This window comes from Callithrix jacchus, chromosome 8, assembly GCF_049354715.1.
Source record: "Callithrix jacchus isolate 240 chromosome 8, calJac240_pri, whole genome shotgun sequence".
Classification (NCBI taxonomy): Eukaryota; Metazoa; Chordata; class Mammalia; order Primates; family Cebidae; genus Callithrix; species Callithrix jacchus.
Window position 1 is genome coordinate 78,944,228 of NC_133509.1, and position 144,179 is coordinate 79,088,406.

Below are 144,179 nucleotides of genomic sequence, written 5' to 3' on the forward strand. Positions count from 1 at the left end.
TATATTCTGTGGATTTTGGGTGGAGAGTTCTGTAAATGTCTATCAGGTTTGCTTGTTCCAGGTCTCAGCTCAAGTCCTGAAGATCCTTGTTGATTTTCTGTCTGGTTGATCTGTCTAATATTGACAGTGGAGTGTTAAAGTCTCCCACTATTATTGTGTGGGAGTCTAAGTCTCTTTGTAAGTCTTTAAGAACTTGTCTTATATATCTGGGTGTTCCTGTATTGGGTCCATATATATTTAGGATCATTAGCTCTTCTTGTTGTATTGATCCTTTTACCATTATGTAATGTTCTTCTTGTCTCTTTTGATCTTTGCTCCTTTAAAGTCTATTTTATCAGAGACGAGAATTGCAACTCCTGCTTTCTTTTGCTCTCCATTTGCTTGGTAAATCTTCCTCCATCCCTTTATTTTGAGCCTTTGTGTATCCTTGCATGTGAGATGGGTTTCCTGGATATAGCACACTGATGGGTTTTGACTTTTTATCCAATTTCCCAGTCTGTGTCTTTTGATTGATGCATTTAGCCCATTTACATTTAGGGTTAATACCATTATGTGTTAATTTGATACTGCCATTTTGATGCTAGCTGGCTGTTTAGCCCATTAGTTGATGCAGATTCTTCATTTTGTTGATGCTCTTTACCATTTGGTATGTTTTTGGAGTGGCTGGTACTGGTTATTCCTTTCTATGTGTAGTGCCTCTTTCAGGAGCTCTTGTAAAGCAGGCCTGGTGGTGACAAACTCTCTGAGTAATTGCTTGTTCGCAAAGGATTTTATTTTTCCTTCTCTCATGAAGCTCAGTTTGACTGGATATGAAATTTTGGGTTGAACGTTCTTTTCTTTAAGCATGTTGAATATTGGCCCCCCACTCTCTTCTGGCTCAAAGGGTTTCTGCTGAGAGATCTGCTTTGAGTCTGATGGGCTTCCCTTTGTGGGTAACCCCACCTTTCTCTCTGGCTGCCCTTAGCATTTTCTCCTTCTTTTCAACCCTGGTGAATCTGACAATTATGTTTCTTGAGGTTGCTCTTCTTGCGGAATATCTTTGTGGTGTTCTCTGTATTTCCTGGACTTGAATATTGGCCTGCCTTGCTAGGTAGGGGAAGTTTTCCTGGATAATATCCTGAAGAGTATTTTCCAGCTTGGATTCATTCTCTTTGTCACATTCAGGTATACCTATCAAATGTAGATTAGGTCTCTTCACATAGTCCCACATTTCTTGGAGACTTTCCTCATTTCTATTTGTGCTTTTTTTGTTGTTGTTGTTCATTCCTAGTTGTGCTTTTTTCTCTAATCTTGCCTTCTCGTTTTATTTCATTGAGTTGATCTTCGGCCTCTGATATTCTTTTTTCTGCTTGGTCAATTCGGCTGTTGAAACTTGTGCATGCTTTGCAAAGTTCTCATGTTGTGTTTTTCACTCCATCAATTTACTCATATTCCTCTCTAAGTTGTCCATTCTTGTTATCATTTCCTCAAATCTTTTTTCAAGGTTCTTAGTTTCTTTGCATTGAGTTAGAACATGTTCTTTTAGCTCACAGATGTTTCTCATTACCCACCTTCTGAATTCTGATTCTGTCATCTCATCACACTCATTCTCCATCCAGCTTTGTTCCCTTGTTGGTGAGGAGTTGTGATCCCTTGTAGGAGGCCAGGTGTTCTGGTTTCGGGTGTTTTCCTCCTTTTTGCACTGGTTTCTTTTCATCTTTGTAAATTTATCCACCTGTCATCTGTGTAGTTGCTGATTTTCAGATTGGGTCTCTGAGTGGACGTCCAGGTTGTTGATGATAAAGTTATTTCTGTTTCTTAGTTTTCCTTCTAACAGTCTGGCCCCTCTGCTGTAGGACTACTGAGGTCCACTCCAGGCCCTGCTTGCCTGGGGATCACCTGCAGCAGCTGCAGAACAGTAAGGGTTGTTAACAGTTTCTTCTTCTGCTATCTTTGTCCCAGAATGATGCCTGCCAAATGTCAGTCTGATCAGTCTTTTGTAAGGTGCCTCTTTGGATATACAGGAGTCAGGGGGCAGCTTGAGGAGACAGTCTGTTCTTTACAGGAGCTCAAGTGCTGAGCTGTGAGCTCTCTTGTTCATTCAGAGCTGCTAGGCAGGTATGTTTAAGTCTGCTGCAGCAGAACTCATAAACCACCTTTTCTTCCCCAGGTGCTCTTTCCCATGGAGTTAGGGCTTTACTTATGAGTATCAGTTGTGCTGCTGCCTTTTTTTTTTTTAAGGGCTGCCCTACCCAGCAAGGAGGCAGCCAACCACTGTCTGCCTGCAGGGGCTTTGCTGAGCTGCTGTGGGCTCCACCCTGCTGCCATATGAACTTTCCTATAGTCCTGTTTATATGGGTGTGGTTAAAACTGCCTCAGCAATAGTGGCCTGCCTCTGTAATGGCGGACTCTCTCTGTTATGGTGGGTTGCCTCAGAAATGGCAGGCTGCCTCAGCAATGGTGGACTACCTCTGTAGGGGTGGAGTGCCTTGGTAATGACGGATGCCCCTCTCCCACTAAGCTGCACCATCCTGAGTTCAGCTGTGCTTGCTATGAAACTCTCAACCTCGAGCGTTTCCAGTTGATTTTTGTTTGTTTGTTTTTGTGGGGATAGGACCCGCCGAGCCTGATCATCTGGCTTCCTGCCTTGGAGCCTTTTTTTTGTTGTTGTTGTTGAATGGTTGGCTCTCTCCCAGGTGTCCCAGTTGCCTGCTGAAAGGGCTCCAGGATCTGTGTGATTTCCTGTGTGGTGACCCACTGTGCCGGCTGAAACAACAGTGCTGCCTGGGAATCTCCTGGCCTGGCTCCCTGTTTCAGACCCATTTAATCAGATGAATGAGTGAATCTGCCTTCTCAGAGCACCAGTTGCCAGCTTAAAAGGGCAACCAGACCAGTGTATTTTGTATCGAGAGACACCGTGCCGGGGTGCCAGAAAAACAGCCGCACCAGCCAAAACAGCCACGCTGGTGACCCGTAGGGCTCCTCCGCCTGGGAATCTCCTGGTCTGTGGGCAATAAAGATCCATCTGGAAATGTGGTGTCCACTCACCCTCTGCGCTTTCACTGGGAGCTGCAATCCTGAGCTGCTCCTAAAGGGCCATCTTGGATCTTCTCTATCAGATTTCTTAATAAAAGTTCCTAACAAACACACACACACACACACACACACATACACACACACACACAGGACATAAGGAAACTGAGAAATGTTGAAAATGTTTATTACCTTGATTAGGGTGGTGGTACCAAGGGTACTTTCATATATCTATACCTATTAAACTGTACACATTAAATACGTACAGTTCTTTGTATATCAATTATACCTCAATAAAGTTGTTTTTAAAAATGAAGGAATGAAACAGAAATTAAATCTCATCAGATGGGCTCTACTCAGACAGTTGATAAAGTTTCTCTAATTGGCAAGACTATTAGAATTCATGAAACCCCGGGCAGAAAGACTTTCACTGACATTATGTTTATCATGGGTTTTTAATTACCTTTGTATTATGAAGTATATTATTGACATAACCAGGAAAAAAGTTGGGGCATATAAAGCCTGGCACAGTTCAATTTGGTTGGAAAGGTAGCGGGTAGAAAATGTTCCTATTTTTAACAAATAAATTAATTTTAGAATCTCCCCAAGTGAACTCATAAGTAGAAAAGCCATGTTCTAGAATTTGTCTATGGTACCAGTTTTATCAGCTAAACTCAGGTCTTACTACATAAATTGATAATACCAAAGTATTAGAGGAAAAGAAAATTTATAACTAAAGAAGAAGGTGTACATACACATATAACTTATCATTTCTGAAAAGATGCACCAAAAACTTGTACCAGTAACAGAAACTAGGGGACTTCTGGCTAATGATGCTTAATTTTAGTGATGTACAATTTTTGGCAATATTTAATATTTATAGCATGCATATTTGACCTCCAATATTAAGATTTTACAATGGAAATCAAATTTGAAGCTGAAAAAAATTTCGGTTCTTTATTCTAATTTCAATTTCACAAATTACCACACTAATCAAACCAGAGTTGACTGGGGTTTTGTTCAAGGTTGCTATTGTTCATGGTTCTTATTTTGGTATACAATTTTTATTAATTTAGAGATTAGAATGCCAAATTTCAAATTTCAAGTTTTCTATGCCAGAATAAGGAAATGATTAGTTTTACCTTTATTGATGGTGTGTCAATAAAGAGGGGAATAAAACTCTACCTCTTCACAATACCCAAGACAGTTTGAAAATTCCTCCCTGGTCTCCAGCTCTCTACCTTTGGGAATACTTTGGGAATACTTCAATAGAGATTTTCTCAATGTCTCACTGGGGACACAAAGTGTGTTCAGTTCTTCTGGTGAGCATACTTATGATTTAGATCTAGGAATCTCTGAACTTTCTTGGAATCTTTAACTGATGTGACAAAGTGAATCCACACACAGGGCACTACAATATAGATTAGTTTTCTCTACATCCTAAGAACACCCCAAAATTTACATATTTGTGTGTAAATACAATGTGTGTATATGCATATCTCTATGTGTGTGTATATTACAACATATTTTATCTGCTTTTGAAGTTAGTTATAATCATATCAAAATGTTCATTCTATCCTTCTTTTTCATTTTCCATAGGATTAAGTTATTCACCTTTTCTTCATCTATCTCATTTTCTAAGTTACTAGAAAATTTGATCCATGGGTAAAATTTTAAAAGGCAGGGAAATAGCTGCAAATTTCTGTAAGCACTAGAATAATTTGTAGCCACTTTGTCAGTGATAGATCAGTTGTAGTCAATTACCTCATGGTAAGGCATAAGGTAGGCTGTGTTAAACCAGACTATGGAATTTGCACAATACATGAATTTCTGACTTTCGTTCCACTAGTTTTTTTACTGTTCAAGAAACAATCTGAAATGCAAATAAGGAAGAGTGACTTTACAGAGATAATGTGACATCTGCTTATTTGAAGGCTTCAGAATTAAGTTCATATGAAAACCATGTAGAACTTCCCTCCCAGCAAAGACTATTGTGTACCATTCTTTTCCTGGCTCTTGGAATGCTATTGGCACATTACATTTTGGAAACCCTAAAAAATAGATTTTAAGCATCTGCCATGAACGTTTAACTTTTTACTTGAAAGAGTTTACTGACTATGAGAAACAGCATGTAGAAATAAGCTATACTACCAAATATATTGCTTATATATCATACAATGCAAGAGAATTATTTCCATGTTTCAAATGTAGTTTATTTTATGGGAAGAACAAAACGACTTGTCATAACAGCATCTCCATTTAACTGAAATGTGATAAGAAAATCTCCTTATAGTGTGCACATGCTGCTAACTGGAACACTCATCATTTAATGCACACCACTACCCCAAAAGAAGGAATTCTACTCACTGTAGGAGTCAACCTGTCCATTCTTCATTCAATTATTCACTGTAATTATTAAAAGGCATCCATAAAAATTAAAGTGCTTCTAAGTCACTAAAAAATGCATGTTATCATGAACTTTTCAAAAAATTCATTAGGTAATGGATAGAATTAAATTTACTAAAAGATTATTTTATATAGGATAAATATAAGTAGCCAAAGAGATATTAATCAAAATATTTGTTTTCTTTAAGAGTTATGTCATGTATAAAAATGTGGGGCAGGGCATGGTGGCTCAAGCCTGTAATCCCAGCACTTTGGGAGGCTGAGGCAGGTGGATCACAAGGTCAAGAGATTGAGACCATCCTGGTCAACATGGTGAAACCCCGTCTCTACTAAAAATACAAAAAATTAGCTGGGCATGGTGGTGCGTGCCTGTAATCCCAGCTACTCAGGAGGATGAGGCAGGAGAATTGCCAGAACCCAGGAGGCGGAGGTTGTGGTGAGCTGAGATTGCACCATTGCACTCCAGCCTGGGTAACAAAAGCGAAACTCCGTCTCAAAATAAAAAAAATGCCGTAGAAAGTTTTTTTTTTATCTCCAGAACTAAAAATACTCTAAAATGTTTTGTCAATTAAATATCAGCATATAATCAGCCAGAAGTCAGGTATCTCTAAACCCATACAGAAGCATAGTACTGGAAGAATTTATCTCAGTGCATCAACTTTGATTTTCCTAATGCTCTCGAGAAAGAAAAATTGTATCTTCTTTAAAAATAATGTTAGAAAATGATCCAAACACAAACTGGTTATGGGAAATAATAAACATAGATTAGTTACAGGGCTTACCCCTGGTGATAGAGTAGCAGAGTTGGAAGCAAATAAATGAGGTAGGAAGGTTGTCCCCAAAAGAGACTTAACTCTTCATCACTGTCACTTGGATTTTTTTATTAGATGTACTTTTTTACATGTTTTGTATTACTTGTATAACTGAAAGTAAACTTCATTGGGAAATATTAAATTAGTATATACAGATACATATATGAAGGAAAGAATGAAGACGGAGAAAAGTGTGACCCTGTACTTCAGGCAAAGACCCAGGATGAAAGAATCAGGCAGAATCTTTAATTAGAATTAAATGATGTTACAGCAATTTTTCATAAAAATCATAACACCATTATAAATTTATCCAAATAGAAAATAGAATACAAAAAGCAATCTTGTCTAAATGTGATCACGTTTCTCAAATAACCTTTCTGAACAGGTGTTCAGCTTTCTTTTAGTTTCTATTCTAAGTTTTTAAATTACCACCCCCCACTTTAATATCTCTCCTAATCCATCGATCTATGGAATATTTTAAAAATCTTATTCTTCATTATCCCTAATGAGTAATCATCTAAAGCCAACTGGATCAACCTATACTATTTATCTCATACTTATTATAAGTTTATGTGTCTACTCCAATGTTAATGATCATAAAAGAAATAGACCCCTAGGACTCAGCTCCCATTGTAACTGGTGTATTGTGCAGGAATAAGGAACCAGTTTCCTTAGACAAGGCTTCAGAATTCACATATCTATTTAATGTGGACAATTTTTATCTCTTGAATGCTAATAAAGGTTTTATAGTTGCCTTTTAACTAAGACCTAAATTTAATATGCCTTTTGGAGTTAGGACCATTCCCTTCTGGCTTAAAGAGCAAGTGACCTTTTTTGTTTACATATGCTCATTTAGAAAACATTTTGAAGGTTATTTTAATTGATAGATAACTGTATCCATAATAAAATCAGGAAAAGTGTTTTTTATTGGTATATTCTTGGAGACACATTTAAATGCTCTACAGATTTAGGAATACAGAGAATCCAGAATATTCATGTCATTCTCTCCTGAAATCAGAAAGCTCCATATAATTTGTATGATGTATTCTAGTAATAAAACATTTAACATTTACTAAGTACTTAATATATGCCAGACACTGAGCCATGAAGGAGGGATTCCAAAAAGCAAATTATAAACATAAGAATTCTTCCAAATGGATTTTAGGTAAAATCAGCAGAGGGAGTGAGCTTTGTAACCTGCCAGGCTAGAAAAAATTCACTTAGAAGAAAATATGAATATTGGGATTTACCTTACCATTTGTCCATAGCAGCACTTCTGGGTGAAACAAATATTTTTGTTACATAGTCTACCTCTTTTACCTACTTTCCATTCATTCCCCTTTAACATAGAAAGATTATATTGAGCCTCTAATAGACCCTAAACATAAACCAACAAAACTGTTTCATGATGTTTCTGTACTGCTAAATGTTGCTCTCACATCACCTAATTTTATTATATTTTATACTTTGTTAAAAAAAAAAAAAACCTTCGTGAATCCTTTTAGGACCAAATAAGGGTATAAATGAATTAAACATTGTTAATTTGCAATCGTTGTTTTCCAAATCTTGTACTTCTTCTTTGTAGTTGTTACACCTAAAAGTCTTGGCTGGGCACCGTGCCTCATGGCTACAATCCTGGTACTTTGGGAGGCTAAGGCAAGTGTATCACAAAGTCAGAAGACAGAGACTATCCTGGCCAACATGATAAAACTCTGTCTCTACTAAAAAATGCAAAAAATTAGCTGGGTGTGGTGGTGTGTGCCTATAGTCCCAGCTACTCAGAAGGCTGAAGCAGGGGAATCACTTTGACCTGGGAGGTGGAGGTTGCAGTTAGCTGAAATCACACCTCTGCACTCCAGCCTGATGACAAAGCAAGACTCGGTCTCAAAAAAACAATGTTTTCAGTGTCCATTGTTCTTCAGGATTACACAAATTAAAATAAAATTCATAGTATAAGAATTAGAGAAATCAGGTAGAGTAAGATGGCCAAACAGAAGCCTACAGCAATCATCCCCTCCCTGACAAGAACACCAAAGTGGGCAAGTATGCACAAAATAAAACCACCTTCATAAGAACCAAAAGTTAGGTGAGTGATCACAGAGCCTAATTTTAACTTTATGTCACTGAAAGAGGTGCTGAAGAGAATAGAAACAACAGTCTGGAATTGCTGATGCTACCCCTCCCCCATCCTGCAACAAAAGGCATCCATGGAGTGCAGAGATAAACTGTATACTTAGGGAAGGGAGAGCACAGTGATTGTGAGACTTCCCATTGGGACTCAGTGCTACCCTGTCACAGAAAAAAGAAATACCAGGCAGAATGCAGCCAATGCCCATGGAGGTTGCATTGAGACCAGCTGTACACAGAGAGGAATCACTCATCTCAGTGGTTAGAACCTAAGTTCTGGCAAGCCTCACCACTGCAGGCTAAAGTGCTCTGGGGTTCTAAGAAAACTTAAAAAGGCAGTCTAGGCTTAGTCTAAACTTAAAAAGGACAGCAATTCCTGGGTAAGTACCAGTACTGTGCTTATCTCAAATCCAGTAGACTTGTGGGGCATGTAACCTGTAAGATGCAATCTGGGGCAGCCAATGTAGTGCTTAGTGCCACCCGTTCTCTAACCTCAGGCAGTGCAGCTCCCAACTCTGGGATAGACTCCTTCTTTCTGCTTGAGGAGAGGACAGGAAAGAGTAATGAGAACTTTGTCTGGCAACTAAAACATCAGCTCAGCAACAACAGGATAGGACACTGAGCAAAGTTTTGAAGCCCCCATTTCAGGCCCAAGCTCCCAGATGACATTTCTAGATAATCTTCGGGCCAGAAGAGAACCCATTGCCTTAAAGAGAAGGGCCCAGTTCTAACACAATTCATTACTTGCTGACTGAAGAATCTTTGGGCTGTGAATAATCACAGCATTAGCCAAGAATTACTTGCCATGGGTTCTGGGTATGCTGGTTCAACCTCCCCCAGCTCCAGGAAGCTCAGCAGAGAGAGAGAGAGAGAGAGAGAGAGAGAGAGAGAGAGAGAGAGAGGAAGAGAGGTAGAATATTTATTCAAAGAGATAATTAAAGAGCACTTCCCAAACCTAGAGAAAGATCTCAATATTCAAGTACAAGAATGTTATAGAACATCAAGTAGATTTAACCCAAAGAAGACTACCTCAAGATATTTACTAATCAAAATGCCAAAGGTCAAGGATTAAAAAAGGATATTAAAAGCAGCAAGAGAAAAAAGAAACAAAATATAATGGAGTTCTAATATGTCTGGAAGCAGACTTCTCACTTGGAATCATTCAGATCTGGGGAAAGTGGCAAGACATACTTAAATTGCTAAAAGAAAAAAAAATTATCCTAGAATAGTATATCCATGGAAAGTATTCTTCCAACATACAGGACAAATATAAACTTTCCCAGAACAAACAAAAAAGTGAAGATATTCATCAACACCAGAACTATCTTACAAGAAATGCTAAAGGGAATTCTTCATTGTCCTGAAAGAAAAGGACATTAATGAGCAACAAGAAATTATCTGGAGCCCAGGTGTGGTGGCTCACACCCATAATTGCAGCACTTTGGCAAGCCACGGTGGGTGAATTTCTTGAACTCAGGAGTTTGAGACTAGTCTAAGCAACATGATGAAACCATGATCATGCCACTGCACTCCAGCCTAGGTGACAGAGTGAGACCCTATCTTAAAAAAAAAAAAAAAAAAAAAATTATTTAGTTACAAAACTCACTGGAAATAGTAAATACATAGACAATCATAGAATATGATAACAATGTAATCATGATGTGTAAACTACTCATATCCTGAGTAGAAAAACTAAATGATGAACTGATCAAAAATAATAACCACAACATTTCAAGATACATACAGTACAATAAGATATAAACAGAAACAATAAAAAGTTGAAAAGCAGTGGGATGAAATTTATAAGTAGAGTTTTTATAAGTTTTCTCTTTGCCTGTTTGTTAGTTTGTTTATGCAATCTGTGCTAAGTTGTCATCAGATTAAAATAATGAATTATAAGGTGTTACTTGCAAACCTCATGGTAACCACAAATCAAAAAAATATATAACAGATACAGAAAACATAATAGGCAAGAAATTAAAACATACCACCAGAGTAAATTACTTGCACTAAAAGAAAGACAGGAAGGAAAGAAAGAAGGAATCGAAGACCACAAAACAACCAGAAAACAAATAAGAAAATGGCAGAAGTCAGTCTTTGGTTATCAATAATAACACTGAAGGTACATGAACTAACCTCTCCAAAAGACATACAGTGATTGAATAAATAATGTAAAAAACAACAACAACAATTTAAAAGGAAATGCATAGACTGAAAATAAGGAGATGGAAAAAAGCATTCCATGCAAATGGAAACCAAAAAAGAACAGATGTAGCTATACTCACATCAGAGAAAAGATATTTCAGGGAAAAAAAACTACAAAAAGAGACAAGGAAGGTCATTCTAATGACAAAAAATTAAATTCAGAAGAGGATAGAACATTTTTAAATATGTATATATACCCAACAAAGCACCCAGATATATAAATGAAATATAAATAGAACTACAAAGAGAAATACACCACAATACAATAATAGCTGAAGTCATCAACACCCTACTTTCAGCATCCAGACAGAACATCAACAAAGAAATATTGGATTTAATCTACACTATAGACCAAATGGACCTCATAGATTTTTTACAGAATATTTCATCCAACAGCTGCCAGACACACATTCTCCTCAGCATGGCAGCATTCTCAAGAATAGATCATTTTGTTAGGCCACAAAACTAGTCTATAAAGTTTCCAAAAAATGAAATCATATCAAGCATTTTCTCTGAACATGGAAATTAAATAATATGCTCCTGAACGACCAGTGGGTCAATGAAGAAATTAAAAAGGAAACTTAAAAATGTTTTAAAACAAATAATAATGGGTACACAACATGTCAAAACCCATGGAATACAGTGAAAGCAGTACTAAGAGGAAAGTTTAGATCTACAATAGCCTCTATCAAAACAGTAGAAAAACTTTAAATTAACTACCTATCAATCTTAAAGAACTAGCAAAGCAAGAGCAAACCAACACCAAAATTATTAGAGGAAAAAAAATTATAAATATCAGAGAAGAAATAAATGACTTAGAAATGAAGAAAAATACACATGATCAATAAAATACAAGGTAGTTTTTTAAAAGATAAACAAAATTGACATTTTTTTGTCAGACTAAGAAAATAAGAGAGACTACTAAAATAAATAAATTGGAGATAAAAAGAAGATACATTATAACTGATACCACAGAAATTCAAAGGATAATTAGAGGCTACTATGAGCAACAATATGTCAGTAAAATGGAAAATGTAGAAGAAATAAATACATTTCTAGACACGTACAACCTATTAAGATTGAACTATGAAGTAATCCAAAAAGTGAACAGACAAATAACAAGATTGAAGCCATGTTACTTGTTACTTGTTAACCAAGTAACAAGATTGAAGCCTTGGATCTTTATTGAATAAAGATCCAAGATGGCTGATCGCTAACAGCTTGGGATTGTAGCTCGCAGTGAAAGCGCAGAGAACGAGAGAATGTCACACTTTCAGACGAATTTTTCTCGCTCACGGACCAGAAGATTCACAGTGGAGGAGCCCCACGGGTCACCAGCGCAACTCTTGTGGCCGGCACAGCGGTTTTGCCGGCACCTTGGCACGGCAGCTCTTCATGCTGAGTAAACGGGAGGAGATTCCCAGGCAGAAGAGCACCATCAGTCTTAACGCCCCTGTTTTGGCTAGCGCAGTGGGTTGCTCGGATTCTAGCGCTGGGAATCAATAAACTGGACATCCACTCAGAAACCCAACTAGAAAGGCAGTAATCGTAAAGATGAAAGATGGATAAATTTATAACAAAGGGAAGAAACCAGCCTAAAAAGGCTGAGAATACCCAAAATCAGAACCCTTCTCCCTCTACAGGGGATTACAGTTCCTCATCAGCAATGGACAAGCCCTAATGTAAAATGACTGTGTTCCATTAACAGAAGTAGGCTTCAGAAGGTGGATGATAAGAAACTTCTGGGAGTTAAAAGAACTTGTTCTAACCCAATGTAAAGAAACTAAGAACTTTGAAAAAAGGTTTGACGAAATGCTAACAAGAATAGACAATATAGAGAGGAATATAAATGAACTAACGGAGTTGAAAAACAACACGAAAACTTAGCGAAATATGTACAAGTTTGAATAGCCAAATTGATCAAGCAGAAGAAAGGATATCAGAGGTTGAAGACCTACATAATGAAATAAAATGAGAAGACAAGAATAGAGAAAAAGGGATAAAAAGGAATGAGCAAAGTCTCCAAGAAATATGGGACTATGTAAAAAGACCTAATTTACGTTTGCTAGGTGTACCTGAATGTGACGGAGAGAATGAATCCAAGCTAGAAAATACTCCTCAGAATATTATTCAGGAAAACTTTCTCAATCTAGCCAAGCAGGACAATATTCAACCCCAGGTAATACAGAGAACACCACAAAGATATTCCTCAAGAAGAGCAACCCCAAGGCATATAATTGTTAGATTCACCAGGGTTGAAATGAAAGAGAAAATACTAAGGGCAGCCAGAGAGAAAGGTGAGGTTATCCACAAAGGGAAGCCTGTTAGACTTACAGCAGATCTCTCAGCAGAAACCCTACAAGCCAGAAGAAAGTGGGGGCCAATATTCAACATCCTTAAAGAACAGAACTTTCAGCCCAGAATTTCATATTCTATCAAACTAAGCTTCACAATTGAAGGAAAAATAAAATCTTTTATGAACAAGCAAGTACTCAGAGATTTTATTACCACCAGGCCTGCTTTACAAGAGCTTCTTAAAGAAGCATTATACATAGAAAGGAACAACCAGTATTAGCTTTTCTAAAAATATACCAAAAAGTAAAGAGAATCAACATGAAGAAGAATTTACATCAACAAATGAATAAAATAGCCAGTTAACATCAAAAGGCAGTAACCCTAAATTTAAGTTGACTAAATCCCCCAGTCAAAAGATACAGTCAAAACCTAATGGTGTGCTACATCCAGACCCATTTCACATCCAAAGATACACAAAGACTCAAAACAAAGAGATGGAGAAAGATTTACCAACAAAATGGAGAGCATAAATAAATAAATAAATAGCAGGAGTTGCAATTCTCACATCTCATAAAATAAATTTCAAAGCAACAAAGATACAGTGGTAAAAGGATCAATGCAACAATAAGAGCTAACAATCCTAACACCCAGATACATAAGACCCATAAAGAGATTTAGACTCAATGAGACAGAAAATTAATAAGGATATCCAGGACTTGAACTCAGATCCAGAACATGTAAACTCAATAAATATTTATAGAGCTCTCCATTTTAAATACACAAAATATACATTCTCCACCTTAAATACATAAAATATTGATCAGCCATTATTAATACCCATTTTTAGAATAAAGCTACACTCCCATTCTCTCTCCCTCTTTTTCTTCCTCTTTCTTCCTCTCCTTCAATTTTTTTCTTTCCAAAAAAAAATAGAAAATTGAAACCAACATTTCAACACATATTTAAACCCGTTGTTTAATATTACCAAAGATTTGTCTTCTAATTTGACAAAAAAAAAAAAAAAAAAGAATTTACATTCCTTGTCTAAAAAAAAAAAAAAAAAAAAAAGATTGAAGCCATAATAAAAAGCCTCCCGGTAAAACAAAGGCTGAGACATGATGGCTTCACTGCTGAATTCTACCAAACACTTACAGAATTAATAACAATCCTACCTACACTATTCCAAAAAATACAAGAAGAGGGAATACTTCCAAAACTCACTCTATATGTCCAGTATTATCCAGGTACTAAAATAAAAGACACATAAAAAACAAAAATTATAAGCCAATATCCTGGCTAAATATTGATGCAAAAATCCTCAACAAAATACTAGCAAACTAAATCCAACAATACATTAAAAAGATTGTTCATTATTACCAAGAGGGATTTATCCTAGAGGTGCAAGGATGGTTCAACATAAGCAAAGCAATGTGATAAATCATATCAACAGAATAAAGCACAAAAACATATGATCATGACAAATGATATTAAAGAAGCATTTGATAAAATTCAACATCCCTTAATGATAAAAATGTTCAAACAACTGAGTATAGAAGGAACATACCTGTATTAGTCCATTCTCACACTGCTATAATGAACTGCCCAAGACAGTGTAACCCATAAAATAAAGAGGTATTTCCACATGGCTGAGGAGTCCTCAGGAAATTTAAAATCATGGTTGAAGGAAAAGAAGGCATATCCTTTTTCAAATGGTTGAACGAGAGAGAAGTGCCAAGCAAAGAGGGAAAAGACCCTTATAAAACCATCAGATCTTACAAGTACTCACTATTATGAGAATACCATGGGGGTAACTTCCTCCATGATTCCACTACCTTCCACCAGGTCCCTCCTATTACACACAGGAATTATGGAAACTACAGTTCAAGATGAGATTTGGGTGGGACACAGCCAAACCATATCATTCCATCCTGGCCCCTCCCAAATCTCATATGCTCACATTTCAAAACACAACCATGCCTTTTCAACAATCCTCTAAAATCTTAGCTCATTCCAGCATTAACTTAAAAGACCAAGTCCAAAGTCTCATTTGAGACAAGGCAAGTCCCTTCTGCCTATGAGCCTGTTAAATCAAAAGCAAGTTAGTTACTTCCTAGATACAATGGGAGATACAGGCATTGGTAAATACATCAACTCCAAATGGGAGAAATTGGCCAAAATAAGGGGGTTCCAGGACCCATGCAAGATAAAAAGTTTGCATGGTCAGTTATTAAGCCATAACAAAATAATCTTCTTTGACTCAATGTCTCACATCCAGGTCACACCAATGCAAGAGGTAAGCTCCCATGGTCTTGGGCAACTTAGCTCCATCCCTGTGACTTTGCAGGGTACAGTCCCCTTCCTGGGTGCATTCATGGCTGGCATTGTCTGTTTTTTCCAGATATGCAGTGCAAGCTGTTGGTGGCTCTACTATTCTGGGGTCTGGGTGGCCCTCTCCTCACAGCTCCACTAGGCAGTGCCCTAGTGAAGACTGTGTGGGGGCTCTGACCCCACATTTCCCAGCTGTACTGACCTAGCAATGGTAACTTGTGAGGGCCCCACTCCTGCAGAAAAATTCTGCCTGTACATCCAGATATTTCCATATATCCCCTGAAATTATTTCTATGCACCTGCAGGCTCAACACCATAAGGAAGCTGCCAAGACTTGGGGCTTGCACCTCTGAAGCCATGGCCTGAGCTGTAACTTGACCCCTTTTAGACAAAACTGAAGCAGTGGGGATGCAGAGCACCAAGTCCCTAGGCTATACAGAGCAGGGGGGCCCTGCGCCTGGCCCAGGAAACAATTATTTCCTACTTGGCCTTCAGGTCTGTGATGGGAGGGGCTGTCTTGAAGGTTTCTGATGCATCCTGGAGACCTTTTCCCCATTGTCTTGGTGATTAGCATTTAGCTTATTGTTACTTATGCAGATTTCCACAGGCATTTTAAATTCTCTACAAAATATGGGTTTTTCTTTTCTATTGCATCAGGCTGCAAATTTTCCAAATTTTGTGCTCTGTTACCCCTTGAATGCTTTGTTGCTTAGAAATTTCTTCTACTAGATTTCCTAAATCATCTATCTCAAGTTCAAATTTCCATAGATCTCTACGGCAGGGGCAAAAAGCTGCCAGTTTCTTTATTAAAGATAGAAAGAGTCATCTTTACTCCAGTTCCCAACAGTTTCTCCATCTGAGACTACCTAGCCTGAACGTCATTTTCCATAACACCATCAGCATTTTGGTCAAAGCCATTTGACAAGTCTGTAGGGAGTTTCAAACCTTCCCACATCTTCCTGTATGCTGAGCCTTCCAAGTTTCTAGAAAGTTTCAAACTTTTCCACATTTCCTTCCTTCTTCTGAACCCTCCAAACTGTTCCAACCTCTGCTTGTTACCAGTTCCAAAGTCACTTCCACATTTTAGGGTATTCTTTTAACAGCATCCCACCCTCAGTACCAATTAACTGTATTAGTCTATTCTCACACTGCCATAAACAACTGCTTGAGACGAGACTGGGTAATTTAAAGGAAAGAAGTTAATTGACTCACAGTTCCACATAGCTTGGGAGGCTTCAGGAAACTTACACTCATGGCAGACAGGAAAGCAAACATATCCTTCTTCACATGATGACAGGAGGCAGAAGTGCTAAGAAAAGTGGGAAGAGCCCTTAATAAAACCATCAGATCTCATGAGAAATTACTCACATCAGGAGAACACCATGGGAGAAATTACCTCCCACTAGCTTCTTCCCTCAAAACGTGGGGACTATAGAAACTGCAAAATGAGATTTGGGTGGGCATACAGCCAAGCTATATCAAAACTTTGGCTCAATAAAAACCATATAGAACAGACTCACAGCTAGTATCACACTGAATGTAGAAAACCTGAAAGCCTTTCCTCTAAAATCTGAAATATAACAAGGATGCTCATTTTCACCCTTGGTATGCAATATTATATTGGAATTCCTAGCTAGAGCAAGCACACAAGAGAAAGAAATAAAGGGCATCCAAGTTAAAAGGAAAACTCAAATTATCCTTGTCAGCAGGGGATCTTTTATTTGGATAAAGTTAAAGACTGCACCAAAAAATCCTATTAGACCTGATAGATTTAGTAAAATTGCAGGATATAAAATCATCATGCAAATATCAGTAGCATTTCCTATGTCAAATGAACAATGTGAAAAAGTGATCAAGAAAGTAATCCCATTTATAGTAGCTACAAATAAAATAAAGTACCTATGAATCAACATAAGCAAAGAAATAAAAGATCTTTACAATTAAAACTAAAACATTCACAAAAGAAACTGAAGATGACAAACACAGAACAGAAATGTAACACCATGTTCAAGGATTAGAAAAGTTAATATTGTTGACATGCCCATGATATGCAAAACAATCTACAGATTAAGTGTAATTCTTATCAAAATAGTGACATTCATCATAGAAATAAAAGAAAATCTAAAATGTATACAGAACAATAAAAGACCAGGACTAGCCAAAGCTAATAAGAATAAAACTAGAGGAATCACATTATCTGACTTCAAATTATACTGTAAAACCATAGTAGCCAAAACAGCATGGTACTGGCATAAAAACAGACATGCAAAGTGATAGAACAGGAAAAAGAACCCAGAAATAAATTCATTCATTCATTGTAAACTCCTTTTAGACAAAGGTGCCAAAGACATACACTGGGGAAAGAACAATCTTGTCAACAAATGTATCTGAGAAAACTGAATATTCATTTCCAAAAGAATGATACTAGACCCCTATCTTTCACCATATGCAAAAATAAAATCAAAATGGACTAACAATTAATCAAACTATGAAATTACTGAAAGAGAACATTAGAGAAACTCTCTTGGACATTGGTCTGGCCAAAGATTTCTTGAGTCACACCCCACAAGCACAGATAAACAAAGCAAAACTGGAAAAATGGGATCATGTCAAGTTAAAAAGTTTTTGCACAGCAAAGGAAACAATCAACAAAGTAAAGAAATAATCCACAGAATGGGAGAAATTATTTGTAAACTAACTATCTGACAACAGATTAATAACCAGAAAATATAAGGAACTCAACTCTATGAGAAAAGAAAATCAAATAGATTTTTAAATGGGCAAAAGATCTGAATAGACATTTCTCAAAAGATGTACTACAAACAAGCATATAAAAAGGATCTCAACATCAATGATCATCAGAGAAATGCAAATCAAACCAAAATAAGATATCATGTCATTCCAGTTAAAATGGCTTCTATCTAAAAGATAGTCAATAACAAATGCTGGTGAAAATGTGGAGAAAAGGAAACCCTCGTATACTGTTGGTGGGAATGCAAATTTCTGCAACCACTATAGAGAACAATATGGAGGTTCCTCAACAAACTGAAAATAGAACTACCATATGATCCAGCAATCCCATTGCTAGGTGTATATACCCAAAGGGAAGGAAATTAATATATCAAAGATATATCTGTAATCTCATATTTACTGCAGCACTATTTACAATAGCCAAGATTTGGGAGCAACCTGTGTTCAACAACAAAGAAATGATAAAGAAAATGTGGTACAGATACACAATGGAATACTATTCAGGCATAGAAAAGAATGAAAGCCTATCATTTGCAAGAACATGGATGGAACTGGAGGTCATTATGTTAATTGAAATAAGAAGGGCAGGGCACACAAAGACAAACTGTATGTTCTCACTTGTTTTAGGAAGCTAAAAATTAAAAACAATTGAATTCACGGATATTGAGAGTAGAAGGATGGTTTTCAAAGGCTGGGAAGTATACTGGTATGGTCTGGGGGGGAAGGAATAGAGATGGTTAGTGGATACAAAAATACAGTTAGAATGAATAAATTCTAGTATTATATAACACAACAGGGTGACTACAGTAAACAATTTGTGGTACATTATAAAATATCTAAAAGAGTATAATTGGATTGATCATGACACAAAGAAAGGATAAATGGTTGAGGTGATGAATACCTGATTTACACTCAAGTAGTTATTGTGCATTTTATACCTGTATTTAACTGTCTCATGTTCCCAATAAACATATACACCTGCTATGTACCCACAAAAATTAAAAATTAAGAAAAGTAAAATAAATTTAAAAATCAATGTATTTAAGGGAAGACTAACAGAAATCAAATTCAGCAGAGTCTGGTAATGCATCAACATACAGTACGGTGAACATGAATCTTCAAACAGATTTCATTTCCTTCCTAGCCATTGAAACTCTTTTAATAAAAATTAGTGTTTGGTTGCAGCTGCAGTTTGGCAGCTTAAAATTTCTGTCTTCCTGAATGTTGCAATTTACATAGGAACCCTGTTTCAGAAAATATTGTCAGTGGAAATGAATGGACATTAATTTTCAAATATACTAACATGAATCTCCACTTAGCTATTGACAGTTTTCTAACAAATAGAAGATTCCAGAGTGGGGAAAAAACTTTTTCAAGTTTATTGCTGACAAAACTATCAATGTCAGTTATGGCCCAGGAAGTCCAATTTAGGATTTGTCTGAAAGAAAGATACTGTCTCCCCCTCAGAAAAAGGTGAGCCCCATGGTGTAATTTATGATGCATGCCAATGGCTGAAGCAAAAATGCATATGAATAATGCGCTGTGTGCTGCCATCCATTGCAGGAATATCTGTTAATTGAAAGAGGCCACAAGGTTTTATAGGGACTGTTAAGCTGATCTATTTTTAGCTGAGTAACTCTTCATCTGCCCACATTAGGAAATTACAGCCTTGACATTAATTATGGCTATGAAAGTGTTACCTGAAAAATTAATTTTATGCTGTGCAAACAGGTAGAAAATCCAGGAAGAGATTGTCACTGATATAGACAAGTAGTTCCTCTAGAGTCCAATGAGACCATCTGTGCCTTTTCCTGAGCTTTTTCCTTTGGTTACATTTGAGCTGCTACATCCATTAGTGGAAAATGTTTTACTTCAAAAAGGAACACTAGGGAAGAACGAAATAAAGTATTTTTTCCTTGCTACTGTCCTTGTTAGTATGTATGCCCAAATGCATCAAACTAATGAGACAGTGTCATTATATGCAACAGCTGTATTGTGTATTCTGAAAGTTTTTGCACATTGGAAGGATAAAAAAAGAAAAGCTATTAGTTAAACACATGTGGTCATAAAGTAATAATGAAGACAGTCACACAATATGTTGACTTCACTAATAACTCGTGCATGTGGTGTAAAGGGTGGAATTTTAAGATATTCAATTTTTCCCCAAAGCATAAAGTACTGAAATCCATATTCCAAACAGAGCGCATGGTGTAAAAACTTTTTACATTACAAACTGTGATCCCAGCACATCTCTAAGTTCTCCATTTTTATTTAGAAACAGGGCAAATAAATATTAACTTCAATGTTACCTGTATGATGCTTAATTCATTTGCTTAATCTGAAGGTTAAAATAAATCATATCACCATTTTACACAATTAAGTAAAAACCTACTGAAAAATAATAAACTTTGGAGAAAATATAAATTAAAGTCTTTAATCTTTATCCTCAGAATATGATGGTAGTAAAACCAAAAACATTAAATCATGCCATGGGCATTCTAAAATTAAGCAGAAAAGACAATTGTACAATTAGAAATGGAAACACAAGAAACATTTAAATTCTTCTTGGCATTGTAGCTTAATATATTCCATTATTAGTTGAGTTTTTAAATTGCAATAATCATACAATCCCTCTGGTCCCTGTAAACACAGCCTACCTAGTATAACATTAGGTAAAGCTCAGTAAAATCTCAACACCAAAACTCCAAATCTACCAAACATGTAGGAATAAAAACAATATCTTTTCATTCCACAGACTTGAAATTTTTTAGTTTCATCCTCAATCACAGAGCACACTGGAAGCCTCTTTCAGTGGAACTTTCCCTGAAATAGACAGAATACATTGAGGGATATTTCTCTAGAAACTATATCTATATTTACTATCTGAATATTTAAGGAACAAAATACCTATTTCAAACCTATGCAATACAATATACTACCTCAGATCCTCTAAATATGCCAGTCTTCAGCTTTTTTCTTCACGATGTCTCTAGTTTTTTCCTAAAAATTAACCAAGGGCAGGCCTAGACAAAACTTTAAAGTTGGTAATTTATTGATAGTACCTCCTCCTAAATTCCTCTTTTGTGTCTCACTTTCTCTTTCCACTACTACCCCAACCCCCTCCAAACCTGTTATACCCTCATATTCTTCCATGAATGTGAGAGTTATCTCATCCCAGCTTTTATATCCCAGTTTGTTAATTTATTCAATATTGATCAAGCACTTACTGACAGAGCAGGAGTGTCACCATCTTGGTCAAGGCCCTCATTAAAGTTCACCTTAATGAAAAATTGCCTAAATCCAAAGGGCATCAGCATAATGGTAAAGGTTAGCACGACCATAAAACACAAATAACATCTCCAACCAGAAACATTCCAAATTTCTCCCCCACCAGAGACATGCTAGCCCCTAGATAAGCCCCCTCTGGCCAGAAGACGTCAGCCTTGAGATAACCCCCCTCCAGGCCAGAAAGATGTCTGCCCCAAGATAACCTCCCCTCCTTCCAGAGAGATTCCAACCCCACCATAAACTTCTCCATATACGTAAATATTTCAAGCTTGTGATAAGCACCCTCACCCTAAAATCAATATATACTCTTAGTCTATAAGAGAAAGCACTCCTGACCACAATCACGCAGAAGCACCTCTCAGATTTAAACTAAAGAAAACCTGTCTTTGACTGCCAAGCTGCATTTTGTGTTTCTTTCCTCTTTAACTCTTACACTTACTATATGCTGGGTGCTAGACACTGGAATTAAGCATGCTTTTCTTTTCCCTTTATCTATGAAAATAGCCCTCTTGTCCTGTGATCTATTCTCTCCTGCTCCTGTTATTTTGATAAAGTCATCCATGCTAAGATATTGATGGGTGGAAATAATGTAATGCACTACATTTTAAGTTACAGAGGCACTTAAAATTAATCTGCTTAATTTTAAGCAGTCCAGTGATTAACCTGAAATCTTCTTTCACTGGAATTTTAAAGGCCATGGGGTGTATATTATGATAGAGGTGCCAACATAAGACAACTGCAGGGAATGGATCAGTGTGTTAGATATAGCAAACTCCAAGTTTCTCTTTAAAGAATCAGCATGTCAGAATATTCAGCTCTCTTATTCTTTAATTCTCCATTTTAAAGTTTAACGTGTAGTTTCAGTAAACTTTTCCACCAGTTCTAATCAGCAATTCATATCTGTTCCCCCAGTTCCCTGCTCCATTCTGAATCATCCTGGTCACCTGCTCCCGTCACCTGCTTTGACCCGTAGTTACGTGCTCTGACCTGCCCATAACTGTCTTTCCCACCAAACTACCCACCCCATGACTTCTGCTCATAGCCTTACTCTCTTAATTAGCCAGTCTGAGTTAGCTTAGACTGTGCGGTCCAGCCCTAGCCAGTAGGGGAATGACACAGCAATAGGGGCGACCTCCATCAGGAATAAATTCCCCTTCCCCTCCCTTATCCATGTATGCTCTTGCCATTGTTCAATTTGTGAGCAACACCTTTCTATAGAAGTAAATTGTCTTGCTGAGGAAATTTATATCCAAGTGCTACTTTTTTTGTGGTACCAAAAATTTAAATAAAACAGTTGTAATATGTGCTGCACTAGCACTGTTGCTTGAGTCTGGAAAGGTGGGACAGCTTGAAGCAAAGGCAGGAGGGCTGGAAATAGGAAGGTAGCTTCCAGGCCACAGATGGGTGGGACACAAGTGGTTGCATTCTTCTGAGTTTCTGATTAGCCTTTCCAAAGAAGGTAATCAAATATGCATCTATCTCAGTGAGCAGAGGATAACTTTAAATAGAATGGGAGGCAGATTTGCCTTAAGCAGTTTCCAGCTTGAGCTTTCCTTAGTGATTTTGGGGGCCCAAGATATTTTCCTTTCACAAATAAAATGGAGAAAATCATTCCAGGTTATAGAAGAGTACAGTAGTCTGCAGCTAGTCATTCCTCACCTGCATCTCTATAAGTGGACTCCTCATTTGAGTGACTGCTTCTAATCTTTCCCCTCTCTAATTTATTCTTGATGCTGTATTGTCATCTGGAGTAGTTTTCTGAAACACTGTTTTTATCTGTTGCTGGATAACAAACTACTCCAAAATCTTATAATTTAAACTGTATTATCTCCTAATTTCTGCAAGTCATGAATCTGGCCACAACTTACCTGGATCTTCTTGCTCAGTCTCTTGCCAGGCTATTATCAAAGCACCAGCCAGGATGGCAGGAATCTCAACACTTAAGAGGAGAATCCACTTGCAAGCTGAGTCACACGGTTGTTGACAGGACTCAGCACCTCCCAGACTATTGAACTAAAGATCTCATCTTTGTTTTCACTGCATCTTATAGCCATGTTGAGCTACTAGCAATTGTTCATTCCTTAAATGCACTATGATTTCTCTCCGATCCAGGCTTGGCACATTCTGTTTCCACTCCCTGGAACATCACGTATAATCAAGGGTATGCATGTTTACAGTATGTAAAGTCATGGGTCTGGAAGAGATTACCAAAAGAATATTTATAAAAACCTCTCATTCTTTTGATCTTGACTCCACTTTTACCACCAGCTCCCATCTCATTGTTCTGCATCCCACTGAGGCAAAAATCTTTTCTAAAATTTTCTATACTCTTTGTTTCAAAATACTTCAAACAGTTTTTATCTCTATAATGCTGCTCAATATAATGGCCAAGTCACTGACTGGATAATACGCAACTAACAGGAGAATTTGACACAGCTGATTTCCCTCATTTTCTTTGCTGTGCTTTCTTCATGCGGCCTCCAGAACACTAAACTCGGTTTTCCTTCAACCTCACTAGTTGTTCCTCCTTAGATTCCTTTGCAGATTTCTATTTTTTTTCCAGATCAATCTCAGTTCTGGCTGTTTTTCTCCTATCTATCTATACTTGATTTCTTGGTAATCTCTTCCAGACTCACAATTTTAAATATCATCTATATGCTAATGACTCCAAATTTATATCTGCAAGCCAGACTTCTCTTCTGAATGCCAGGAGTAATCAATATCTTCCTCTTCGGTTCCACTTGGATGTTATAGCATTTATAGTCCAGATAAGAACCAGAAGGCATGCTAAAATTAGAAGATTTAAGGAAGGTTTGTTTACAAAGTAAATATTTACAGAGCTGTAGGGAGGGGATGGGGGATCTGGGGTAGATAGTACAATAACTCTGGGTCAGCAGCAACAGAACTGTTAAGACCTACAGGTCCAAAACCAGGAGGGGAAAAGATAGTTACTAGAAACTGGAAGAAGAGAATTGTATAGATGAGGCCACTAGGAAAATAGTGGGAACACTTGCTAGGGTAAGTAATACAGAGAACCTAGGGAAAACATAAGACTGTGAGGAAGCCAGGAGAATAGATCTATAACCTCACTTTCCTTCCCCTCCCATCTATGCGCTCCCCACTGACTGATATAATCAAGAGCCAAAGGGCAAAGGGATCTACCAGTGAAATGAACATTGATCAGTCTACTGGGGGATAGGGTAAAGGAGAAGAATAGAAAAGGATTCTGGGAAGCAAAGGGAAGTTATTCACTGGTATGTAATAGGCATTTTACAATTAGCATTTCTGTCACACTAACCTTTAAGTAAAAAAAATTAACAGTTCTGAAATTCAATATTTGCCCCCAAAAACATTTTATCTTTAATCATTCTCTCTCACAGCATGGTGACTCCATCCTTCCAGCTGCTTAGGCCAAAATCCTTAGGGTCATTCTTGATGCCTGTATTTTTCATTTACCTACGTCCAATTGTCAAGAAATTCTGTGGCCTCTATGTTCAGAATATATCTAGAATACTACCACTTCCCAGCACCTTTACAAAACCGTTACCTCCTGAAACTGAATTTCTGCAACAATAGAAAAGTAATATTGTTCAAAACACTTTGTGGCCAATTTTCCAAAACACCTGATGACTTATCTATGTAGGCGTATAAATGTCATCCCTAGTTTCAATACTTACGGTAAAAATTACGTGCAGTTCTGCCTTTTCTATGAGATTCCTGCCCTTATCTATTAGCTATCCTTTTTTTAAACACATACACCAAATTAATACAAGTGAAGACTGAAAACTGCCCTCAATTATATACTTACAGGCTCACATAAAGATTTGAAAAGGTCCAGAGAAATTATATGTCTGCCTCAGCAAGTTCATAACAGTAAATGAGGAATTGGGGCAGATTACTAAAAATAAATTTAAATAATCCTCCTTTGTAAACATTACTAAGCTTTGCCTGTTTAAGTCAGTTTGGTAAAGAAATTCTAACACAGTAAAAATAATAGAAATTTATTTCGAACTATTCCAACCCCAGAAAACGCCAAGATAATTAACAAGTTTACAAACTTTAGAAAAGGTACTATGTGTGCGACCCCCTCGTAGACCCCTGCCCGGTACCCGACCCCAAGTAACAGCTTGAGAGTTGGAAGCCGAGTTCAGGTTTATTGGGACCAGCGGGCAGGCCAGGAAAGGAAGGAGATCGGGGCTGGCTGTGACTGCGCAGCTGGGGTAGGAGGGTTTTATAGGGGGGGTGGATGGGGCGTGGACACAGGGCTGGCGGAGTGTCGTAGGAGCTTAGGATAGGCTGTCTGTCTCTGGGCAGACTGCTGAGGTGGCTCAGAGGGTTACGTGTCGGTTCAGGATAGGCCGAGGCTTGGCGGGCTTTCCTGCTGTGATGATTGGCTGCTTGTTGTTGCTGGGCAGAACAGAGCAGGCTTGGCGGGCTTTCCTCAGGGCAGCAGGAAGCCTGGGGGGAGGGTGGGGGCAAGAAACCTGGGGGAAAGATGGCAGGACTTTCTACCGAACATTGCCGACTCCTTAAAAAGGAAAAGGGTGGCGGAATCGATCTGGCTACTTCCTGCTGACAAGGGTCGATGGGGGGTTCTGAAGAGGTCTCTTTTCTTAAGGAGCCTGGATGTTCAGGGAGAGGTCTGTTTCTTGCACTCGTTCAGGGTGGGGTTGGAGCAGCATCTGGTGGATGGTGACTCGAGTCAGTTCTTGAAAGCGCCGCTGTATGAACTGTAGAAAGCAAGGAGCAATAAGTAAAATTAGGCAAACGGCTACTAGGGGCCCAAACAATGGGGACAAGAGGGTATACATAGAGGAAGACCACCACGCCGTGGCTTTAGCCGAGAACTTCTGACTCTGCAGGCTAGTTTTGAGTTTCTGGAGGCTCTCGATTCGGGTTTCTACTAGGCCGGATTCATTGATGTAGTCACAGCACTCTTCTTGTAGGAAGATACAGGTCCCTCCTCGTTCAGCAGTGAGCAGGTCCAGGGCTCTTCGGTTCTGCAAGGCAACTTGGGCAACTGAGGTGATCTGTCGTTGGAGTGATGCTAAAGACTCAGTAGAGTCATCAATAGCTGCTTGGAGTTGAGGTCAGTCGGGCTATGGCCAGGTGAGAGTGGACTAGTGCCCCTCCCCCTAATCCTGCTGCAAGTGCTGAACCAGCAAGGGAGACTCCAACGGCAATGGGTAGGAAGGCAGCTCATCGGGTGTGGCGATGGGGAGCTTGCAGCATCTGGAATTCGGCTGAAGAATATATAGTGAGTCGAGGGACTAGGGTTACTGGGAGGCATAAAAGAGATGAGGAAAGGCCAATGTAGAGAGTTTTTGTTAAGGTCCTGTTACACCAAAAAAACGTTCCTCGTGGGGCTGTTATATTAGTGGTTACCAGTATAGTTCTGTTACAGCTAGGGAAGTTTTGGCCTAGGGAATAGCACACAGGTAGCTGTTCAAAATCAGGTGGAGTGTAGAGATCGACTTCCCTGACGGGGGAGAAGGAAGAAGTTGAGGCTGAAAGGTTGAGAGGGATGGGGTAAGGGACTGCAATGAAGGGAGTCTGTCCTAAGAAGGCACACATGAGGCATGAAGTTAGGTCAGTTAGTTCTGAGAGGTTAGCTAACTTGATTCCTTCTTGGAGAAAAGTTAACCAGGAAAACGGAGATGAATGTGGTTGCAATTGGTCATTCAGAGATGTTTCTTGTAGGCTAATATCAGAGTGAACTTGGTGGACTGTACGTACGTATGCCCGCCAGATGTACAGGTGGGAAGAGGGATATTTGGTATCTTTGTGGTCATACACAGCAGCTTTCTGGGGGCTTTTCCACCGGTTGTCCCAGGGGTCAGGTATGAGAATGGAATACCGTGTAGAACCGATAATGGTGTTTCCTTCTCCATCTATGTCTGGGATGATTTTGAGCTGAGATCGGGCAGGTACTGTGGACTTGACTGCTATATGTAGTCGACAGTTCATCCAAGTACATCCCATGCAGGAGCGCCAAGGAGTATTATTGCATGCTCCTGATGGTTGGTCATGGTTGAAGCACATGAGGGGTATATCAGTATGGATGTTATGGAATTTGGTGAAGTTCAGATATATGGCCCTTTGGCATCCGGCTGCGGGGCAGTCGGAAGTTGCAAGAAGATGGTTGTGGCTGTATGGAGGGGTATTACAGATGAAGGTGGTTTTGGTATAGTTTTCAGTTAGGAAGAATCTCCATCTGTAGGGAATGTGGCTGCTAGGCCCTGGTAAGTTTGACAGATAAAGGGCCAGTAGGAACAGACTTCCAGCATAAGGAGGGTCCATGAGGGGCCTTTTTTACCCGAGACAGGTGGACCCAAGATGGGATTTCAGCAACTCTTATAGCTGATGGAGTGGTAAGGAGGACTGTGTATGGTCCTTCCCACTTGGGGATGAGGGGCTTTGGGGAGAGGGACCTGATAAGAACTGAGTCCCCGGGGGAGACTTTCTGTGTATTTTCAGATGGCTGGGTGGGTTGGGGAAGAGAAGCGTTGGCGTGTTCTTGGAGAAGACTGCGAAGGAGAGTAAAGTAGGGGAGGTAGCTGTCTAGAGGAGTGGTCTCTGGCGGTGGGGGAGTTGAAAGTAGGAAGGGGCTACCATACAGCAGCTCAAATGGGCTAAGCGGTGATGGGCCCCGGGGGCTTGCTCTCAACCTGGTGAGGGCGATAGGAAGCAAGGTTACCCAGGATTGGCAGAGCTCAAGCATGAGCTGGGTCAGATGCTCCTTTATTAGGCCATTGGCCCGTTCCACCTTACCAGAGGACTGAGGATGGTAGGAGGTGTGTAGCTTCCACTGAATTCCTAGAGAGGTAGAAACGGCATTAGTGACTTTGAAGATAAAGGCTGGGCCGTTGTCTGACTGTATGGTAGCCGGGAGTCCAAAGCGTGGGATGATGTCTTGAATGAGATGAGTGGCTACTGTCCCGGAAGACTCAGAGGCTGTGGGGTAAGCTTCAATCCAGCCTGAAAAAGTGTCAACAATGGTTAGCAGATACCGGTACTGTTTATGCTTTGGCATATGGGTGAAATCAATTAGCCAGTCTTAGCCAGGTAGGAACCCGCGTAGCTGATAAAGTTGGCGCCGAGGATGACAGGAACCCTGGAAATTAGTTTTTGTGCAGACAGTACATGAGGACTGGACTTCCTGTATGGTACTGAGGAGATGGTGAGGGTGAAAAGTGGGTTGAGGAATCGGTATAAGGCTTTAGGCCCAATGTGGAGTGAATTATGGCTGTCTTGGATTATCTGGTACCTTTGCTTTTCAGGGAGGATGAGGAGGTTATGCTTGAAGGCCAAGTCATCCTTGAACCGTACCCCGGGGGTAGACTGGAGGGCCTGGAGTTCCAAGGCAGAGTATTGAGGGCTAGGAGAAAAAGGCTGTGTGGGCTGGCAGTGGGGAAGGTTATGACGGCCTTCAGCTTTGAAAGGATGTCTCGCCCCAGAAGGGGAACTGGGCAGGTGGGGATTACTAAAAAGAGTGGGTGAATGGAGTGGAGTTATATGAGCACATGAGTGGTGGGGTTTGGTAGGGGATACTCGGGGTCCCATCGATTCCCATGACCGAGACCTGGGAAGGGGTGAGACGGCCAGAATAAGAAGGAAGAGTGGAGGAGGTAGCCCCCATGTCTTGTGACCCTAGGCTCGGCAAGGGTAACCGGAGTCGGAAAGCCAGGGCCCCGCTAGTCGTCTAGCAGCCCTAATAGCCTGGGGAATGGAGTTCCCTTGGAGGTCGGCTCCTGGCAAGCAGGCTCCTCCCTACTGAGGGTGACCGCCGGCTGAGTAACGCCAGTGTGTCTGTTTTGAGGAACCGGCACCCTGGGGAAGCTGGGGCAGTCTGACTTCCAGTGTCCTGGGAGCTGACAGATAGGGCAAAGCTTAGTTGGTGGCCGTGGTTGTGGACAGGCTCGGGACCAGTGTCCTTCCTTTCCACATTTAAAACATGCTTCCGGAGGGGCATGGGTTTCGGCCTTGGGCTTCTGGTTCCCTGCCGGCCTTAGAGCCGCCACTAGGGCTTGGGTCTGGAGGGCAGCCTTCTGCTTCATGCGAGTTTGGCGGGCAGCCTCAGCCGCATCTTCCCTGGCATTGAATACTTTAAAGGCCATTTTTACCAGGTCTTGGATGGGAGTCTCTGGCCCCTCTTCTGCTTTCTTTAGTTTCTTTCTTATGTCAGGTGCTGATTGGGAGATAAAATGGGAGGCTAATACAGTGGTCCCGTTTTGAGGGGCTGGATCTAGTCGAGTATACCGGACTAGGGCTTCTTACAAGCGGGCGAGAAAGAGGGCGGGGTTCTCATCAGGTAGTTGGGTGATTTCTCTCAGTATATCATAGTTTACAACTTTGTTAGATACAGCATCCATTCCCCTGAGGAGGTATCTGATCATGCGGTCCCTCTTGGGTATATCAGACCCTCTGATTAGCCTGATAGTCCCATTGGGGGTCTTCACCTGGGATTGCTTCGGGGCCTAGGGGGATCTGGTTATCTATAGCATGGTCTTTATCTGCTTGGTTTCTGGCTGCAGCGAGGATGCGCTCGTGCTCCTCCACTGTGAGGGTAGAGGAACAGATAACGCGAATATCATGCCAAGTGAGGCTGTAGGCTTGAGTGAGGTATTGGAATTCCTTAATATAGGTGGACCGGTTGGCTGAGAAGGATCCTAAACGTTTCTCAATTTGGGACAGGTCTTGGAGTGAGAAAGGAACATGGACCCTGATTAAACCTTCTGCGCCTGCTACTTCTCAGAGTGGGGCCAGGATAGCTGGCTGGTGGGAGCGGGTGTGCGCCGCCACCGGAGAGGCAAGACGAAGTACAGCCTCTGAGGGAGGGGGCTCGGAGGGAGTAGAGGGAGAGCGAGGCATGGCCTCCGAGGTAGGAGGTGCAGAGGGAGCAGAGGAAGAGTGTGCCGTTGATGGCGACTGGTTGCTGAGATTGGCTGGAGAGGATAGATGTTCAGGCAGATACTCTGGTGAGGAGTAGGGAGGGGGAGAGGTAGTGGACTTCTGGAGTGGGAACAAAGGGGAAAGACATGTGGTCAGGCATCTCTTCCTGTAGAGTATAGGGAGGTGGCTTGGTTGGGGAGGTAGGAGTCTGCGGTGGGGGAGTTCGGGCTAAAAGAACTTGGTGAGTGGAGCAAGAAGAGCAGAGGTCAGGATGGGAACGCAGGTCCCAAAAAGCCTGAACATAAGGCACTTCCTTATCTTTGCCAGTTCTGCGGCAGAAGTTATCTAGGTCGCGGAGCACATTGAAATCGAAAGTGCCGGTGGGAGGCCAATGCGACCTGTTATCGAGCTGATACTGGGGCCAGGCCACCTGGGAGAGGAAGACAAGCTTTTTCCGCCTAAGGGTTTTGGGAGTAGCCCAAGCGGGTAAAGTCGAGAAGTAAACAACCTAGTGGGGCGTTTTTAGGAATTTTGGACTCCACGCTCCCCATGATGCGTGCGGCAAAGGGTTCCTGCCAGCCGAGGGCGGTCTCGGAACAGTATCCGAGCTCGGAACAGTATCCGAGTGGGCTGGGGTAGTGTGGGGGGAGGCGTCCCTCCAACCCACCAGCTTCCCCAGAGGAAGGTGGATAGGAAAGACCAGAGAAGGCGTCCCCTGTCTGATCGTTCCTATTTAATGGTTTTGGATTGGGTGGGTCAGAGAAGGCGTCCCTTGTCTGCCAACCCAAGGCTCCTGGAGCCTGGTTGGGGGATCCTGCTCGGGCCAGCCGGCGCTTGGCAAGGGATCCGTGGATTGGGACTGAGAGGAAGGGCCTTTGCCACACGCACCACGGAAGGAGAAGGTAAGAAACAGGACTTACCTGGTCCGGAGTGCTGAGGCCGAATTGGAGGAGGGCTGGGGAGGTCGCTGGAGGGAGGGGGTCGCTAGGGGAGCTAGCGACCCTCCGTCCCGGGTTTCCGGCACCATATGTGCGACCCCCTCGTAGACCCCTGCCCGGTACCCGACCCCAAGTAACAGCTCGAGAGTTGGAAGCTGAGTTCAGGTTTATTGGGACCAGCGGGCAGGCCAAGAAAGGAAGGAGATCGGGGCTGGCTGCGACTGCGCAGCTGGGGTAGGAGGGTTTTATGGGGGGGGTGGACGGGGTGTGGATACAGGGCTGGCGGAGTGTCGTAGGAGCTTAGGATAAGCTGTCCGTCTCTGGGCAGACTGCTGAGGTGGCTCAGAGGGTTACGTGTCGGTTCAGGATAGGCCGAGGCTTGGCGGGCTTTCCTGCTGCGATGATTGGCTGCTTGTTGTTGCTGGGCAGAACAGAGCAGGCTTGGCGGGCTTTTCTCAGGGCAGCAGGAAGCCTGGGGGGAGGGTGGGGGCAAGAAACCTGGGGGAAAGATGGCGGGACTTTCTACCGAACACTATGTTTTCTAAAACAATACGGTAAACTTAACAAAAATTTTTTTAACCTTACTTCTTGTCTATTTTTGGAAAGCAAGTTGCTGTAACTCTTAACACAAATTTTAAGTGAGATAATTAGTAAATTTCTTCATAAGAAACAGTTATCACTTCAACTGCACATTAAATTGAAGTTGTGTAAAATAAAGACAATATTATTCTTCAGAAGAAATGATCAACAGCCTATATACATTTGGTGTGTCATGTTAAATACAAACTTAGCAGCTTTATGTATACTTAGCTTTGAAACATATACTTAAGCTGAAACTTAAGTTAAGAAAGGAAATGGCCTTTAAAAGCCAGCTACCAAAATCAGTTCTCCTTGGGCTTTAAAACAGAAAATAAAAATACTATGTCGTAGGAAGGTGCAGAGTATGTCAACTTGGGTAGGCCAGGTCTCACTAATGCAGACCTCCATTACAACGGTTTCAGCACTGAGTAGTTAGGTTAAATGTTAAAATCTGATAGAGCCAGTGCCCTCATACAAAGGCTGGAATGTAACAAAAGCCCACCAAGAGTTTTGCATTGGCCTTTCCTGGACCTTGATGCATGACAAGATAACAAAAGAATTCTTAACATGACCCCTTTAGGATCTAAAGAGTTTTACTGGGGGTCTGGAGGAATTCCCCAGACCTCCACAAACAAGCTTTATTGGGGACTAAAGGAATTCCCCTAACCTCCATGATTTAGCAGGAGACAAGATAAGGGTAATCACCCCTGACACCTGGACCCATCTAGATGAAGTAAACTTACTGAGACTCCAGGGAAAGGTCTTCAGGACTTAAATCTTAGTTATAGATTCAAAGGAGTGAATCACTTATATCTTAAGATTAATGCACACTTACTCATAGACATGTAGCTCAGAAGATATACAAGCTCTGGAAAACTTTGTAATTTTGAGTTGATCTGGTGAAAATTTCCAGGCCTTCTCCCCATAACCAGTTACAGAAATGAAAACCTCCCTTCATTTCCAGTTCATCTGCATCTTGTTAATGGGCCATGAGAATAAGCAACCTGATCTTCGGTTGGGTTCAGAAATGAACTTACATCTTCACTATGATACATCAAAGTCTTTTGCAGTCATGCATTCATTAACAGTGATATGAAGGCTCTTTTATTCTTGTCAATTATCTGTTTTCTATTCAAAATTCATCAAATTTAATTGATTTAAAAGAAATGTACAAAATAAAAAGCAGGTTGATCCTTCACGCTTATGACTGCAATCTTAGGGCTGATTTACAGTAAGATTCTTGCTCACTCCCTAGGCTCTCTGGAAATTTAGTTAAATAATTAGCAGTTTGTTTTATTTATGTTACATATGTACTTATTACTATAAAGATATTAACAATAATAAACTTTATTAACTGCCTGTTATTTCTCAGCCATAATGCAAACCAATTTAAATACATTAGCTCACTTAATAGTAACAACAACCCAGTGAGGTAGATATTAATACCCCCATTTATTTCAAAAGGACTTTAAATTGGAGTTATCTACCAACAGGCTACTTGAGAAAAGTGTTGTTTATATTCATGAGGGCATGGTTAAAATAGTGATTTATTAACTAAGGATTTCTATTACACTTCTTTCTGCAAAGAAACTACTTGCCCAAGGGGTATACACTATTTCTAAGTGAATGACAGAATGGCGAAATGTCCACGTTTTAACAAGTGAGCCATAACTGACAGATGCTCTAGGAAAGAACAAGTTCAGAAGAGCATGGTGTTCTCTGTCTCCTTTGGGAGTGACGCCTCCACTCGGAATTCTAATTTCAGTTTCCGTTATTAAGGAAGAAAAGCAAAACCTGACAGCACAGCCATGGAGGAGAATGGAGGAGAAACAGGGCTGTGAATTCTTAATTAACAGGATGTTCAGGGATGCCAGTGCAAGCTTTATAAAAGCGCTGTGGAAGGCTGCATTTAGAATAGATACAGAAGCTACTCACTGCTATCACTAACTTCAGGAGGTAAAATGGCAGTTTTCAAAGTTCTAGTCAGTGGTGAGAAGGGAAATTATTTCCCCTGGATCTTTGTCCCTAAAAGCACTTTCATACTGCTAAATTACTTGGTTAATAGCATGGCTCAGAGGTTCCAAAACTCAGTTTCTAAAAACTAATTCAAAATGTGCACTTAAGAAATGAAAAGAAACAATCATAAGCAAAAATACTAAAGTCCTAATGATTTCAAATAATGTTACATTCCCAGAAGAATCAGGGCGCTTCCTAAACATTTCAGGAAAAGCCAAAATAATGTAGGGTCTTCTTTAAAAAAAAAAATTTAATAATTTAGTGACATTTTCATTTTATTATTCATCCATGGAAACATATGGAAACTTTGAAAAGTTCTAAGCACTGTGTTAGGCACAAGAGCTCCTAAAAAACAAAGGCATAGCTCTGAAATTGACACTATCATAGTCTATTTGGAGTGAATACCAAATCCTCCTATGGTTTTATATGGTTAGCCAAAGAAGTCAGAAGGCTTTCCAATGATGATTTAAGGAGGTAAGCAGCACAAGTAACCAACAGTGTTATGACTTTCTCAAAATGTACACAAACTGGAATAAGCATAAAATATCAATACTTAAAGAGAAAAATTGAATTAAAAAAATATATACAAAGATGTATTTTCACAAATAACATTGTTTGTAAGTTGGATAAAAGTTGCTGGAGACTTGTTTGCAGTCACAGTTGTCCTCAAAGTTTTGATGGCTCGTCAGAGATTAGTCTTGGTCAGTGTAACTGTAATACTTCAACATTACTGGGGTAAGTGAACAATTATGGTAATTGCCAGGATAGATACAGGATCAAGCTGCTGTGAGTGCCTGTCTTAGTCCATTTGGCTTACTCCCACTACTATAAAAAAAATCCCATATACAAATTGAGATGGTACCTTTACATTGTGTCTTCACAGGGTGGTAGGGGCTACCAAGCTCCCTTAGGCCTTTTTTATAAACCTTTATTTTAAAAATCCCTTATTTAAAAAAAAACCCTTATAAAAAACATTAATCTCATTCATGAGGACTCTACCTTCATGACCTAATTACTTTCCAAAAGTTCATCTTTTAATACTATCACCTTTGGGGTTATGATTTCAACATATAAATAAATTTGTGGGGAGACAAACATTCATACCACAGCAGAGTGAAAGAAACCAACTCTACAACTAGGAAGATAAACAATGAGGAGATAATCAGTAGCTCAAAGTTAAAATGCCTTGCTGTACATCAGAACTGTTCAAAGGAGGACTGGGTAATCCTGCTGTACAGGGATCCAACTGAGCTTAAGAGATGTTAAGGCAGAGGCCAACTGTCAACATGCTGTAGAAAAATTCTAAAAGATGAAACTAGGAAATAATCAAGACTTTCCAAATGGATCTAATCCAGAATTTCTAATTCTGAATTCTAGGCTTCAGTACAGACTTGTCCACAAAGGATTTAAAACTCTCCATCGTAAAACAATCTATACTGGGACAGATGTGTCCTCTATCATCACATACCAGACAGTTCCATGGCAGTCATCAAGTGACCTTCCCTTTTGTAACATGACTTTCCTAAAGATCAGCATTTTCATCATCCTCATAAACTCTGCATACTTTTCCAGCCACATTTGTTTTAGAGGCATCTTAACAATTGGTCTTTACTCTTCGATACTGACGTCTGGCACAGTTTGCAATCTCTTTCCTACTGTTTGCCCTACCATGAGTTTTCTTTAATCACAATCCAAATCTTTTGTTTTCCCGAAAGTCATCCCAATTTATCACATTTATTCATGGCCTCCCACAGCAAATACTGACCACAAAGATGTGAAATCCTAAAAATGTAGACAGGGACATGCTTTTATCTTCAAAAGCAAAAGTAGAAGAGGGAAATCTTTTTCCAAGCCTGCCTGCTCATCTTTAATGGCAATAAAACATCATTTATTGAGTGGTCTCTCTATGCCTAATATCCTTCTGTACACTTTACAGGAATAATGTCATTTAATCTGCTCCACTGAGTGTGAGTCAAATACTGTCAATATTTCCATTTGACATAGGAAACAGAAAGGCAAATAACTTGCCAGCAACTGTCCATTTATGTAACAGAGCAAAGGTTTAAACCTAGATAATGTGGATTTACAGACTTAGCCTTTACTCTATTCTCTCTCCAGTATATGACACTTCTTACTATTCTGATCCATGTGGGCACATAAACAAAGTAATTTATTCATTAACTAGTTCTGCTTATAGAAAATAAACCAGAGAAGATGGATGAGAGGAAGGACTAATTGCTGGATTAGCGATGATAATCCCATAAATTAGATGCTAGAGCCAGTATAGACATAGATCTATTTGGAGAGAGAATGAAAAACATAGACTCACTCTGAGGCCACAGATTGAAGAGAACTAAGCATAATAACTGCAAGCCCAAAGACACTGACAGAGAATAATAACTAAGCAGATAAGATACATGGATTCTTTCTGATGTGAAGATGGCATGGGAGAGAAAGCGAAGCTCTCCATACGTGAACAATAACCATCTTTTAAAACTACACAAAAATATACTGCTAATGCTTTCACAGCAGTATATTTATCTACACTATTATTATGACCTAATTATATACAGTAACATGGATGCTATTCTACTCTATTAATATCCACCCATCTATCATTGTTCCCAACTTTTATAGCCAGTAAAAATTTACATATAACTAACATTAAAAAATTAAGGAGAGAGTCCTTTCCTTTTATCTCCCCAAACTCCTGGAACAGTATCTTGGCAATAATAAGCCTTTAATATGTTAAAGTTAAATATATTAAAAATGTAAATACCTTTCATGGGAGGAAATATTTCCCAGAACTTTTGAATGAAACTAGATGAAAGAGTAAATGGGAAAGTTTGTTTTCATTAACTCAGAAAAATGCCATAGAGCAAAGAAATGAAAGATAATAATAATTCTAAAAATATTAAGAGAAAGTTTTAATATTTAGAAAGAAAGGTGTTATGAAAAAGGAAATGAATCAGAGAATGCAAAATAATTTACTTCAGATGGACACAAAAGAGATGGAGCTTTAAAAGGCAAAGTTCTATTGGAAACAAATTAACATTTTATAAAGCTTCTCATTTTTTTTTAAGATGGAGTCTCACTCTGTCACCCAAACTGGAGTTCAGTGACACCATCTCAGTTCACTGCAACCTCTGCCTCCCAGGATCAAGTGATTCTCCTGCCTTAGCCTCCCAAGTAGCTGGAATTTCAGGCAGGTGCCACTATGCCAGGCTAATTTTTTTGTATTTTTAGTAGAGATGGAGTTTTGCCATGTTAGCCAGGCTCATCTCGAACCCCTGATCTCAGGTGATTAGCCCACTTCAGCCTCCCAAAGTGCTGGATTATGGCGTAAGCCATTGCACCTGGCCTAAAGCTTCTAATCTTTAATCCCTGGTACAAAAACAAACTGGAGGTTGGCTTTTGTGAGAGGATTTCTTTTAGTGTCTATGCTGTTGTATTTTCACATTTTTAGAGCTACCTGTTTGTCAGATACAAGAAGGAATTATTCAAAGGGTTTGGCTGTTTAGGTCCCTTGTTGTTCCCCACTTTCAAGGTCAAACTTCCTTGTTCTTTGTGTCTCCATACCCTAGTTTCAGTAAACAACTTTCCAACCAGTCCTAATCTACGGAGCCCACATCTGCTACTCACTCTGTAAATTACCCCTCCTGCCATAACAGCTCTTCCTGCCAAAGCTACCCTTCCCTCCAGTGTAACCCACCGCCCGCGCTCTTCAAGTTAGCCAATTGGGTTTAATTTAGATTGTGTGGTCCAGCTCTAGTCCATGGAGGCAGGACACAGTAGCAGGGACAAACTGTGTTAGGAATAAAAACCCCTTACCTTCTTTGTTTGGTGTGCTCTTGTGGTGACCAGACCTGCAAGCAGCACCCTTCTGCAGAAGCAAATTTGTGTTGCTGAGAAATCTTTTGCTTGAGTGCTCATTTTCTTTATGACTCCAACCTTTTATTTCCAACACTGTTGTGTCACGTGCCTGTCTGCTCTCAAGTGATTTACTAAAATCAAGAGTTGGTGTATGTTTTCTAGCTGCCTGAATTTTGCCTTCTCTTTTCAAAAGATTCGAGAGAGAGGAGAGAGAGCTCCTCATTCCACATCCCATGCCTCCAGTGATGACTGCTTTCTCAATTTCATCCTACAAATTTGAAAGTAGCCAATGTAACTAGCACAATACAGTGTTAGCAATCTGTTCTCTAAAGAGAAAAATTGCCCTAGCCAGATAAGTTGGCAATACTTGGTTGGCTTTTGTTCCATCATTACATGATAATTACACCATGTATCTCTAAGAGCTTACTTTGCAAAATAAACTTCTTATCATCAAGCAGCAAGCATAGGCCACCAGTTGAGAAAACAAAGACTTTTCTGGAAAACAGTGACACTTCCTTTTCTTTGAAAGAAAATGGAGGATATGGGAAATAATTGCAAGTCAAATTACAAGAAGAAAATGGATTATTAGTATAGTTATAGGCAAAATTTAGGCCCACCCCACCCTTCTTAAAATCATCATTAGCATTTGCTAAGTATGGATATAAATCGAGCTCAAAAACCATGTTAAAATTATTTTTAAATTACTTTTTAATTATTAAAACATTATGATACCCATGCTTATATTTTAAAAGGATGGTTTGAAACTACTTCAGCACCCATCGTGGGAAATTGCTCTTTCTACTTTACGAATGGTCAAGATGAGGCTGACCAAACATGTGGCCCACAAGGGCCAGCAGAGCAAAGTGTGGGGCTTATTGATTTAGAGAAGGGAATTTGCAAAGGGTCTGTAAAAGACCAGAGGATCTCTCAATGATTACTACAACTATACTAGGTAATATTTCTGAAAAGGAATGTATTTTAGGCTTTATAGGTCATGCAATTCTCTGTTGCAACTACTGAACTCTGCCATGATAGCAGAAAAGCAGCCACAGATAATATATAAACAAATGGGTGTGCCTCTGTTCCAATGTAGTTTTATTACAAAGATAGATGGTGGGCCAACTGTGGCTCATGAATCGTAGTTTGCCAATCTCTGATTTACTCACAAAGACAGCTGACAGAAATTGGACATCAATATCACCATATATGGCAACAGAGAGGATATTCCCTCTGAAAATAATAAAGTGAAAAAAAGTGGCACATAGAGTTTTTAAGCTGTAGCTAATGTACTAGTGGTATCCTTGGTCTATTTCTTTGATTTTACTTAATGTTATCTAGGTAGGCGATCATTAAATGATTTATTAAAGGTCAAAGTAATTTATTTATATGAAAGGCCATAAACACAACAAAAATTCAGTGGGCTTGGTATTTGCATATAATGATGCCATCTACTAAAAAGTATTTGGAGACAGTGAGAGCCCAGGAGGAATCTCTCAATTATTCTACAACTATAACATTTCTGAACAAGAAAAATTTGTTTTTATCTGCTATAAGGATATAACCAATTCTGTAATATAAGCTAAGCTACTTAGCATAGTCCCATCAGTCTTCTAAGCAACATAAAGAAATCAAGAACGTTTATGTGTATACACAGATACGTTCAAATATATGTATTCCTCACCCCCCACACACATATTCTTCGTAATAAAACAACCAATTACAGTGATGCTGCTAATAATGATGATAGTGATGAAGATCCTAACTATGTAGTTATCAGTGACAGTACTTGCCTGCCACATTTTGAGAATTATGCTAGATAATTTACAGAATTATTTCTAAACATTGGTAATTTCTATGAAGTAGGCACTATTATCCCATCTTACACAGATGAGGAAATGCCAACTCTAGGTTACAAATTAGCCAGGCATGGTGGCATGCACTTGTGGTTCTAGCTGCTCAGGAGACTGATATAGAAGGATCCTTGAATCTGGGAGATTAAGACTGTAGTGAGTCATGATTGTGCTACTGAACTCCAGTCTGAGTGACAGAGCAAGACTCTTGTCTCAAAAGAAAAAAAATTACTAAACATAAAAGATGCAGAAAAAATGTAACATGTAAGTAAAAGAAAATTAGTCAATATAGAAATAGACCTAGGAATGACAGAGCTGATGGAATTAGCAGACAAAAAATTTTGAAAAGCTATCATAAATATGTTCAGAATTTTTTTTTTTTTTCTTTTTTTTGAGACGGAGTTTCGCTCTTGTTACCGAGGCTGGAGTGCAATGGCGCAATCTCGGCTCACCGCAACCTCCGCCTCCTGGGTTAAGGCAATTCTCCTGCCTCAGCCTCCTGATTAGCTGGGATTACAGGCACGCGCCACCATGCCCAGCTAATTTTTTGTATTTTTAGTAGAGATGGGGTTTCACCATGCAGAATTTTTTTATGTGAAGATAAGAGACAGGGAAGATAAAAAAAAATGAAACATCTAGAGAGGAAAATATAATATTTGAAAAAAAAACTACTGCATTTATTTGACAACAGATTGTATAATGCAGATAAAAGATAAATACAAAACATTGCTGAAAGAAATTACACATGACACAAATGGAAAAATATTCCATGCTCATGTATTGAAAGGATCGACATCATTAAAATGGCCATGCTTCCCAAAGCAACCTACTGATTCAATGCTCTTCCAATCAAACTACCAATATCCTTTTTCAAAGAACTGGAAAAAGTATGTTAAAATTCATGTGGAACAAAAATAAGCCCAAGTAGCCAAAACAATCCTAAGCAAAAAGAACAAACTTGACATCACATTAACTGACTTAAACTATGCTAATAAGGCTACAGGAACCAAAACAGTATGGTACTGGTATAAAAACATATATACCAATGGAACAGAACAGAGAACCTAGAAATAAACCACGCATCTACAATCACCTGAGCTTCAGCAAAGTTGACAAAAATAATCAAAGAGGAAAGGACTCTGTATTCAATAAATAGTGCTGAGATAGCTGGTTAGCCATATGCAGTAAACTCTACCTTTTACTATATAAAAAATTAATTCGAGATGGATTAAACAATTAAATGTAACACCTCAAACTATATAAATCCTAAAAGAAAACCTAGGAAACATCATTCTGGACATCAGCCTTGGGAAAGAATTTATGACTAAGTCCTCAGAAGCAGTTGCAAGAAAAACAAAAATTGACAAAAGGGACCTAACTAAACTAAAGGGCTCATTCGCAGAAATAAAAACTATTAACAGAGTAAACATATAAGCTACAAAACAGGAGAAAATATTTGCAAACTACGAATCCAACAAAAAACTAATACCCATAATCTATAAGGAACTTAAACAACTCAATGTGCAAAAACAAACAACCCCATTAAAAAACAGGCAAAGGACAAAAAAGTCACTTCTCAAAAAAGACATACTAGTAGCCAAGAAACCTGGAAAAATGCTCAGCATTACTCGTCATCAGAGCAATGCAAATCAAAACCACAATGAGATGTTATCTCATAGCTGTCAGAAATGCTTTTGTTAAAAAGTCAAAAAATAATAGATGCTGGTGAGGCTGCAGAAAATAAGGAATGCTTATACGCTGTTGGTGGGAATGTAAAGCAGTTCAGCCAGTATGGAAATCAGTTTGAAGATGTCTCATAGAACTTAAAACAACTACCATTTGGCTCAGCAATTCCATTATTGGATATATACCCAAAAGAAAATAAATCACTCTACAAAAGAAAACACATGCACTCATGTATTAGTCAGATTCTCTAGAGAGACAGAACTAAAAGAAGATATACATATATATAAAGGGGAGTTTATTAAGTATTTGCTTACATGATCACAAGATTCTTCAATAGGCTGTCTGCAAGCTTGAGAAGGAAAGAGAGCCAGTCTGAGTCTTAAAACTGAAGAACTTGGAATATGTTTGAGAGCAGAGAGCATCCAGCACAGGAAAAAGAATGTAGGCTGGAAGGCTAGGCCAATCTCGTTTCCTCACTTTTTTTTTTTTACCTGCTTTATATTCGCTAGCAGCTGGTTAGATGGTGCCCACCCAATTAAGGATGGATCTGCCTTCCCCAGCCCACCGACTAAAACGTGAATCTCCTTTGGCAACCACTCAGAGACACACCCAGGATCAACATTGCATCCTTCAATCCAATCAAGTTGACACTCAGTATTAACTATCACAACTTATATGCTTATTGGAGCACCATTCACATTAGTAAAGACATGGAATCAACTTATGTGGTGGACTGGATAAAGAAAAAACGTGGTACTTGTAACAGAAGTATGCCCTTTACAGCAACATGAATGCAACTAGGGGCCATTATCCTAAGTCACTTAATGGAGGAACAGAAAACCAAGTGCTGCATGTTCTCACTTACAAATGGAAGATAAACATTGGGTACACATGCACATAAAGATAGAAACAATAGACACAGGGACTACTAGAGGTGCGGGGGAAGGAGGAGTGCAGGGACTGCAAAACTAACTATTGAGTACTATGGTCACTATCTGATGATGGGATCGTTTATACCTCAAACCTGAGTATCATGCAATAAACCCATGTAACAAACCTGCACATGTACCCTCTAAATCCAAAATGAAAGTTAATATTATACAACTCTAATGTACACTCATGATAATCCTAAGGCATAAGTGATAAAAATAAATAAACACTAGAGCAAAAAAATAAAATAAACAAACACTTAAAACCCCCCTATAAACCAACAGACCCTCAAATATCAACAAACCTCAAGCTGGATAAAGAGAAACTCTTAAGGAGCCAGAGAAAAAAGGCACTTTAAATACAAGGAATAAATATAAGATTTATTTAAACAATATAAGTTGGAAGAAAATAAAACAATGCTTTTCATATACCAAAAGAAATAAAAAGTCTGTAAGCTAGATGTTTTTTAATCCTCTCTGAAAATTAAGGCAAATAAATATATATTTTCATACAAATAAAGGCTTAGAGTTTTCATTGCCAGCATGCCTGCACTATAATTAATGTTAAAGAAAGTTCTTCCAACTGGTAGAAAATTATACCAGATAGAAATTTAAACCTGCACAAAGAATAAAGAGTGCTGAAGGTGGTAAGTATGTGAGTAAATATAAAATATATTTCCCATTTTAAAATGTAATTAAGTGATAACTGTTTAAAGAAAAATCTATAAATAATGTTTGTGACTTGGTATGAAAGTAAAACATTTGATAATAGCACAAAAGACAGAAGGTGAGAAATGAAAATATATTGCTCTTACACTATAAAGTGCTAAAATATCATTTGAAAAGTTAATATTACATAATGATAAGTTAAAGATGTATATTGTAACCCTAAAGAAACTACTAAAACAAATAAGTGTAGCTAATAGACCAATAGTTGCTATAAAATAAAGTACTAGAATATACCGAATCCAAGAGAAAACAGGATAATACAGGGGAAAGGAGCTAATGTTGGACGAATCTATAGCTAATGGCAAGATCAAAACTTTATTCCAACTATTTGGATCGTCCCATTAAATGTAAATGGTTTAAACACCCTAATTTTAAAAGCAGATTGTCAGGCTGTAGAACAAAACAGGACCAACCAACTACATACCATCTATAAAAAAAAATATGCATACACTCATTTTGTAAATAAGCAAATAATAAAATCTAATCATGTTAAACAGCCACCTCCAGAAACCCTAAAGCCAACAAAAGAATTTCATCCTTAATATTCTGTTTTTTCTAAAACCACCCGTGATGCCAAAATCAGTATTAGCGTTCTCTAGAGAGGATTCTCTAGTTCTCTAATTCTCTAGTACGGGTTCTCATAATTAGTCAATATGAAGTGAATTTGAACATTCACTTTACAAAAGAAGATATACAACTGGCCAGTAAGCTATCAAAATATATACACCATGGAATACTATGCTGCTATAAAAAACAATGAGTTTGTGTCCTTTGCAGAGACATGGATGAATCTGAAAACCATCATTCTCAGCAAACTGACTCAAGAACAGAAAATCAAACATCACATGTTCTCACTCATAGGCGAGTGTTGAACAATGAGAAGACATGGACACAGGGAGGGAGCATCACACACTGGGGTCTGTTGCAGGGGGGCCAAGGGAGGCACAGTGGGTGGTGGGAAGGTTGCGGAGGGATAACATGAGGAGAAATGCCAGATGTAGGTGATGTGTGGAATGGAGGAAGCAAACCACATTGCCATGTATGTACCTATGCAACAATCCTGCATGATCTGCACATGTACCCCAGAACCTAAAGTACAACATCATTAGTCACCAGGAAAATGTAAATTAAAACAATAATGAGATAATAGTACACACTTTTTTTTAATTTATTTATTTTACTTTAGGTGCATACTATATCTGGCATTTCTCCCCATGTTATCCCTCCCCACCCTCCCATCCCTCCCCACTCCCCACTGTCTCTCCCCTACCCCCCTCAACTGCCCCCAGTGTGAGATGCTCCTCTCCCTGAGTCCACATGTTCTCATTGTTCAACACCCACCTGTGAGTGAGAACATATAGGTACACACTTATTTTTAAAGACTGACAATACTGGCTGGGCACGGTGGCTCAAGCCTGTAATCCCAGCACTTTGGGAGGCCGAGGCGGGTGGATCACGAGGTCAAGAGATCGAGACCATCCTGGTCAACATGGTGAAACCCTGTCTCTACTAAAAATACAAAAAATTAGCTGGGCATGGTGGCGCACACCTGTAATCCCAGCTACTCGGGAGGCTGAGGCAGGAGAATTGCCTGAAACCAGGAGGCGGAGGTTGCGGTAAGCCGAGATCGTGCCATTGCACTCCAGCCTGCATAACAGCAGTGAAACGCCATCTCAAAAAAAAAAAAAAAAAGACTGACAATACCAATAGCTAGAATTAAAATTCTGATACATTGCTAATTAAAATGTACAATAGTATAATCACTGTAGAAAAGTTTGCCAGTTTCTTAATAATGTTGAAATATACAAACCATATGACAGCAATTTCATCCTAAATATTTCCCCAAGAAAAATGAAAATCTATTCCCATAAAAATACTTTAGCACTAGTGTTTGTAGCTGCTTTATTAATATTAGCCTAAAACTAGAAACAAACCAAATTATTATCAGCAGGTAAATAAATTAGCAAACTATGGTATATTCCTACAATGGAATATTACTCCATAAATAAAAAATAAAAAGGTACACACTACTGATGCTTACAAAAATATAGAAAAATCTTAAAGCATACTTAATGAAAAAGCTGTATACAAAAAGTTATATACTGTATTATTTTAGAAATGCAGGATAATTTATACTGACAGAAAGCCTATTTCCAGTTGCCTAGGGTTGGGTAGGGAGTGAAGATCAAAGCAAAGGACATGAGAAACTCACCAAAGTGATGAGCTGTTCTATATCTTGATTAGAGCTGTGGTTATAAGGGTACAGTTGTTCCTTTTTATTCACAGTTCTCTCTTCTGCAGTTTCCATTATCTATACCAACTGCTGCCTGAAAATTGTTAAGAAGGTATAAGATATTTTGAGAGAAAGAAACCATGTAACATAGTATATTATTATAATTGTTCTTTTTTCTCATTATTATTGTTAACCTCTAACTCCCATATATATATGGTTTGGTTATATCTGAAGTTTCAGGGATATACTGGGGGTCTTGGAACATATGTCCTGTGAATGAGGGGGGGACTACTGCATAGTTTTGTAAAAACTAATCTACTGCACACTTAAATATATTTGCTGTATGCAAATTATAGTAATAAAGTTGATTTTGAGAGAACAAAAAGAGATGTCGTTATAGAAGTCCATCTGCTTGCTAAATATCCACAACCTTAGTAGTTTCATATTACTGTAAGTACCTTCTCATGTAGTATTATGTAAAATAGCCCCAGTAATAACCCCCAATTCTTATATTCTCCCTCTGCTACTTGTTGGTTCTCATCAGGGTTATACTTCGTACTTTTTGATTACTGAGAGACAGATGGAAGAAATTGCCAAATTCATAAAAATAATATAAAAAAGATAATACATATCCTAACCACCACTCACATCGTAGCTCTTAACTGTAGAAATCTCAAACTAATAGTAGGATCCAAGAAAGTAATGTAATGTATGATGGGACCCAACATTAAACAATAGAAATAGATTGGGAACCAATATCAAAATAACCTGACAAAAAATTTAAAAATAACTAACGTGTTATCCAAAATTATCAAGTTTTTTTTCAAATGCTAATAAGAAATTTAACATACAAATTGAATTTTAAAGCCAGACTTTCAGGAATAACTAGTCTAGATAAAATGCATATATCTAAAATAACCAAAAAGATTCACTTTAGGTTCTATTAAATTATGGATTTAGAAGTTATTTAATAAAAATTTGAATATTTAGCTGTGAGAGTATAGAAATGAAGGAAATGAAGTCAGGTGACACTAAGGAAAATAATTTGAGTCAGTCTAAATTTGAGTTGTTCATAAAAGCAAAGTGAAGAATAGAAGGGAAACAAAATGTAGATGAACAATTAAAAACAAAAAAAGAGAATTTCAGGCTGGGCATGGTGGCTCACTCCTGTAATTCCAGCCCTTTGGGAGGCCAAAGCAGGAGGATCACTTGAGGACAGGAGTTCAAGATCAACCTGGACAACATAGTAGGACCCCATCTCTACAAAAATTTTAAAAAAACAATTAGCTGGGCCTCATGGCCCAAGGGTAGTGCCACATACTTGGGATACTGAGGCAGGAGGATCACTTGAGCCCAGGGGTCCAGGCTGGAGTGAGCCATGATGATGCCACTGTACTACAGACTGGGTGACACAGTGAGACCCTGTCTCAAAACAAAAAAGACAGAGAGACATTTCTGTCCTGATTTTGAACTTGGTCTAAGTGATTTGGACAATCCATCTCTCTTATCTCATGTCTCTTTTTTATCACTGCAGGAAGTATTTATACAAAAAAACAATAATAGTAAGTCATCTTTCCAAGTATACCATGAGTCTAGACTTCAGTTTTCCTGTGATCTCCGATTCCCTGCTGCTGACAATGGCCACATTCCAAAGTCCTGTTTCATCCACAATAGGAGGGCTTAAGTTGCATCGCTTTGTTTTCAGAAACTGCAGTGCCTTTGTAGAAGCAACTAACACCAAAAAATTAAGTAGAAGTTCAAGGTTATATAAAAAGTAGGTGGGTGCTCTGGGAAAAAGATACTGATCCATTAATAACTCAGAACAAAACACTGCAGGTAAAAGAGGAATCTTTGTTAAACACCCCAGGTCAAAAAACTAGCTTCCTTAAAAATAACAGAAAACTACATTTGTGTTCACTCCTATGTGACTTTTCTTGTACCTAGATCTTATTTATTTTGCACTATGGATCTTTTTAGAATTAATTTTTTGACACGATTCTCAAGCCATTTGCCAAACACCTCAATTTTAGGTACTATACTAGACATAGGTAACATAGAAATGAATATGAAACTGTGGCTTCTGTGGCTTTTGCGGCTTTTGCCACTGAGAAGCTAGAAATAACCATTGGCAGCCCTGCTTACCTAGTGCAAATTCTGCATGTTAACATTATCAATATGAATTAGGAAAACTGAACTCAATCTGATTTGGGAGCTGCCAGAATATCCTGTTAAACCTTACGCCGGTGGCTGTGACAGAGCAAAAAACCCATTGCACACAGGTAGGAATTAGGAATAATTAAGGTGTATTTCAGACCCTAGCAAGAGACACTGATATGACCTTACGGATCAATACCCACCGACTCCTGCTGAGATACAAAAAAAAACACAATAAGTTTTGGGCGAGGTGTCAGCACTCAGCTATTGTTACAGGCACATACCATACTGGGTAGGTGAACATGTGGAGGTTTCTGGAGGACGGCACGCCCAGGGAGGACATGGAAGCTCTGTCCTCCTACCCGCATACCTCACCCTATGAGCCTCTTCATCTGTATCCTTTGTAATATCCTTGACAATAAATGATAAATCTAAGTGTTCCCTGATTTTTGTGAGCCAATACAGCAAATTAATTGAAACCAAAGAGAGGGTCATGGAAACCTAAAATTGAAGACCATCAATCAGAAGTTCCAGGCTAGGGGGTGGTGACTCATACCTGTAATCCTAGCACTTTGGAGGGCCAAGGTAGGCAGATTGCCTGAGGTCAGGAGTTCAAAACCAGCCTGGGCAACACAGTGAAACCCCATGTCTACTAAATCACAAAAAATTAGCCGGGTGTGGCAGCGTCCACCTGTAGTTCCAGCAACTCAGGAGGCTGGGGTGGGAGAATTGTTGAACCTGGGAGGTGGAGGTTGCAGTGATCTGTGATCGTCCCACTGCACTCCAGCCTGGGTGCCAGAGTGAGACTATGTCTATAAAGAAAGACATAGAGGCCTGGACTTGTGACTGGTGTCTAAAGGGCAGTCCTGGAGATTAAGTCCTCAACCTGCAGGATCTGACACTATTTCCAGGTACACAGTGTTAAAGTTGACTTGGAGGACACCCAGTTAGTGTCTGCTGTAGAATTAGTTACTAGCTTGGTGGTGGGGAGTAAAAGCCACATATTTGTCACAAAGGTCTTCTTCTGTGTTGATGATTATTGTTACAGTGGTATGACAGGAGAAGAAAAGCAAGGATTGAGAGTTTTTCTAAAACTACTTGTGATCACAGAATATAAATCTTCTTCTTCTTCTTCTTCTTCTTCCTCTTCTTCCTCCTCCTCCTCCTCCTCTTGTTCTTCCTCTTCTTCTTCTCCTCTTCCTCCTCCTCTTCTCCTCCTCCTCCTCCTCCTCTTCTTCTTCCTCCCTCCTCCTCCTCCTCCTCCTCCTCCTCCTCCTCCTCCTCCTCCTTCTTCTTCTTCTTCTTCTTCCTCTTTAATGGAGTCTCACTCTGTCACCAGGCTGGAGTACGGTGGCATGATCTCGGCTCATTGCAACCTCTGCCTCCCAAGTTCAAGTTATTCTCTTGCCTCAGCGTCCTGAGTACTTGAGTCCCAGCTGGGACTACAAGTGCATGCCACCACACCCAGCTAATTTTTGTATTTTTAATAGAGATGGGGTTTCACCATATTGGCCAGGATGGTCTCCATCTCTTGAACTCATGATCTGCCTGCCTTTGCCTCCCAAAGTGCTGGGATCACAGGCGTAAGACACCGTGCCCAGCCAGAATATATGTATTTTTATTAAAGCAGGATTTTTCCCTGGCCCCTTCATGGGCTGGAACTGAAGTGCATGGGTGCTACAACTAGCCAGCCACTTCAGTGCTGGCAGGGGCAGACTCCACTTTATCAATCCTGCTGTGTTCCACCCCTTGTGGGATGGGGAGCACAGGTGAGCAGGTGCAGGAGCCAGGGCAAGCACTTTTGGGCTCTGGCAGGAGCAAAGCTCCATATGTGCCATGCAGCAACATCTAGTGGGTTGCCCGTGACCCCTGAAGCCCCAGAAGGAGTGTCACCGTGCTCTTTTAGCTTTTCTGTCGCTGGACAGCTTCAGTGTTAACAGCTTGGTGGAGGGTTAGTGTGACGGCCTTTTGCATCTGCTCTCATGGCACCTGAGTTTGTGGGCAGTGTACAGGAGGAATGAGGTCACATGAATAAACTAAAGATGGTACACACGAGGAATTTTATTGCTGATGGGAGTGGCTCTCAGTAGGAAGGACAGAGTAGAAAGTTAATCTTCCTCTGGAGTCTGGCCATCCCTGGACTCCTCTCTGAAGCTACACCAGATTCATCTCTGAAGCCACACTGTCAAGCTGCCTGACTGAAATCAAGCTGCTTCTCTCCAATGCCCAACTATAGTTCCTGTCATCTGGCTGCTTCTCCTCTCTGCTGGCTGAGTTCTGGGGTTTTTATAGGCACATGGAGGGGGCGGGGCAGGCTGTGGGTGGTTTTGGAAAAGGCAACATTCAAGCAGGAAAACAGGGATGTATGTTCTCACTTTGAGCCGCAGTATTAGGCTTTTCGATTTGAAGGTGGGACCCTAGTTGGGGACCCGCCCTCTTGTGCCCAGAATTTCCCTGCCTCTTATCCCTATCATTATCTCATCAGCGCATTTCTTTGTATTACCAAAATTACTTCCTCCTAAACCTTATTCACTACCATTATTTGTGAAATGTGGTTTCTTTTTAACCAACACTGAATCAAGCTAAATTATTTATAAACCTGCTTATTATTTAGCAAGTCCTCAATGCGAATTATTCTTATCATCAATGAGGAACATAAACTTGAAAGTAGAGATTCATTTATCTTCCACTCTGCTTTTACCATCGCAGACCATGAAGCTTGAGGCACTATAAATGGGCACATTGAACGATCAATACAGTAGTCAGCAAAAAGAAGTTGGTTTTAAAAATGCACAGATGCTTCAGCAGGTAAGATAAGTATGGAAAGGCAGATGCCCACAACAGACACCTTTATCCAAAGCCTGGAAAACCTGACAGGTAATCTACCTAACTTACAAAAAACAACAACAACAACAACAGGCAAATTCTGAACGTATTTCTATAAAGGATTAGTGTCAGAATGGTTGAGTGGTCACAGGGGTGCTTATGCTCCTGAATTCAAGGCAGCAAGACTCATCCAGTGTAGACTGACCACTTTGAGACCACCGAGAATCACTCAGGCTCCTTTAGAATATGCTTAGTTCAATGCACACTTGGCATGTTTTCCACCAAGCTTTTACTGGCCTTGTTTAGGGGACCACAGCCTGAATTCCTTTAGAGTATGACACCCAACTGATTCTCAATCTATCTGGTTCCAGTGGTGATCCAACTTGTGCCCTACAAGTTCTTTAGTTCAAGGTTATACATGTACCCAGGTTGTTCCAGTCAGAATGAAGTTCAGGATTTGATCAGTATACTCAGAAAAAGATGCTTTCACTTCTGCGGGATTTTAACTCAGGAAAATGTAGGCTTAAAACTTCTATGTGACAACTTCCTTCTCCTACCCCTGAAGACTAAGAATGAAACCAACAGGGAAAAAGATAAGAAATAAAGAGGAAAATGAAATCCTGATCACATTGTTTAAGCCTATAACCAAGCTACACTTAAAATGAAACTATCCATTGGATTTTCAAATCATATAAGCCAATAAATCCCCCATATTTTTAAAATCAGTTAGAGTAAGTACTCTGTCTTATGCAACAAAAATAATCCTAGCTGATACATGTAGGAGCTGAAAGGGAAGACTTAGATAAAGACTGATTTCTGTAGCTGGCAAAAACTGGGATAGCAAAGTCATGGAGTGACATCAGTGAAATGCAAACTAGAGTTAGCTGGCTTTCCCCACCTCAACAAAAGGTACCAAAACAATAATTTTTTTAAAACTATATTGTGAGTGGAGTGACTAATGAAGTATCCTAGAGAACACCAGGGAGCAGTAAAAAAACCCTGGGGATCATAGACGATTAAGATGGCACCATAGAGAGGAGTGCAAGGTACCCTGACACTTTGGACAGTGTCTCACCGACTAGGATCAGCTTGGAGATTGGAGGATTTCTTCTTACAGGGAAAAGACAAGTTGAACACACCCAGAAGTCCCATTATCATCACAAATGCTGGCAGTCTTTTCTATAGAAGAGTCCCCTAGCCCTCACAGCCCTAGACCTGCTTTGGAGAGTTGCTAGAAGTTGGTACAACTGCATTGCTCTGGAGTAGGAACCCACTTTGTGAGTCCCCCACTCTTGTGATGTAAACTGCTACTACACAGCACCATCTCAATGCCAGACCCACTGCTAGAGTGTATTCTGCCCTGGAGGCCAGAACACATTGCCTTTATCCAATGCTTAGGTCCTAACATCATTTTTTCTTGTTCACATGTATGCCTGAAACACCATGACCCTGGCTCCTGGAGTACAGGCTGGTCAAAATGATTAAAACGCCAGTGTTTGAAGCCATATGGCAACCAACTTTAGGGGATAGGTGGACTTGCACAGCAGGAACACCACCAAACTACCAGCCAGGTTAGTGCCCAACATGTGCCCCCATCAGGCAGCCAGCCAGTTTGCAGTACATGTGAGAGCCTGTGAATGGTTTAACAGCCACTTCAGCAGAGCCCCGCTTTGCCAGAGGGTCCGTCACACTAACAATGCCCTGCCACATCTGTGCCCAGACCGACAGCCAGTCTGTTGGTAACCCAGCCCTGGGAGAGATTGCTACACTGCTGGCCAACCAACCATGCCTGCATGTGTCTGGCCCTACAACCAGTTTGGCACCCTTTCCCCCAGCAAAAATGCACCTCTCGCCATGTACACGAATTAACTCCAAATGGATTAAAGACTTAAATACAAAGCCAGAAACTATGAAACCGTTTGAAGAAAACATAGGATATGTTTCATGACATCGGGCCGGGCAAGGAGTTTGAAATAAGAACTCTAACACACAGGCAACAAAAGCAAAAACAAACAAATGAAATCATATCAAACAAAAAAGCTTTTGTACAGCAAAGGAAACAATTCACAAGAGAAACAACTACCGAATAGAAGAAAATATCTGCAAACTATACATCAGAAAAGGGGTAAGTTTCCAAACTATATAAGGAATTTAAACAGTTCAACAGCAAAAAAAAAAAAAAACTTGTTAAAAATGGATGAAATACTTTATGAGACATTTCTTCAAAGAAGACATACTCATGGCCAATAAGTATATTTTCAAAATGCTTAATATCACTAATCATTAGGAAAATGCAAATCAAAACTATAATGAGATAGCATCATACTCCAGTTAGAATGGCTATTACCAAAAAGACAAAGGAAACAACCGTTGGAGAGGATGTGGAGAAAAAGGAACACTTACACACTTTTGATGAGATAATTTAGTTCAGGCATTATGGAAAACTATATGGATGTTTCTCCAAAAACTAAAACCAACATATTATCTAGCTTTATTATTATATTATTTATTATATTGATTTATTATTATTATACATTCATCTACTGTGTATATTTCCAAAGGAAATGAATTCAATATGGCAATCAGATATCTCCACTTCCTTGATTATTGCAGCACTATTTATAGTAGCCAAGATAGAGAATCAACCTAAGAGTCCAACAAAGTATGAATGAATAAGTAAAATGTGTTATATATACACAATGAAATTCTATTCAGCCATAAAAAACGAATAAAATTCTGTCATTTGTAACAACATGGATGAACTAGGAGGACATCATGTTAAGTGAAATAAGTCAGACAGAGAAAGACAAATACCACATGATCTTAGTCACGTGGAATCAAAAAAAGGGAGAGGATAGAAAGAGATTGGTCAACAAGTATGAAGTTATAATTTGATAGGAGGAATAAACTTTGTTGTTCTATTGCACAGCAGTGTGACTCTGGTTAGCAGCAAGGTGTTGTCTATTGTAAATTACTTACAAGAGAGGATTTTTAATGTTCTCATCACAAAGAAATAATAAAGATAGGAGGTGATGGATATGCTAATTACCCTGATTTGATCATTATAAAACATTTACATGTATCATAACATCAAATTGTATCCCCTAAATGTGTACAACTATAATGTGTCAATAAAAACTTTTAAAAACTGTAATCGACCAATCTGACAAATTTATACAATGCTCAATGACCCTCTTTGATATTTTAGTGCCTGGAACCATGAAATTTTTATATTCTTACTCATTCATGCCCAATATTAGTCTCCATCTGATTTTGATAGTCTCTTTATTTCTAATACACATTTCTAATATCCCCAAATAATCTTTCCAAATAAAAGAGATATCTTCAGTTTTACCCTAATGGATTATATATTGCCCATTTACTTTTAAGTAATGTTTACTTTTAAGGCTCACAGCTGAAAACTAATATTATGACAAGTCTGAAGCAAAACAATTTATTTACATTTCTCTAATCTGGGATACTAATAAGGGTAAAAATAACAAAATATCCTGACAAAAATCAAATAAGGAAAGAACTTATAACTTCCTTAGGCTCCAATATATTTTGCTGTAAAACTAATGTAAATGTCCAGTGTTAAGCATGCCCCTTATGCCAACCTGCAGAAGATATTTTGTAGCACAGAAACTGTAGCAGTCTGAGTACAATCAGTCTGAGACAGAAAACACATGGTAAGTTAAATGGAGGAAGGTTACTATAAAGAATTATTATCTATAATACATGAATATATATAAGATATAAAGAAACTGTATACAGCACCCTAGGGCTGAGCATGAATACCCAATGAAGGACAAAGTTGGAAGGCATTCAGACTTTGCTGTATTGTTTCAATCATGCCTGAGCTGGTTTGGAGTGGCTGGGAATAAAATAGGCATCTTCCAGAGTGCAGGCTTGGGAGCAGGTGATCAGTAATTGGTAGCACAGGTGACAATGAAGTCTGGGTGCTGGTTAAAGCAGAAGGCCTTCAGAGCATACAGGGTGTGTAGCAGCCCAGGTTTTTGTGTCAAGAGAGCTAGGGAAAGGATATAGTTAGGTTGAGGCTGAAAGGGCAAAGAAGAATCCTGCTTTGGGTCCATGGCTGAGGTAGGAGCCACCAGACATCCTCATACCCACAAAACCAAACCTATATTCCTACAGTCTGTATAGGAATCTGCAAGACAGCCTCTTCCACTGCCCATATCTCTTCAGCATTCTCTACTCAGAAAGTTTAACATCCTATTCACTTTACAGAAGAAAATACGTGAGGGAGTTTCATTGTTCATCACACAGAATATATTGAAGGGTGCATGCAGAGTGAAAGGCAATACATCAAGAACTGATGGTCAAAGGTTCTTTTGTACCATATGAATCCTTACTCTATTTTCTGCCTCATTTTCTCTAGTTTTACATTTATTTAAAAATCAATATGTATTGAGTACCTATGATTTCATGAAGAAAAGATGAAACAAAAATATAATTAATGTCCTTAAGGGGTAGAGAACATGTAAACAAGAAAACAAACAATTGAAATGCAGTAGGTACAGTAATAGAGGTGTATACACCAGAATTTAGCTCTGACTTCTCATTTCTGCCTGTTTACATTTGAATGGAATCACAGTATTCCCTATAAAAGCATCACTTTTATTTTCTTGAACATTGATAGGAAAATAGAGTTAAAGCTACCACAACAGGAGCTGCATACAATCCAATTTTGTCATCTATGCCACTGTCTGCAACTTTATATATCCATAGGATGTTATATTCACAAGACTATTGAATTTTATAATTATTTATGATTCTGAAATTTCTAAACCAATACAATTAAAAGAATCAAAATGCAGCCTTCTTTTCTTCAATCTCTTCATTCACATAGGGCATACCCCAGTAACCAATGGAATCCTCTCGAGGGTATTTAACTTCCCAAAAATTCTGCAACAGGGCCCTTGAGCCCCTGCACTTGGGCCCACTCCCACACAGTGAAGTGTACTTTCATTTTCAATGAATCTCTTCATTCCTTCCTTGCTTTGTTTGTGTGTTTTGTTCAATTCTTTGTTCAAGACTCCAAGAACCTGGAGACCCTTCACTGGAGTCAATGTGATCTCCAGAGTTTGAAAGTCAGCATATTAGCTTTTGTTGAAGCATGAGATTGCCTAGAGAGAGCTTTAAGGAGAGATCAAATGACTATCTTATGTTGGGTTCCCTAAAAACAGTATCTGAGATGGACATTCTTGTTCAAGTTATTTATTGAAGGAGTGGTCAGGAGATGGGCAGTGAGGAAAAGGTAATGCAGAACAAGAGCTAAGCAAGTATGTGGTCTTAGACAAAGCCTAGCTTCCTAAGGATCTCTGAATCAGCAAGATATGACAGAGTTGGCCTCACCATAAGCAAGCGGGCCAGCCTTTTAGAGCCCTTCTCTCATCAGAGAAATGTTAGCTGCAAGCTACATTGGGAAGGAAGCAGGTCATGGCTTCCAGGTGAGCTGGCTCCTTATTCAGAAAAATATTTAGAGAATATTTGCCCAGTTGTGACGCACTGGCAGCAAACATCAACAGCAGCTGTTGAAATAGGTGCACTGGCAGTTAAAGAGGACTTGGGTGCATGAACTATATCCATGACAAAAATTTAAAAATAAACTTTGGAGAATTCATATATTAAGAAAAAAACGCCACATGAATGAGGGACACCAATGTCCACCATATGAATGAGGGACATAAAGAAGTCTAAGAAGGATGACAATAATAAAAGAGAATGATATTAGTAGCATCCATAATAGGTGTTTCTGAACATTGCAACAGAAACCACCAGACTGAAAATAGAGCAAGGTGGAGTAATTACAAACAACTATCTGTAGTCAAGGCTTTGGGGAGGTTAGAAAAAATTCTTCTTATAAGTATCCAAAATGAGATATTAAACCACACTATAATAAAATAAAGAAAACTTGATTATGCATAATTAAACAAGAATGTACTGTGAGACCACATGCCAGTGATTTGTGATTATCTAATCTCGAAAAAAGTCATACTATAAGTATTTGTGTTTAGAACGTAATACCTTATTGCATGAAGTAGATAAAGAAGTGTACTGATTGAAAAATTAAGACCTTCCATTTCCAATTTTACTAACCGTTTGTTTCCTTATTAAGATTACACCAATTGAGCCAATAATAATTAACCTCTAAGTTATTTAAGGAGGTCTTAAGACTTATGCACCTGGTATCTTACCAAGTAGAATTCATGGGATATAATCAAAACACATTACGCTTTTTGCCTCGAATGCCCTCTAAACGTATTATCTGGGGGTAGTTTTTCCTCTCCTTTTGGCAAAAACGCAGTCAGGTCCCACAGTTTCCTCAGTGCTTGTTGATTACACAGCCCTAAATTGACTTCACACAGTCTTGATTCAGCAGATATTTAAAGCTGGCTTTATCTGATACGGTGAATTCTGGGGTTCTTCAGAGATGTCCAGCATTAGTGTGGACTCTCACATGCAGCTCCTTCACCCAAACAAATTCACTCCTTCCCAGTGGTTTTTACACCTTCCTAAGCCTCTATTAATTTTGCAGTCACTTCTACCGTCTTTTGAATGCCCCATAGATTACCCTATTAGGGAGCATCAGGAAAAGCCCTACTTAAGCTCCCTTGGGCCTGCCCAACTCTGTTCTGGGATAACATTTGCTTGGGTTTGGCCTTCACAACCTGTAGAGGTGTAGTCTGAGCCCAATGTCCCTTTCAGCCCCATTTGTCAGCAGATATCCAAATTAAGCTTCCTGAATCCCCCTTTCTTGCTTAAAATGAAGAAAGACATATCCCAGGGGAAGAGAGATATTTTGCAATTTTTAAAAATCCACTTTATCTATTTTTATTTTTTGTAGAGATGGGGTCTCACTTTGTTGTCCAGGCTGGTCTTGCTTAAATTCCAACAATATCATCTGTTTCATGACTAACATTGGTATTTGATATATTGGTGTCTCTTTTAAAACCTCCAATTTTACATCCTTTTACATTTTAAAATGAAAAAGACAGAGAGAGAGAATTAAGCCCTATATCTTATATAAAATCTTTGGAAGTTGCAATAGTGAGAACACCCCATATTAATAAGCTAAAGTAGAAGAGAGAATGATAGAAGCACAGGGATGAACCCTGGTGGCAAGAAACAATCATGTAATGGTTCTCAGGAGATCTATGAAATCCTGTTAGCTCCATCCCATCTGTGCAGGAGAACTCTTGGAACTTGTGAGTAATCTGTCTCACAGCACAGAGACAGGAGAACTAGGGAGCATAGGTAACTGTCCAGTAACTATCTGTCCTCTATCCCTTACAGAGGCTTCCTTTCTTTTTTTTCAAAGTGTGTGTGTGTGTGTGTGTGTGTGTGTGTGTGTGTGTGTGTGTGTTTGCCTTAGGTACTAAATTTGGTTCACTACTGTAGGTGGATTAGGGAAGACTGGCTCAGAGTTAACCCAAAAGAACTTTTTTTTTTTTTTTTGAGACAGAGTCTCGCTCTGTCACCCAGGCTGGAATGCAGTTGGGTGATCTTGGCTCACTGTGACCTCTGCCTCCTGAGTTCAAGTGATTCTCCTGCCTCAGCCTCCCAAGTAGCTGGAAATACAGGCACATACTACCACACCCAGCTAATTTTTGTATTTTTAGTAGAGACGGGGTTTCACTGTGTTGCCTTATCTCTAGACCTCAAGATCCCCCCGCCTTGGCCTCCCAAAGTGCTGGGATTACAGGCGTGAGCTACTGCGTCCAGCCCCGAAAAAGAACTTTTTTAGTCTCATTAAACCTAAAATTTAAGGAGAATCACTTTCTCACATGAAGTATTCTAGTAATTATTTTAATTCTCTTTTTAAAATTTGTATCAGTATGAAACTATTCTAAGTCATCTAGAAATAAAGAAATCTATGATGGAAATATATTCAGTCTTAATAAGATTTGGACAATTAGCTTATAGGATTGAGGCAATATACTTCCCCCAAATGAATTAATTTTTGCATTCAATCACAATTCATATGGTTTCTTTATAATTCATGTTTCATTTTTTTTTAAACTCTAACAATATACTCGAAACTTCACAGATTACAAACCAAGAGGCTGAACTAGGTTCTATGTTCTTTCATTGGTGTAAATGACTATCATGGGGACCTATAAGGATATGAAATTTTTCTTCCAAAGTAATAACCTTGTATTGTATTAGATAGCTAAAATACCACACTCATGTCATATTGCAGCAAACTCCATATATTCTTGAACTTTTTCACTTTCATCTAGAATAGTTATGAACAAATAAAATCATTCTGAATAGAAATAATTTAGTCCTCAGTACTTTTTTTTACACATCACTTTAAAGGAATTAAAGAAAGAAAAAATCTAATCAATTGAATGCAAGAGAAGATTATAGTCCTTATCAAAAATAACCTCTTCATTTACTAGTAAACTTATGGAAGAAATGGTTGGCCATTTCTGTATCACCTGGTCAGACACTAAACTTTTAAAATGTAATAAATTCAAGCCATTTTAAAAGTTTAGATGAAAAACAGCCTTTTTTCAGGCAAATTTAAATGTTTTCCCAAAAATAATTATGTTCTATTATAGAAATCAATGAACTTGTCTCCAGTGTGAATCACATAAAAATTATCTTTGAAGTATTAATAAAGTAACCTCATTGAGGTAGCAATAACCAATCCACTTTTTTCCAAAATCGTCAAAACTGTAACATAAATGTGTAAACCTTTTATACAATTTTTTAAAGTTACTTTTTGCATAATAGAAAAAGTAATAAACGTAGAGCTCAAATTTCAAGAAGAAAAATTTTGTAGAAAAAGGGTTAGGCAGGGTGATGAGAGACACCCAGGGAAACTAGAAAAATAAAAAAACAGGAATAGAATTTTTAATTTTTATTGACATTCTTACAAGGCTTATAGCTGAATGAAGTTAAGCATTCTTCATTTCAGTTATTTTTATAGCAGTAAGAAAAATGTAGAAAACAGTTACACATTCACCTTAACTCGTCGTTAGCTACTAAGAGCATTCTTCAGAAGTCCTCCTCCAATACCACGCAGCTTCATTTTCTGGCCTCAGCACGCACTCACATCAGTATTCCAAAAAGCCTTTATACCCAAAATCAGAAAAGTTTATCATTTCTAGGTTTCTATTTATTTACTCTATAGTTATACTTATCAAATGTTAAAGTGCATAAAACTCATCATGTAAACTTGTTTAAAATACAGAGTCTAACATATAGATAATTACCCCAATCATCTCCAAAGATTCTTAATCAATAGAGCTATATTTTAATAAAAGTGTAACTTGTTCAAGGTTTGAACCACACTAGAGAAACACTGATCTAATTTTGGGTTCATATTCAAGTTATTTAAAAGCTTGTAATATTATGACAACTACAATAAACTTTATTTAACCTGTTACATCTTGAAGGATTTGATCTAAGAATCAAATTAAATATACTGAAATATCTAGAAGATAGGTGGATGGATGGATACATACATATATTCATACATAAATACAATGAGAAGTGGGAAAAAGAGATGAGGGAAGAAGGGGAGATAAAAATACTTTTATAAAAAAATTAAGTAGCTAAGACTAAGTCTGCAAAATGTAAAACATCAATTTTAATTAAGTTTTACACTAAATTCATTGGTTGTTTAGCAACATGTAGACACTTCCTTTGGCTACGTTAGAACCAGGACAAACTTTGGAGGGTTCTATCTTTTTTTTATTCCTTCTCCATCTTCATGCGTCACTCATAACCAGATTCTCTCTCTCTGCTCAGCTTTCTTATCCTTTTGTGATTTCTTTCACTCTTTCCAGTCATTTCCTCTGGTCACTTTATCAATTTACTATTTTACTATCTTTTGTTCCTATGTCCACCTTTATTATGGGTGATCTCCTATATGATATGGTTGAAAGTACATCTGCTGTTATTATGTCTTCCTCATGCTTTCTGGTCTCACTCTTGAAATCTTAGAACCCCTATCTTTTAATTTAAATACTGCCTTAATCACCAAATTCTCTTTTAAAATCTATGTGCTTCTGAAAGAGATAGATACTTCTGAAAGATCAAGTCACTATCAGTTGGAGACCTTTTTCTTCTGTCAGTCAGGAACCAGTAGGCTTGAGTGGCTTTGGACTTCTGACGTAGACAAAAGATGTCTCAGTCTTCCTTAAAATTTGGAGACATCTCACAATATGTACATATATACATTGAGAAATTCATCTTTCCATATTCACTTAATTGCTTTGGACCTAATTTTGATTGCTATGAATAGCAAATTTTAACATGAAAACATTTTCTTAGACTTATAGAGTCAGAAAAATTCAATAAATAAACTGAAAAAATTAGCAATCCATCCTTGAACTTCCTCCTCACCCCCATATGTTATAAAAAGAATTAAGCAATCTCTCAAAAATACAGTCTTAAAATATATATACACTCACACACTCAGACTAGGGACATTAATAGTCACATGCCTGTATATATTCACCTCTTTTCTTGTCTAAAAATGTTCTACAACCTGCATAAATAGCCCAATCTACCACTGCATTAGGCAATGATCATTGTTGAGAAATCCTACTAATTATCAACTAGAAATTTCTTATAGCTTTTTTCCTTTTATTTTGCCCATGGTGAGGATGAAAGCTAATCATTATCCTTTAACTCTTTTCCATACTCTGTGCTTAAAGACAGAGATTATACCTATATTTATTTGCCCATTTATAATGTATTCTATACTTCAGCAAAGGTCCTACTAAGGATTTTTATTGTCTCTCCTTCGTCACAAGCACCCACAACTAGAATCACTATTAAAGTTCATTTTCATATACTGCTTATATTATCAAGAGATACCTTCAGCATTTAAAAAATATTTTTAATACTCAGCACTTAAGAAACAGCATTCTTCAATATAAATGGAAACAGAATATGATTAAAGTTTAAATTCACTAGGCACTCAATAAATGTGTATTGAATTTAGCTGAAATGTCATAAATTTTTCTATTTTTAATCTTCATTATGATTTATTTTCTATTTTTATTATGAGAAAACACTCCATATTCCAAAAGATTAGTTATATTTAATTTTTTCTCCCTTGAATAATTCTTTATTTCCCTGTTATTATGTGTAATATTTCAAACTAAAGTGTCCTTACTACAAGTTTCCTGTCTTCATGTGTCTTTTTCTTGCAACAAATAAACATATTAAATTTCTTCTTCTCTTGATAGTAATTCTTACCACCTACCTGACTTACAGGAACACTGTGAAGATTGATGGGGCTATCAGTAAAACACTTGAAATTTCTTTCTTTTTTTTTTTTTTAAAGGAGTGTATAAGGGAAGATAGCAATGCTGTATTGAGGGCATGTTGGCTTTTCTAAACATCCTACAGTAATTCCTTAAGGGATCCTTCTCTTTCCTTTGTCCTTGTAATAAAATTATGAGTAAACATGAACTTGATAGAATATGGATCCCCTTAATAAGAGCTCATTCATTTCTATTTGTTACAGAAGATAGGTTTACCACTGTCCATTCAAATAACAAGTAAATGGGGCATGACCAGACCAACAGATTTCAAATTAAGATATAGCAGTTTAATAGTATATCTCACCAGTTGGCTTCTTTATAGCCTGTCAACTAACAGAGGAATGCTGTCTCTTAAAAATCAAGAACTACAAGCCTCCCTTGCCAGGAAATTAAAGATTTTCAGGTAAATTCTTTCCTGCTTTCTTTGTTGATTCTCCTCTCACAGTATTAATCTGTTACAATGGTTACATCTCTGTCTTTTTGCATGTGTGTCAGACTAAACTTGACATCAGAAGGTACAAATCCCTTTCCACCACTTATCAATTAAGTAAACTTGGCAATTGTTTGTAAATCTAAATTGTCATGAAGGAATAGAATATTTTCTCTCACTAATTTATAAAGTTTTGAGAATGTGGAATTAGAAGATGTCTGTGAAGGCACTGAATACATTTCTGATTGCCTATATGTGGAAGATATTATGATGCCAGCCCCCCCGGCCTTTTGGCACTCTACCCCACAGTTCTATCAGTTATGAATAGAATTGTGATTCTATTCAATCACATCATAATTCTCACATAAGAAACAAGTAGGAAAAAATCATTGATACATTTAATCAGGTCTTCTTATTTACTCAGAGCTGATCTACATGTAAATTTAAAGAGACAGTGATTTTACAAGGGGCTTAAAACACTGCTCAGTACTTGGCATATTCCTTCATTTCCTGACCAACGGTCCTGTCTCTACCCTTGGGAAGCCCTGGCCTTTCCACCTGGAATAGCTTTCCTCTTGTGCTTATTGGAATGACACCAACCTTTGAAGATCCAGATTAAAAGTCACCTACATTAAATAGTCTTTACTTCCTCAATCAGAAGCATTTTTAATCTATTTTTGTTTTGTAGCACCTATTTTTGTAGTACATGTATTCCAGACTCCTTCCTAAGACTATGACCAAATTGAGTCAAAGACAGAATTCTCTCTTATTTATCACTGTATATTAGTACCAAATAGAGGGAGTTTAATATGAAATTTACCAAACAAATTCTGCTCCTCTTATTCATAGCTCACACAAAATTATGAAATTAGTCTTTCATTGTTTTTCCCACATCTGATGCAAAAAAAAATCTGTAAATATATAATTTTACATCACCCATGAATCTAATTTAAATGTCTCAGTCCTTGTATTTTTACTCACTTCAAGACCTTGCATTCTTACTCACTTCCTCCTTCATCTTTCTTCATTTCTTATGTATCATTTACCCAGTGTTCCTCCTCCTTAACATCCTGGTGTTTTAAATTCCTGTCTCCATTTTCCTATATTTTTTGTATCTTGTGGAATGTTCTATTTTATTAATTACTTACAAATCTAATATAAAAGTTAGCTCTTCCAAAAGCCCTCACCTGATTAACCCTTTCATATAGTTCTTTTAAACTCTTAGCTCGCAGACACCAGGACAGTTTCCTTATAAAACAAAAAGAATATAGGATTTCATGTTAGAAATGCATTAGGATATATGGTCTAAAAGCATAATTGCCTTAAGGCAGTTTATCAGTACCCTTCAGGGTTTGTTTCTACAGCATGAAACTAATAACAGAGAATAATTTTTAACAGCATATACAGACAAACATTTTTCATCCTTAAATTTTTGTGTGCATGAAGAGCATTTCTTGAGATCAGAGCATTTTGCACTATACCAACGTTCACACTATGAAGATAAAATGTACAAGTAATTCCTGCTTATTTATCATAATATCTTTATGGAAATTATTTTGTGAATAAGATTTTCAAAAGAGAATCAAAATTGCTCACTGAAAGACTAGCGTACCAATAATGAACCTGACAAAGACCCCAGCATCAAAAGAGTCAGATATAATTAACAGTACTTTGAAGACACAGTAAGAAATTCAAATATTTTTAACAATTAAAATTTAAAAAAACAATTAAAATAAAATTTTAATTTAAATGATAAAATATAATTCTTGTTCTATAAAATTATTTATAATCTCTAAATAATACACTAATCATCAAGGATTCTAAATGACATGGAAAATATTTTTTGCGAAGCTGACTCTACTCTGCTGGATATAATAATATTTGATAGTTATTTTCCAAGAAATCTGGGGGGTGTCTCCCATCCAGGGACCACCCCTAAGCCTTTCGTGTGGCAACACATTCCTTCTAGGCAGAATAGTAAAAGTCCCTTAATTTGAACTCTGTTCTGAGATCTATAACCTGTAGGTCAGAAGGTGAAATGCAAGGATGCAAAGCCAAATATTGTTCTTTCCAAATAGAAAACAATACAGACTCCTATTTCCACCTGGGCGCACCACATTCTACCTTGTAGCTGTGCAAATGTAAATAAGATTTTTAAACCCTAAACTCCTTTTCATAGCTACAAACTAAAAACAATTATACTGAAAAGTAACTAAATGTCAAAAATTAAATGATATAAGGCGCATAATGTGTTTTAGCAAGTACCAAGTATATAGAGTATATGTTCAGTAAAGTCACTAGTACAATATCATTATCATCACATAGGGTATACTCCCCCATTGCCATATTGCAGATTATCTAATACATGCAGTGCATTCCTACCTCACACCTAAGAGAACAATTAAGGGCTCTCCTCAATGCTAGGGATATGATATAATAGACCCACACTGGTCTCAAGAGACAAAAGGCCTGGTGAGCTAATAGCAGAAGGAATGCTGACACTCATAAATTTTGACAGCTATTTGTCATATGAATTGACAGAAAACGTCCTTTAGTTACTGAGGAGTAATTTAAGCTATGGTATCACTGGCCAGCCACTATAATTACAGTTAGATATCCTGACTAAGATTTTTTTATGGCCTAATGATCAATTAATTATTTCTGCATGGGAAATTTTCCAAACTACAATAGTTTCAAAGATGCTCTAAGGGTAGAAACTATGAGGATTTAGTCTTTAATTTGTTCAAGTGCTGGAGCCAATGCAAAAATGAGTCTAGTTTTAGGAATGTTTTAATTTGCCTTTGGTTGGAACTATAGGGTGCTATCTCTTCAATACAGAGTCTTAGTTAAACTCCTTTATTTTAATAAAAGTATGAAAACCTTATCCTGCACTCAGCAAATATTTGAGACTAATAAACCTTTCCTCCATCACTAACATATAATAACTAAACTGAAAGATTTTGCCAGAATTTATCAGGGTTGCTGCACCTTCAGAAGCCCTTTTAGAGCATGGCCTCCTGCATGTATGGTACAATTCTGCCCATCTTGTTCCATTTATCCAATCAATCAATTCAGACTATATTGTCTAGGCCTTCTCAGACAATAAAAGAATCACTTTTTTAAAATTGTCCTTTTGTTTAATGATGTATCCTATATGGAAAAATGCTAATTGCTATAAGAAATTGCTGTAAGAAAATCATTTTGCTCACTGTTGCATTCTGTCTCCCTTGCAACAACTATGGGGGAAACTTCCCTTAGACTGCAAGGCCACAACCTCCCCTCAACCTGATATATTTTATCACTGGGACAATTTGAATCTTGCAATGTTTCCTAATTTCTTTCTTGGTTTTGGCTCATTAGGAAACTCAGAATTGATTTGGTGTCCCACCTTCAGACACCGTGAGAATTGTATAGCCTGTATCTCTAGTTCTCTCTCATAGTCTATTTTATTATTCTTCCTTATTTTCCTTTCACCTTGTCTTTATTTTTTTCAGTCATTATGGTTTATGCTCTATACTTTTGCTTGTCTCTTTAGAACTTAGGAGAGGTATTTGTAGGAGTGTCATGATGTTTCTAAAAAAAGGAACAAAGGCTATCCAGTGAAATGTTTCCCAGATTCTCATAGATATTTGCCAATGAACCTCTTCTAAGAGTCCAGAACTGTTGACCCCAATTCCTGCACCAATTATTACCAAGCTAAATATTTCACTTGTATACCTGGAATTATATTGCAAACGAGTCCCTAGGTTCTCTCATGGTATGTATAGTCTACAAACTTTTTCTTGATCATTATTTTTACCATCAAGCCCTTGGCTCTCCTATCAGGCTACCACTGGGTGGCATTTTGCCTTGAATGGACAGATCACCTAAATCAAAAATGTCATTACCTACCTTATTTCAACCATCTGAACATTTTTGTTGCTTGGCTAGTACCAGCCTGATTTCAAGTAGCTATGAAAGTGTTAGCATAGATAACCTAATACACACCTGGTCTTGCCACAGACATTATGCACTGTGCATTGAACTGCCCTATCCCTTGTGACAAATGACTTATAAAAGCCAATTAATTTTCCCAGCATCTATCTTATCTGATTCCTGCTTTATCCTTCTACACAGGAATCAAATCCCTGCACGCCTGGCACTTAAAACCTCTACCACCACCAAAATTCAGAAACATGAAATTAACCACCCAAGAGTTCCATTCAGAGATTATAACTGATATTTAAAAATACTCTAAAGTTTCCTTATATCAACACTAGACAGAGATTGGATTCCTGAACTGAATAGAAAGATGACCTTTGTTAGAAAACTGAAAACAAAATGTAAAAAGCAACACAGCAGAAATGGATTGCTCCTATATATTCATATCTATGAAATGTATATATGTTTCCATATGTGGTATAAATACAGTTATAGTTTTAAGGGCATGCCCTGATGTCAACAGTGAAGAAAAAGAAGAGTAAGTTCGTAATGCTTCTTTTAATGAGTTTCCAAACTCATTAGCTAACTGTTGAGTAAGGTATAATGCCACAATTCTGGCAGAACTGTCTATTTTATATAAAATTTTTAATATTTCCCTACAAAGAGCCACGTTCAGACAACATATTGATGTAATAAAAGTGTCTAATAGAAATAGGAGTGCTTTTTAAAGATATTACTAATCCATGAAAATTACTCCACATTTCATTTTCAGCCATAAAGCATACTTACACATACTTATGCAACACTAACTGTGGAATTTAACCCACCAGGTTCCAATTGTTTACAGCAAGATACACAGGAAAGGACCAGAAACAAAATCTAGTCCAACCTTTTAAGATAATTCTTAAATTGTGGTCTACAGACCACTTGTTTAAGAGTTACCTAGGAAGTCTCCTTAGTGTGAAAATTCATGGGACATGCTCAGAATTCTAGAATTAGAATTTCTGGGGTTGGAACTCTGGAATCTGATTTCTTTATAAGTTTCCTTGATTCTTAAGTGCAGTTAAGTTTAAGAATCACAGCACATGGAGAAGGCAAGTGAAATAAAAGACAGCCTGACTTGTAGTGAGATTCCTTGTAATAGGCACTGAATAGTACCCAAGGAGTGCAACAAGTTACTGCTGTACAAGCAGGCAGTTGGCAAGATGAGGTAAGGTTTGGATTCAAAGCTTCACTATATGCCACCTATGTGAATTACAAGTCTTTTCTTTGAACTCAGTGACTTCATTTCTGCATTTTTAAAACATGAATAATAATCTAATTTAGGGATGGTTGTAAGGATTAAACAATTTAACATATATAAAGCACTTAGAGCAGTGAGGGAGAACATCACATAGGAAAGAATCATTCTAAAATGACTAAGTCATTACCTGTCAATACTACACTGCTAGAGGTAAATAACCATGATTATCCATATTCTGGACTGTTTAAGCAAAACTATGAGATCAAGTTCATCTTCACGCTTTCTCCTTCCTTTTGAATATCTTCCATTCTTAGTATAAAGATCTGCCCTTCCTAACCCACATGTTATGTTTGTTCTCACCCATCCACGATGGTGATTGTTACAGTTTGACTCCACTGGAAATTATCTGTTGTATATTACATCATCTCATGACTTAGTGTTTCAGTAATGGATCTAAAATGATGTTCTACATTTTTAGAAGGACCATTACCAGGTATATACATCTAACTGAGGTTTGAGGAAACTAATCCTTTCACTCATAGTTTTCTTTTTTTATTTTTCTTTTTTGAAGGTAGAACAAAAATTTTATTTTTATTATTCTTAATTGATCTAACAAATAACTGCCCATCATGATAACAGCCACAATAGCATTCAATTATATAAAATATATGTATATATATTATGTATAAAAGAAATGAATGACAGCAATAATACAAGAAAAGAAGGAAGAATTGGGAAACTTGTTATTATAAGGTACTCACATACCTGTGGACAAGTATTGTGTTATTTCTTTTTTTTTAATTATACTTTAAATTCTGGGGTACATGTGCAGATTTTGCAGGATTGTTACATAGGTATACACATGCCATGGTGGTCTGATGCCTCCAGTGCCCCTGTCACCTACATTACGTATTTCTCCTAATGTTACCCCTCTCCAATCTCCCCACCCTTGAAATCCCTCCCCTAGTCCCCCACCCCACAACCCTAGTTTTCTAATGAAATAAAAAATGTAATGGTGAAGAGTACAGGAAGGTGAAAAAGATATTTCAGAGAAGGCATATCTCTTAGCAAGCATCCATGAACCAGGTGTTCCATACCTGCAAACAAAACATTGCAAAGAACAGCACACCAGGAGAAAAGCTACTTATGCCAGATTAATTTTACCATGAAGAATTTATCTTTTATCAGCTCTTCCACTCTTATTCAACTCAGGGATTAAGCATACTTTTGCCTTTCCTCCTTAATTTCACTCCTTCACTATGAGTACATGATATTAAGAGTTATCAAGTAACATATTTCACCTTCCTGCTCTGCAACCTTAAAAGCTACCTGTGCTTCTCCCAGCTATTCCACTTTACCTTGAACCTCAGGGTAAAACATCTTCTTCCTCATTTTGAAAATTGTTGTTTCGTCTACGGCCACACCACCCTGAATGTGCTTGATCTCATCTGAAAGTTATTGTTTCCATTTGGACTCCAAGTCCGATATATTTTGATCTAACATGGAGCTTTTTAAATTTAGTTTCTTCTCTCTCTTCCTTGTCTTCAGATGACTCCTTCCCCTTGTGCTATGTTCAATCTTAAAAATTCCCTTGATTTTTCACCCATTCATACCTTCTTTCCCACAGCTTTCCTTACCTTCTATCAGATTTTCAAATTCCCAACACGGTTTTTGTTTTTATCCTTCTAAACACACACACACACACACACACACACACACACACACACACACACCATGACACTTAAACTTGATAGGCAATGGCCACCACTGATTTCCACATTGCCAAACCCAATTGACATTTGACTCTGTTAACTAGTCTTTCCTTCTAAAAACATTGTCCTTTCTTGATTTCTGTAACATCATCCTAAAATAGATTTATTCTCCATCGTTTGACTAGATCTTTGGACTCTGCTCATTCCTAAAATGTTTGTGCCCATTTGTCTTTGTACCTTACGATTCTTCCTTAATGTTTAAAGTCAGTCTCATAAATTTACATGTATAAGTGTATGACTCCCAAATCAGCACCTCTAGCAACTGATACTTCTGAACTCCACAACCAAATATCTAGTAATCCACTGTAATTTCTACCTTGATATCTCTTTTCCTGTGGGTCATATCTTGATAAAAGAAATTATCTATGTAATCACTCATGCCAGAAATCGGTGAATCATTTTTGAGTCCTCATAATTCACTACTTCTCATATCTCTTCAGCACTAGGTCTTGTCAACACAAAGCCATTACACTAGGTTTTGTCAGTACAAAATCAGTATGAAGCACTCTCTAGTAAATTGCCTTTCCTCCATCTGCATGTGCTATCACTGCCTTTATACAAAGCACATTATCTCTTCACTTAGGACAGACAAGTTAAAAATAATTTTAAGGTAACACGATAACTTTCATACAACTCTAACACATGTCATAGATTTTATTTAATTAATTAATGAGCGAGCCAGTAAGATGTTACAATTAGTTTAAAGGAGAAGTTGAAGTACCACACTTACATAGGTTAATAAGGGATGCTGAGACGAATTTACCAATATATTCAAACTTGGCTTCTTCCACAGTTGGAAGGAAAATTAATTTTCCATTCTCCAGACAATTCATTTGCACATCTATGGACAAGAGTCATTTGCATTGACATGATCTGCAATTTATAGAATTTTAAATAGCTCAAAGACAATGAAAAACGCAAACCCCATAGAATCAAAACTCAGAAAGGTGAGCTCTGTGCTCTAGACAACACACATTTTGATTGAAGACACCTAGTAAAGTTTTTGGTCTGTTTCAAAGTCTTTCACAATTTTTTCTGAAAGACTTTCTCATCATTTGGAAAACTAATGTCTAATAATATCTCTCCCCAGTTAAAAATTCCTCATTGTCTCCCTACCAACACAAAATAATATCCAGCGTAGCTGTAACTGGCCATTCTGATCTCCTGCCTCACCACCCCACCCCACCTCACCCCAATTTATACCAGTCAGAGACATAACAAAATGCTCATTCTTTCCCTAATACACTTTGCTGCTTTATACTCATTATATTTCACATACCAGATTTTTCCTGGAATGTTCTTTTGTCCAACTAATAAAGCCTCATTATTGTCTCTTTTTTTAAATTTTTAAATTTTTATTTTTATGAGTATATAGTAGGTGTATATATTTGTGGAGTACATGAGATGCTTTGATACAGGTATGCTGCCAGGTAAGGTGGCTCACACCTGTGATTCCAGCACTTTGGGAGGACGAGGCAGGTGGATCACCTGAGGTCAGGCATTTGAGACCAGCCTGCCCATCATTGTGAACCCTGTCTCTACTAAAAATACAAAAAAAAATTAGCCAGGTATAATGGCAGGTGCCTATAATCCCAGCTACTCAGGAGGCTGAGGCAGGAGAAACGCTTGAACCCAGGAGGTGGAGGTTGCAGTGAAACCAAGATCACGCCATTGACTCCAGCCGGGGAAACAAGAGCAAAACTCCATCTTAAAAAAATTTTTTTAATTTAAAAAATAAAAAATACAGGAAGGCAATGTGAAATAAGCACCTCATGGAGAATGGGGTATCCATCCCCTCAAGCATTTATTCTTTGTATTACAAACAATTCAGTTAAACCCTTTTAGTTTATTTTAAAATATACAATTAAATAGTCATTCACTATAGTCACTCTTCTTTCTAACTATTTTTGTACCCATTAACCATCCCCACCTCTCCCCCAAGTCCCCACTCCCCTGCCTAGCTCCTGGTAACCATCTTTCTACTCTAGGCTCATGTGTTCAATTGTTTTGACTTTTAGATCCCACATGAGAATACGTGAAAATATGTGATGTTTGTCTTTTGGACTGGCTGATTTCACTTAGCATAATGATCTCCAGTTCCATCTGTGTTGTTGCATATGACAGGATCTCGTTCTTTTTTATGAATGAATGGTACTTTATTGTGTATAAATACCACATTTTCTTTATCCATTCATTTGCTGATGGACACTTAGATTGTCTCCAAATGATGGTGATTGTGAACAGTGCTTCAACAAACATGGGGGTATAGATATCTCTTCAATATACTCATTTCCTTTCTTTTGGGTATATACCTAGCAGTGGGATTGCTGGATCACATGGTAGCTCAATTTTTAGTTTTTTGAGGAACCTCCAAACTGTTCTCCATAGTGGTTACACTAATTTGTATTTCCACAAAAAGTGTACATAGGTTCCCCTTTCTTCACATCTCACCACCATTTGTTATTGCCTGACTTTTAGCTATCAGCCATTTTAGCTGGGTTGAGAGGTTATCTCATTGCAATTTTGATTTGCATGTCTCTGATGATCAATTATGTGGGGTACCTTTTCACATGCCTGTTTGCCATTTGTGTTTTGAGAAATATGTATTCATATCTTCTGCCCATTTTTAAAAGAAGATTATTAATTGTTTTTCTATTGAGTTGTTTGAGCCCTTTGTATATTTTGGCTATTAGTTCTTTGTCAAATGGGGTCAAATAGGTAGTTTTCAAACATTTCCTCCCGTCCTGTGGTTTGTCTTCTCACTTTGTCGATTGTTTTTATTACTATGCAGAAGGTTTTTAACTTGATGTGACCCCTTTTGTCCATTTTTGCTTTGGTTGTCTTTGCTGGTGTGATATTAGTAGTAATTTAATAGTTTGAGGTCTTAGATTTAAGTCTTTAATCCATTTTTATTTGATTTTTGCATTTGGTGAGAGATAGGAGTCTAGTTTAATTCTTTCGCATATGGATATCCACTTTTCCCAGTAACATTTATTGAAGAGACTGTCTATTCTCCAGTGTATGTTCTTGATACCTTTGTCAACAATATGTTTACTATAGGTGTGTGGATTTTTGTTTCTTTGTTCTCTCTTCTGTTTCATTCTGGTCTATATGTATGTTTTTATACCAGTACCATGCTGTTTTGGATATTACAGCTCTGTAGTATAATTAAAGTCAGGTAATGTGAATCCTCTGGTTTTGTTCTTTCAACTTAAGATAGTTTTAGCTAGTCTGGATCTGTTGTGATTCCACATAAATTTTAGAATTTTTTTTCTATTTCTGTGAAGAATATCATTGGAATTTTGATAGGGAATAGATCAGTAGATTGTTTTGGGTGGTGTGGACATTTTAACAATATTAATTATTTCCATTCATAAACATGGAATATCTTTCCATTTCATGGTGTCCTCTTCAATCTGACTATTTACAAAGCCAAATTCAGAGGCCATATTTTTCAGGAAGACTCCATTTCCTGATAACGCAAATTATTTGTTTTCATATCTTACTTTTCTAACAGACTGAGAGCTGCCTAAAGACAAAGATGGAAAAGGTTTACTGGATGGTGATTAACAGCAGAGACTCTAGAATCAGGTGTGGAGATTCAAATTCTGAATCCATCACCTTCTAGTTGAGTGGCAAGGGCAAGTTACTTAATCTCAGTTTGCCTAAATTTCTTCCCCGGCAAGTGAAAGCGTCATTGTTTAGAATACTGGTTTGAATTAGAATAACTGTTTGAATCTCTTTCACTCTTTATAATCACTCTCCTCCAAGGCAAAATGCTTATCTTCTTTCCCTCAATTTCTTGATCTGTAAAACACAGTTGATAATACTGCCTCACAAATTTGCTGAGGGTTACAAAGACACAATATATGTAAAGCAGTGTGGTGATTAATCTTAGATGTCAACTTGGCCAGCCCATAGTACCTAGACATTTTGTCAAACACCAGTCTACCTGTTACTATACAGTCTATCTTTGGATGAAATTAACATTTAAATCAGTACCCTGTTAGTGAAAGCAGATTACCCTCCATGGCATGAGTGGCCACATCCAATCAATTCAAGACCATAAGAGCAAAAGATTTAATCCCTCTGCTTTCCCCACAGAAGAAAAGAAATAAGAAATGCAAGTACATTTTATTTTATTTTTGTTTTATTATAGATTCCAGGGGTACATGTGCAGGTTTTTTACATATTACATAATGCTGGAGTTGGGGTTTCTAATGAACTCATACCCCAAATAGTGAACATTGTAACCGATAGGTACTTTTTCAACACCTCATGCCCCTCTCATCTCCCTTTATGGATTCCCCAGTGTCTATTATTTCCATGTTTATGTCCATGCATACCCACTGTTTAGCTCCCCCTAATAAATGAGAACATGTGGTATCTGATTTTGTTTCTGAGTAAAAAAAAAAAATTGGCTCCAGCTCCATCCATATTGCTGTGAAGGACATGAATTGAATAAAAAGACATAAATATAAATGAAGGATATGATTTTATTTTTGGTGCCCATGCAGTATTCCATGGTGTATATACACCACATTCTCCTCATCCAGTCCATCATTGATGGATATTTAAGTTGATTCCTTGTCTTTGCTATTGTGAACAGCCCTGTAATAAATATGCAAGTGCAGGTGTCTTTTTACAAAATAATTTATTTTTCTTTGGGTATGTATCCAGTAGTGGATTTCTGGGTCAAATGGCAGTTCTAGTTTTAGTTCTTTGAGAAACTTCCATACTGCTTTACACAGGGACTGAACTAACTTACATTCCCTCCAAAAGTGTGTTAGTATTCTCTTTCCTCCACATCCTCTCCAATATCTGTTTATTTTTACTTTTCAGTAATAGCCATTCTGACTGATGTGAGATGGTATCTTATTATTTTAATTTGCATTTATCCAATAATTAGTGATTTTTTTCATACGTTTGTTGACCACTTATATGTCTTTTTTGAGAAGTATTTGTTCATGTACTTTGCCCATTTTGTAATATTATTTGTTTTGTTCTTATTTTGTTTATGTTCATTATAGCCTCTGGATATTAGTTCTTTGTTAGATGCAGAATTTGCAAATATATTCTCCCATTCTGTAGGTTGTTTACTCTGTCAATTGTTTATTTTCCTGACAGAAGCTCTTTAGTTTAATTAAGCCTCATTTGTTATTTTTGTTTTTGTTGCATTTGCTTTTGAGGCCTTAGTCATAAATTCTTTGCCTAGGACACTGTGTAGAATTTTTCCTAGGTTTTATTCTAGGATTTTTATAGTTTCAGGTCTTACATTTAAGTCCTTAATTCATGCCGAGTTATGTTTTGTATATAGTGAAAGGTAGGGATTTCATTTTGATCTTCTGCTTATGGCTGGTCACTTTTCCCAGCACTGTTTATTGGAAAAAGTGTCCTTTCCCTATTGTTTATTTTTTGTCAATTTTGTCAAAGATCAGTTGGTTCTAACCATATGGCTTTACTTCTGGGTTCTGTATCCTGTTACATTGAACTATGTGTCTATTTTCGTATCAATATCATGTTGCTTTGGTTACTATGGCCTTGTAGTATATATACTTGGAAGTCAGATAATGTGATGCCTCCAGTTTTATTATTTTTGCCTGATTGCTTTGTGCATTCAGGCTATTTTTCAGTTCCATAGGAATTTTAGAAGTGTTTTTTCTAATCTGTCAAAAATGATATTGGTAATTTGACAGGAATTGTATGGAATCTATAGATTGCTTTGGGCAGTACGGTTCACTCCCTATCTATGAACATGGGAGGTTTTTCCAATTATTTTTATCATCTATGATGTCTTTCAACTGTGCTTTGTAGTTCTTCTTGTAGAGGTCTTTCACCTCCTCAGTTAGGTGTATTCCAATGTAGATCTGCCAATTTCTTCTTCTAGCCATGCCTCTCTGTTGTGCAGGAGAATGTAGTTCTTTTTGGATGTTTGGTCTCAGCATTGGTAACCTCCATGTTTTATACCTCCTTATATTAATATCAATTATTCCCAATCCCTACACTATCTCCTCTTAATTTAAGTTCTTCACCATTTGTAGACACTCGCTCCCTAAAAAGAACTCTCATGTTCTCTACCTCACTGGTATAGTGGTTCTGAAATCTGAATGAATCTGAGAATCACCTAGAAACATGTGTTAAAAATAAAATTTCCTGAGTTTTATGTCTGGAGATTCTATATTTTTAATAAGTACTCAACATAATTCCAATAGATCTTATCGTAGAACTAGAATTTTAAAACCACTTTTAAAAGAAAGGTTCTACTCTGACTACTTTTTCATTTTATCACTGATATTGTAGGCTATATATTTATTTCTGCTCTTTTTTCTTATGGGTGATAGACAAGTAAACTTCAGATAAGTTCTGCAATTTGAGTTACAGAGCCCAAGTTTTCTGCTTTTTAAATTATAATACATTTGTCTTCAGGAGCCCAAACACATTTTTCTCTGAAACTTTTCTATGTTGAAACAACTGCAGGACACTGTAAAGGCATCAAAGAAAACCAGCTAAAAATCTGCATGACAACTCTTGACTGTTGTTTCTTTTTGATTAAATGTATTTGAAATCATTTAGAAAAACGTAACTAATTACACAGCAGAAGGTATTTTAACTAATATCTTAATTGTTTACGCCTAGTGTTCTCCTTTTGCCAGTGGCAGCACTCAGTGAAGCCTGCTTTATCTGGGTAAGCTATTTCTTAAAGAGCATATGTCATTTCACATATGCTTGCAGAATTAGATGTTTCAGAGAGACCCAGGTCACATGTCACCAGGAAGGTTTTCCACAGTATTATTTATGATTTTTCATACTTAGGGACCATTGTGATGTGAAGATTTATTTTTTTAACTTAATACAGAAAAGCTATCTGCCCATTAAACTTTTTTTGTGAATGTCTTAAAACTATCCAAGTCACTCAATAACTACTAGAACTGATATGCCAGGAAATTTTTAATAATTTTAACTACAAACTGCACAAGAAGATAGCAATCAGTTTATGTGGGATAGAAGAGGAGGACAATGGTCTTGGAAAGTGAAATAAATTTGGTCTGACAAGTAATAGACCAAGTTTATTTTTGTGTAAACTTTAGGGCCAAGTGTTAGAATATAGCCACAAGTGATTCTCTAAGTCACAGTAACTTTAGATTCAGAGGGAATGTGCTGTAATACTGATGTAAACTAGGATAATCACCCTAATGCTAAGAGTCAATGGAGGCATAGAAACATATCCTTAGCTGTTAAGTAGTCAGTAATATTGTGTTGCTTTGTAAAAAATACCATCATAACCCAAATTTTATCCAGTCTTTGAGAAGACAAAAGCAGTCTGTTCAATGACAAACAAAATCACAAACCAAAACTATGTAGGTCTGGGCACTAGCCAAAACAAATTTTCTAATTCTCCATATGGACGTTCATTTTAGGCACATAAACAAAATGCTTCTCAATTTCCTGTATCATGTGAGGCTAACAGAAGCCTTTCTAAGCATCCAATGAGTGCCAACAAATCACTGGCAATATTTTCCAAAGGCTAGTCATGTGTTCTCAGATGATTCCAGGGTCTTGTGAACAATGCCCTTCATGATGTTTGTACAGCTTTGAGATCAAAAGAATCCATGGAATTTAAAAAGCTAGGTTCTTGCTTTGCATAATGATCATAGAACAGTAAAATTAAAAAAAAATTAAAAAAAAATAAAAAGCTAGGTTCAAATTCTGGCTCATCTGTTACTACCCATGTGATTTTTGATCTTGGGTACTTATGATAATTTAAAATTTTATGTTAAATTTAAATATTTTTAAACTATGATTATTATAATTTATGTGAAATATTGGTCTTGAAATATGGAAAACTGGTCTGACAACTCATCATAATACTGGGAAACATTCTACCACTAGTTAAATACAGGGGCTTATTTAAGTTCAAATATTTAAAAATTAAAGTAGTAATAGTAATGCCAGTTGAACATGTATAATCTGAAAATGTAATATCTGAAATACTTCAAAATCTGAAACCTTTTGAATGGTGACATGACACCATAAGTGGAAAATTCTACACTTGACCTCATGTGAGACAAGTAGGGCATAAGTGAGGTGAGGATCACATTTGAAACACAGTCAAAATTCTTTTTCATGCACAAAATTATTTAAAATATTGTATCAAATTACCATCAGGCTATGTATATAAGGTGTATATAAAATATAAATGAGGCTGGGTGCGGTGGCTCCTGCCTGTAATCCCAGCACTTTGGGAGCCCGAGGCGGGCAGATCAGGTGGTCAAGAGATCGAGACCATCCTGGCCAACATGGTAAAACCCCGTCTCTACTAAAAAAAAAAAGAAACAAAAATTAGCTGGGCGTGGTGGCGCACGCCTGTAGTCCCAGCTACTCGGGTGGCTGAGACAGGAGAATTGCTTGAACCTGGGAAGCAGAGGTTGCAGTGAGCCGAGATTGCGCCACTGCACGCCAGCCTGGCACCCTGATAGACTGGACAGGGAAAATGTGGCACATATACACCATGGAATATTATGCAGCCATCAAAAATGATAAGTTCGTGTCCTTTGTAGGGACATGGATGAACATGGAAACCATCATTCTCATCAAACTGACACAAAAGCACAAAATCAAACACCGCATGTTCTCACTCATAGGTGGGTGTTGAACAATGAGAACACATGGACACAAGGAGGGGAGCACTACACACTGGGGTTTATTGGGGGGAAATAGGGGAGGGACAGCGGGCGATGGGGAGTTGGAGAGAGATAGCATGGGGAGAAATGCCAGATATAGGTGATGGGTAAGAAGGCAGCAAATCACACTGCCACATGTGTACCTATGCAACAATCTTGCACATTCTTCACATGTACCCCAAAACCTAAAATGCAATTAAAAAAAATAAAATTTAAAAAAAAAAAATTTTGTGCCTATGGACACACATCAATGCTAAGTGAGTAACACACCCTGAAGACACCAGAGGTTTCACATCTATAACTGTTCCCAACTTTGCCCTATTTGTCTCTTCCTTTGGCTGAATTTGATTTGTGTCCTTTATCTGTAATAACCCATAATCATGAGTATCATAGCTTTCAGTGAGTTATGTGAATAATTCTGGTGAATTCAGAACTGAGGGTGGTTATGGGAGATCCTCAAAGATGCAATTGGTGTCAGAAGTGAGGACAGTCTTGGGGACCGTATTCTTAAATCTCACATTTTGCTAACTCTGAGTAAAATGATGTTATATCATTTAAGTTTATATAAATGACAGCCCTTAACATAAACTTTACCATTTGTTATAAAGCCTTAAAAAAAGGTAAAATTAATGAATTACTGAACATTCTTAAACATTACTGTTCTATGAATTATGCATTTTTATTACAATTATAAGTTAACAAATAAAAAGACAAATCTCTAATAACAATCTTTGGTTGGCTAAAGATATGTTTCTTTAATTTTGACTGAAGGACATTCCCATATGATCAATCCAAATATTCAAGTTTTTGCATAATTAAAAAAGAGTTAAGCTAACAACAAAATTATGTCTTTCTATAAAATCATAATGAATTGGTCAAAATTACCACATCGAGGCCAGAGTCTTGTGACACCTGGCAGATTTTTTATATTCAGGAAACAACATCCTATCCACTTCTATTCTGTATTTGGATAGCATTTATATGCCAAGATCAAGCTTCACAGTCTTGTGAACATCTGGAGAGGTAACACAATAAAAGACCAGATGATTACTACAGTGTTTTTTTTCATCTTCGGTATAAAGATTTTAAAATTTTTATTAAATTACAGTTCCTGCTATAGTCTTTCTCTAGAGTAGTGGTACTCAACTCAGTGTGATTTTTCCCCCCAGGACATTGGGCAAGTCTAGAGGATATTTTTGGTTGTAACAATTAGGTGGTGGGTTCTACTGTCATCCAGTGGGTAGAGGCCTGAGACGCCACTAAACATTTATGGTGCACTAGATCACCCCACACAACAAAGAACTGTCCATCCCCAAATGTCAGTAATGCTGGGTTTGAGAAACCCTGCTCTTAAGATAAGTTTTAGTTTCAGTCAAACTGAATTTTATCCCCAAAATCAGGACAAGGGAATTTTATCATGGCTCTTTCTGAATATATCTCTATTCTTTCCTTATTTGAAGGGGGCAATTATGTCTACAGACACAGATCAAATATTCTTCCTTATTCAAAATAAAATTCTGAAGTATTTAAGCTTCACAGGGGCTACACATCAATATCCGCTGGGGAAATTGAAACTAGATTTCTTGGCCCAGGCTCAGTGGCTTACACCTGTAATCCCAACACTTTGGGAGGTATTGCAGGTGGGTCATTTGAAGTCAGGACTCAAGACTATATAGAGAGCCAAATTTGGTCCATCAAACCCCAGAGGAGCTGAGACCATTAATATTTTGGTTACAAAAATAAATTCAAGTCTGATAGGACTCCACAGGATAAAATGCTTGACCTCTCCTCTGTGAAGGTATTGTCCCTGGTTCTGCTATAAACGCACTTTACAGAGAGAAGTGTCATCAGTAACTGTTCTTTTTCATGGATTTTGTAAGAAGAATATTTAGCCACTACTTGGGATTCTACATCCATAATTGTAAATATTAACATAGTGGCCAGTAAAGATAATTAAGAAATCAGACAAGAGCTCATGACATGCTCAACTCTGCCAGTGCTGAAGCCCTTCAAAATTAGAATTCCCAAGTAAGCTTATTAGACATGGCTGCAAGAACTCAGCCTTGAAGTACACTTCTACTAATATTTCTTATTTAAGCACTTCAGACACAGCTCAGTACTGATAAGTATCTAACAGATCACTTGTGTCAGGCTTCCCACCATCTGATTAAGATACCATAAATGAGTCATACTTTATAAGTGGTGGCCATATCCAGTACTGGGCAGTCATAGAAAATAAACTAATCATCCAGAGGCCAGCTGTTTCATAAAGTTATAAGAAGCAGACAGTACTCATTGAAAACAACTGCTGTTGTCTTCAGTATGTGGTCAACTGCAGACACACAATATCAGCTTGAAAAGAATATGAGCTATCATCTAATTTAGCCACCAGATGTTCAAATATTCACTACATGAACCAGCTCAGTGGTCCCAAATCTGGCTATGTGGCAGATTTCGTTTTTTGTCTTGTTTCTATTTTTTAAAGTTTTACCTTATTTTTAATTGACAAATAATTTTGCATCTTTATGGAGCACACAATATAATATTTTGGTACATGTATGCATTGTGAAATGATCAAATCCGGCTAATTTACATATCCATTATCTCAAATATTTATGATTTGTGGTGAGAATGTTTAAAATCCATTTTTAGCCATTTTAAAATATAGAATACATTATTATTAACTATAGTCACCATGCTGTGTAATCACCTGAACCTATTCCACCTGTCTAACTGAAACTTTGTACCCTTTGATACACATTCTCCAGCCTCACCTCAGCTCTGCTGCACTAAAAATCTCCAGAGGTGGTAGAATATCTAGCTTAAGGCTGTACTTTCTAACTTTAGGCAGCTTTTTTAAATGCCTCATTATATAGTCATAAAATGGTTCCCCACAATTTCCAATCATTGGTTCTTGTTCATCACCTGAGGCCTGATCTGTTTTCCTTTCTCTCAGCTAAAAGTTGTCAATCTTTCCACTGTTCAATATGTGACATAATGCTGAGTCAAGTTCTTAACATTTTCTTGGTCTCATGAATGTTTTCTAGTTAGAGTATTAAAACCCAGAAGAAATGCAACACTCTAGTGCAGAGTGGCGCAGGACAGGCACCTCCCTCACTCTACATACCCTACTTCTATCAGCACAACCCTGCTGTTCCGTTTAATTGTCACATTAACCTTAGCTTAGCTAGAGCTTAATGTCTCTTTGCAATCATTTTATGTTTTCCTGGTAAATTCCTCTTTCCCATTTCACAACACAGACTAGTCAATGTTTTTATCATTCTATTTAAGTCCCACCTCCAATCCCTTTCTCTTAGCTGAGGGCATGGTTTTCACAATCTGTGGAGAAAATACATGTATCCCAACCCACCAGATTAAAATACCATATCCTAATCCACCAAATTAACATCTGAGCACCACACAGCGTATCAAATTACCAAATCAGAACCACACATATCAGAGACCTTACCTAGTAGCAAATTTTATTAACAATGTCAAGCACAAAAGCAATTAAGAGGCCACAGACAAGAGCATCCTGCATGGTTTCTCAGGTCCTTCCTTTCCACATTGGACAGGAACCATTGGCCCGAGAAGAATATACGAGGTCTCTAAGTGAGGTTTGGTGGTCAGCGTACACATTTGGGAGAGTATAGTCACAAACCATTTCTATTTTAGGCCCTCAGAGAGTTGTAGGACATATGTGACAGTTTTCATGCCTTACAAATCCATAAATTATAGATGCATTTATTATAAGTAATCTGAAGTCAGGGACAACCTATAAAGGACATTTCATAGAAAAGAACTCTTCTCCTAGCAAATGTTAGTGCATTTACCCAAAATATAGTTACCATGTTTACATGGAGATTTGACTGGCTCAAGTGCCTTCTTTGCTTTCCCTCAAAAGCATCACTTTGGTAATCAGTGCAGAAATGAATCATAGGTCTACCATTTTAACTCCTTCCTCCCCCAAATCTATACTTACCCATATTTATTCTAGTCATTAGGGAAGGAGTCCAGATTTACACTAATCAGGTGCTCTGAATATCATTCCCTCAGCTAATCTCCTTCATTTATGCCTTCTGTTATAATTTTGTTTTCATTTTTATTATTTCCTCTTTCTCTTTTACTATGTCCTCTGATACAGCTTTAATGCATTCCTACCCACAAGCATCTTTTCCTTATCATATAAATATATTCATTCTCTCCCACTTAAAAATGATTCCTCAATTGGTTATTATTCCAGAGAGATCTAACATCTCTGTCTTTACTATTACCACTAAAATTTTTGATACTTGCTTAGACCTCAATGTGACTGTTATCTCTAATATGGAACATTTATTTATGTGTTACTTAAACCACAGAAGACATTTTTAGCTGCCTACTGAATACAGTCATCCCTCCGTATCCTTGGGAGATTGGTTCCAGAACCCCATGGCTACAAAACTCCATGAATGCTCAAGTCCCTTATATAAAATGGTGTAGTATTTGCATATAACCTATGCACATCCTCCCCTATACTTTAAATCATCTTTGAATTACTTATACCTAACATAATGTAATGCTATGTAATAGCTGTTATGTTCTATTTTTCTATATGTATATTTTTATTGACAATGAGTAAATGTGAAAGAAGGTGGGCACTAGATTCAAGGGAGTTTTCATGGAGAAGATACTGGCTGAACTAGGAGTTGAAGGATAAATGGGATCACATAAGTTGGAGATAATGTTGACAAGAGCATTTAAAATAAGGAAAATAGGACTTTTAGTCCTAACAAGATGGCCTAGACTTGTTTCTCTCTGTTTTACGATGCTAAGTACAGCTATAAACACTGGAAATAAAATGAGGCAACCAAAAGGGAACTTTGAAAGGTAGAGAGTGAAAGACAAACTGATTAGAGACCCCAGAACTAAAGGAAAAACACAGCAGCAGAGCATCTCTTACCCCCACCCAACTGAAGAAGGTGATGTGATGCAAGCCCAGTACTTCCCAACTTCCCATCTAGCAACAGAAGGCAGCCCAGGTAGGGTCCTTCCTCCTCTGGATGTAAAAAGAGTTCTGTCCACAAGACCAGGCAAGTCCTGCAGGCCCCACCTCAGCCCCAGCAGTTCAGATCAATCAGAAGCCCCAGTGATAATGAGGAGCCAGAGGAAGCACACGTTTCCCCACCTAGAAACACTACTGAAACTGACAAGGGGGAATCCTGCCACAGAATTGCCTAGCCCAGAAGCCTCTTTGTCCCCAGAGGCCTCTTCACACAATAAGAGACACAGGGTGGCTGTGCCCATATGGGAAGCCTCTTCTTTTGGATGAAAAGGAAACTTCCCTCCCCAACTTAGAGGTTCCAGACAGCCTGGCCAAAGGATGCGCTTTCTGCCCCCTCAGGTGGCACTAGTAGGAAACACTGGGAGTCTCAGGTAAATTAAGTAGACCAAAGTAACACCACAAAGGCTCTGACAATTAAATTTTCATTGGAAGTACTGTCCACAAAAATGTCTAAAAACTGTATGCTAAAACTTAGCATACCTGCTACAATAAAAAATGTAAATAGGACCCAGGGTGAGCTAACATACTAACAGCAAAACGTCCAGGATACAAATGACTAAAAGACAATGAACAAAAAAGAAGCATGGAAGTATAACAATCATTGTCAGGTACAGCAAGAATAAAAGGATGTCACAAGCAAGAAAGTATCCAGGTAATAATAATGAGAGCTAGAGCCACCTTTGTTGCTTATAGTGTACCAGACACTACTCCAGGAACTTAAAAGCAATGAACTCTTTTGTTACAACCATTCTGTTGGTTAGGTATTGTTCTTATTATTTCTGGTTTTGCACAGATAAACTGAAGCATAGGGAGGTTAATTAACTTGAACTAGCCAAACAGCTCACAAGTGATGGAGTCAGGATTTACACACTTTCAGTCATGTTCTCAGCTTCCACTCTCTACTTAGAGTGATATAAAGTATGACAGAGTAGACTGTGAATGGCCATGACTGTCTTTTTAAGGGATCTAGACTGTATTTTGTAGGCAAATGACTATATGAGCAAATCTATAAAAAATAATGCTGGAAAAAACAAAAAAGGTTTAATTAGAAGAAGAAAGACTAAAATAGAAAAAGCAGATAATGTCCATAAGAAAGCAAAGGAAAGGATATTAAGAATCTAATCTACACAAGTAACAATATCATTGAGGAGGGCTATTACCAGGGATAAAAGGAAACTTCAAAAAGAAGACTTAATAATTCTAAACATTTAGACAGCTAATATCAAAGGTTCAAGACACTTGAAGCAAAAACTGATAGAACTTCAAGGTAAAATACATGAATACATATTATAGCCAAGGATTTCAACAGACCTCTCTCAATGATCTGTGGAAAGGTGGATAGAAGTCACTAATGATACAGAAGAACTGAACAACACTATCGACCAATTGTTGATCCTAAAGTTGATATTTATAAGACACTCCAACCAAAACCAGCAGAATATTTTAGAACACAGAGTACTTACCAAGGAATGTCACAAGTTAAACCATGAAGCAAGTCTCAATAAATTAAAAAGGGACAATTTAGACAAGTATTTATGACAAAGAAGTAATTAAATAGAAAACTAATAGTAAAAAGAAATCTGGAATATCCCCCGAATATTTTGGAATAAAATATACCCTCTTGAGTAACACATCTGTCAAAGAATAAATCAAACACAAAATTGCCAACTCTTAACTGAATGAAAATGAAAATACAAGAAATTGGAATAGGTGGAATACAACTAAAACATGCTCAAAGAGAAATTAAGGCCTATTTTAGAAAAGATGTAAATATCAAATTATTAACCTCAGATTCATCTAAAGAAATCAGAAAAAGAGTTCATAAGCAGAAGGAGAAAAATAGAAATAATAAAGAGCAGAGGTCAATTAAAAGAAGAAAAAAACAACTAATAAAATTTCTTTGACAAGGTCAATAATACTAGTAAATCTCAACTCAGACTCATTTGGGAAGAAAGCAAGAGATAGAAGATAGAACTTATCAATATTTATCCATATAAGATATGAATAATTATACTATAAATAGAAACAAAACATCATTGAAGATCCTACAGACATAAGAAGGACAAAAAAAGAACAAACAACATAAAAACCCTATTTTATTAAAGAAATCAGATTTTTAGTTAAAAATTCTCCCAGAAATAAAACTCCAGGCCCTGATGGCTTTTTTGCTGAATTCTGTAAAACATTTGGCCGACAATTAACACCAATTCTGCATAATACCTATCAGATAAATAAAGCAGAGGAAACACTTCTCACTTGATTATGTGAGACCAGCATTACACTGATACCCACACCAGACAAAGACATTAAAAAAAAAAAAAAAAACCATAGATCTATTTCTGGTGAACATAGTTGTAAAAATTACCAACAAAATTTTAGCACAATTGAATCCAAAAATATAGTAAACAAATAGCATATATGACTCCATTAGTTTTCACACTTCTTATAAAGCATACCCAAGACTGAGAAGAAATAAGAGGTTTAATTGGACTTATAGTTCCACATGGCTGGGAGGCCTCAGAATCATGGTGGGAGGTGAAAGGCACTTCTTACATGGCAGTGGCAAGAGAAAAATGAGGAAGAAGCAAAAGCAGAAACCCCTGATAAATCCATCAGATCTCATGAGACTTAATTCACTATCATGAGAATAGCATGGGAAAGACAGGCCCCCATGATTCAATTACCTCTACCTGGGCGCATCCCACAACAGGTGGGAATTCTGAGAGATACAATTCAAGTAGAGATTTTGGTGGGGACACAGCCAAACCATACCCACGACCAAGTAGGAACTTTCCAGGGAATGAAAGGATTTAACATTTGAAAATCAATCAACAAAACTCACTACATTAAGTGACCAAAACTGAAAACCATATGGTGATCTTAATAGATCCATAAAAAGCATTTTCCAAAATACTTCACTCATTTCTAATGAAAGAACTCTCAGAGAAGTAGGAATAGAAGGAAATTTCCTCAATCAGAGGAAAAAGGCATCTATGAAAAACCTATAGCTAACATCATAATTAAAAAGTCCTAATGATTTCCCCAAAGATCAAGAACAAGGCAAAATATTTGCTCTCACCACTTGTATTAAGAGTTCTCGCAAGTACAATAAGTCAAGAGAAACAAATTGAAAGTATTTAAATAAGAAAAAAAATTAAAACATGTATTTGCAAATGATATGAGGTTCTATACAGAAAATTCTGAGTAATCTACAAAAAAAGCTACAAGAGCTATTAAATGAGATTGGGAAGATCTCAGTATTCAAGGCCAATACAAAAAGTCAATTGTATTGCTATATGATAGCAGCAAAAAGTTGGAAGATAAATTGAAAAAATTAATAGCATCAAAAAAATAGAACACTTAATAAATTTTGTAAAACCAAAAGCTGCAAGTCACCTGAGAGAAATTGAAGAAAGCCTAAATAAATGTAGATACATATTAATAAGTGTGTTCATGGATCAGAACATGTTATTATTAGAATATCACTTCCTTCCAAATTGAACTTTAGATTCACTGCAATCTCAGCAAGAGTTTTTTTGGAAATACACTAATTCAAACATTTGCATGAAAGTGCAAAAGACCCAGAATTGTTAAAACAACTTTTAGAAAGTAGAAAAATATTGGAAAACTAACATTACCTGATTTCAAGATATAAATCTACTGGTTTCACGATAATGTTGAGTTGATGTAAAGACAGAAAGATAGATCAATAGAACAAAATAGAGTGTACAAAAATATATAACTACATATACAATAAATTAATTTTCAACAAAGGCTCCAAGGCAGTTCAATGTGGACAAGATAATCACATAAACAAATAGTGCTGGGAGATGGGGCTACCTGTATGTCTAAAAACACAAAAGTTAACTTCATATTTCTTCTCATATCACATAAAAAGATTACTGATGACAGATCTTAGAATTGAGTATAAGATACAGGAGAGGCCAGGCACGGTGGCTCATGCCTGTAATCCCAGACCTGTGGGAGGCCGAGGCAGGCAGATCACCTGAGGTTCAGAGTTCAAGACCAACCTGCTTGAACCCAGGAGGCGGAGGTTGTGGTGAGCTGAGATTGCGCCACTGCACTCCAGCCTGGGCAATAGAGTGAAACTCCACCTCAAAAACAAAAAAAAAGACACAGAACAATGGCAGTTTTCGAGGAAAACTTAGAAAGAAATCTTAGTAATACTCAGTGTGACAAACTGGAAATAACCCAAAAGTGTATCAAATGAATTTAAAATTTTTACAATATTCATATAACTGAATACAACTTTGCAATAAAAGAAAAATATTTTGATACTATTTACATAACAGTCTAGAAAAATGCATAAACATTTATAGTGACAGAAAACAGATCAGAAATTGTTTGTATATTTGGAGTAGAGGGGTGGAAGGAGAGAAAGAGAAGTTACAAATGATCATAGTAAGAATTTTTGAGTTATGTCCATCTTCATTGATTTCATTGTGGTGTTGGTTTTATAGGTGTATACATTATGTCAAAACTCATCAAATTGTACAATTTAAGTAAGTGTAATTTATTTTAGCAAGGTTATACCTCAGGAAAGCTATCTTTAAAATAGCTCACATTTATGAAAAAAATGTAAAGGTTAGCAGCCTCGCGTCCTTCTTACATTCGATAGAGACTATCACCTGTATGTGTTTCTATTCACACTGACTCTTTGCCAATGCTTTATTACCCTAAGTTCTATCTATTTAGATTTTCTTACTTACACCTGTCTCTTACTACTTCAAATCAAAGTTTCCTGCCCTAAATTTTCACAGCTACTCCTATTGGAACTTATATTTGAAGCACTTTTTAATTTGACCACCAGAATCTCATGAATATACTTGTTTACTATTTATACAGTGTACTTTCTATATATTCAGATACATATAAGCTCCACCTTAGCTCCAACTTTTAAGTGTTGAACGTTTTCTCATGTTGCCAGTTAATAGATTCCATCCATATTCTTATTCTAGTGTAATTCTGTACTCTCATGTGGTTTCCAAATTTAAAAAGAAAACAAGCCACAATAAAAAGTCTAAAATAGAAACAAAAAGTCCTAATTTAGAAAACCAAGTTTAACTGGATTTAAGTATCTCAGGAACAGAAAAAAGAGGACTTGAACATTTCATAAAAACAGCCCTCATTCAACATAGTTTAGAATAACATTTTCGACCTCAAATTTGGCACATAGAAGAAAGGATGTTCTTGCAATAATTTTGTAAAATTCTCAAAAACTTAAAATATTATATATTCTTGATTATCAAGGTAGTAAAGAATGTGACAAAAATTCAACAATTATAGGACATCAAAGATTAACAAGGTTTGACATCATCAACCTAGAGTTTTCACTAAAGGGAGAAATACAATGACAAAATTTTAAAAATTTTAAGAAAATCTCAACATTTCAGCACATTGCAATTAATTTGTAGCTAGACAAAATATTTTCCCCAAGTTGTTATAACCATGGAAAACTAGATGTCCTTTAATAACAGACATCTTAGAATACTTATTGTTATCTTGATGCTCTTTAAGAACTTCAAAAGTTTTTACTACAGTAATTTGATTTTATTCTAAGTTGTTCTTCATTACCAATTCATAGAGCAAAAAGCATAAGCCAAACTTCCAAAGGACTCGTTATGTTCTCGGTTGAAATCAAATTAAAACTAAACACAGGAATGTGCCCTCAAGGCCATCTAAGTATATTTTTCTTTATATTTACACATTTTTTTTTAGTACTTGATCTATGACCATCTTCATTTCACTGAACTGAAGACTTTTACAAAGGAAATAAGTCTTTCTATCCAGACATTGAAATGTAAACTATACAAGAGGATAAAGAAGAACAACCAGGCTAAAACCAGGAAAGTAATGCTTGTCTCAGAAGGAATCAAATGAAAAGAGAATAAGAAATATGATGAATTATAATAAGGAGAAAGAGAACATTACATAACCTTAGATGTGTGATTAAGACTCAAGGAATTTAAAGTAGATGACAGATCTGCAGAAAAGACACTGGCTTTTCCGCTGGAAACGATATTTACTTATAAAGGAACGGCAAAGAAAAGATGGCCGCAGAGTAAACTTTACCCGTGTCAACAGGTTTATTGTAGGAAGGATATTTTGAGTAATTTTTTTCAATTATAAGCTTATTTCAAAATAGGCATTTTATATGCCACAGACTTGAATGAAAGTAACACAAGTAATTTTATACTGCTACAGTTTTTATTATTCATTTTCCAACCTGTGTTCCAAGTCTTGGGGTTCTCTTTAATTTCCCTTATTGACAAAGCTACTTCCAGCTGCCCACTCTTTTCTAAAGTATGTTCTTCCAGAACCGCCTAGCTTCCGATTGCTAGCTTAGGTACAACCTGACTACAGTTCAGGATAGTTTTTTAAATTGTATATGAAAGACACCTTCTATTTCAAGAGTGAAAACCTGTCCATCATTATTAGATAAATCTTTGTGGACAGGATTTGTTTTTAAAACCTCTTCAAATTTTGCATCATCTTCTGAAACAACTGCTGGAATTCCTGCCACCTGGGGTGACTGAAGTCCAGTAGACATATTCGCTACCAGAGCCTCATTTTCAGGGGTTTGTTCAGATGGTGGAGGTGAACCTTCAGCAGATGCCTCTTATATAGGAAACTCCTCAGTCAGAAGCAAATCAGCGGGTGGGGAATGTCCATCAACAGGGGCCTCTTCTGCAGGGACCTCATCAGCTGCGAGAGAGTGTACTTCAGTGAGGGTCTCTTCCTCAGGAGTCTCCTCAGCTGGTGGAGGCTGAACTTCAGCAGGGGCCTCCTCAGCTGGTGGAGGCTGCACGTCAGCAGGAAGTTCTTCTGCAGGAGCTTCTGTAGCTGCTAGAAACTGAATCGCAGCAGAGGCCTCTTCTGCAGCTGTTGCAAGCTGATGTTCCTGAGCCTCTTCTCTAGGAGCCTCTTCAAGTAATTGGGGCTGAGCTTCAGCAAGGGCTTCTTCAGCAGTGGTAGGCTCTAATTTAGCTGGGGCCTCTTCAAGGGCACCCTCAGCTGGTAAAGGCCATACTTCAATGGGAGCCTTTTCAGATGAGGGAGACCAAATTTCAGAAGGAAGTTCTACTGAAGGAGACTCTTCAGCTGGTGGAGGCTGAATTTCAGCAGGAAACTCCACTAATGGAGCCTCTTTAGCTGGTGGAGGCTGAACTTTAACAGAATTCTCTGCAACTGCAGTGGCTGCCTCAGCAGCAATGGTCTCTTCTGTTGGTGGCTCCACTTGGACATAGATGTTTTCAGTGGTTCTGGGCTCTGCCTCAGCAGTTAACTCTTCAACTAATGAAGGCTGTATTTCAACTAATGGGGCTTCCTCAGCTGGTGGAGGCTAAACTTCTACTTCCTGAACACTCTGGCAATTCAATACCTGCTTCTCTAACACCAGCTGACTTTTCTTCAGGTACCACAGTTACCTCAACTAACTTGACTTCTTTTTTCTCCTCTACAGTGTTTCTGTTGGTGGAGGCTCTATTTCAGCAGGAGCCACTTTTTCAGCAGCAGAACCTTCTTGTACAACAGGTACAGTCACTTCTTGTTTAAGCTCATCTTCTAAGAGTACCGGAAAACCATGCTTAGTCTCCTGAGTAAATGAAGTTCTGCTGATACTTTTCTGCCTAATTTCTTCATTGCTACTTGTTGCTGGTTGAAATTCAGGGTGTTCACTAACAAAAAATCTTTCCCGAGGATTTATGTTTCAGGGCTTCTTCCTTTGACTTTATAAAAGAACTATCAGGGGAGTGTAGCATAGGTACACTGCCACATGTGTACCTAATGCAACTATCTTGCATGCTCTTCAACCATTGTGGAAGACAGTGTGGCGATTCCTCAAGGACCTAGAAATAGAAATTCCATTTGACCCAGCAATCCCATTACTGGGTATATATCCAAAGGACTATAAATCGTTCTACTATAAGGACACATGCACATGAATGTTCACTGCAGCACTGTTTACAATAGCAAAGACCTGGAACCAACCCAAATGCCTGTCGATGATAAACTGGACAGGGAAAATGTGGCACAAATACACCATGGAATATTATGCAGCAATCAAAAATGATGAGTTCGTGTCCTTTATAGGGACATGGATGAACATGGAAACCATCGTTCTCATCAAACTGACACAAGAACAGAAAATGAAACATCGCATGTTCTCACTTATACGCGGGTGTTGAACAATGAGAACACATGGACACAGGGAGGGGAGCACTACACACGGGGTCTGTTGAGGGGAATAGGGGAGGGACAGTGGGGGGGTGGGGAGTTGGGAAGAGATAGCATGGGGAGAAATGCCAGATATAGGTGAAGGGAAAGAAGGCAGCAAATCACACTGCCACATGTGTACCTATGCAACTATCTTACATGCTCTTCACATGTACCCCGAAACCTAAAATGCAATAAAAAAATAAAATAAAATAATGCTTAACTATTAAAAAAAAAGAAAAAAAGAACTATCTGGCCTGGAAATAACTACTATTTCTGATTCACTAAACAATGTCTGTTGTTCCTTGTCCACTTTTTCTATGTGGGGGATGTTCATCATGGTCCAGTCTCCAGTACAGTTCTTCTGCTGAGATCTGTCCATTTTTAGTTGAACTGAAGGTATGTTTGGTGGAATTTCTACTTCCTGAACACTCTCTGGCAATTCAATACCTGCTTCTCTAACACCAGCTGACTTTTCTTCAGGTACCACAGTTACCTCAACTAACTTGACTTCTTTTTTCTCTTCTACAATGATATCTGTCTGGAGAGACTTACTAGTCATTTCCCGTCCATGCTTTCTCTTTGTCCATGTTTGCTGAAGCTCAGAAGATATTCTGAGAGACTCATAGGCATTGGCAGGGTAGTTGCCTTTGCTTCCAGAAATATTAGCAATACTATGGGTAGCTTTGGGGCTAGATGACTGTGGCATGGCCATGTGTTTCCTTTGTCTTTTATGTCAGTTTGCTGGGATTTGTCCACCATTTGTTGGCTGAGTCGTCTTTTCTTTCAAATTTCTTGCCTCCATACTGAGACAGGCTTATCAGGGTCTTCACTTTCTTCCATCTTTAAGACTAGTGACTTCAAATTTATTAATTTTCAAGTAATGAGCAAAAATCACAAATGTACCAAGTGTCGAAGACTTTACCTATCTTAAGTGCCATTCTGTTGAGCTCCCTCAGCAAAAAGGTAATTTATAAGTTATTGCATTCCATACCCACACTCTTGTTGGATCCCACCTTATTCAGTAAGCATCTTTCTTGCTTAGTCTCTGTTATGACTAGATACCACTTTTAGAAGTTTCCTTCAAGGATCTATGACATCATAGCCAGTTCTGCCTTCGAGATCCATCAGTTGTGTTCCTAGGACTTTTAAACAGTATACACTCATAAGTATGCATAGGCTGCACTCATAGGTTGCAAGTGAGACATCTACTTTTTGAAACAAGTCAAGTTGAAAAAAGCATTTGTCTACAAAAGAACATCAGGTAAATTCCAGTGATGCCATTTTCTAATTGCTGAAATTGATGCTTTCAAACTTTCAAATCTGTTCTTTTCATCCTATTATCAAAGACAGTAAGGCAGAATTGAGAATGCTGCATCCTATTTTCTTTCTTTCTTTCTTCCTTTTTTTTTTTTTTTTTTTTTTTGAGACAGAGTCTTGCTCTGTCGCCAGGTGCCAGGCTGGAGTACAGTGGCGAAATCTCGGCTCACTGCAATTATCACCTCCTGGGTTCAAGCAATTATGCTGCCTCAGCCTCCCTAGTAGCTGGGACTACCTGCACATGCCACCATGCCCAGCTAATTTTTGTATTTTTTTTAGTAGAGACAGGGTTTCACCATGTTGGCCAGTATGGTCTTGATCTCTTGACCTTGTGATCTACCTGCCTTTGCCTCCCAAAGTGCTGGGATGCCTATTTTCTTGTTTTTTCAGACGAAGTTTCGCTCTTGTTACCCAGGCTGGAGTGCAATGGCGTGATCCCAGCTCACCTCAACCTCCGCCTCCTGGGTTCAAGCAATTCTCCTGCCTCAGCTTCCCGAGTAGCTTGGACTACAGGCGCACACCACCATGCCCAGCTAATTTTTGTAATTTTAGTAGAGACGGGATTTCACCTTGTTGACCAGGATGGTCTCGATCTCTTGACCTCGTGATCCACCCGCCTCAGCCTCCCAAAGTGCTGGGATTACAGGCGTGAGCCACCGCACCTGGCCTATTTTCAATTGTAGAAAACAGCCAATAACATGTGTGAGGCTGTTCTATCAATGTATGTTTATATGACCTGAAAGGAAGTTACTACTGTTTGAAAAATGAATTCTGAAGTTCATCTCCATGTAAGCTCCTTTTCTACATCCTTAGCCTTCAGTAACTCAACAGCCTATTATCAAAATATAGAAGGCATGCTTATCTTCTAAAACATCTTGAGATACTTTAATTTTTATTTAACTATTTTGCAGGGTAGTTCTACCCCAAATTTGGCAACTAAAAGAATGAGTCTAAATACATGCCAGGTGAGATAAAATGCACCTTTTGAAGTACTCACATTAGACTCTGCTGAGAACTACATGGGAATGAATGACCAATGTAGATAAAAACTGTATTTTTATTTTTGTTTTGTTTTTTTGCAACAGGATCTCGTTCTGTAACCCAGGCTGGAGTGCAGTGGTGCAATCATAGCTCACTGCAGCCTCCGTCTTCCGGGCTTAAGCAATACTCCTACATCAGCCTCCGCAGTAGCTGAGATTACAGGCATGAGCTGCTGTACCAGCTGAAGACAAAAACATAAAATTGAAGCTATGAAAAGGAGGAATTCCAATCAAGCAGGCTGTAGATGGAATTGTATTAGATTTGCAATACAAATAAAATTTTAATTCATATCACTCAAGAATTTTACTAGAAAGATGAATATTGATTAAACAATGTGCGAAAATACTGTGCATTAGTCTGAGGAAAGTTAAGAAAAGAAAATAAACTTTTAAAATACAGTCATATGAGACAATGTAATAACCATATGCCAAATAATAATTATGACTGCATTAATCTGGGAATATTTTTAAATTTATTTATGCCATATTGCCCCTAGAAAACATAGTGAATTGAATAATTCTCCTTTTTTTCACATGCATTGGTGTTCTGAGCTGAATGTTTGTGGCCCTGCTCTTTATCCACAAATTCATATGTTGGAACCCCCAAAGTTATGGTATTTAAAGATGGGGTCTTTGGGAGTTGCAGGCATACCTCATTTTATTACACTTCACTTTTTTGTGTTTTACAGACTCTGAACTTTTCACAAATTGAAAGTTTGTGGCAAGCCTGTATCAAGAAAGTTCATTGGTGTTATGAATAACATACACTGTACCCATTAGGTAATTTCTTATCATCTCTCACTTCCACCCCCAACACTTCTGAGTTTCCAATGACTGTCATTCCACACTCTGTATCCATGTGGATGCATTATTTAGCTCCCAGTTATAAGTGATAAGATGCATTGCCTTTCTGTTTCTGAGCTGTTTATCTTAAAATAATTGTCTCCAGTTGTATTCATGTTACAGCAAAAAAACATGACTTTATTCTTTTTTATGGTTAAATAGCATTCCATCATGCATATACACTACATTGACTTTATCCAGTCATCCATTGATGGACACTTAAATTGATTCCTTATCTGTGCTACTGTGAATATTGCTGTGATAAACATTCTAGCACAAGTATCTTTCTGGTGTAATGATCACTCATTCTTTAATTCGATTATTTGGGGGATTTGTTCTATTGAGATTTTGAGCTTCTTATATATTCTGGTTATTAATTTCTTGTCAGATGATTAGTTTGCAAATAATTTCTCCCATTCTGTGGTTGTCTTTTCCTTTGCTGTGCCCATTTGTCTGTTTTTGCTATGGTTGCCTGTGCTTGCCCAGACCAATGTCCTGAAGTATTTTTACGAGTTTCATAGTGTTGTATCTTAGATTTAAGTCTTTAATCCATTTTGATTTGATTTTTATGTGGGGTGCAAGATAGGGGTCTAGTTTCATTCTTTTGCATATAGTGATCCAGTTTTCCCAACACCATTCATTGAAATGACTATCTTTCCCCCATTGTGTGTTCCTGTTGCCTTTCTCAAAAATGAGTTGGTTGTATGTAAATTCTTGGATTTATATCAAGGTTCTCTATTCTGTTTTATTGATCTATGTGCCTGTTTTTATTCTAGTACTATGCTATTTGATTACTATACTTTGTAATAAATTTTGAAGTCGGGTAGTATGATGCCTCCAGCTTTGTTTTTTTGGCACAGGACTGCTTTAGCTATTCAGGGTTTTTGTGGTTTCATACAAATGTGAGGATTTTTTTTCTATTTCTCTAAAGAATGTCATTGGTATTTCATTAGGGATAGCATTGAATCTATAAATTGCTGAGCAGAATTGTAATTGTAATAATGTTGATTATTCCAATCCATGAGCATGGAATATCTTTCCATTTTTGTATAATATTCTACTTGTTTCATTAGAGTTTTATAGTTATTCTTGTCTAGATCTTACATGTCATTGGCTAGACTGATTCTTAAGTATTTTATATGTTTGTAGCTACTGTAAATGGGATTGCTTTATTGATTTCTTTTTCAGACCACTATTGGCATATAAAAATGCTCCTGATTTTTACATATTTATTTTGTTTCTGCAACTTTACTGAATTTATCAGTTTAAACAGTTTTTTGGTGGAGTCTGTAGGCTTTCTTAGGTATAAGATCATGTTATCTGTGACCAAGGCTAATTTGACTTTTTCCTCTCCAGTGTGGATGATCCTTGTTTCTTTTTCTTGCCTAATTGATCTATCTAGGGCATCCAGTTTTAGTTTGAATGATGGTGACAAAAGTAGGCACCCTTGTCTTGTTTCAGGTTTTAAAAGAAAAGCCTCCAGTTTTTCCCCATTCAACACAATGCTAGATGTGGGTTTGTCATATATGGTCTTTATTATTTTAAGGTATGTCCTTTCTATATCCACTTTGATGAGGATTTTTATCATAAAGAACTGTTAAATTTTGTCAAGTGCTTTTTCGGCATTTATTGAAATTACGTCATTTTTGTTCCTGTTACAGTTGAGGTGATATACCATATTCATTGATTTACATATGTTAAACCACCCTTACATCCCTGGGATCAATCCCATTTGATCATGCTGAATGATCTTTTTAATGTGTTGTATTCAGTTTGCTAGTATTTTGTTGAGGATTTTCATATCTTGTTCAGTAGATTGGCCTGTAGTTTTCTTTTTTGCTGTGTCCTTCTCTGGTTTTGGAATTAGAGTAATGCTGGTCTTGTAAAATGACCTTGGAAGTTCTCCTGCCTCTTCAATTTTCTGGAATAGTTTAAAGAGAATTGATACTAGTTCTTTAAAGTTTTCATAAAATGCAGCAGTGAAGTCCTCAGGTCCTGGGTTTTTCTCTTAGTAAGTCTAGCTAATGGTTTGTTGATTTTACTTTTCAAAAAAAATCTTTTTGCTTTGCTGTTTTCCTGTATTGCTTTTTAGTCTCCATTTTATTTATTTCTGCACTGATCTTTATTATTTCTTTCCTTGTACTAATTCTGGGTTTGGTTTCTTCTTGCCTAATTCCTTGAGGTGCATCATTAAGTTGTTTATTTGAAGACTTTCTACCTTTATAATATGGGCATTTTTGCCATAAACTTACTTCTTGGTACTGCTTTTGCCATATCCTGTAGATTTTGGTATGTTGTATTTTCATTTTCATTTGTTTTGAGAAATTTTAAATTTCTTAACTTCATTGATTCATTGGTTGTTCTGGAGCATGCTGTTTAATTTCCATGTGTTTGTGTATTTTCTACAGCTCCTCTTGCTACTGATGTCTAGTTTTATTCTATTGTGGTCAGAAAATATACTTGATATGGTTTTTATTTTTTAAAATTGATTCAGACTTGCTTTGTAGCCTGATACGGTCTATTCTAAAGAATTTTCCATGTGCTGATGGAAGAATGTGTACTCTGCAGTAGTTAGGTTAAAGGTTCTTTAAATATCAGTTAGGCCTATTAGATCTAGTGTGTTGTTTAACTCTGTTTCTTTGTTCCTTTTGAGCGGTCTATTACTGACAGTGGAGTATTAATGTCCCCTACTAATGTATTGAAGTTTAGCTCTCCCTTTAGATCTATTAATGTTTGCTTCATACACTTGAGATCTCCAGGGTTAAAGGCATAGATATTTAGGATTTGCATATCATCTTGTTGAATTGACCCCTTTATCATAATATAATGACTTTCTTTGTCATTTTTACAGTCTTAGATTTGCAGGCTATTTTATATAAGTGTAGCTACCCCTGTTCATTTTTGGTTTCCAGTTACATGGAATATCTTTTCCACCACTTCTCTTTCAGTTTATGTGTGTCTCTATAGGTGAAGTGGGTTTCTTGAAGGCAGCACATAGGTGGGTCTTGTTTCTTTATCCATGCAGCCACACTATGCCTTTTAATTAAATAATTGGTAACTGTTTACATTCAGTGTTATTATTGAAAAGACTTACTACTGTCATTTTTTGGCTTGTTTTTTCTGGTTTTAAGATTCCTCTCTTCCTATTCTCCTTCCTTTCTGTCTTCCTTTGTGGTTAAGTGATTGTATTTGGTAGGATGTTTTAATTTGTTTTTATTTTTAGTAAATTTAGTGTAGGTTTTTGTACTGTAGTTACCATGAGGCTTACCAAGTTATTTTACATAACAAGTTATTTTAAAGAGATGACAATTTATCTTACATCACAAGCAAGATAATAGAAACAAAAGTCAAAAAAACCCACACAAAAAAAGTCTACACTTTAACTCTACCTCCCCACCCCGCACTGTGACATTTAGTCCTCTCAATGTACATATTTTTATATTATCTATCTCCTAGCAGGTTGCTGTAGCATTATTATTTTTGGGTATTTGTCTTTTAGGCTTCATGCTAGATTTTAGAGGAGATTGCACACACTATAAATACAGTAATAGAGTATGCTTGATTTTCCTATTTACTTAATTTAAACAATGAGTTTTTTACCTTAAAGTTTTCTTTTGCACATTAGTGCTCTTTTCTTTCAGACTGATAAACTTTCTTTAGCATTTCTTGCAAGACAAGTCTGGTCGTGGTGAATTCTCCCAGTTTTTATTTGAAAAAAAAAAAAATCTCTCCTTCATAGTTAAATGTTAATTTTGCTAGATGCAGTATTCTTTGATGACATTTTTTTTTTCCTTTGAGTACTTTGAAAATGTAATTCTACTCCCTCTGCCTGTATGGTTTGAGAAGTCTGTTGCCAGATGAATTTGGAACTTCTTCCTATGTTATTTGTTTCTTTTCTCTGTCATAGTAAACTGCCTTTTGCTACTAGTATTAGCTTATTCATAAATATATCATGCATAGATAATTTTTAAAATTACCTAAGATTTCAAGTAGAATAATGAGAGATTTCATGGAGGAGTTTCTCATCCCATGCTTAAGATATACATATGTTTCTTTTGCTCTGCTCATCTATGACTCCACTAATATTACACAATCTTTCTTTGCATTTAGGATTTGGTATTTTATCTTTTGTTCTGGAAATCTCAGATGATTCAGCTCTCTCTCCTTCACTTGGTTCACATCTGTTATGGATTGAATTGTATTTCCCCAAAGGATATGTTTAAGTCCTACCACCAGTACCTGTGAATATGACCTTCTTTGGAAATACAGTCTTTAGAGATGTAATCAGATTAAGATGATATCCTTATAAGAAGAAAAAGATTGGGGCTGGGTGCGGTGGCTCACAACTGTAATCTCAGCACTTTGGGCGGCTGAAGCAGGTGGATCACTTGAGGTCTGCAGGTCTGCCTGTAGTCCCAGCTACATGGGAGGATCACTTGAGCTCAGGAGGCAGAGATCACAGTGAGCCAAGATTGTGCCACTGGATACCAGCCTGAGTGACAGAAGAAGACTGTCTCCAAAAAAAAAAAAAAAACACAAAAAACCCATCACATTGTACACCTTAAATGTATACAAGTTTTATGTGTTGAATATATAAAGTTTCTAAAATATGCACACAACTTACCAACAATTCTACTTTCAAGAAACTTGATTTTGGGAAATAATTGTTTTCTCAAGAAATGTTTTTGAGCATCTACATGTTCCAGCGACTGCTGCTAGGTATTAGGGAAATGAGAAAACTAGACAATGTTTTTGACCTCATGTACCTTAAAATCTAGTGGGAAAAACTGAATATATAAGCAAGTTTAAAAATAATAAAATGTATGTTAAGTAGTGAAGACAGAGTATACTTTACCTAGGTTAATAGGAGCTGAAGGGGTTTGTAAGAGAGAGCTTCTAACTGAGAAAGCAAAATGGAGGCACATTAGGCGGTAAACACCATGTTCTAGAAATGGTAAGAAAACTGCCGTGGCTGGAGGGAAGATCAAGTAAAGAAAGCATGTATGAGATACGCTTGAAGAAGTAGACAGGAACCTGATGATGCAGCGACTTATAGATTCTACCAAGAATTGTTATTTTGTTTTAAATGCCATATAAAAACATTGAAGAGTTTTAAGTTTCCTCTCTCCTCTGTGTTTATGTGATTGCAGGAACAAGGAGGAAGTGTGTTAATGTCTATGCTGCATAGCAAATGACCACAAATAGAGTGTCTTAAAACAACACAATTTTATCCTGTGTGTGGGTCAAGGACCAAGGTACTGGTGAAATGGGTCCGCTGATGTGGATCTCACCAGGCTGGAATCTATGTCAGCTGCATCTTCAGTTAAAGCAGAGATGGATGTAGCAGGCCATCAATATATTGACAATGTCTGAAATCTTTGTGAGGGTTAGGGAAATGCCCTAAAAGGATTGAACTGATGGGATCAATGAAAGATTGGAAAAGAATCAAATGCGTGTGACAGTTGACCAACATGGCCTTAATGTCCCCCTCAGCTTGACTAAATTTCAGATAGGCTTCTTCCTGACTCTACTTTCTGAACTGTTTTCTTAGAGCATTTACTAAAACAACACAAAACAAAACAAAAAACTTGTCAATTCTTTCTCCACTCTTACAAGATATAAATCTTTCTAAGAGCATCTTGCCAGTTTTACAATCCAGGACTGCCTTCTCAAGGACCTGGGAGCCATCCTTTTGAAATGTGATCATCTAAGAAGATAGTTCCCCTATCTTCTAGTCTCTGTGGGAGAATAGAAGACTAACCTCTTTTAGCTCCAAGCTGTAAAACTACCTTCTGTCATGAAGATATGAGAAAATTTACTTTTCCTTTGGGTAAGACCACTTATTAAGCACAGCGCTGACAACCTAAGATTTGCTGCACCCCAGGTCTTTGTCTCTAAAAATCCTTCTGTCTTTGGTTTTAGTGAAGTTGAGTTCAGACAATGTGTTCATCTCTCTCCTATTACAATAGCATGGAACAAAATCTTCCTCACTGGTTTATCTTTTGATTTGATCCAATTTTTTGCTTTGACAGACTAAAAGAATAGATTTTTCAGGCAAAGTTTAACATGTGTAGTAGCCTGAGGAACAAAGATATTAAGCATCATGTGATAGTGTGGTCTCAATGTTCCCAAATATCTCAGATTAAAACATGTTACTCTGGTAACCCTTGTTTAATCACAGGCTTCTGAATTATTTTTGTCCCATTCTTCTCTCTATCTAGTGTTTATGGCAAAAGATATATATATAGGGTAGAGTTTGGTATTTTAGATACTGCTTTTGTCATTTTTTTAAACTAAAAGAAACATCCAGTAAATTCAAGTAAGTCTGGAATAGAAGGATATTTGGTTTTGTGTGTGTGTGTGGATGCTTTTACAATTCTTCACTTTACCTCTATGATAAGAGTCCAGGGGTGTATGTGTGTTTATTAATTCAATAAAGTTAGTTCCAGAATGCATCAGTAAGTTAGGACATATTCAGAATAATTTCCAAAAAAAATTATACGATTCAAATAAATATTCATATGATTATTCACAAACATTCAGAAATATTTGGGTGCCTCTAAATCTCCAAGTTTTAAATTACATATTATTCTGTCTTCTATTTATTATTATGGATCTTTCCTTCACTCTTTTCCCTACATTTTATCCCAGGAGTATGGGCCAAATGGACTTCAACAATGAGTGACATTGCTCTCTGACTTTTGTTGAATTCAGAAGTACACTTAGCAGAGTCTGATGGAGACAGAATAGTGAAGTTCTCCCAGCTCCTTTACTGAAGAGTTGCTTTAAGCTGGCTGAGTCTCTCAGCCAAACCCCACAGCTTTTATAAGATCCCTTGCACATAGCTCTATCCAAACAGCACTCCCACTTCTTCTTGCCTCCAAACCAATATTCTCCTTCTCCTTTCAGCCCAGGGATAATGATGTTACTAGCCTCAAGGTATCCTTTGTGATTTCCCTATATGTAAGGTCTTTTAGGTTGACTGACTGTGCCACGGATGCCATGTTAACCTCTGTGACCTGCATGGGCACTCCAGATGAGTTCCTGGAAAATCTAAAGTAACTGGAAGACTGAAGAAATTATCAACCCCTGTGGCACCTACTTAACTTTGAGACATTCTCTATTGTTCCTTATTCCCACCCTAATTGATAAGGTCATTGGACTTTGTAACTGACCTTGATCAGCCTCATGACTCCACACCCTATGACCCCCTGTCAGCTTGCAAACTCACGACCCCACTCCCAGTTTGCAAAAAACCACCCTAAAGTAACTTCTGTAATTTCCACTGCCCACCCCAAACCTATGAAACCAGCTCCTATCCCAGCGCCCTTTGCTGATGCCCTTTTCGGCCTCAACCCACCTGCACCCAGGTGAATTAACAGCCATGTTGCTCACACAAAGCCTGTTTGGGGAGTCTCTTCATTCAGAGCACATGTTTGAACACTATACTCTTCACAGACGTCTGTAATTAGTTCTCTTAGTAAACTCTTCTTTTTTTTTTTTTTTGAGATGGAGTTTTACTCTTGTTACCCAGACTGGAGTGCAATGGCACAATCTCAGCTCACTGCAACCTCCGCCTCCTGGGTTCAAGCAATTCTCCTGCCTCAGCCTCCCGAGTAGCTGGGACTACAGGCACGCACCACCATGCCCTCCTAATTTTTTGTATTTTTAGTAGAGACGGGGTTTCACCATGTTGACCAGGATGGTCTCGATCTCTTGACCTCGTGATCCATCCGCCTCAGCCTCCCAAAGTGCTGGGATTACAGGCGTGAGCCACCGTGCCCAGCCAACTCTTCTTAAATTACACAAATTGAGCATTTTCCTGCAAAGCCAGTGAATGATGCACATATCACATAAATTTAGGGACTTGAGGATGTTATTATATGTATGTCAAGTTGGCCAGGGGGAGACCTATGTTAATTCTATCTAAATAATTATAAGTTTCCTTGGCTTAGAGTACACTGAAGTTTATACACCAAACTAAACTATATTATTGGTGCAGTTAATCAGAAATCAAGCAGAGACAGGAGGCCTAAGGTAAAGACCATCCGAGAGCACAGTAACAGCAGAGAACACCTCAGGGTGGTTGCAGAGCAGGGACTACTGCTCTGGCCCCATGAATGCCTTCTCAATATGGAGACTGTATGAGGGCCTCGTAAAGAGGGCTTATGCAAAGATCTCTGAGAAGGGAAGTGACCTCTGCTCACAAGATCTAGGAGGGTCTTTGCAGATGGGAGCTGGCAAGGAGAAGAAAAGCCTTGCTGGGCAGAGATCACTGAACACCTCAGGCTCTGCCTAGGTTCTGGGAATATGGAGTGATTTTAATTGCCCTATGTCCTCAATGCTCAGGAGATAAAAGCCCATTGATGCACTGGGTGTGGTCAGATCGGGTGGCTCCTCATCCATTACACTTCTGATGCAGTCCCACCCTGATAACAATCAGTGATAAACTCAGAGTACTAGTGACATGCTAATGTCTTAGAAGGATCTCAAGTGCTCTGCACCTGGCTCTTACCTACTCCTTTACCCTCCCCTTCCACGCCCATAACATCAATGAGATTATCCACATAATAAGTGTTTGGGTCCCAGGCTTGCCTTGGTCCCCTGGACCCATGCTGTAATTCTACTCTTGTGTCTCTGTCTTTATTTCATTTTCTCAATCCCTTGTCACTGCCAGGACTAAGGGCGCCCACATGTGGGATTGGAGCTAATTCCCAACAATTATATATATAATAATTTGAAGTCACTGGTGTATGACTCCCAGATAAGTCATCTGGTATTATATCTCCCAGATAAGAATGTACAGTTACCCATACACTCCTTTATCTTACTGTTTTACATAAATAGTATTTGTTTCAGATTAAATCAGAATTTAGCTGAGAGATAAGGAAGGTAAAAAGGAAGTTTATATCAGTTCTTTTTAATCCACTGAAAGAGAAAATCGATTTGAGTATTAATTCAATTGCATCAAGCTCTTATTAGGCTACATTACAGGAGTGAGAGGGTAGAAGCTTAGTGACAACAGTCAATCATCTGCCTTTCCTAACCTAGTCCTGCTACAACAATCCAGGAAGTCTCTTTTAGGATGAATATTGCTTAGCAATGAAGACAAAAGTCATACTTTCATTTGGGCCATGGCATAGTTGTCACTGGGCCCTCAGGTTAGTCTTTTCTTACAAAGGATATGAGTTATGTGAGCAAAGGAGGATGCACAGCAAGTAGTCCTGGACTGTGACCAGAGCTCAATGGCTTACAGAGTAATTTCTTTCTTTAATGGAGTCTCACTGTGTTGCCCAGGCTTGAATACAGTGGTGCCATCTCAGCTCACTGCAACCTCTGCCTTCCAAGTTCAAGTGATTCCTCTGCCTCATCCTCCCAGGTAGCTGAGATTACAGGCCCAAGCCACCATCCCTGACTAATTTTTGTATTTTTAGTAGAGATGGGGTTTTAAGAGTTTGGCCAAGCTGGTCATGAACTCCTGACTTCAAGTGATCCATCCACCTCAGCCTCCCAAACTGCTGGAATTGCAGGTGTGAGCCACCATGCCCGGCCACAGAGTAATTTCTTTACCAAGGTGCGTTCTGCTCCTTTTTCATTCAAACCACAAAGTATGACATTAGAATCAGAACCTACTCCTGATCCCTCCCTCAAAAAAAAGCCCCACACAAAGGACTAAAGCATTCCTGTATGCAGACATTAACTATCAATAGGCGGTCTTAACATTCCTATTTTTACTAAAGACTTACAATCCCTGTACAGACTTAACATTTTTTTCTCCTTTCCATTTCCCCTGAGAAAATTAAAGAGAATTTAACAAAATCCCCCATGTAGACTTAAAGCTCAACATATACAAAACCACTCAAGTGGTTTTGTCAACAAAATGGATTTATAATAAAACATTAAATTACTCCTCCAGATTATATCTAAATCTAAAACATTACCTCTCCCATCTGAGAGAACATCAGAGTTGATCAAATGTATTAATGAAAATTTTCCTACCTGTTTGGGTAACTTATTGAACTCCTCCTAACTTCAGTTTCTCCTTAGACAAATGATAGATGAACAGGCTCAAATGTTCCATGTATAGTAATTTGAATGAACCCTTTGAATAGAAATTTCTGTTTAGTCCAACACTACTTTTAAAAACTTGTTATTTAATATTATATAGTTTAAAATAGAACATTGTTTTGACAGAAATTTGAAAAGTATAAGCTCTACTTTGAATTTTTCTAATTATATAGAAGCAGAAATGCTCAAGCAGAAAAAAAATGATTGAAAATGCAAATTCAGCAATTTGAAAGGCTATTAAAAATTCTTTATTAGAAAAAGAAGTCCAAAGTTTTTAAACATGCTCAGAAAAAAAAAATGCTTAGAAAAAATCCCCCAGAGACAAATTATGAACTTGCTGAGAAAGAACTTTAAAAGGATATAGTTATCCCTTCTATTCATTCTAACTTAGATCATGGATGACTACAGGTCATTTTCAGAAATATATCTACCAGAAGTTTCTCTAAAAAACATATTAGAGTTAGATTATACTTGTGAAAAATCCACCACCCCATTCAGAATAAACCTACCTTCTGACTCCTCTTGCCCCACGTAAGTTCACTGAAAGAAGGTTAAAGTAGACAATCTTGGACTAGAATTTTTGCAAATAAGATGGTAGGATCTGAGGTACAGCTGTGTTTTATCCAAATTACATGTGACCCCAAAGTTTGAATGCCCTTTGACTGTTTGCCCACAGAAACAACACACCTTAATTACCTTTTAGCATTTGCTTGATTTAAATAGCCCCAAGGTGTCAAGTAGGTTTAAAAATATCTACATCAACTCTTCATGAAAGTATACAGCCTTACATACACATAACACAGGTAGCATTAGAGCAACTGAGAAAAAATACACTCCTACCAAATGAAGACATTTGAAATAATCCTTTGATTAAGGGATTGAATGTACAATGGATTGAAGTTCTAGCTCAGCTGAACAACATAAGTCCTTATATTGGGCATGCTCAGCTCTTGCTGAAAGGTCAAAGCTCTCCGTGGACAACAGAGACTACTTTACACACAAATGGAGCATAACACATGACTCTGGAGATTCATTCTAAAAGTATGACTTGTCAGCTCTAGCATTACAAAGCATTAAAACTCAAGCACTGTTCTCTGATGATAACATTGTTCCTAACTACTTGGCACCAGGAGTCTCACTGGAAACCACTGACAGCAATAAAAGGCAGACTCAGGAAATAGGATCCCCACTTTTCTGAATTTCAGCGTGACATTACACTATATTGCATTCGGTGCGCGGCTAAATCTTTTTAAGTATGAAGCCCATGGGGTTTGAGAGAAAATTTTGATAATGCATTTGGGAAAACTAGAAAGCATCCTCACCTCAACTCTACATACAAGTTTTCTGCTTCAATCATACAAACAAGCAACTATACCAACACCCTTTTGATTTGTGTTCTGTTGTTTTAAAAGAGTTAGTAAAATGAGTTTTTCCAATGGCAGCTTCAGAATGAATGCTAAATCAATTAACAGAGATCAAATCACAGCAAGCTCAACCCACAGAGATTTCAAGCAGGCATCTTGAAATCAAGTATTTTGAGGCAGACTGAATATTGATGTTGCATCAAATAAGACAGAATAGAAATGTCTACGTTTCCAAAAATGGGATTGGATCCAGATTGCGAAAGTCAGAAAGCATACACAGTTCTGTATGGTGGATTAGTTCTATACATACGTGATTGTAAACATAAAAGCCTTCCCTAATTCTGATACTGAAAGTTTCTTTAATAAGAAACAAAGGCATTACATGAGAGATGCAGTCTAACATGCAAATATCCTTCAGAGAAGAAAAACATTTATAATAAGTTTACAAATGGCATTTCTGTGGGTTTTCCTTTTTTCAGAATAGGCTTTGATAGTGACAAAAAGGAAGAAAACATGTAGATCCTAAAGATCCTTAAAAGAGAGAAAGAGGGGACACAAGGTAAAAATGAGGTGGAAGATTCTGCAAATAAACATAGGCTCATAGCCTATTTCACAGCTTTTTCAAGGTTCTATTATACCATAGAAAGTTACCCCAAAACATACTAACATGCTGAGACCTCTGTTATGTATGTGTGTATATATATATACATATATTTAAATATTAAAACAACATACCAACATACAAGTTTCTAGTATGTAACAATAAGAAGCATACATAATAAGGAAAACACAATTTTGCCAGACCAACTTAAGGTTTTTTTAGAGAGCAATTTCTCAGTTTAAGGAGATCAGATGTCTGCAAGAATATTAAGATGCAGGACTAACAATAACAAATACATGTTTAACATTTATATTCAACCAGACACATACCAGTGATGTTTACCTGATGGAACTTTAAAAAATGACAGTATACTTACTGATTGTTTAAAAGATAGGTGCTGTCCCAATGAGATAATTCAGATAAAGCTTGCAGAAGAAGAGAGTCCAAGATGGACCCCAGGGAAAATGCATAGGTGACCAATGCTCTCCTCATTCAATAATAGATTCATCCATATGCTAGTCACCATTTGCATAAATCTCCCACATTACTCATGTTCCTTTTCCCAATTATCTAAAGAAATATTTTAGAACTTTGGGCAATACTAAAAATATAAATCTCTATTAATGGCCTGTTATGTGTCAGGGACAGTACTAAGCATATCATATAAATTATTTAACAAATATTTGAGTGTGGTAGACAGAATGATGTCTCTCCCAAAGATGTCCATGTCCTAATACTCAGAATCTGTGAATATGTTAGTGTATATGGCAAAGGGGAATTAGGACTGCTAATCAGATGACCTTGATATGAGGGGATTATCCTTAATTATCTGACTGGGCCAAATGTTCTTATAAGAAGAAAGGAGGCACAGAATGAGAGATTTGAAGATGCTATGGCTTTGGCTACTCTGTTTGAAGGTAGATGAAGAGCCATGAGCCAAGGGAAATACAGGTGGCCTTTAGAAGCTAGAAAAATAAATGACTTCTCCCATAGAGCCTCCAGAAGCAATGCAGACCTGCTGATACCTTGATTTTATCCCCCAGTAAGATTCATTTCTGACCTCTGACCTTCAGAACTATCAGAGAACACAGCCGCGCTTTTGAAGCCATGACATTTGTGGTAATTTGGTAGAGCAGCAATAAAAACCTACTACATTGACTGTTCCAATTCATTTAATCCTTATGAACCTCTATAAATGTATGATTATTGCCATTTTATAAAGAAACTGAATCAGAGAGTTTAGTTAACTTGCCCAAATTTACCTAGCTAGTAGGTACCTAAACCAGATTTCAAAATTATTCTAATTCCAACGTCTACCCATTTAATTACTATAATTTTTCTCTCATGGATTGATATTACCATACACTCAACATTACAACTCCCCACCATGTATTTATTCCAATAAAAGATTTCATGACTGGGTCCTTATTCTGTATCTGCACATGAAGCAGCTGGGGCAGTCTGTGGCTCTTCCAACTCAGAATGAATGAGAATGTGGTACAAAACAGTAAAACAGTGACTAAAAGCAAGGAGCAAAGCTAGGAGTTGTACACATATAGATGTGAGCAATGAAGCAGGGAGGCATTCTGACAGCTGCTGATGACAAGCAGATTGGCTGCTATAGCACATCAGATGCCGTGAATCACAAGAGAGCTTTCGGTAATGGTTTCCACCAGTTCAGTCCACTGACACCATTTTTCAGTGTTGACAGACTCAAATAAACATTCCCATTTCCAGTGACTCATTGGACAGAGACAGTTTGACATATGGACTGACCCCTACTGGATAGAGATCCCTCTACTAAAGAACATTAATGTATATTGCTATTAATCATTTAAAGTACTATTGTTTTTCCCTCTGATTTTTATTAGTTTTCATGGAAATAGCCATTGACTAAACCTCATGCTCGGTATAAATCCACTCAGAAGTGCCTACTCCAAGTCTCAAGGTTTCACTCCTTTCCAATCAATTCTCTATCACATAAGAGATTTGGCAAGATTGCAACTTATGCTGTAATTCTACAATCTGCACAATTAAATTTTGTGCCTGACTTTCAGCAAGCTGTAAGAAACAAGAGATATTTTTAAAGCAGTTCTCTTGTTCTCTGATAATGACTTTGGCTGTAAGCTTAGCGACCCGGGTTTGAATTTCTTCTGTGAGTGAGTGCTCCAGTGCATTTGAAGAAAATCATTCCATACCACAGTGCTTATAGTTGTCATTACTTCCATAATGGTCAGCAGCCACCAATGAACTTGATTATTAGACACTTCCACACAATTAACACCAGATGAAAGTTTTAATAATCCTGATGACACTATATACCATATATTACTAACATCTCATTACACATTTGCACAGAACTCAGTGCTGTATGCAAACTCAGGTACACACAATGCAATCCCCAAATCTCATCTTTGAAGGTCTGTTTTTTGAGACTACTCCTAGTACTAGTTTTGTATTGGTTGGGAGACAGGAGACAAAACCCATGCCAGTTAATAACACAGAGAGAATCTAACATAAAAAATTATTAAGCATGTATTGGAAAACTGAAAAGACACAAAAAGGAATATTAAGAAATCACTGGGGTAGTAATACAAAGAGCAGCTACCACCTCCAGCAGCTGGGAATAAAAAGAGGGAAAGGTTGTAATGATAAACTTAGATATTTGGAGAAGGGACCCATGGAACTGAACTCAGATCTCTGAGGAAGAGGCATTGTTCAGCTGGCACTGGTGTCCCTGAGCACTCATAATAAGGCTGGTTACATGGGTGTTAGAAAAACTGCAATTTGGTAACCATAGCAGCTATGGAAGGAACTGATACTGCTTCTAAAGAAGCTTCACTGGGGAAATGCTGGAGGGAGCAGGCATTAGTACCCCTACCTCCTCTATCCTTGCAAACTTCTAGTTGCCCCTATTGGCAAACCCTGACAGAGAACCAGCCTGCCTGCAAAGCAGACAGTTTGCAGTGTCTCAGCTCAAGAATAGAAAGACATGGTCCACTTTAGTTCATTCATTCATTCACCAAACATTTTTTTTTGAGACAGGGTCTCACTCTTTCGCCCAGGCTGGAGTGCAGTGGCATGATCTCAGCTTACTGCAACCTCCGTCTCATGGGTTTAAGCGATTCTCCTGCCTCAGGCCTCCCAAGTAGCTGGGATTACAGGCGTGTACCACCACAGCCAGCTAATTTCACCAAATGCCTACTATATTATGGCCACTGGTGAGCACTGAACAAAATAACAAAGTGTCTGCTTTCGAAGTTGACATTTTTGTAGGGTGAGGCCAAATATAAGTAAATAGACAAATATTTAATATTTGAGGTGGTAAAAAGGGCTTTGAGGAGAAATAAATAGAGTGATAGGGTGGAGTGAGATGGAGCCAGAAGCAGTAGAGATGCAGGCAGCGTAGACAAAGCATGAACAGAGGAGCCACACTGTCAACACCTGAGTTCTAGCTCTGCTTCTTACTAACCTATGACCTCAGGCAAGTGACTTATTTCTGTACCTCAGTTACTTTGCGTGCCAGATGGAGATAATGGCAAAGATGAAATAAGGGATCTCTATTACGTGGTTAGAATAATATGTGGTGCATAATAAGTTCCATATTGTTAAAGAGTGGTATCATATAATGACAAAGAATACAATGAGTCTAGATTGGGAGGAGGGAGAGGGTGGCTATAGTAAAGAAAGAGATAAAAGGTAGGGAAACGGTAATGAGGAACAAAGGAGACCTGAACTCCAGGCCAGTTTTATATGAGGGATATAAAAGAGAAAACAGCTAAGCCTGAGAAGTCTGAGAGGGAGGCAGAGTCTTCAAGGGAGAGTCAGGTTTAAGCCACATTCAGAAAAGAGGCTGAGGATACTGTGCTGTAGAATCACATGATAGTGGATGCATAAAGGTGTGCAAGAAGTATTTGCCAGTTACTACCTTACTTTTACTAAATAAAATTGCTGTGATTAGAATGATAATAGTTTCCTGATGGTTAAAAAAAAACAAAACATTTATTATTAGTGATCATATAATTTCTATAATACTGTCTAGTTTACAAAATATTTTCACATCTACTATGTTATTGCTCATAATAAATTTGTGAAGCTGAGACAATATATATTCACAATGAGAGTGAAGACATGGGCAAACCTAGTATTAGTCCAATAATTCTCAAATTTTAATAATTGCTAGGAGAGCGAATATATCTACTGAAAACTTAAAATAAGGCTTTAGGGAAAATATGTTGTAGACACTAAGATGTCTTCCATTGTATATGTGAAACAGTAGATAGATTCTGAGTTTCTGATGTTTCCAAATTTTAAAAAAAGGCTTTTTGGTAGAGGAATATACTAGTTAAACCACAAAGTACCTAGACAGTGGATCCCTAACGGCCCAATCACAAGGCTGCTTTTCAGAGTTCCGACTGTATTGGAAAACAGCTCTTAAAATGTGGCCATTCTGCATTCTTGTCAACACACTGAAACCTCAAGGCAACACAGAATCAGAGGCCTGTCTACTGCTCTTTCACCCAGCTGTCACTCCCAGTATAATTCCAAGGGACTCCAGGGACTTCCAACAGGTACTTTATATAGATCCAAATGCCACAATACTATCTAAAAATAGATTTTTAGGAATTCCAAAATGCCACAATACTATCTAAAAATAGATTTTTAGGAATTCCAAAATGCAGCAATACTATCTAAAAATAGACTTTTAGGATAACAGAATTGGAATTAGTTTCCTAGCGTGACACAAGATCTTAAAGAACTCTCATCTAGTCTCTCATGCTATTGATTTGAACAATAAAGGTGAGTGAAATAAAGTGACTTACTTAAGGGTGCACAGATTCACAGCTACATAGTGACGATGGTAGGGCTACATTTCTGGTGTCCTAGATACTGAGCCCAACGTTCTCATTCAGCTCTACATGCTGCCTTAATATTATTGGGAGAATGATACAGGAAAGGGAAGCAACCTGGAATCAAAACCTATACAGGAAAAGAAATATTGGTGGTGAGAACATGTCTTACAGATGCATATGACTAGTGCATTTAATCATTGTGTAACATGCACACATATTCTGCATATGTCTCAAATGGCGGGACTGAAAATTTTAATTTCTACCACTTACTCTATTTATAGGCCCTGCAGTTGAATTGATTTGTAAAAACTTTGAAGATGACTCCATTTTCCAAGTCTTGGTATTCCCTCAAGCCCATCACAAAGCTGGGCCCACAATAGTTACTAATAACTGCTTCCTATGTAGCTGATATAACACTTGCCAAAATATTCACCTTTTGATTATGAAAATTATTTTTAATTTTTTCTTCTTTAACAAAGCAACATTTAGAGTTATTCTAAAACTGTCTACTGATATATAGATTTTATTTTAAAAACAATTGTTTTACTCAGCCGTTTTTTAGCAAAATTCATAATTCAAAATTACAATTTAGATTAATATATAGTAACACATTTAAAGTTATGAAGCTTCGTTTCATGAAAGATTGAAGAAAACAAAGATTATTCTACATGAAATGCCACATAAAGCAATTTAGCAGACTTGAAAGCAAGAAAGGGCAGGGAATGTGTGTAAAGAACTACATAGGAATGGAGCACTTTCAGTTTCTATGGTAACCAACATAAATGAATACTGTTTTGGAAAATGTACTAGCAAAGTCAGCGAGATATAAATTGATGAACACAAAAGCCAAATACCCTATTCAATCCTATGGTGTAAGTCCACAGTTGGCCTTTAAATGGAACTATAATTTTTTTTTTTTAAGCCCTATTGCTAACTGGTCTGTTCAAAGGATTTTTTCCTTAATTTGCTATTCTGCCTTCTAGATATTTGTCTACTACACAAACGTTTATCAATAACTAGAAATGACTTTTTTATTGCTTGCTGGATCATTGATTACAACTCTAGTACAGAAGGCAATAAGAACATAATTGCCTAACAATCCCTTCTTCTCAACTGGGTGTGGTAAATTGACTCCAGAGACCAGGACATACAACACGGTAACTTTTTCAAAATTAACTGAAATATTAATAATAAAACAAAAAAGGTGAGATGTGTGTATGTTATTTACTTTTACCTTAGCGAGTAAATCCTCTTTGTTGTAAAAACTACACAAAATGTATGTTTTCAGTTTTTCAAATGAAGAGAGAGGACTATGTTAGGTTATCTTCAGAGACAGAGCAAAACCCATTACCCTTGTACCCTGTCATTCTTCTGACTAGTGTATGCTTAGCCTACTTGGTATAATAAAGATGGTGAAAGATTATACAATTTATACCCATTTAAACAAATATACTTTATTCCCTAAGTAACTGATGACTTAAATAAGACATTTATCTAAAGAATAAACTTCCTGTAATCACGTGTTACAGTGATGAAGAGAGCTATCTAGTTATTTCAACATTTCACGTAAAATTGTCATGAAAAGGAAAAAATTTCACAATGTAAAATGCAAAATACGTTCATTGAATACTTGTATTATTAATATCATTGAGTTGTCTAGAAATCAGTGTCTTTAAGCCTACTGAGTTTGATTTTCAACACACCAATTCTCTTACTCCAAATGTTTATTCCAATGCTTTAAGAAGTAAGAAATGCTATCTAAATGCTGGATATCTGTATATTGACCTACTTTGATGAAATGGTGATGCTGCTTCCTTCAGCCTCATATTGTAAAATGTTCTTCCTATATCATTCACGGTTATGATGTAATAAGATTTTTAAAATATGTAATTATTAATATTCATCTGATTCCATAATGATGTTACTGATAGAGACTATGTGCAGACTAATAAGACCAAAGTCAAAATGATTGATCTTTCCAAAAGATATTTTTTATTTTCTATTATTTATCAAGAAACACTATACGAGGTGCTGGAAATGTAAGGACGAGTAAGATGCCCTGCTGTCCAGGAAATCACAAGCTAGCAAGAAAAAGAAAAAAAATTACTATAAAAATAATGTGGTTGCATAAAAATTCAGTAATTCAAAGAAAAAATTCAAATTAAAACAAGTTTTCAAAATTCATATTATAATGCCTACCACTTTGTGTTGAAATATTTCTAGATTTGAAATTTTTAATTTTCCAAAATTGATATTTGTGGGAAAGGAATCACTGACACTCTGAAAGTTTATTATGAGCTATAGTTAGAAAGAAAACTTCAGACAAATTAAATTTAGCAGAGTTTATTTTAGCAAAGAATTATTCATGGATCAGGCAGCACCCTGAACAAGTTGAAGCTCAAGGAGCTCCACCCATCAGTGTAGACAAGCAATATTTGCAGATGGAAAAAGGAAGTGATGTACAGAAACAGCATGGTTGATTACAGCTTCATATTTGGGCCTTATTGGGCCTGGTGTGATGAGGCATTTGCTTTATGCGGACATGGCCTGATCAGTTGGCAGCCTGTGATTTGCTGAAGCCCAGCTACTATGATTGGCTAAGACTCAACTACTTGTTACAAGAATATATTCTTAAGTTAGGTTGCAGTTTGTTTACATACTAAGATAGGTTGCTTTTTGCTACTTCCAGAGGCAGCTTTAAGCCAAATTTAATTTAATAAGGCAGTTTCAAATATATGTGAGGCAATATATATGGAATTGCTCTCCATGAAGTATTTAGAATGAGCCTTTTTCTAGTGTCTGGAGAACTTTATACAGTGTTAATATAATTAAATTATATATAATTAAAATTTTTTATATAAAAATACCATTTATTCATATATGTTAAGATATAGAAAGCTTATCCTTTTCTTCAATAAAACCACATTAACTATACTGGAAAGAAAATTTTTGGCCTTACATGGTTTCTATAATTTTAGTATTTCAAAGATGACATTATTTATTGTGTTATATTACAGAAAAGTAAAGATGTTTCTAGAAGGCACCAGGAGCTCTGTCTGCACTGAGCACCATGAAGTTCACTTGCATTGAGTTCTGATTTTACAACACTGACTCCCAGACCAAAAGATAACTTTTTCTCTCCAATCTATGTTCCAGGCAAACCAATAGACTCCAACTGTCTCCCAGCCATCTATAGCAAAGACACTTTGTCCAAAACTGAGTATCATGAAATACTTAAAGTGCTTTTCCAATATTCACTATGTTTGGGAAACATATTAAAAATAGACAATAAAAAATTTTTGCTGTGTTTTTTATTCTTAAACATGTAGCACACAGGGCTGAACAGTAATGAATATTACATGTTACCAACTTCAATTTTAATTATTGTTAATTTTGTCCTTCTGGGTGGACATGGATAGTATTGAACCACTTTGTAGATATGAAGATTGGTTTGAAAATTTGGGCCACTTTGGTACAATGCAATTCGTCAGTTTCCCTAAAGACTTGTTAGGCATGATCTAAAATCACACCTAAAGGAACTAGAAAACAAGAATAAACTAATTCCAAAGCTAAAAGAATAAAGTAAATAACTAAAATCAGAATAGAACTGAATGAAATTGAGACCCAAATATTGATACAAAGAATCAACAAAACCAAAAGTGGGTTCATTGAAAAGATAAACAAGATAAATAGGCCACTTGCTAGATTAACAAAGAAAAAAAGAGAGACTAGATCCAAATAAGCACCATCAGAAATGACAAAAGTGACATTACAACTGATCCCACAAAAATACAAAACATTCACAGAAACTATTATGAACACCTCTATGCACACAAACTAAAAAGTCTAGAGAAAATGAAAAAATGCCTGAAAATACACAGTCTCTCAAGACTGAATCAGGAAGAAATTGAAAGGCTGAACAGACCAATATCAAGTTCCAAAATTGAATCGGTAATTTAAAAACCTATCTACCATCTCACACCAGTTAGAATGGCGATCATCAAAAAATCTGGAGACAACAGATGCTGGAGAGGAGGTGGAGAAATAGGAATACTTTTACACTGTTGGTGTGAGTGTAAATTAGTTCAACTATTATAGAAGACAGTGTGGTGATTCCTCAAGGATCTAGAAACAGAAATTCCATTTGACCCAGCAATCCCTTTACCCAAAGGATTATAAATCGTTCTATTATAAAGTCACACGCACACGTATGTTCATTGCAGCACTGGTTACAATAGCAAAGACCTGGAACCACCCCAAATGCCCATTGATGATAGACTGGACAAGGAAAATGTGGCATATATACACCATGGAATAATATGCAGCCATAAAAAAGGATGAGTTCATGTCCTTTGTAGGGACATGGAAATTTGGAAACTGTCATTCTCAGCAAACTGACACAAGTATAGAAGATAAAACACCACATGTTCTCACTCATAGGTGGGTGTTGAGCAATGAGAATACATGGACACAGGGAGGGTAGCATCACACACTGGGGTCTGTTGTGGGGGGGGGCTATGGAAAGGACAGCGGGGGGTAGGGAGGTTGTGGAGGGATAACAGGGAGAATTGCCAGTTGTAGGTGATGGGGGGGATGGAGGCAGCAAACCACCTTGCCATGTAAGTACCTATGCAACAATCCTGCATGATCTGCACATGTACCCCAGAACCTAAAGTACAATTAAAAAAAAAAAACCTATCAGTGAAAAAAATCCCTGGACCAGATGGATTCACAGCTGAATTCTACTAGATATAAAATAAAGAGCTGGTACCAATTCTACTGAAATTATTCAAAGAAAAAAAAAATTGAGGAGGACAGACTCCTCCCTAACTCATTCTACAAAGTCAGTATCACCTAGATAACAAAACCTGGAAAAGACACAACAAAAAAAAAACTAACATAGACACAAAAATCCTCAAGAAAATAATAGCAAACTGAATTGAATAGCACATCAAAAAGTTAATTCACCACAATAAAGCAGGCATCATTTCTGAGATTCAAAAATTGGTTCAATATATGCAAATCAATAAATATAATTTGCCACATGAACAGAAATAAAAACAAACCCATATTGAGATATGATTATCTCAATAGATACAGAAAACCCTTTCAAAAAAAAAAATCCAACATCCTTAATGATAAAAACCCTCAAGGAACAAGGCATCGAAGAAATGTACCTCAAAATAATAAGAGCTATCTGTGACAAACCCATAGCCGACATCATACTGACTGAACCAAAAGTAGAAGCATTCTCCTATAGAACAGAAATAAGACAAGGGTGTCCACTCTCACCACTCCTAATCAAGATAGTACTAGAAGTGCTAGCCAATCAGGCAAAAGAATGAAATAAAAGGCATTCAAATAGAAAAAGAAGTTAAACCATCTCTGTTCACTGATGATATAATCCTATACAGAGAAAACCCTAAAGACTCTGACAAAAGGCTGTAACAACTGATAAATGATTTTATCAAGATTTCAAATGCAAAATTCAATATACAAAAAAAAAGTAGCATTTCTATACACCAGTATAGTTCAAGCCAAGAGCCAAATCAAGAAAGCAATTTTATTTAAAATAGTCACAAAAAAACAAAATAAAATATCTGGAATACATAAAACCTAGGAGGTAAAAGATCTTTATAAATAGAACTACAGAACACTGCTAAAAGAAATGTAGATAACATAAACAAATGAAAAAATATCTCATGTGCATGGATTGAAATAATATCATTAACATGCCCATACTGCTCAAAGCAATCTACAGAGCCAGTGTTTTTCCTATCAAACTACCAATGCCATTTTTCACAGAACTGCTAAAAACTATGCCAAATGTATATGGAACCAAAAAAACAAAATAGAGCCTGAATAACCAAAGCAATCCTAATCAAAAACAACAAACCCAGACGCATCACATTTAGCTTCACACTACTCTATAAAGCTATAGTAACCCCAACAGCATAGTACTGGTTCAAAAACAGACACATAGGCCAATGGAACAGAATACAGAATCCAGAAATAAAACCATACACCTACAGTCATCTGATCTTTGACAAAGTTGACAAAAATAAGTAATGGGAAAATAATTCCTTATTCAATAAATGGTATGGGAATAGCTGGCTAGCTATATACAGAATGAAACTGGACCTATATTTTATCATATACAAAAATTAACTCAAGATGGATTAAAGATTCAAATGTAAGGCATCAAATGAAAACCAAACACTGCATATTCTCACTCATATGTGTGTATTGAGCAATGAGAATACAAGGACACAGGGAGGGGAACATCACACACTGGGACCTGTCAGGGGGTGGGGGGGCTAGGGAAGGGATAGCAGGGGATACAGTGATAGAGGAGGGATAGTATTAGGAGAAATACTTAATGTAGATGACAGGGTGATTGATGGATGCAGCAAAGGATCATGGCACATGTATACCTATGTAACAAACCTACATGTTCTGCACATCTACCCCAGAACTTAAAGTATAATTTTTAAAAAAGAAAAAAAAAGAATCCTAGAGAAAAACCTAGGAAATACTATTTTGGACACTGGCCTTGGGAAATAAGGGAAATAATTTGTGACTAGGTTCTCAAAAGTAATTGCAACAGAAACAAAATTGACAGGTGAGACCTAACAAACTAAAGATCTTCTTCACAGAAAAAGAAGCCATTAACAGATTGAACAAACAACTTACAGAATAGGAGAATATATTCACAAATTATGCATCAGACAAAGATCTAATATTCAGAATGCATAAGAAATGCAAATAATAGAACAAGCACAAAACAAATAACCCCATTTAAAAATGGGCAAAAAACATGAACAGACACTTCTCAAAATTAGACATACAAGCAGCAAACAAATATAAAAGAAAAAATTTTCAACATAACTAATCATCAGAGAAACATGAATCAAAACCATAATGAGATACTATCTTATACCATTCAGAATGGCTACTAATAAAAAGTCAAAAACAACAGATGTTGGTGAGGCTGCATAGCAAAAGGAACATTTATACACCATTGGTGGGAAGATAAATTAGTTCAGCCACTGTGGAAAGAATTTTGGAGATTTCTCACAGAACTACCATTTGACCTAGCAATTGTATATACTAGGTATATACCCAAAAGAAAACAAATTGTTCTACCAAAAAGACATGTACTCTCATGTTCATTTTGGTACCATTCAAAATAGCAAAGACGTGGTGCCCATCAATGGTGGACTGGATAAAAAAATGTGTTACATATATACCACAGAATACTATGCATCCACGATATTTCCAGCAACATGGATGCAGCTGAATACCATTATCCTAAGTGAATTAACACATGAACAGAAAACCAAATACCACATGTTCTCACTTATAAGTGGTAGCTACACATTGGGTACTAATGGACATAAAAATGGCAACAATAAACACTGGAAAGGTGTTTCTCTCTAGAGGTGGGAGAAAAGGAAGGGGGCAAGGGTTAAAAAAAAACTAACTGTTGGATAACTTGTTCAGTACATGGATGACATGATTATTCCTGCCCCAAACTTCAGCATCACACTATACACCCAGGTAACAAACCTGCACGTGTACCCTCTGAATCTATAATAAAAGTTAAAAAATAAGGAAAAAACAAAAACAACAAAAAACAGTTGTTAGCATGGCTCCTTCCTTCTTGGTTAATCAGTATACCCCTATGTACTGGGCTTCAGTGGAGAGTTTGGAGATAGTGTTCTACTCCACTATCCTTGCCCATATATTCACACTTTCTGGAGCTCTTTGTTCCTCTCTTTAGATCTATATTCTCATCTGACATCATTGTACTTCTGCCTGAAGACTTCCTTCAACATGTCTTAAAATGCTCATGTGTTCACGATTAATTTTTTCAGCTTTTGCTATAGCCTGGAAACTGAAGAAAATATACTGAGGCATGGAGTTCAGCTTTTCCCTTCTCATCATTTGTTTCCCTTTTCTCAGGAGTTTCTGCCCTATGTTGCATATTGTTAAAGGTCTGAAAACAGTCCTTTGATGTATTTTGTCTGTTTTTGTTAATGTTATTTAAGGCAGGAGGGTAAATCTGGTTTCTGTTACTCTATCATGGCCAGAAGCAGAAATCTTACTGTTTCAGAGACAAAAAAAAAAAAAGTATCTGACTTTCTTTTTTTCCAGCTTTATGAAGTGCAATTAAAAAATAAAAATTGTATATATTTAAGATGTACAATGTCATGTTTTGATATACCTACACATTGTATAATGAGTATTATAATCAGATTAATTAAGACATCCTCACCACAAAGTTACCCTTTTGTGTGTAGAGGAAGGATGGAGTGTGAAGACACTTAAGATCTACTGTCTTCACAAATTTCAAGTAAAGAATACAGTAGTGTTAACTGTCGTCACCATGTTTTGATCCTAGCAACTACCATTCTATTCTCTGCTTCTATGAGTTCAACTCTTCTAGATTCTACATATAATGGGAACCATACAGTACTTGTTTTTCTGTGTCTGGAGTATTTCACTTAGCATGATTGCCTTCAGCTTCATCAATGTTGTCAAAAATGGCAGAATTTTCTTCTTTTATGTGAATAATATTATATTATATATGTGTGTATGTGTGTATACTCTATATACATACACAACAGTTTATTCATTCATCTATTGATGAATGATGATCTTGGCTATTCCGAACTTGTGGGTACAGATATCCTTTTGAGATACTAATTTCATCTGGATATATACCCTGAAGTGGGATCACTGGATTGTATGGGAGTTCTATTTTTAATTTTTTGAGGAACTTTCATGCTTTTTTCCATAATAGTTGTTAACAATTTACCTTCCCACTAACAGTATTAAAGGTCATTTCTCCACATTCTCACCATCACTTTTTATCTCTTGTCTTTTTATAGTAATCATCATAATGGGTGTGAGGCGAGATCTTATTGTGGCTTTGATTTATATTTCCCTGATGATTCATGATTTTGAACATTTTCTTCCTATACTCGGCCATTTGTAAGACTTAGAAAAAATATCTATTCAGGTTTTCTGTAAAGAAACTGTTGAGTTTGTTGTAGCCCCACCAACTTTCAATAAAACCTATGCCATGAAAATTATTGTTTTCATCTTTGTATTAAGTGCCTGATTTATTAAGAATGTTATAAAAATAAGTGTAACACGATGTAAAGAAAAGATTTTTTGGCTGTGCAAAAGACCATAGGTGCATCCCAAAGGATATGCTAAAACATATGCATGATTTACAAAGAATTTCACAGCTCAAACCCCTCACTCATATTGAGGTTACAAAAGGATTTGAATTTCATGGATATGAAAGAAAGCATTTCTCTAAAGAGAACTAAAGCTCTATTGTGAATTCCATCCGCTTTAAGAATATGGGTTACTGCTTAGGCAGAAGGATTTCAGTGAGGGACCTCAGAGTACTTAATGTGTCATCTGCAATTGGAGGGCCTAGTGGTATGTTATATATTCATACCTATGCAATCTACATCTTTATTTACTCTGGCTAGCTGTCTCTATGGCAAAGCAAGGAAGAATTTCCTGAGTTGCACATGGCTTGTACCCCCAGAGAATGCATGAATTTCCCTTCAAAAACCGGGAGGAAAAAGCTGGCCTTATTGATGTTAGGCCCTGCCCAAAAAACTAAGTAGAGGTACAAAATAGATCTCAGCAAAAAGAATCCGAAGGTACTGCTGGGTTACATGGAGCTAAAAAAGAAGTAAATTACTTTGTATAAATTAGATATGCTATCCTCTATAAGGAAACTTGTCTTAGGTGAAACCTCACCAGCTTTTAAAACAAATAGACTTGCGTTTAAACACCTATTGAACACAGAAAAGCGCACAGGTGCCAGAGAAGGATAACAATACCAATCAAAAGAGAACTCTTTTCCTACCTCCTCCCTACCTGAAGGGCCAGAAAAAGAGTTTATGAGAAGAGAAAGAAAGGAAATTAGAAATGTTAATTAGAAGCCTCAATTTTAAAGCAAGTTTGGATATTTGATAATTAAAAACAACAGATCATGTCAATTGCTATATTGAGATGCTATTTATGATCTCTCGTGACTATTAAAACTTTTTTTTTTTTTGAGACGGAGGTTTGCTCTTGTTGCCCAGGCTGGAGTGCAATGGCGCAATCTTGGCTCACCGCAACCTCCGCCTCCTGGACAAGCAATTCTCCTGCCTCAGCCACCCAAGTAGCTGGGATTACAGGCATGTGCCACCATGTCCAGCTAATTTTTTGTATTTTTAGTAGAGACGGGGTTTCACCATGTTGGCCAGGATGGTCTCGATCTCTTGACCTTGTGATCCACCCACCTCGGCCTCCCAAAGTGCTGGGATTACAGGCGTGAACCACCGCGCCCAGCCTGGTTTCGTATATTTTTGTATACAAAATATGTAATTTCTGCTTCTTCACTGAAGTTAATATTAATGGAAAGCTAACTTATAATTCTGCTACATAATATACCATGATCATTAAGGAAATAATAATGTTTATAAGATTATATAAATATGTAGAATAAATAGCTTTTTATTTACTTAAATTTATCCAAGAAGGTAGTTGAAATGAAAGTAAGAGAAAAGTCTGTTATGAACTCTTTTTTAAACCTCTTCATGGTCATCAGAGAGATGCAAATCAAAACCACATTGAGATACCATCTCACGCCAGTTAGAATGGCGATCATTAAAAAATCTGGAGACAACAGATGCTGGAGAGGATGTGGAGAAAAAGGCACACTTTTACACTGTTGGTGGGAGTGTAAATTAGTTCAACCATTGTGGAAGACAGTGTGGTGATTCCTCAAGGCCTTAGAAATAGAAATTCCATTTGACCCAGCAATCCCATTGCTGGGTATATATCCAAAGGACTATAAATCATTCTACTATAAGGACACATGTACACGAATGTTCATTGCAGCACTGTTTACAATAGCAAAGACCTGGAATCAACCAAAATGCCCATCGATGATAGACTGGATTGGAAAAATGTGGCACATATACACCATGGAATATTATGCAGCAATCAGAAACGATGAGTTTGTGTCGTTTGTAGGGACATGGATGAATCTGGAGAACATCATCCTCAGCAAACTGACACAAGAACAGAAAATGAAACACCGCATATTCTCACTCATAGGTGAGTGATGAAAAATGAGAACACATGGACACCGGGAGGGGAGTACTAAACACTGGGGTCTATTGGGGGGAAAAGGGGAGGGCCAGTGGGAGGGGGAGCTGGGGAGGGATAGCCTGGGGAGAAATGCCAAATGTGGGTGAAGGGGAGAAAGGAAGCAAAACACACTGCCATGTGTGTACCTACGCAACTGTCTTGCATGTTCTGCTCATGTACCTCAAAACCTAAAATGCAATAAAAAATTTAAAAAAAAAAAAAAAAAAACCTCTTCATGGTGTCCTTTTAAGTTGCTCAATTTTAACAACTCTATTCCCTTCAGTGTAAACATTTTGATTTCAGCAACTCATAATCTATCTGACATGTAAAATCACATTAATGCAATGCCTGACTAAATTTGATTTTTTTCTAAAAAATTTGTTCATTATAGACAAGAAAATACACTTTTAAAAAATCAGGAATTATTATCACATTATGCATTACAGCCATTCATTTGTGGAATGGAGCATGAAATAAACTATTTAGTTCATTAGCTCAAGTAAGGCAGCACTCACTGTTCAAGCATGTTGTCCATTAATCATTGATAACCAGTGTTTAGTGTGCAGACATGCAACACTGCTAATGTGGCTAAATAATGTAGAGTCCTCTTCATAAACATCATAGTATACGCAACTTTTATGTGTGATTTATCACAGTCCCCTTGGCAGAGCCCATGGAAAAAAAAAGCTTTGGATGGAGATTAATTCAGTAGTAAAGCTTTATGTGTTTTCAGAAAATTGATTTTGAAATTTTCAAATATTATCCTTGTTCTTTTTTTTTCTTATGATATCACAAATGAAATTTGGCAAGACATCTGTGTGACCAAATCTCTAATCCATTTTGAAATTATGGTCTTCCCTGTTCCTGATAAGATCTTATAACAAATTGATGTCCTGTCAATAATCATCTCCTGATGAATGCTGCTGAACAATCCTCAGTAATACTGAATGGGAGGAAATCCAAAGGAAATCTTGTACATAGTATATTCAAATAATCATTTTCCTCGGTATTGAAATTAGAGGTAGAGCAGTGGATAATGTTTTCTTCCCAAGGTTATCAATAAAACCACTTATAAAATTAGCTCTGCCACTTCCCAAATATACTGCCCACCTGTAATATCAAAAGCCTTAAATTCTGTTTAAAAAAAATAGCAGCACTGTTCAACATTGTGATACTATGGAAATGTCAAAGTTCCTATGACAACTTAATAATAAACTGGTTAGTCACATAATGGAGCACAAAGAGCGATGAGAATAAACACCCTGCAACTCAACAATACAGATGAATCTCACAAACACTTTAAGCAAAAGAAGCAAGACCTCAAAGTTATATACTGTACGATTACACGTATATGAAGTACAAAAAGCAAAAAATTGAATTGTGCTGTTAGAAATCAGGATGTAGTGACTTTTGATGGAGGCATCAGTGTTGAGGCATGGTTAGTGACTAACAAGGAATGTGTGAGAGGTTTCTGGGCTTCTGGTGAAATCTGTTTTGTGAGGTGGGTGCTTATTGAACACACATGTTGACTTTGTAAAAATTCATCTGTATACTTATGGCATGCGCTGTTTTCTATACGTATATTATAATTCAATAAACTATTAAAAAATAATGCTACATGGATGCAGAACAAAATATATAGATCCCCTTTTTTTAATAGCAGAGGATCTGGGTGAAGAGGGACTGAGACACAGGCGTCGTACAGCACAGGACAACAGTGCAGATAGAGGACATGCACGTTGAGGGCAACAGCAACAGAGGACCTGTACCATCTGAAGGCAGCCCTCACAACAGAGAAACATCAAGTCCCCCGAAAGGGAAGCAATGGACAGTTGCATTAATGAAACTGGATCAGGCTTTCCGCTTGTTATTAAATTTTACTTTCTGATAGTTGAGGAATGCTTGTAACTGAGGAAGTACTGACTTTTCTGGAAGGCGTATTTCCCAGATTTATTGTGAGAAGAGTTAAAACCACAAGAAACATGATAGCAAAAAAATAACTCACCATATCTTTTGGGCTCAGGTACCCCAGCTTGAAAGTCTATTTCTGTTTCAGCTTCCAGATAATTTAGTAGTATGTGTCTTTTTATATTCCCACTTAAATAAATCTAGACTGCACCACAACTACTCTTTCTGAATATGTATAAACCATATCCTTGGACCTACTGGCTATGGAATTTAAATATTTGCCCAAATTGGCCAGTTGGCTTTTTCTGGTCTGGTAGTCCTCTAGCCCCAAATCAATCCCATACATCAGCTCCAATTGTTTCATCTTACATGACCGTGTTTGGACATGTTTAGGGCTTGCCTTCAACGCTCTCCTTTACGACTTAATTTTTGGCATCTTCCATTCGCATTCACATCCTGGTTTTCTGATACAGCTCCCAAATACCAAGTGGCCACAGATCCCACCTTCTACCACATCATCCTATCAGGGTAAACAGACTAGACAAAGAAAAACTTAAAGGAAGTATTAGTCCCGTAAAACTCAGATGACACTTTAATAGCATTTGCTCTTAATTTTTATATGAATTAATTCCCCAATTTATACACACTCACAAGATGGAGAGAGAAGTAATCACTGTTAATTTTAATAATAGTATTGACTAACATTTAGTCAGCCTTTATAATGTGCCAAGGACTGACTTAATGTAGTTATATGACTATCTTCTTTAAGCCTCATTACTGACAAAGATTCCCTCCTTGACCAAATTTTGGTCAGGTTCCCATGAGATCTCTTCTGAGCTGGGACCCTGGCCCTAGCCTATTTAGGCTAGCCCAGTTATAGCATGAATCTTATTAATTCCATTTAGCAAGAATTTCCCAATCCTTAATACATGATCACCCTAATGTCTGATCAAATTCATTATCCCCCACCTTTGAGGTGTAAATCCCTGGCCTACCTTTAACAAGAATTCTTTTAGAACAGTTTAGCAAGAATGCCCCTACCCTTGATCTCTCCTCTTAGTAATTTCCCATTCACTATCTCCTACACTGGGTTCTTTCGCTATAAATCCCCAGCTGCATTTGTTGTAGTCAGAGGGAGCTCAGTTGCTCCCCACTATTGTGACAGTCATGACCCCTATTGCAACAATCTTGAATAAAGTCTTCCTTACAGTTTAAACAAGCATCAGCATAATATTTCTTTAACACAACCACTCTATGAGGCATGTAATGCTTGCATCTACATTCTACCAGGATAAAACTGAGACAAAAATTTCAAATAAAACATTTAAGTACACACAATAATAGCCAGGATTGGGAGCCCGGCACTGTGACTTCAGAGGCTAAGCTCTTAGCTACTTTCCTTTGCAGGAAAATACTATTCTGCTTCAAATTGTGTTTTAGCCACACACACAAAAACTGTTCAATTGTGGTGATGCTAGACTAGGCTTTTATGGCTTATGAAGATGTAGGTTAGCAGGAAAGAAAAATAGACTGAGTTAATCTTTCTCAATCTCTTCTAAAGAAAACGATGCTACATGAAATTCAATGGAAACAGTGCAACAAAAATTTAGTGCAATGAAAACTTAGCAAGTGAGAATAAAGTAGAGAAAAGGCTGTTTTGACAATACCCAGAGATAGTAAAACCTTCAAGTTCACTGGTTTTGTTGTTGTTGTTGTTGGAAAAATGTAGTAGACTCTGCTGCTGCAAATTTTAATTTTAATGGAAGAAAATACATTATCTTTTAGGTAAATGTCAGTGAAATCCATATTAGGGACCACTTTTGTTACATATCAGAAATCTTTCTTTTGGGTACAATATAGTTCTTTCACTCTTCATGCCAGACAATCTGGCTGGTTAAAACAATTTCATGTTTTTGAAGGTCATGCTTGAGGTGGGAGTAACAGATTTAAGAGTTCAACTACCCACAGGAAGAACAGGGAAAATTTTTCTCCTACTCAAGTAGCCAACCACTGTCAAAACTGAAAGAAGCATCAGTAAAATTGGCAGTCACTGTAGTATCAGTTGCGAAGAAATTGGGTCACCTAATGGGGAAGTCTGAGGCAGAAAGAGGAAAAAAAAGAAGAAGGAGCAGGAGGACAGAGAAAATCAGTGTTGTGGTCCCACTACTGTCAAGCTAAGTCTGTGGGTCTGAGGACACCAAGGAACCTACATGTACTCAGAGCATCTCATATCCTGGGAGAACTGCTCTGAACCTACAGAAGGTGTCCCACTTCCGTGTTCTAGGGCATAGGAGGATATATGAATGCACATCCACATATGTGAGCAGGGATAGGTAAAGACCATTCTTTCTCCCCATTGGTAATAGAGTCCCCGTGTTTTAGGTGGCATCATGACCTGCCAGCTAGATGCTTCATTTCCTAGGCTCCCTTGCAGACAGTTGTATCAGAAAGATCTTGCCAAAGGAATGTGAGCAAAAGAGATATGGGCAAATTCTGTGACTTGCCCTAAAAACAGGTGGGAGTGTTTTACTTCTTGCTCTTTTTCTTTCCTTCTTCCTCCATGGTCGGAATATGGGCAGAGTTCAGGTGAGCCAACTTCAGCCAAGTGGACAAGGACCACACCTTAAGACAGTGGCTATCAAAGTGTGCTTCCCGGACCAACAGCTTCTCAGACCAGTTCTGAAAAATACAAATTCTCAGGACCCATGTGAGACCTCTAGCAGTGGAATCAGCAGCTCTAGCAGTGGAAGCCTGCAGAACCTCCAGGTGATGTTAATGTATAACAAAGTTGACCACCCCCTGGTCTAATGAATAGAAGAACAATAAGACAGAAGGAACCAAATCTGTGGATGATCTGAGAGTAGAGCCCCCTATCCACCCTGGATTGCCCAGCTATTTCTGGGCTGTTACAGAGAAGCCATGTTTTGAGATCTCTTTATTCTAGCATCTCAGCCTGTATGCAGAGCCTAAATCAAAGTTTATGGCCCGACTCCAAGTTATTGGTCAAACTGCAGTCAACAAATTGAAGATTCTGGGTATTTTGGAAATTCAGCTACTCTCTAGTGCCAAAAAGGGCTCTGTGTCCATCCCAGTTATTACTGCAGCCTACTGAGATACATTTGGGGAATTCTTTATTTATAATAATGCCCAGAATAATCCCGGGCATTATTTCCAACACAATCCTAGACTTACAGCTTCTTAAACCCACAATGAGTGAGGTGCAAACAGAGATTCCCTTGGTGATCAATTCCATAAGGATCTCAGCCCCTAAGACTAGGATAAATATTTTCTCCGATGAAAGAACCAAGACTTATCTTGGCTCTTCTTTTAATGCCAACAGATCCATAGGCAGTCAAACACTTGGCCTTCACCAAGACAGCTTCAGCCAAGCTCTACCACCCACCTTTCAGAGTCCAAAGGCCTGAATCAATCCCTCTTTGATACAGCAATGATGGTTTATTTCCAAATCTCTCAGCCAAAGTCAACACCACCTGAAGACCAGTCTCTGCACCTCCATGAGCCATGTGGATCACCACCAGGACTAGTACATTTTTTTACTCCTCTGTAAATATTTATAGATATCTGCTGTAGAGCAGCTACTATGCTAAGTACTAGGAATGAAAGAACTAATGATAGACCACCCTCTTCTGAAAAAATCTTACAGCTCTGAAAAAATCTTACAGCGTGGTGAGGGAGACAGTCAAGTTAAAAAAAAGTGCATACCATCATAGGATAGTACATTAATGGCTGGTGTATTTGTCTGCAAATGTGCTTTGAGAATATAGTAAAGCCTAAGGACAAAAAAAGTCAGACCAAAAAATCAAGGCAGCTTTTTCAGAGATTACAACACCTGGGTTGAGTCTTAGAAGAAAGATTGGATTGAGGCAAGTAAAGAAAGTAAAGTCTTTCCAGGGACAAAGAAAGTATATGTACAATCACAAAACGGAATAAGTTCAGGAGACTACGAATGGTTGGAATGGCTGACAAATTGTTCACATGAGAGCACAAAAGGACATAGGCCAGGACAGGTAAGTAGGAGCAGATATTAAAGGCTATTGTAGACTATGCCATAATATTTTAACTTCATCCTGAGCATTATGGGGAACACAGGCTTTTAACAAGGAGACTGACATCAAGAAGCTTAAAGTAAAATTAAAAATAGGATGACAGTAATAAAATTCATAATGGAGGCAGGGAAATAAATGTTTTTATATTAGTCCATTTTCACACTGCTGGTAAAGACATACCCAAGACTGGGCAATTTACAGAAGAAAGGTTTAATGGACTCAGTTCCATGTAGCTTGGGAGGCTTCACAATCATGGTGGAAGGTGAAAGGCATGTCTCACGTGGTGGCAGACAAGAGAGCTTGTTCAGGGAAACTCCCCCTTATAAAACCATCAGATCTTGTGAGACTTACTCACTATCACAAGAACAGCACAGGAAAGACATGCCCCATGATTCAATTACCTCCCACCAGGTCTCTCCCACAACAGATGGGAACTGAGGGAGCTACAATTCAACATGAGATTTGAGTGGGGACACAGTCAAATCATATCAGTTACCATGTTACATAAATGGTATAAATAAATGATACTATATTACCAAGAAATAAATGTTACTATGTTAACTTAGATGGAAAAACAAGACATGCCTGAAACGAAACATGTCAATGGTAGTAGGGGAAGCAGGTCAGATTTAAGAAATAATTAAGGCTGGGCACAGTGGCTCATGCCTGAAATTCCAGCACTTTGGGAGGCTGACGTGGGTGGATCACCTGACAGCGAGAGTTCAAGATCAGCCTCGCCAACATGTTGAAACCTGCTTCTACTAAAAAACTACAAAAATTAGCAAGGTGAGGTGACACATGCCTGTAATCCTAGCTACTCAGGAGGCTGAGGCAGGAGAATTGCTTGAACCAGGGAGGTAGAGGTTGCAGAGAGCTTAGATCACACCACTGCATTCCAGCCTGGGCAGCAAAACAAGACTCCATTTTTAAAAAACGATTAAAAAGCAAACCCTAAGATTTAGTGAATATGGCTTAAGGGATAAGTGATAGCCAAGATGTCTCAGCATGTATAGCTAGCTGACTGGGTAGTGGTGCCACTCACTGAGACAGAGAATACAGTAGAAAAAAGCAATTTTAAGGGATTGAGTAGAAATCTTGGTTAGTTACCACAACAAAGCTGATGCAACTGACATAGGAATAGAGCCACATCTTCCCTTCTTTGCAAAGGGTACAAGTGTCCTAAAAATACAGAAAAAAGACCTGATGCACCCCTTCTTCCACAGGTTGGAGGACTTCGTGCTTTAAATGAAAGGGCTGTTCATTAATGGCAGAAACAGAGGCACCAGCCTCCAGGTAGCACATTAATTGTACAGTCAATGTCATAATATCAGAGTCTTTGCCTTCTGCATTTGAAAATGCCTCTCCATGTGGGGACTCAAAATTCAGGATGACAGGTGAAGTAGAACCCAAAGCACACACAACAGAACTGAGACTTAAAAGGGAGGCATGCAAAAGCCGACTGTGGTGGTGGGAGAGGTATCAGCAGGAGTGGCGCCGTTGCCAGAACCTGGGGCTGACCCATCTGTCTTCCCTTCCGAGCCGAGCCCACTTGAGCCACAGCTGTGTCTGGGGACAAGATGATTTTTGATCCTACCATGAGCAAGAAGAAGAAGTCTTTTATATTAGATGAGGAAGGGGATACCCAAACAGAGGAAACCCAGCCTTCGGAAATAAAAGAGGTGCAGCCAGAGCCAACTGAGGACAAAGATTTGGAAGCTGCTGAAGAGAACAGTAGGAAAAAAGATGCTTCTGATGATCTAGATGACTTGAACTTCTTTACTCAAAAACAAAAGAAGAAAAAAACTTAAAAGATATTTGATACTGATGAAGCTGAAGAAGGTGTAAAGCATCTTAAGACTGAAAGTGATGTTCAAGAACCAACTGAACCAGAGGATGACCTTGACATTATGCTTGGCAATAAAAAGAAGAAAAAGAAGAATGTCAAGTTCCCAGATGAGGATGAAACACTAGAGAAAGATGAAGCTCTAGAAGATGGAGACAGCAAAAAAGATGATGGCGTCTCATTTAGTAATCAGACAGGCCCTGCTTGGGCAGGCTCAGAAAGAGACTACACATATGAGGAGCTGCTGAATCGAGTGTTCAACATCAGGAGGGAAAAGAATCAAGATATGGTTGATGGAAAGAAAAGGAAATGTGTCATGAAACCTCCACAGGTCATCCGAGTAGGAACCAAGAAAACTTCTTTTGCCAACTTTAGAGATATCTATAAACTATTGTATCATCAGCCCAACATCTCCTTGCATTTTTGTTGGCTGAATTGGGTACAAGTGGTTCTGTAGAAGGTAATAACCAACTTGTAATCAAAGGAAGATTCCAACAGAAACAGATAGAAAATGTCTTGAGAAGATATATCAAGGAATATATCTTGTCACACATGCTGATCAGACACAATCCTGCAGAAGGACACATGACTCTATTTCCTAAAATGCAAAACTTGTCATTCTAGATGTTCTGTTGCCAGTATCAAAACCAGCTTGCAGGCTGTCACGGGCAACCGAGCACAGCTCCGTGCCAAAGCTAACTAATTGCTAATCACTGATTTTGCAAAGCATGTCATTGAGATGTGGCTGGACAGGTTTGCCATCAGAGTGGATATACCATTGTATTAAAAACAAGATTAAAAATAACTGCCAAGTTATTTGGCAAGTGGTTGTTTGGTCTGAAATCCTTGCAAGACGCTGATGCTCAAGCTGTTGACATACTCATTACATACTTTAACAACTGTAGGGAAACGTGATATAGAGTAAAGAGGTGCTTTTTAAAAATCGTTCATAGATTTCTGTAAAACACAAGATAAATTAATTATAACAGTGAGAAAAGAAAGGGGGAGGCATGAAAATTTTATGCCATGGATGCTCCAGCAAAGAAAGAGTAATAGAAATCAAAGATCACTATCTAAGATGCTTAAATAGCCACTTATCATTTCCTTTCATTTGCTATTAGAAAAGGGTGCTGATCTTCATGCTATTCACTGTCATCAATAAACTTGTTTCGTTCTCGTTTTCTATAAGGAACTTGTGCTGCAAGTGTAATCACTGCCATATGAATTAAAAATATGGCCTCACCCTCAATAGCAATTACCTGTGGGTGGTGGTCACTGCATGGAGTTGAATGGGAAAATGAGTTTGATAGACAGCTGGGCCTGCTGGACCAGTACCTGGTCTATGACACTGCCATAGCTCAGCAGTATTTTTTGTTTTTATCTGTACAGAGGAACCTGTTAGTCCAAGTCCCATTCAGAAGTAGAAAACATCCTTCCTGTGATTGAAGTAGATATAAGGATATATACTATGATCAAAGTAGATACAAGTAGGTAGATATACACTATGTAGAGTACAGCACCTGATAAGACGAATGCCTTCAGAAAAATTGCCTGCAACTTTGACAAGCACAAAACAAAATACAAGCACAGTTCCCAGGTTGGTGGGTGGAAATATTTGCATCAAATCATCCCCTGGTGTCTGAGTTTGCCAGAGCCCTAAAATTATCCAACAATGAGCACCAAAGTATATTAATTAAAAACACTAGAGCCAGACAACCTGGTTCAAATTCCAATTCTGCTACTCAACATAAGCAAGTTCCATATGTTCTTTGTGCCTCAGTTTCCTAATCTTTAAAAATTGAGATATAATAAAATCCACGAGTCTCACATGCTTCTGGGTTAAATGATTTCAAATGTAAAATGTAAAACAGAACACTTCCAGGTACTCAGCGAGAGTTGTTTACTCATTCATACTACTGGAAAAGGAGGTGGGGACCTCAAAGGTCCTGTTTAAAAATCAGCAGCAACACTGCCATCTAGAGTCCATCCTGAAGGCTTGTCATATCGACACACCATAGCCCAGGATCTAGCTTCCTTCACCTGAAATCAACAATAGCAGCGTAGATGTCCCAGGCATGGTGCACAGCCTTCCCCTAAGCCGAATAAATAGTTTCTTTACCAAAAAGTTACCTAGCTGGGGGATTCTTTTTTCTCTATATTCAGCCAAGAGCAGTCACTTCTACAATTTCCATACCTGCCAGAAGGCTGCATCTCTTTTGGCCTATTTAAAATGTTGAATTCCAGAACCTAAAACTTTTGGCTACCTCGAGTTGTGGAGAACATAAAGCATCACATTAAAATGTGTGGTGTATGGGACTAAACCTAAACTCAAACATGGAAACATTAAGGGCTTCTCTACTGCCTGCTAAATTTGGGGCCACTATAGGTTTCCATCATAATAAATGGTATCTGGGAATTCCTTGCAATCAGGGCTACAATTTGGTCTACCTGGTCACTAGCAAAGTCTAAAAAATGGCTCATATCTTGGACCTCTCCAATAACTTGTGCTATCTGTGGGTTTGCTCCGAGCATCTGCTGCCTCCACAAGCTTCATACCCAGATGACTTTGTGGCAAGTGTGCTACTTTGTTCTCTACTTTGGAAAGGTTTTTTCTTCTCTTTCTCCTTGTAAAAGTGCATTTACTACTATAATTTTTCAAGGGCAAACATATCCATGGTACCATGAAAGCTACCTGTGGTCCTATGTTACACGCTCCTCATCCCCACTAAGTTTTCCATGTTTGATTCAGTGTAACATCTCCTTTCCCCAAATTAAGGTTTCTAACCAAGGTGTTTTGGGGCTTTCCTCTCCTCCATCTTCCTCAGCAACAAATACTTTGGGGAAACTTCAAGAAACACATCTTTAGTTGGACAAAAGACCACAAGACATGATCCAAAAAACCAGGGCTTTTGAGGAATTCTCAACCTAAAGAAAGGAAAATCCAATCATTAAGCAAATATCTCCATCCCATTCAATCCTCCAAAAGAATAATTCCTAACCCTCAATATGGTTATCCATAAAATCTGGAGACCTATAAAATGCAAACACTGCCACATGCCCAAATCTTTTCATTGATTTTTCCTTCACGAAAATCAACTTTTCATTGATAATCGTGAACTATAATATACTATAATATATTCACCTTCTAGTTGAAGTGAAAAACAGTGTGTGAAAATTATACCATTCTGCATGTCCTGCATCACTAGAAATGGCACCAGGACCTCACTGATGGGAACGTAAGTGGGTACAAAGTACAGTTTTAAGTTAGTGAGAGCATTCTCTGAAACTCGGTTTAGCACCACACTCTGTGCATAACCTGGGGCAAAGACCATGGATATATACGTCAGAGCCCACAAACAAGTCCTCTGGTCATCATAGCTGAAACAGCCTCTGCCAGTCTCCAATGTCAGCTTGGTCCACACCCAAAATTTTGACTACAATTTATTAACACATCTCACTCTATTAAGTCCCCATCTATTGTTTCAAACACATACACAAACACACACACAACACAAAGAGGAAAAAACCTCTCCATTCCATTTAGGCAAGTAGAGATAGTTGTTGTTGTTGTTGTTGTTGTTTTAATTTTGTCATGCCATCACTACAAGTTTTCCATTCTCTTTATTAATACCTGTCAAATCTCCCTTTTCCCACTTTATTCATTTTAGTTCTTACATTAACAGAACCTACGCTTCATATTTTTAAAAGAAGTCAGACTGAATAATTCAGGAAATGTTCCAGGAACACAACTATCATAAAAAGCAAGAATTATCTTTGAAGTTCTCCTCCAGAAAGAGTAGTAGCTAGAGAAATAGTACAGTATCATGGTAAACAGCAAGGACTGTGGAGCCACATTCATGGATTCAAATTTCAGCTCTGGCACTTACTATCTGTGTGACTTTGGGAAAATTACCTAACTTCCTTGTAGCTGTTTCTTCATCCATCACATGGGGATATTAATGAGACTGCATAATAGATTTTTAATGAGAATTATGAGTCTTGGTATATCTCAAGTGCCTAAAACAATGCCTGACACATAGAGAGGGTGTATAAGTGCTAGCTTATATTGTTTGTGGCTGATAGCCACTGTGTTATGCTATATCCTAAGGTAGAGAAGATAGGCTCTAGAGAAACAGACTTGGATTTGAATGCTGACTCTGTCCCTCCCTAGCTGAATAGCCTTGGACAGGTTACTTATAAATATGATGACACCCATCTTATAAGATTTTAATAGGATTGGCCGGCGTGGTGGTTCAAGCCTGTAATCCCAGCACTTTGGGAGGTGGATCACGAGGTCAAGAGATTGAGACCATCCTGGTCAACATGGTGAAACTCCAACTCTACTAAAAATACAAAAAATTAGCTGGGCATGGCGGCGCGTGCCTGTAATCCCAGCTACTCAGGAGGCTGAGGCAGGAGAATTGCCTGAACCCAGGAGGCAGAGGTTGCAGTGAGCTGAGATTGCGCCATTGCACTACAGCCTCGGTAACAAGAGCAAAACTCTGTCTCAAAAAAAAAAAAAAAAAAAAAAAAAAAAGATTTTAATAGGATTAAACAAAAAAAGCACAATGAATATATACTCCTCAAAAACTGCTAGCAATTATTAGCATTAAAAGCTTTCAAAAGTATAAGAGAAAGGAGGGATAAAAGCAAATAAAAATTTAAAAACTGATGAAACCCACAAAGTTTCTAACTTTGCTCTTGCTTAAACTAGGGAGTTAACACCTAGAAAGAAAGCCAAGGATGGAGAATGGGATAAGTAATAATGAAGTACAATGCCAGCATTTCTAAAATCTCAGCCTCTTCCCCATTGCTTCTAAGTAAATCCAAGCTATTCTCTCCTGTTCTAATATTCAAAACTGAGGGCTTATCGCTATGAACCAAGAAAAACGCAATTGTAAATCCCAAATGGCAATTCTAATACAAAGCATCCTGATTCTCAAAATGAGCTTTTGAAAGTTATTCAGTCATTTAAAAAGTTTTACATTGACAGCATAGTGTAAAACTAAGTTGGGTTATCTAAATCACCTCTTTAGTTTTATAGATAATGTAATTGAGAACAAGAGAGGTGGAAAAATTTACCGAAAGTTACAAGGCTAATAAATAGCGGAACTAAAGTTAAATTAACACAGATGTCTAATTCCTAATTTACTGGTCTTTTACCTATGTATGGTGCTTGCTTCTTTCTGTCTCTTTTTAAATCATGTACCGGAAAGATGTTTCTCCTCTTTTATTGATTCATCTCTTTGGAATGTACGTGTCTCTATATTCCCTTGGAAGGTGAAACTAGCACATACAGAAAGTAGAATTAAATGCAGGAACACAGAAAGTGGCCATGCTTCATTAAAAGCAAATGGAGTAAACCAATGTGTAGCAGAGCAGCGATTTTGCCATAGCTATCTGATTTTCAATCTTACAGAATCTGTGTATTCCTTGCTCATGTCTCATTAAAAGTTGCTTCTGGTTTACTGGGGTAATTTTAAAAGTTTGGAAGACATGCTAAAGTTATTGCCCTATACATGAGGACTTAATTGCACTTGAGGTTCATTGACCTGTTTACCTTCCTCCAACATTTTGTGCCTATGATAATGAGAACTTGAAATAGACCCTAGTCAGTAGGAAGGACAGCATCATCTGCTTTTCAATTAAATTATCCAGCTCAACAATTTCTTATTTACACCAACGCTACAACCAGATGGAGGGGAGGACCTCTCACATCTATAGTTGACACTTTATTTTCTTTTCCAGATTCTACACTCTTAACAATTTTCCTCATTTCAATCTGCTACAGGAAAATGTTCCTTTTCTTATTTGAGAGACGTAATTTTCTGGTAGGGGTAAAATATAAAACCTTACTAAATCAGACATCATTCCAAATGTTTTTGAAACAAGCAACTTCAAACATTTCATTATGACTGCTTTTCAGAGCAACTAAAATGCCTAATATACAAATTGCATTTTATTCATGCTATAAGCCAGGAAAGAAAACTGTAAATGCAATGTTTTGTTTTCAAAATATACAGTTTAGAATCATGCAACTTTTTTGCTAACAGAGATAATGCATTTTTTTCATTGTTAAATTAGTATAGGCCATAATGACAACCAAATTCTCATAAAAGTCTTATCTTTGTACTGTTAATATTGTGGTACCTGCTAGTCACCAGATGTGAGTGCCATAGCACCATCTTGCTTATAGTAAAGGGTCTTCAACTGGCTTTCATGTCATGGCTGAAAGATGAAGGTACGCACTAATCAAAGGACTCTAATTTCCAGCCAAATATAAAACCTATATCCTTTTATTTACTAAAAACTTGTAAAAAAAAAAAAAAAAAAAAAAGGGAAATCAAAGAAAAACGAGAATTGGGATAAAGGAGAACTCAAGAAAACACTTTTAGACTCACTTGAGAAGGCTTAATCTAGACTCAGACACTTTCAAGAACTTGTTCTAGACTCCTCACAGGATTCTAGGAAACTGTATGATCTCAGGAAGTATGACTTCAAACAGAGCTCCAAGAAACTGCCTTTCCCATCCTCAGATAGAATGTTCAGGCCCATTCAAACAGACATGAATGAAGAGGCAGAATGATATAGGACTGCCAGAGTAACTTAGTTTCAGATCCTTAACTTCATAAAGGATCTCAGGGGGTCTGAAGGCTCTCTAGATTTCTTCAGGCCAATTCCAAGACCAGAACAATCTTATACAGTTATTCCCAATCCCATGTGCCTCCAGTATATCATTGTCTTTGGTGCTACAAGCTGCCCTACTTTGTCAATAAATGATATAAACCCCATATCTTTGGGACATCAAGATGGCCTGCATTTTCATTATTGACTGTTCTTCAAATGCCTAAGTCTTTGGGGCTCATTAGAAGGAACTCCAATTAATGTGGTCAACTAAAAGAAACCAGCTAGACAAGAGCAAACAAATTCTATGAAACCTCCATCTGATCAAAAGATAGCCTTCACAGTGGCTCCTCAATAGTGTATCCAGTAGCAGTCACCCAGGAGACATAACCCTTTTCATCCTATAATAATAGGAGTAAGTTTAAAGGGTGTCAGGAAAAACAGTCTCCTAGCCCTCAATGGTGCTCAAAATTTTGATGTGTTTCAAGGACTTCATCTCCTAATCTGAGACTCATTAACTAACTGACTATGTATACACACACTGACTATACATATACTCACAATACTAACAATATACACACTAGACTGACTATATATACATATACTGACTATATATGCACACACATATATATATATTCATTATAACTTACATATATAGAAAGAGTTTTGAAGTTATATTAGTATTTGTCATATTTTCCTGCCCTACATCAAATCCTTCTTATTTACATAACAGCAGCTGGGGAGATCTTGTCTTTCCCCATTCTCACTTCACGTAAGTAGATCTACCCCTGGCTCTGAGCTTCCACATGCTTCATGCCTTGTCCATTAGAGCATCACACCTGATGACAAGAGGGATTTAATTTAGGAATGAGCATAAAACCCAAGCTACAGGGCCAAAGAAACTCAATCCCCTGGAAATTGAATTATAATTTTAGGAAAGAGAAATTTTTGCCTTTAAAAGTAGGGAACGTGGTGGTGGAGGAGAGTGGCTGGTTGGCCTGCCTGAAATAAAGCTGATGCAGAGGGAAGGCAAAAAAAGAAAAAAAAAAAAAAGCTGAGAGGTCAGGATAAACGAAACTTTGAGGACTTTGTTTTAGTTTTAAAATACAGCTCCTCCAGAAGCCTGACCTATGCCTAGAATTTTCGGTTACATGAGTCAGCAAACTCATTTTTTCCCTTTAAGTCAGATTATATTACATGCAGTGAAGAGTCCTCACTACGTAATTTTGTTAAACCTTTTTAGCTTCATTCAAGTCTTACTGTTCAGGTAAATTACAGTGCAAGCTCCTCGAAGAAAGCTAACTTTATTAATGAGTATCTTGCAAATAGGTACACACAGACATACATCATAAATGTGGGTAATTTATCTTTCTTTATGAGAAGGAAATAGAGTACTAATATGAATATCAGTTGGAGAATTGGATTTTTTAATATCTTAAATTCAACCAAAAAGGTTACTTTGAACCATATCTAAAAATTTTCAAAATAGCATTAAATTTTTTTATATCAAGCCATAGAATATCTTTCGGATAGTAATAAAGCATGTCTGAATTTCAATAGAAAAACCTTAAAAAATCAAAAGACTATATATTAAACAGTAACAACTTTATTCAAAATGTGTAAGACCTCCACAAGTGCTGTTTCACTTTATAGTATGACAAATGCTACCTCGTTGGCAGTCTAAAGTGAATGGCGATGTGAGGAAAAGCAATCCTCTCAATTCTAAAAAGGAAAATATTTGCATCTACTCTAATAATTTTCTGTCAAGTTAAGAAAAAGGATTGTTCTTATTCTTTGTGTTCTCTCCAAAGCAGGCACAGAATATGTAGGAAACGGAAAAAAAAATGTTTAGAAGAGCTTGTTTTCATGCACTACGGATTCTAACCTTGTCTTCAAGAGCCAAGGTTGATGCATCCCATGCCAAATTAAATCTAAGATGTACACAGTCATGAAAGGGGTACCGTTCCATGAAAAATTCCACTTTTCCATTAAAGTAGCTAATGTTTATTAAATATGCAAAAATTACAATGTCAATATAACTGCACAACTTAGGGTTTTTTAAAAATGTTTAAGCACTGCACTGTAAAGAATGAAACAGCTGAACACTTTCACAGCTTGTTACCTGTATCTTTTTCTCAGAAAACCTGCACTAATAAATAAGCCATATACTTCCCAAAGATAAGGGATTTTTATTCATATCCCAGTGAGCAGTTTACTGAATATATTTGAACAAATTGTCTTTGTTCAATGACCCTGACTAATTCTCCTGCTAGTTGGATTAGTGTTCAAAACCTTGGTACTCTATGATTCATAAGCATTCATATTTTTGAGCTGGTATATCCTCTCCATGCAGCTGATCATTGAGCACAAAGATGTTTTATATGAGAATAACATGTACCTTATTTTTTAAAACTGAGATTTGCAAAGGCTTAAAGAAGCTGAGGCAACAGTATAAAAGATCTGAAATAAACATATATTTGAATACTGTACCAATAATGATTTTTTCGTCCTAAATAACTTTACTTTTTCAGTAAATAAATGATAACAGTAAATAAGTATGAAAATGCAGAAAACACAGAATAAATACAGAATAAAAATAACCTGTAATTCCTACAGGTGATTTTTTGAATTAATTCCAAATATATTAAAATTCTAAAAACCTCAAATTATTTTTAAAAACCTTGGGTGAAGAAATCCTTCCAGGCTTTTCTTTTTATTGTTCCTTGTTTCCCTCCAACTTTTATTTGAACGTCAGGGGTGCATATGCAGGATATTCAGGTTTGGTACTAGGTTAATGTGTGCCATGGTATTTTGCTGCACAGATCATCCTGTCACCCAGGTATTAAACTCAGCATCCATTAGCTCTTCTTCCTGATGCTCTCTCCCCTTCCAGCCCCGATCCCCCAATTGAACAAATATGGAAATAAATACATTTAATAAATAAATAAAATAAATTTTCTTTGAAAATTGAGATTGTATGCTAAATACTATTTTGTATTTTTTTAGGTATTATTTTAAATTTCTGTCAGACAAGTAATCTGCAGACATGGTAACAAAGTTCAAGGGAGGCACACCTCTGTGAGCATAAAAACGCAATCAACATGCTTAGCATTCTTTGTTTTTTATAGTATATGTGTCATGAACATTTACATCATTAATAATAAAATATGATCACTAACAACCTATGATAATTTATTGACTTTTTCATTTAAAAATATTTTTATTGGTTTACTAGAGGGAAGATGGCAGGAAACAGGCTGATGTGCAGCTCCCACTTAGACAGAAGAACAGAGTGTGGAAACTCACATCATGGACTTTTACTCCAGGAAGCAAAGCAGGAGCATACCAGGAAGACTGAAAGAAATCACAGATCCTTTGAAAGAGGCAGCAGGCCGCTGCAAATTCTGTAAAACGGGCAAAAAACTTTGAGTTCCCAAAGTGTGAGAGGGGAGTACCTGCCTCTAAGCACATACCCACTGGGGAACCTGAAACTCCAGATTACGGGAGAAGGATTTAACCTTACCTGGAGCTGCAATTAATTGAGTGTGAAATATAAAAGTAGAAGCAGCAGTGGAAAGAACATGGTAGGTACTCCCATTCTCCAGCTTGAGCCCAGAAAAGCCATCCCTCACTATATCTCACAGGGACCCTTGGGGAAGTCAGCCAGCAGAATGGGAAGGGTCAGAGTGAAAGAAGCTTCCAACTGAACTTTGTAATAATTTTGGCTGCGCACAAACTCTTTTGAGCAGAATCTGGAGGTGAAGGGAAACTGCTGCAAGAAGAAGAGCAGGAGTCTGGCAGACAATGTGGGGAGAAGGGTACAGGTGCGACCTGAAAGCCATGCTTCCTTTCTCACTGAGGAAACTTACAGCCTGAAGCTAGGTCTGAGTCCCACTCAGCAGGCTGCCTGGAGATAAGCTTGGGGCTGTTAGAGGAGGGAGCGAGACCAGCCATGCCAACTGTGTGGGAGCTGGGCGAGGCCTATTGCTACCAGCTTCCCCCACTTCCCTGGTGCCAGAGGCAGCCATAATCCCCCTTGATAATAACCCCACTGGTCTAAAGATCACCCCTCATTCCTCATAGTGGCCATGGCAAGCCCTGCCCAAGGACTGTCTGCCTAACCCTGCCCCAGCTGATATTTCTCTACTCACCCTGGTAAATCACACAAGACGTAAACTCCTCAGAGCTTTATGACCTTGCCTGTCACCTGAGAAACCCAAATACTTATCCTGGCCAACTTAGGGCAAGCTTCTATTTCCTTTCTGCTATCAAGGTAGTGCTCTCTCGAAAGCTCCATCTCCTGGCAGGAGGCCAACAAACTCAGGAACTTAAGATATTACAGCAACTTATGACAGAACACCACTGCTCCAAGGAAAGAGAAAACAATAGCTAATCCCACTGCCTACAACATCCTGGCTAACCAGTGGTCCTAGATTGTCCACTAGACAACTTCAAGGATAGCATAACCAGCGTTCAAGAAAACCAACACACTATCTACACACATATCTACAACTAAGGACTGTCAGAGAGTCTACTTCATACCCTTGCCACCTCTACCAGAGCAAGTGCTGATATCCATGGCTGGAAGATCTGAAGACAGATCACATCATGGGACTCTTTGGAGACATTCCCCAGCAATAGCCCAGAGGCTGGTAGCTCCACTGGATGGCTACCATCCATAAGACTCCCCATAAGAAAAAGAATCTGAACAGCAGCCCTTGAGTTCCAGATTTTTACTTAAAAATAATCTACCCTACTGAAATAATCTACCCTAATGAGGGGAAATCAGAAAAATAATTCTGATATGACAAAACAAAGTTATATGACACCCCCAAAAGACCACACTGTCTCCCCAGCAATGGATTCAAACCAAAAAGAAGTATCTAAACTGTCAGATAAAGAATTCAGACAGTTATTAAGCTTCTCAAAAAGACACCAGAGAAAGGTGAAAAACAAATAAATTTTTAAAACTACAAGATGAGAATTTAAAATGTTTCTGAGAAATAGATATCAAAAAGAAAAAACAATCACAACTTCTGGAAATGAAAGAAACACTTAGATAAATACAAAATGCACTGGGATGTTGCAACCATAGAATCAAACAAGTAGAAGAAAAAAATTGAGCTTAAAGATAAGGCTTTTGAATTAACGCTGCAGAAAAAGACAAGGAAAATATAATTTTTTAATATGAAAAAAATCAAGAAATTTGGGATATGTTAAATGGCCAACTCTAAGAGGAACTGGTGTTCCCGAAGAAGAAGACAAATCTAAAAGTTTGGAAAACAGATTTGAGGGAATCATCAAGTTAAACTTCCCTGGCCTTGCTAGACATCTAGACATCCAAATACAGAAGCTCAAGGGACACCTTGCAAAGTCATTCCAAAAAATATCACCAAGTACATAGTCATCAGGCTATCTAAAGTCAAGACAAAGAAAAGAATCTTAAGAGCTATGAGGCAAAAGCACCAGGTAACCTATAAGGGAAGACACAGCAGATTAACAGCAGATTTCTTAGCAGAAACCCTACAGGCCAGAAGGTACTGAAGTCCTATCTTTATCCTCCTCAGACAAAATAATTGCCAGACAAGAATTTTGTATCAAACTAAGCTTCATAAATGAAGAAGAGGTAGTCTTTTTCAGACAAACAAATCCTGAGAAAATTTGTCACTACCAAGACAACACTACTAGCAATGCTAAAGGAGTTCTAAATTTTGAAACAGAACCTCAAAATATACCAAAATAGAACCTTCTTAAAGCATAAATCTCATACAACCTATAAAACAGTAACACAGTGAAAAAACGAAGGTATTCAGGCAACAACTAGTATGATGAATAAAATAGTACCCCACATCTCAATTGTAACATTGAATGTAAGCAGCCTAAATGTTTAACTTCAAAGACACAGAATAACAGAATGGATAAAAAAATCCACCAACCAAGTATCTGCTGTTTTCAAGAGACTCATCTAACACATAAGGACTCACATAAGCTTAAGTTAAAGGGTTGGCAAGAGATATTCCACGAAAATAAAAGCCAAAAGTGAGCAGGAGTAGCTATGTCTTCCATGAAACAAAACAGACTTTAAAGCATTAACAGAAAAGACAAAGAGGGACATTATGTAATGATAAAAGGTTCAATCAAAAAGGAAATATTACAATCTTAAATATATATGCACTTAACATGGGAGCTCCCAAACTTATACAATAATTATTACTAGACACAAGAAATGAGAAGGATGACAACACAATAACGGGGGGGGGGGACTTCAATACTCCACTGACAGCTCTAAACAGGTCATCAATACAGAAAGTCAACAAAGAAACAATTGACTTAAACTATATCCTAGAACAAATGAACTTAACAGATATTTAAGAACATTCTACCAAACAACTGCAGAATATGCATTCTTTCATCAGCACATGGCACATTCTCCAAGACAGACCACATGATAGGACACAAAATAAGTCTCAATAAATTTAAGTAAATCAAAATTATATTAAGTACCTTCTCAGACCACAGTGGAATAAAATTAAAAATTTACTCCAAAAGGACCCTCAAGGCTACACAAATACATAGAAATTAAATAATCTGCTCCTGAATGATCTTTGGGTCAATAATGAAATCAAGATAGAAATTTAAAAATTATTTGACTGAACCATAATAGTGGCACAACTTAACAAAACCCCTGGAACACAGAAAAAGCAGTGCTAAGAGAAAAGTTCATAGCATTAAATGTTTACATGAAAAAAGGATGAAAGAATGCAGATAGAAATCTAAGGTCACACCCCAAAGAACTAGAGAAACAAGAATAAACCAAAACCAAACCCAGCAGAAGAAAAGAAATAACAAAGATCAGAGCAAAACTAAATGAAATTGAAACAAAAAATACAAAAGACAAATGAAACCAAAAGCTGGTCCTTTGAAAAGATAAACAAAATTGACAGACCATTAGCAAGATTAACCAAGAAAAGTAGAGAGAAGATCCAAATAAGCTCAATTAAAAACAAAACAGGATATATTATAACTGATACCGCAGAAATACAAAAGATCATTCAAGGCTACTTGTGTATGAACACCTTTACATACACAAACTAGAAAATCCAGAGGAGACAGACAAATGCCTGGAAACATACAACCCTCCTAGATTAAATCAGGAATAAATAGAAACTCTGAACAGACCAATAAGTAGCAAGATTCAAATGGTAATAAAATGAACTGCTAACAAAAAAAAGTCCAGGGCCAGATGGGTCCACAGCTGAATTCCATTAGGCATTCACAGAAGAATTGGTACCAATCTTAGTGAAACTATTCTGAAAGATAAAGAAAGAGGGAATCCTTCCTAAATCATTCTATGAAGCCAATATCACACTAATACCAAACCAGAAAAGAACATAACAAAAGAAAGAAAGAAAAAAAAACTACAGACCAGTATCCCTGATGAACATAGATGCAAAAATCCTCAACAAAATACTAGTTGACCAAATCCAGCAGCATATCAAAAAGGTAATATACCATGAACAAGTGGGCTTTATCCCAGGGATGGAAAGATTGTTTAACATCTACAAGTCAATAAATGTGATACATCACATGAACAGAATTAAAAACAAAAATCATATGATCATCTCAATAGATGCAGAAAAAACATTTGACAAAATCCAGCATTCCTTTATGATTAAAACCCTCAGCAAATTTGGCATAGAAGGGACATACCATAAGGTAATAAAGGCCTTCTATGACAAACCCACAGGCAACATTATACTGAATGGAGAAGAGTTCCATTCTCCCTGAGAACTGGAACAAGATAAGGATACCCACTTTCATTACTTCTATTCAACATAGTACTGGAAGTCCTAGTCAGACTAATCAGATAAGAGAAAGAAATAAAGGGCATCTAAATTGGTAAAGAAAAAATAAA

The 144,179-nt window shown here is 37.5% G+C and overlaps 1 protein-coding gene, 1 long non-coding RNA gene and 2 pseudogenes across 2 annotated transcripts; 2 read left to right on the top strand and 2 right to left on the bottom strand.

Annotated features, from left to right (window-relative positions):
* Nucleotides 1-66,642: 66,642 nt before the first annotated feature.
* On the top strand, nt 66,643-114,053 carry LOC118144929 (uncharacterized). The gene is made up of 3 exons (XR_004729876.2): nt 66,643-66,799; nt 89,813-89,883; nt 113,671-114,053. It is a non-coding gene; the product is annotated as an uncharacterized LOC118144929 (long non-coding RNA).
* Nucleotides 87,747-93,218, bottom strand: FSCB (fibrous sheath CABYR binding protein). The gene is given in 5 exon segments (XM_009005993.5): nt 87,747-89,664; nt 89,788-90,034; nt 90,036-90,090; nt 90,789-91,287; nt 91,290-93,218. Coding segments are annotated over 5 exon segments (1,788 nt in total). The 5' UTR covers nt 91,327-93,218; the 3' UTR covers nt 87,747-88,714.
* A 15,276-nt stretch (nt 114,054-129,329) lies between the features above and the next one.
* On the top strand, nt 129,330-130,343 carry LOC100395864 (eukaryotic translation initiation factor 2 subunit 2 pseudogene; annotated as a pseudogene).
* Nucleotides 130,344-139,287: 8,944 nt separating this feature from the next.
* Nucleotides 139,288-139,376, bottom strand: LOC118145443 (small nucleolar RNA U13; annotated as a pseudogene).
* Between the last annotated feature and the right edge of the window lie 4,803 nt (nt 139,377-144,179).